This window comes from Rana temporaria, chromosome 4 (genome assembly GCF_905171775.1).
Source record: "Rana temporaria chromosome 4, aRanTem1.1, whole genome shotgun sequence".
NCBI lineage: Eukaryota > Metazoa > Chordata > Amphibia > Anura > Ranidae > Rana > Rana temporaria.
Genome location: NC_053492.1, coordinates 39,475,851 through 39,585,306, shown reverse-complemented (window position 1 = coordinate 39,585,306; position 109,456 = coordinate 39,475,851). Strand labels below are relative to the sequence as shown.

At 43.7% G+C, this 109,456-nt stretch overlaps 1 protein-coding gene across 1 annotated transcript; it reads left to right on the top strand.

Moving 5' to 3' along the window:
* The first annotated feature begins 22,125 nt into the window (after window positions 1-22,125).
* On the top strand, window positions 22,126-73,206 carry LOC120936145 (cytochrome P450 2K1-like). The gene is made up of 10 exons (XM_040348284.1): window positions 22,126-22,234; window positions 29,677-29,860; window positions 32,954-33,116; window positions 38,195-38,344; window positions 46,099-46,259; window positions 49,719-49,904; window positions 55,553-55,688; window positions 58,206-58,390; window positions 65,033-65,174; window positions 72,853-73,206. Exons 2-10 carry the CDS (start codon window positions 29,696-29,698, stop codon window positions 73,029-73,031), a joined length of 1,467 nt encoding a protein of 488 aa, XP_040204218.1. The 5' UTR covers window positions 22,126-22,234; window positions 29,677-29,695; the 3' UTR covers window positions 73,032-73,206.
* The last annotated feature ends 36,250 nt before the right edge of the window (window positions 73,207-109,456 follow it).

The following is a 109,456-nucleotide window of genomic DNA, read 5'->3' as shown; positions in this document are numbered from 1 at the left end:
TTACGTTACGCCGCCGCAAGTTTTTTACGGGCAAGTGCTTGATTCACAAAGCACTTGCCTGTAAAGTTGCGGCGGCATAGCGTAAATCCTCCGGCGCAAGCCCGCCTAATTCAAATGATCCGGGTAGGGGGCGTGGATCATTTAAATTAGGCGCGTTCCCGCGCCGAACATACTGCGCATGCACCATCCCTAAAATTTCCTGACGTGCATTGCGCTAAATGACGTCGCAAGGACGTCATTGGTTTAGACGTGAACGTAAATGGCGTCCAGCCCTATTCACGGACGACTTGCGCAAACGACATCAATTTTTAAATTTCGACGCGGGAACGATGGCCATACTTAACATTGGTTGCTCCTCATATAGCAGGGGCAACTTTACGCGTCGCAAATCTAACGTAAACGTCGTATCTTCACTGTGTAGACCGCGCGTACGTTCGGGAATTCGCGTATTTTGCTAATTTGCATACTTGATCAGGAAAACGACGGAGGCGAAACCTAGCAGCGAAAAAAAAAATGCATTTAAGATCCGACAGCGTAAGTGCCTTACGCCTGTCGGATCTAATGGTTATCTATGCGTAACTGATTCTAAGAATCAGTCGCATAGATACGACGGCCCAGATTAGGACTTATGACGGCGCACATTGCGTTGCACCGTCGTAAGCCCTTTGAGAATCTGGGCCATAGTGTCTACAGAATAGGGGATAGATTTATGGATTTTTTTTTTTACTAGTAATGGCGGAGATCTGTGATTTTTATCAGGACTGCGACATTGCGGTGGACAGATCAGACACTTTTGACACTTTTTTGGTACCATTGACATTTATACAGCGATCACAGTGAAAAATAGCCACGGATTACTGTATAAATGTCACTGGCAGGGAAAGGGTTAACACTAGGGGGTGATCAAGGGCTTAAATGTGTTCCCTCAGTCTGTGTTCTAACTGTGGGGGGATGTGACTAAATGGGTGAGGAGACCGATTGTTGTTTCTAAGCATTAGGAACAACAGATCTGTCTCCTCACCCCTGACAGAATGGGGGTTTGTGTGTTTACACACACAAATCCCCATTTTGTCTCTGTCAGGAGCGATCGGACATTGCGGCCGCCGGTGCCCCCTATATCCCTTAAAGCGTCCGCCGTACAGCTACGGCAATTTGCGCAGGGGAGCCATTCTGCCGCCGCCAAACGACGGTAGGCGGTTGGCAAGTGGTTCAACATGTAGATGTTTAATTATAATTTTATTAAAGTGTAACTAAAGGCAAAACTTATTTTTTTAGTTTTGGATAGAGGGGAGATGGATTAGAATATCTGTAAGTTTATATTGCTGTCTGTGTCCCCGCTAGTGAGATCCGCCCACTCTATTTGTCCTGTTTAACATTATCATTGAAAGTGAAAGTAAAATAAAATCCCAAATTTTTGGCTGTCCCCAGAAAAGTAATAGAGGGGAGATCTTCTAATGAAGACACTAGTGTTGGTGTCCTGGGGGTCCCTGAGAGAATCCTTTATTTGCAGGGATTTCCTCTCACTTTTTGTTTGGCTATGGGACTGGAAGTAAAGGTAAATCTCCCCAGTGGGACAAAGATGGAAAAAAAAACCTTATTGGGGTTATATCTCTCCCTTATCCAACATGAAAAAAAGTTTTGCCTATAGTTCTACTTTAAGCATGTACAATTTTACAGATTTTTTTGTAATTACTTTAATACTTTGAAAAACTTGTTTTGTATTAATAAAGTAAAATTTGGCCAAAAAGTATACCCAGTCTGATATCAGTACTTATGAAATGTAATATTTCATTGACACATTATGGTCCAGTATAGTGTAGCATTTCCCCATAATAGATTATTACTTGAAATATTTCTTTCCTCAGACACTCTACTGAGAAACACCTGTTTTACAGATCTCAATAGCTCAAGCTGAAATAAATGTGAAAAGTGTGGCTTACATTTGTATTCAGTAGTCAATACTTTGTAGAACCACCTTTCACTGCAATTACAGCTGCAAGTCTTTTTGGGGTATATCTTCACCAGCTTTGCACATCTAGAGAGTAAAATGTTTGCCCATTCTTCTTTGCAAAATAGCTCAAGCTCTGTCAGATTGGATGGAGAGCCACAGATTTTCAATTGGATTTTGGTCTGGACTTTGACTGGGCCATTCTAACACATGAATATGATTTGATGTAGCTCTGGCTGTATGTTTAGGGTCATTGTCCTGCTGGAAGGTGAACCTACACCCCAGTCTCAAGTCTTTTACAGACTCTAAGGCCCCGTACACACGACCAAACATGTATGCTGAAACTGGTCCGCGGGCCAGTTTCAGCATACATGTTCGGTCGTGTGTATGCGCGAGCGGGCCGAATTCCAGCAAACATTTGCCCGCCGGGCCTTTTCCCAGCAGACAAATATTCCTGGACGTGTTTTAAAACCGTCCGCTGGAATCCTGCCCACTCGGACATGTACGGTCGTCAGTACAGACCTACCTTTGTATTTGGCTCCATTAATCTTCCCATCAACTCTGACCAGCTTTCCTGTCCCTGCTAAACAAAAGCATCCCCACAACATGATGCTGCCACCACTCTGCATCCCCACCATGATGATGGACTCAAGAAGCATATACTGTACTATGCACCATCAGTTTTGTACATATGTTTTTAGAAATATTCATAGGTGGAGCTGCTCAAACATAGGGGGCATAGTAAATAATATACCAAGTCCACAGGGGCGGGCACATATACAGGGGGGCATGCTACACCCAGGACATCTGCCTATAAATAGTATATCAAACCACATGATTGCCCTACTAACGTGGTGAAAGGGGATATGTCCCACGCCCCAGAAGATGCAGCAAGATATTTAGTTGTTATTACAAAATGGGAGGCAAAACATGTCATACCACTGGACAAGCAAGATATAGCCCATAAGGCTCAAACCAGTCTCACGGTTCTTAGCATAGAAGAACAAGAATTGCAGGGAGCTGCGGTGGCTCAATGCGATTGGCACTGCGCTGAAAAGCCATTCACCTCTGCAGCTATGGGTTCGGATCCCGGTCTCGGCTACATGTGAATTGAGTTTGGTGGTCTCAGCCCGGCTCCCAGTGGGTGTGCTATGCGAGGTAAGCCTGCGCCTAGTACGCCCACCCCCTCCCACAAAAACCACCAGACTTACACGCACTCGAAATTGGGTTAACATGCACGCACTTTGACCATGCGGTCTCTAAAAAGAGAGGCGAAGGACTAACGGGGCTGGTTGAGCGGGCTAGACCCTCTCACTCCCCTATAGGGAGTCCCTCTGCCCCATTGGGCTTCAAAGCGGAGCAGGTAGAGCGGGCTGTGTGGGAGGACCCCCTCACGCACCCGGGGCATGGAGAAAGATGGCAGATTGCCTCTGGGGGAGGCTTGCCCACTCCCAACTCCTGCAGTCCGGCTCCTCTCTCGAGTACACGCACAAAATACACTTTAAAAAGAGAAAGAGAAAAGAAAAACAAGAATTATTACCTATATACTACTTAAAATAATAAGATAAAAAATTATATACACACTGTAGTAGTTTCCAGTGCCTTGAAAAAGTATTCAAACCCCTTGAAATTTTCCACATTTTGTTATGTTACAACCAAAAACGTAAATGTATTTTATGTGATAGACCAACACAAAGTGGCACATAATTGTGAAGTGGAAGAAAAATTATAAATAGTTTTCAAAATATTTTACAAATAAATATCTGAAAAGTGTTGCGTGCATTTGTATTCAGATGCTTTTACTCTGATACCCCTAACTAAAATCTAATGGAACTAACAGCCTTCAGAAATCACCTAATTCGTAAATAGAGTCCACCTGTGTGTAATTTAATCTCCGTATAGACACAGCTGTTCTATAAAGCTCTCAGAGATTTGTGGGAGAACCTTTATGAGCAAACAGAATCATGAAGGCCAAGGATCCCACCAGACAGGTCAGGGATAAAGTTGTGGAGAAGTTTAAAGCAGGGTTAGTTTATAAAAAAAAATATCCCAAGCTTTGAACATCTCACGGAGCACCGTTCAATCCATCATCCGAAAATGGGAAGAATATGGCACAACTGCAAACCTACCAAGACATAGTCGTCCACCTAAACTGACAGGCCGGGCAAGGAGAGCATTACTCAGAGAAGCAGCCAAGAGGTCCATGGTAACTCTGGACTAGCTGCAGAGATCCACAGCTCAGATGGGAGAACCTGTCCACAGGACAACTATTAGTTGTGCACTCCACAAATCTGGCCTTTATGGAAGAGTGGCAAGAAGAAAGCCATTGTTGAAAGAAAGCCATAAGAAGTCCTGTTTGCAGTTTTGAAAAAATCATGTGGGGAACACAGCAAACATGTGGAAGAAGGTGTTCTGGTCAGATGAGACCAAAATTAACTTTTTGGCCTAATGCAAAACGCTATTAGCCAGATTCAGAGAGATCGGCGTATCTTTTGGCCGGCGTAGTGCAAATGGGATGTAACATAGTGAGGCAAGGCCAGTATTCACAAAGCACTTGCTCCGTAAGTTACGTCGGCGTAGCGAAAATGGGCCGGTGTAACCCCGCCTAATTCAAAGTAGGCAGGTAGTAGGCGTGCTACATTTAAGTTAACCGTGACCCCATGTAAATGAAGGGTCGTTCGTACGGCACATGTGCACGCATGCTCAGAATCTAACTTACGCCCAGCCCCATTCACGTACGACTTACGTAAATAACGTAAAATCCGACGGCACTTCCAACGTCCATACCTTTACATCTTTTTGGTGGTTTATCTTTACCCCGGAAAAAACGCCTTACGTAAACGGCGTAGCTTACTGCGACGGGCGTACGTACGTTCGTGAATCGGCGTATCTTGCTCATTTACATATTCGACCCATAAATCAACGTAAGCGCCCCTAGCGGCCAGCGTAAATATGCACCCAAGATACAACGGCATAGGAGACTTACGTCGGTCGTATCTTGGCAAATTTCAGGCGTAGCTCATTTTAAGAATGAGCGCATAGATACGACGGCGCATTTTCAGACTTACGACGGCGTATCTACTGATACGTCGGCGTAAGTCTCTGTGAATCTTGGCCTATGTGTGGTGGAAAACTAACACTGTACATCACCCTGAACACACCATCCCCACTGTGAAACACGGTGGTGGCAGCATCATGTTGTGGGGATGCTTTTCTTCAGCAGGGACAGGAAAGCTGGTCAGAGTTGATTGGAAGATGGATAGAGCCAAATACAAATCTGTTAGAGTCAGTAAAAGACTTGAGACTGGGGTGGAGGTTCACCTTCCAGCAGGACAATGACCCTAAACATACAGCCAGAGCTACAATGGAATGGTTTAGACCAGGGATGTGTAATTAGCGGACCTTCAGCTGTTGCAGAACTACAAGTCCCATGAGGCATAGCAAGACTGACAACCACAAGCATGGCACCCAGAGGCAGAGGGATGATGGGACTTGTAGTTTTGCAACAGCTGGAGGTCCGCTAATTAAATGTCCCTGGTTTAGACCAAAGCATATTCATGTGTTAGAATGGCCCAGTCAAAGTCCAGACCTAAATCCAATTGAGAATCTGTGGCAAGACTTAAAAATTGCTGTTCACAGATGCTCTCCATCCAATCTGACAGAGCTTGAGCTATTTTGCAAAGGAGAATGGGCAAAAATGTCACTTTCTAGATTTGCAAAGCTGGTAGAAACATCCCCAAAAAGACTTGCAGCTGTAATTGCAGCGAAAGGTGGTTTTACAAAATATTGACTCAGGGGGGCTGAATACAAATGCACACCACACTTTGTACATATTTATTTGTAAAAACATTTATAATTTTCTTTCCACTTCACAATTATGTGCCACTTTGTCTATCACAACATATCCCAATAAAATACCTTTACGTTTTTTATTGTAACATGACACAATGTGGAAAGTTCCAAGGGGTATGAATACTTTTTCAAGGCACTGTATATAGCCAAAAAAAAATGAAAAATGATGCAGCCACCACATCTAATGATTTAAGCTGTAATATAATACGTTTTGGGTTTAACACTGCTTTAAAGCGGGGGTTCACCCTAAAACTACTTTCTAGTATTACAATGTCCCGACACATTACAATACAATTATGCCTATTTTTTTTTTTTTTATGCTGTAAATACCTCGGTACAGCTAGTTCACCCGTGGCTTCCGGGTTGCAAATCCCGCGGGAGTGGGCTTTCCTAACTTGCTGGTGATTAACGTGATGACCAAAAACGAGCCCCCCCCCGTCGCGTGAGCTGCGTCACGATTGCCGAAAGGAGCCGAACGGCGGTGCGCAGGCACAGTATAGCGCCCACTCGCCGTTCGGCTTCTTTCGGCAATCATGACGCAGCTTATCCGAAGGGGGGAGCTCGTTTTTGGTCATCACGTCAATCACCAGCAAGTTAGGAACGCCCACTCCCGCGGGATTCGCAACCCGGAAGCCGCGGGTGAACTAGCTGTACCGAGGTATGTACAGCATAAAAAAAAAATATAGGCATAATTGTATTGTAATGTGTCGGGACATTGTAATACTAGAAAGTAGTTTTAGGGTGAACCCCCGCTTTAAGTCAATGGGGCTACACTTCAACCAAGCAACAGCCCAGAATCAAACGCTTGGCTCTCGGTTGTGTCATATTAGTTCTTTTTTTAATCACCATTCAGCAAAGCAATAGAATCGCTATGCATTCTGGAATTACATTGTCCTGGCATTTGCCATCTAACTGTTGCCAGGGTTGCAGGTTGCACAGTGCATGTTTTGCAGGTAGGGTAAGGTTGGTCATACACTAGTAGATTTTTGTTCAAAGTTTTTCATTTTAAGGCTACATGCCCACGGACATTTAAAAAAAAAACCGGGCTGTAAAGCTAGTACAGACGCCAGAAAAAAAGCAGCGTTTTTAGCGCATTTTTTTTCCGTGTTTTTGCATTGAATTCAATGCAAGTTTCGCCGAGCTAGCTTTCAGCTGCGTTTTTCTTTCTCTATTCAAAATCACTAGTTCCCTATGGGAGCATATTGATTTGAATAAAGGTCGCAAACTAGCCAAACTGCGAGTCGGCTCTATACGGCGCCTGCGCAGTCAGCTCTACACGGCTCCTAGTCGGTGCGCAGGCGCCCTATAGAGCCGACTCGCAGTTCGGCTATTTTCGGAAACTCGTGACGCGCCTTATCCGCTAGGGGGAAGTTTTTGTCAGGCACGTCAATCATCTGGGCGAAGTACCAGAGGACATTGCGCCACTGCATAGGAACGCCTACTCCTGCGGGAGCTAGTACCCGGAAGCCAGGTGAAAAATAGCAATAATACCATATGTACACCCACAAAAAACAAACAAACAACATACTGTACATGTTTGAGGTATACAGAATGTAATGTTATATACTTGTTTTTTGGGTGAACCTCCGCTTTAATTACATTCATTGCTTGGATATCTGGAAAAAGTAATTCTTGATTTATTCCTGCTCATCGTGATGTTCTGTGGACTATGTTTTATTCAAATGCATCTGCTACAGCCTCATGTATTGGATATCGGATTTAAAATACCCCTTACTTTAATAAATGAAGCATTTTGAGGTTTGTAGACACTTTTCTCCTGTGTGCCCATATGCGTTCTTCAAGTGCCAGTCAATATAAGAGACTGAGAGTGAGAAGGATTGTACATTAAAATACATGGCATACTGTCAGTAGTGTATTTAGGTTTTGTGCTGCCCTAGGCCTGACTAAACTTGTGTACCCCCTATATTAAATATGACCCGCCCCTTCCTGTCAAGGCCACACCCCTTGTTGTTTAAGACTCGCCCTGAAATTTTCAAGTGGGGACACTAGTTCTGAGGACCTGGGGGAGGGGCAATGGATTCCCCTAATTTGCATAGATTTCCTCTCACTTCCTGTTTGGCTATGGGGCAGGAAGTGAAGGGAAATCTCTGCAATGGACAGGGATGGTAAAAAAAAAACTGACAGGGGCTATAACCCTCCCTTACTCTATCCAAAATAAAAAATAAAAAAAGTGTTGCCTATAGATCTGCTTTAAGCACAAATTTCAGATAATTTTATGGAGAGGACCAAGAAGATATAACCATGTCAATGGTGCAACAGAAAACATATAGGACAGTGAGGAAGGTTTGTGGTCCAGGATGATAGGACAGTCAAAATTAGAAGTGGTGCCCCCCCCCACAGTTGCAAAATGCCGGCCACCCGCATACCGGATGCAGTAAGGCTGCTTTATGGGGGCACTAGACTAATTTGCTTAACAATGTAGCGCAAGCCGGTGGGGACTCTTTTCGTGCTGCCCTAGGCCTGGGCCTTGTCGGCCTAGGCCAGGATACAGCATTGCATACTGTATAACATAGTATAGGAAGACCATTATTTAATTTTTTCAATATGTCAGGTTGTAGCAAGTAGATTTTTTTTCTATCAGATTACAGAATGTAGGATAAATGTGTTTTACATGTAATAACAAGTAACAAAGAGCATATGTACATTATAATAAGCACATATTTGTAATTACTTTCATACATTGTTTAACTTGTTTCTTATTATTAAAGGGAAATCCTGCCAAAAAGTAATACCCTGTCTGATATAAATCCTTATACAATCTAATATTTCAGTAACATATTATGGCCCAGTATAATGTAGAATTTACCCACAATAGATTATGAAATATTGCATCTACATATTTTGTATTTCCATAAGCAGTCAACTCTTGCATGTTGTCTTGACTCTCCTTAGAAATCCCATTGATAAAAACCTGTTTTACATAGCTCAATAGCTCAAACTGACATTAAAGTGTATTTATAGTCCAAACTTTTTGTTGTTGTTGTGTATAGAGTAGCCCAGTTAGTTAACCCTGGTCAGTTTATTGTTGTGCTGTCTGTGTCCCATTGGGGAGATTTGCCTTCACTTCCTGAATTGGAAATACATCCAGAAGTGAGAGGAAATCTGTATAAAGTAAAGGGCATTCCTATAGACAGTTGTCACCATTTGGAAGATGTTTTTACAATTTTGTATAGCAATGATTCCCTAAGGAGCCGCTGAAAATAACTGGGTGGTCCTACCAGCTCTGTATCTGGGTCTAACGGCTCGCCGAAAAACAGCTGACAGAACCATGCTCCAGGGGTCATTTTAACATTTTTTTGTGGAAATCGAACTGGAGAGAGGGTTTAGGAGTGCAGGATGCCCAAAAAAAAGCACAAAATGGAAGGACAGATGCTGAAAGCGATCTCAAAAATGTATGCTAACAGGGGATGTCCAGATAAATCTGTGACTCTTCGAGAGCAGTGTTTCCTTGTTTCTGAATCTCACTTCTGTCCCCCAGTAAGCAGACAAAACCCGGGTCCATGGGCAGAGATCCCTCTTTCATGGTCCAGACGGTAGCGTCCATCCAGCTTCTCTGCCACACTTACATAAACAGAAACACGATTTCTATGCCTCGCCTGTGTAAATTGGGACAATCCAGATATGTGCTGGTTTCAGATGTACAGAATGTAGATGATTGAACTCAGCATGTTCAGTATCTCACAAAAGTAAGTACACCCCTCACATTTTAGAAATTACACTTTGCTACAATGTAAAGTAGTGAGTGTACAACTTGTATAACAGTGTACATTTGCTGTCCCCTCAAAATAACTCAACACAGTCATTAATGTCTAAACCGCTGGCAACAAAAGTGAGTACACCCCTATATGAAAATGTCCAAATTGGGCTCAATTAGCCATTTTCCCTCCCCGGTGTCATGTGACTCATTAGTGTTACAAGGTCTCAGGTGTGAATGGGGAGCAAGTGTGGTAAATTTGGTGTTATCGCTCTCACTCTCTCATACTGGTCACTGGAAGTTCAACATGGCACCTCATGGCAAAGAACTCTCTGAGGATCTGAAAAAAAGAATTGTTGCTCTACATAAAGATGGCCTAGGCCAGGGGTGTCAAACTGGCGGCCCTCCAGATGTTGCAAAACTACAAGTCCCATGAGGCATTGCAAGACTTAGGCCCCGTACACACGACCAAACATGTATGCTGAAACTGGTCCGCGGTCCAGTTTCAGCATACATGTTCGGTCGTGTGTGGGCGCGAGCGGGCCGAATTCCAGCAAACATTTGCCCGCCGGGCCTTTTCCCAGCAGACAAATATTCCTGGACGTGTTTTAAAACCGTCCGCTGGAATCCTGCCCGCTCGGACATGTACGGTCGTCAGTACAGACCTACCGTACATGTCCAGGCGCCCGCCGTCCCTCGCATGCGTCGAATGACTTTGACGCATGCGTGGAAGCCTTTAAATGGCAGGCCCGCCCACGTCTCCGCGTCATCGCCGCGTCATCGTCGCGGCGACAACGCGGACACGCCCCGCGTATTGTTTACGCGCGGACTTCTGTACGATGGTGTGTACAACCATCGTACAGAAGCCCTCTGGCAGACATGTACGGTGAAAACGGTCCGACGGACCGCTTTCACCGTACATGTTTGTTCGTGTGTACCCGGCCTAACAGTTACAAGCATGACTCTCACAGGCAGAGGCATGATGGGACTTGTAGTTTCGGAACAGCTGGAGGGCCGCCAGATTGACACCCCTGGCCTAGGCTATAAGAAGATTGGCAAGACCCTGAAATTGAGCTGCAGCCCCGGTGGCCAAGACCATACAGCGGTTTAACAATACAGATACCACGCAGAACAGGCCTCGCCATGGTTGACCAAAGAAGTTGATTTTTCGTGCTCAGCGTCATATCCAGAGGTTGTCTTTGCTGCAGCAGTTGAAGGGGTGGGGGGTCAGACTGTCAGTGCACAGACCATGCGCCACACACTGCATCTAATTGATCTGCATGGATGTCGTCCCGGAAGGAAGCCTCTTCTAAAGATGATGCACAAGAAAACCCGCAAACAGCTCGCTGAAGACAAGCAGACTAAGGACATGGATTACTAGAACCATGGTCTAAGGTCTGATGAGACCAAGATAAACTTATTTGGTTAAGATGGTGTCAAGCTCGTGTGGTGGCAACCAGGCGAGGAGTACAAAGACAAGTGTGTCTTGCCTACAGTCAAGCATGGTGGTGGGAGTGTCATGGTCTGGGGCTGAGGTTAAACCTATTTTCCTCTAATTTTAATAAATGGCAACTGGTCTTAAGCTCCCTTCCGCAATTTTTTTTATCCTTATTGTGGGGTCACCAGTACGGTATTTGTAAATTTAAATCATATCCCCTCTCAAGCTTCTCTTCTCTAGAGAGAATAAGTTCAATGCTCGCAACCTTTCCTCATAACTAATATCCTCCAGACCCTTTATTAGTTTTTTTGCCCTTCTTTGTACTCGTTCCATTTCTAATACATTCTTCCTGAGAACTGGTGCCAAGAACTGGAAAGCATGCTCTAGGTGCGGCTGGACCAGAGTCTTGTAGAGCGGGAGAATTATAGTTTTATCTCTGGAGTGGATCCCTTTTTTAATGCATGCCAATATTCTGTTTGCTTTGTTAGCAGCAGATTGGCATTGCATGCCATTGCTGAGCCTATCATCTACTAGGACCCCCAGGTCCTTTTCCATCCTAGATTCCACCAGAGGTTCTACCCCTAGTGAGTAGATTGCATTCATATTTTTGCCACACAAATGCATTATTTTACATTTTTCTGCATTAAACTTAATTTGCCATGTAGTTGCCCACTCCATTAATTTGTTCAGATCTTTTTGCAACATCCTGTGGAGCAGTTATTGCCCTGCTTAGCTTAGTATTGTCCGCAAATACAGAGATTGAACTGTTTTACCCCATGTACCGTTTATGCTGAAACCATTTGCTGGGTGACACCTGGAAGCGTCTGGAGGAGACGGGATGGTTATTCTTTTATGAGAAGGGAGTGATATTACAGCACTGACTGCTACACTGCTCATCACTCACTGTGCTGTTTTTATATGTTGTCTTAAAATGGTCATGTATGCGTCATCTTTTTATCTTTGTAATTAATAAAGTTTTATATTTGATATCTTGTACAATTTGGCCCGGATTCACAGAGAGCGGGCGCACATTACGCCGCCGTAGCACAAAAAATATACGCTACGCCGACGCAGCGCAGAGAGACAAGCATGGAATTCACAAAGCCAGTGCTCCAAAAACTGCGCTGGGTTTCGAAGGCGTGAGCCATGCAAATGAGGCGTGACCCCATGCAAATGATGGTCCGAGCGCCAGACAGATACGTATCACGAACTGCGCATGCACAGGGACGTGAACGCATCCCTCTGCTCATGCTCACAACCACGTAGAAAAAACTGCCTAAACTACGCCGGATCAATGCCTACGGCGTGAACGTAACCTACGCCCAGCCACACACACGTCCAATGTAAACTACGTAAAATACGCCGGCTTGTATTCCCTGGTGCACACCTTTGCATGTCTGCTGCTGAGTTACACCTCCTTTATGGGGCATAACTTTACGCCGGACGTACAACTTGCGCGCACATCGCGTAGCCTGCATCGGGCGCACGTACGTTCGTGAATCGTCGTATTTTTCTCATTTGCATATTTGAATAGATAATCAATGGGAGCACCACATGTGTCCAGCCTAAATATGCGCCCATGCTACGCCGGCGTAGGCAAGTTACGTCGATGGGATGAAGCCTATTTTAGGCGTATCTTAGTTTGTGGGTCTGGCGCACAGATACAATGGCGCACATTTGTACTTATGTGGCGTATCTTGAGATACGTTGGCGTAAGTGCTTTGTGAATCTGGGCCAGAGTGTCTATAAGAATTGCCCATGTACCAGTGGGTTCCCAGTTACAAATTGTCCAAGTTTGTAGGGATGTTGGCATTATTTCATTATTTTATGGCTTTCTCTGGTGGTTCTATTTTTCTTTTTCTATTACATAGTAATAGATAAGACATTCCAGGACACAGTGTTATTACTAAGAACACATTTCACCTTTCCTGCACCATACCCATTATTTTATTAGCTGCAATTATAGTATCACCTTTCCTCTAGACGATAACACAGGCTTACCTTTTCCCTAATAGATTACGTCAAATCTCCACCTTCAAAACTAATTTCACCTATCCACGCCATCTCTCTTGTGTACAGTGATGAATTTCTGCTGAGCTGTCACTTCTTCACATCATTTAACCAGTTAATTCTACAGGTAGATGGTGGAGAATGTGTCTTCATAGCTATTATGTTTGCCTGTGTGTCAGCCTTGTGTAGTGTGTTGCGGCGTTGTGACTTGTGGGAGTCTGAGAGAGATAAAGAGAGAGTCAGAGTGTCATTTCATTTCAGTTAGATAGAGCAGGCAGGCGATTGAGTTAGCTTTAGTCAGTGTATTTAGTATATATATGCATCCTAGGAGTTGTGTGCATGTGTGTATATATATATATATATATATATATATATATATATATATGTATATATATGCACACTGTATTCAGTTTAGCTAGATCTCACTTCAGAGTGTTCCTTTTCTTCTCGCTGCAGTATATTAAGTCAGAGGCTTAATAATATAATATACTCAGTGTGCATGTAAAACTCACCGCAGACTATTGCTTTTCTATTACTGGTAATACAAGCAGTTGATTGAGCTAACCTGCAGATTCTTAAGTCAGTGTAGTGTATACTGGACTCAGTGTGCAGCTAAAGCTGACTGCAGACAATTCCTTGTGTACCTACCTTGTCCGATTGTCTTTTTCTCCCGGCAGTTGGCCGTGTTGAGCCGCAACAAGCTAAAGAGTTGGTAGAGTGGATGACCAAGCCGTCCTCATCCTCCTCATCCTCTGTCACCCAGGCTACCTTGGCTGCCAATGCAGGTGCCAAAGCGGCCCATTCCCTCGGCTCGAGGTCATCATCAGTTACTCCTTCCCTAGCCCCACTAGAGGAGTCCTCCAAACTGTTTGACCACAGTGTCGGGTACATGCTGCAGGAGGATGCACAGTGTTTTGAAGGCTCCGATGATGGTACCCAGCTTGAGGAAGGCAGTAACGTGAGCCCAGAGAGAGGGGGTGCCCAAGAAGAACAGCAAACTGGCAGTCATGTTTCCCCAGCTGCAGAATACTGCCAGGTTTGCTCCAGTGACGAGGAGGGAGGGGATGATGAGGTCACTGACTCCACATGGGTGCCTGATAGGAGAGAGGAGGAGGCACATCTCCAATGAGGCAGGATGCCCTCCAGGGGCCAGCTTAAGGGCAGCACACCGAATGCATCACACCGCAGAGCTCCGCATGTGCAGGGCGCTGCTGTCTCTGCACATTATTACAAAAGTTCTTTTGTGTGGGCCTTTTTTGAGACAAGTGCATCAGATCGCACCGTTGCTATTAACAACATATGTCTCAATCGTATCTCGCGTGACCAAAACACCAGCCGCTTGGGCACCACATGCTTGACCAGGCATATGTCGACCTGCCATGCAGTCCATTGGCAAGCGTACATAAAAGACCCACACCAAAGAACAAAGAGGACTTCTCCTTGCTCCTCATCAGTTGGGATCTCCAACCCCACTATACCTTCAGTCCTCTCAGAAACCTGCACTGAGAGGAATGAAGGTGTAGAATTAGGTGTGTCACAGCCAAGTACTCGCGGGCAATCTGCTATCGGTACACCAACGTCAGATTGTACCAGGAAAATTTCCCTGCTCCAGCTGCTGCACCGCCAAAAGAAGTTATTTTCCAGCCATCCACATGCCCAGCAGTTGAATGCTAGCTTGGCTAAATTGCTAGCACCTCAACTGCTGCCTTTTCAGTTGGTAGCCCCCTTCTGTGAGTTTGTGGAATGTGCGGTTCCTCAGTGGCAGGTTCCCAAACGCCACTTTTTCGAAGGTGATTCCGGCTCTTTACCGGCATGTGGAAGGCAATGTCTTGGCCTCGCTGGACAGGGCGGTCAGCGGTAAGGTGCATATTACCGGTGACTCATGGTCCAGCAGACATGGACAGGAATGTTACCTATCTTTCACGGCGCATTGGGTGACTGTGCTGTCAGCTGGGAAGGATGCAGGACAGGGTGCAGTAGTGTTGGAGGTTGTTCCATGGATATGTTCCATGGATCCATCAGATAAAGAACAGTGCATGACATACTAAAGTGTTAAAATAAAGATGATACTAGTATCAACATAAAAAGTGCAGTGTGCATAAATAATAAAAGTGCATCGGGGATAACCAAAACAATTATACCCAATCTGGTGCAAATAACAAATTACGTGTAGGGAAAGAAAGGCACTCCATTATCTCTTCAGCACCATCTGTCACTTACACACCAGATTGCCCTGATTGCACAGAGAATGATTTATTGATGTTTGCTCACAGCTTGATTGCATTGCTGCACTGTTGGACTCATTGCATACTGCACTTTTTGGACTTATTATACATTGCTCAAACTGTATTATTATATTTTGGCACTAGCTATTTACAGCATTTGCCACTGTGTCTACACGGACTATTCTGCACTTTGCACCAGGATCTGTTGCTTTGTTGTTTTTTCTATATACATATTTTTGGTCTATGTTACACATAGAATTTTTTGGGGATTTTGCACTCATTGTGTGATTCTTTGCATCAGATTGGGTATAATTGCTTTGGTTATACCCAGTGCACTTTTATTATTTATGCACACTGCACTTTATATGTTGATCGTATGATCTTTATTTTAATTCTTTAGTATGTCATGCACTGTTCTTTATCTTTTTTTATTAGGAGTAAACCTTAGCCTGCACTGTTTTATATTTTTACATAGAAGTATACTGTGATGAAAATTAATTTAGCCTATTGGCACCTTAATCATTAGGATTAGTGCAATCTTTATGTCAGGAGTGCTACCTCCTTCATTGATCCTCTAAACTAGCCTATTGGCATTATACCCTTTGGATTAAGGTGCCAATAGGCAAAATGTAAACTTCCTTTTATGGTGAGATCGTGTGTCGCTCCTGATGCATACTTGCGATTCGTTAGAGTGAGAGCAATAATTCTAGCCCTAGACCTCCTCTGTAACTCAAAACATGCAAAAAACATGTAGAATTTTTTCAATGTCACCTATGGAGATTTTTAAGGGTAAAAGTTTGTCACCATTCCACGAGCGGGTGTAACTTTAAAGCGTGACATGTTAGGTATCAATTGGGCTAACTTTACTGCTGTGCTATTTTTTTAATTCCAAAAACTGATTTTTTTCCCAAAAAAGTATGTGGGGGGGGGCCCTCTCCCGCCGCCGATAAAAGTGATCTTGAGGTGAATCCGCAACAGAGACCACTTTTATCTGAAAGAGAACCGCCGGCTCTTGAAGAGGATACTGGAGTTATGGTAGCTAGCTGCTACCATAACAACGGTATTCCTCTTAAAAGACAGCACGTATACAGTCGTACGGCGGGAAGGACCAAATCTCAGAAAGAGGCTCGGTCCTTAAGTTGTTAACAACCCTGTACCAATTCAACAGCCTGGTATTGCACCTAATTAAGGATTAAGCCATTTAGGACACCTGTTAGGAGACAATAACTAGAACTTCATTGTAAGAAGGTGCGTCTGTCATGAGCGCTGGAGCAGAGAAGCCGAAGATGGAGAGGTGGCCGCAACATGGTTGCCCTACTAGTGTATATTGTAGAGGTCAGTTGTCACTTTAGCAGCTGACCATTAGGAGCACTAATCCAGTCTTCTTTATGAATGAAGCCTGAAAAAATGTAATTCATACTCATTTTAACCACTTCAGCCCCAGAAGGTTTTACCCCCTTCATGACCAGGCCATTTTTTTGCGACACGGCTCAGCGTTATTTTAACTGGAAATTGCGCGGTCGTGCGATGCTGCACCCAAATAAAATCAATGTCCTTTTTTTCCCCACAAATATAGATTTTTTTCTGGTGATATTTGATCACCTCGCGCTAGAAACAAAAAAGAGTGAACATTTTGGAAAATAAAAATAATATTTTTACTTTCTGCTATAAAACACTTTTAATAAAAAAAAAATATTTCTTCATCAGTTTAGGCCAATATTTATTCTGCTACATATTTTTAGCAAAAAAATTCCAATAGACATATATTGATTAATTTGTGCAAAAGTTATCGTGTCTACAAACTATGGAATATTTTTATGGCATTTTTTTTTACTAGTAATGGCGGCAATCAGCGATTTTTAGCGGGACTGCGACATTGCAGTGGACACATCAGATCAGACACATCAGATCATTACAGTGATCAGTGCTAAAAATATGCACTCTTACTGTACTAATGACACTGGCAGGGAAGGGGTTAACACCAGGGGCTATTTGCCTAGCGTACTTGTTTGTAGCCTAAATACTGAAATTTGCACCTAAATACTGAAATTTGGAGGTAACCTTTTGGGAGAAGAAAGGAGCTGGAGTCTTGGGTTGTTGGCTCCCCATTGGAAGGGGTCAGGACTGTACTACTACACTACTTATGCCTCGTTTCCACTGAGCGGAACGGTTCGGGTCGGTACAGTTTAGAAGGGCTAGAATGGTCCGGCCTATTCAGGTGAGCATTTCCACTGCAAGTCGGACCGTCAGGGGCCATACAGGGTTTAGAAAAAATGCCTAGCGTGTCCACCAATCAGTGGAATGTATTGTAGCTCCACCCTAACCGAACCGTACCATTTTCTATGGCCCCACATCTGAAGCAGGACACAGAATGGTGTGGTATGGTTCGGTTGTATAGGCCGCTTTCATAATGGAAACACTCAAAATGGTGTACCGTACCAAACCAACCCGAACTGATCCGCTCAGTGGAAACCAGGCATTAGAGGTGTCTTCTCTCCCCACTGAAAGAGTACCCAGTCAGGGTACTGAAAAGGGCTGTCAGTGTAGCGCCCTGCTCCTGAAGAACAGGCGCTGCTCTAAATTTAATTGGGGTCTGAGCTGTTATTTGGCTCAGACCAGAATGATTATGGGCAATTTAGCCTCTGTTCTAGCCATGGCTGTGCTGGGAGTATCCACCATTGATCTCCTGGGGGTGTTGTTACCACAAGGGTGTCAGCAGCCAGGTCATGGTGTTTTGAGTGTCCCCCTCAGCAGCGAATAAGTGGGAGTGGTCTCCCCGCTGTGCATGCTGGGGAGGGGTACTTAAGGGACAGACTCCATTGGCCAGGGGTGCGCGTTGTGAATCCTAGCTCTGGGACCACGTTGGCCCAGGGCTGGGGCTTCGTTTTCTGGGCCCAGTTGTCTGGCTGGGGCCTGTACTGCAGAGGTGATCCTGTGCTGTCCGTCCTGCGGGAGGAAGCCACTTGATGAAGGAAACCAGGGGAGGACCTATCCTGGTAAGGACCGTGCAAGAGGCTGGTACCTTGGGAGAAGGCCTGGAAACTTCATCTAAGGATGCACCATACTCCGAGAGGCCTGACAGTGTCGCCTGTCGGATCTAAAAGTTCTAGTGAAGCAAAGCTAAAGAGATCCGGGTGCTGAATCCTGTGGCAGAGGATTCCGGACCAAAACATTCTCACCTACAAAAGGAAGGTCTGTGGCAGAGACTGTACTTTATTCCGTGCGCCATCCCGGCTGCTAGGCCAGTGAGAGGCACCTATCCAGATGAACAATACCCACTCTGGCTAGAGTGGCAACGAGAACTGTTTGCTGGAAACAAGTTTCCTTACTTGTGACTGTGCACCTCAACCTACCTACCCTTTCATCCCTCATCCTTCTTTTCTACTAAAGTTCTCCCAAATAAACCCAAAGAGAAAAGAGGTACATTGTGTGTGGAGATTGAAATTCTTCTGACTCTCCTTTCACCCTGGACAGTGAGAATATAGAGGTAACGTGCCACCCAAAATATAACCAACAGCTCCTGCGGGGGTAGTGCTACATCAGGAAGGATCTAGCCATAGAACTAGCCATAGTACAGATAAAGCCTCAAGACGCACATGTATGTGGAGGCGCAGATGGTTCTATTAGCCAGTGCTGTCTAATGTACAGCTATTACCTGTGTCCCTGTATCTGTTCCTGTGTTGACTTCTGTTATTGACCCGACTTTCTCTGACTTTGCTTGATCACTACCTGCCTTGACCTTGGCCTGTCTCTAGATTTGCTCTGCCTCCTGCTCATGTGCTTGATTCTACATTGCTGACTTCTGTTTGTATGCTAAACATTCTCTGCCTGCCGTTTATGCCGGTATCAGACCATCTGTTGCTGACCTGGCTCGTCTGACCTTGCATCCAATTATCCATCTGTCCTGCTCTGCATGCTGCCTGGTCCCTTCTGGTCCTTCACCTGCTGAGTGCTGCCAATTCTTCCACACCTGCTACCTGCCAGCTGCCTGTCAAGCACCTGCTGCCTGCCCAATCCTGGTTTTGCCGTCTGCTGTACCAGCGATCTGACCCGTCTCTGGCGACATCTGCTACCCACTGCCTCGGCTCATGTTACATCTAGGGCCTCATACAGACGAGCGGACATGTCCGATGAAAACGGTCCACGGACCCCGGAAGTTCAATGCTTCCACGCATGCGTCGAATCACGCGGTGACGTTGCGGCGACGTGGCGGCGACGATGACGCGGCGACGGACGCGACCCCGGAAGTTCAATGCTTCCACGCATGTGAGGGATTTCGGCCGAGCGGACATGTCTGATGAGTCGTACTGACCATCGGACATGTCCGACGGACATGGTTCCAGCGGACATGTTTCTTAGCATGCTAAGAAACATTTGTCCGCTGGAAACCTGTCCGGTCGGCCGGAAAATTGTCCGGTCGGCCCTACACATGACCGAACATGTCCGCGGACCAGTTTCACCAGATATGTTCGGTCGTGTGTACGAGGCCTAACAGGCACTCATACCTCACCGTGCTCTTATGACCGCTGTCACAGCATCAGTGGTCTCAGAGCTGGGACTGTATGAGAAGCCTCCCTCTACACGTCAGGCTTTGCCGCAAGGTACATGACAAGGACTTTATGGACTTTGCACTACTCTGAGGTATGATATGGCAGCCTGGATAAGAAAACAGCTTGAGCAGGAGAGAGCACTAAAGTAGGGAAGAGTTCACTGTAAAAACTGTGTGCTGTATCAACTACTGTAAATGTTTTTCAGTAAAAGGTACAAGTTACCTCAAAGTGCCTAGCCTGAAGTCTTATAAAGGGGTTGCATGTCATAGATCAAAAGGACAAGGGAAGGGAAAAGAGAGAGGGTTACCATACAAGGGTTAATCATGCAAAGAGAGTAGGAGGGAGGCTTAGCTATGCTATGCATACTAGCTCATTATGCCTTTCTCTTGTAGCGTTTTTTTTTTTTTTTTTCGATTTTTTTTTTTTAAGAGGGTTTACTTCCTGTTTAACAGCTTGCTTCTAAGTTAGCATGCCGTCTTAAAGTGGTTGTAAACCCACAAAAAAAAACTGCAAGACAAAGGCATAATGAGCTAGTATGCATAGCATGCTAGCTCATTATGAAATACTCACCTTAGATCCCCAGTGGTCCCAATACACAACTCCTGCCGGGGAAATCACTCCCAGAGTTACTTCCAGGTGAATAAGACCCCACGTCTCACCTCTAGGCTGGGAAGCCTGAAATAAAACAAAAAAAACATCTCAGCTTCCCAGCCGGAGGCGGCACCATTTGTTTGAATGCAGAGGCTGGGTGTGATGTCATAACATCGCGCCCGGCCTCCGGACTATCATAGAGACTCCGGGGACCATCTGGTCTGCCGGACATCTCTATGGTGAGCATCCGGGGCCGTAAAATCCCTTCTCCGACTCACCGATGGCAGTCGGTAGAAGCAGCGGAGGGTGGTAGGAGGTGGACATCCCCTCTCGCCGCCCGTAAGAACGATTAAGTGGCTGAGAAGCCGCTATGATCATTCTTATGGTGTAGGAAATCGCTCGCTCTAAAAGATGATATCTGAATGATGCCTGTAGCTGCAGGCATCATTCAGATATCCCCACTCAAATTCAAGAATGCCATGACGGCCGGTGGGCAGGAAGTGGTTAAGAGGGCAAATCTTCTGGTCTTTAAGTGGTTAAAGGGTCACCCAAAGATTTTTTTTTTTAACTAAATAGCTTCCTTTACCTTACTGCAGTCCTGGTTTCATGTCCTCATTGTTCGTTTTTGCTTTGATGTTGCTGTAATTCCTCTCTGTTCTGGACACTTCCTGGTTGTCTGTTTCCTGATCACCACAGTACTGGGAGATTTCTCACTGTGGTGACTAATCAAGGAGGTGTGATTACTGTGGGCCAGATTCAGATAGATTTGCGGATCTTTAGATCCGCGTAATCTATCTGTTTTTCGATCCGCCGGTCCAATTTTGCGAGGCTAGTGCATGATTCACCAAGCACTTACCTCGAAAATTGCACCGTCGGATCGTAACTCCCCCCGGCGGAATTCAAATTCCGCGGCTAGGGGGAGTGTACAATTTAAATCAGGCGCGTTCCCGCGCCGATTTAACTGCGCATGCGTCGCCGGCGAAATTTGCCAGTGCGCATGCTCCAAATGACGTTGCTAGGACGTCAATGTTTTCGGCGGCTACGTAAATTCCCGATCGACTTACGCAAACAACGTCAAAATTTGAATCTTGGCGTGGGAACGACGGCCATACTTAACATTAGTTACCTCTCATATAGCAGGGGTAACTATCCGCCGGAAAAAGCCAAACGCAAACGACGTTAAAAAAAAGCGACGGGCGGGCGTTCGGTCTTGAATCAGCGGTTCTCCTCATTTGCATATCCGACGCGTAAAAAACTGTGACGACACCTAGCGGCCGGCGGTAGATTGCAGCCTTTGATCCGACTGGTGTAAGGCACTTACACCAGTCGGCTCTAAGGGAGATCTATGCGGAACTGATTCTTATGAATCAGTCGCATAGATCCGACCATCGGATCGCAGAGATACGACGGCGGATCAGGAGATCCGCCGTCGTATCCCCTTGGTGAATCTGCCCCTGTGTGTCTAAAACTCCTCAGCACCAATCCAGTTTCGTTTTGCAAAACCTTCACTGCCCTCTATTGGCTCTCTGGCTCTGTACATCAGCAAAAACGAAACTAAACTGTAGACACATTATATGATTGTTTTTTTTATCTATTTTTAATCATTTTTAAAAGGAATCAGTTAACTATTATGTCTCTATACCCTGTAAACAGTCATTTCAGCAAAAAAAAAAAATTCCTTTAGTGACCCTTTAACCAATATTCTATATGGTCATCACCCTGTGAACATTGTACGGCATTGTGTGTGTTTATTGCAACAGGGGAGGAGAAGGGGTGTAGTCTTTGACATTGTGGAGTCAAATATCAACACAATACAAAGCTCCACGCACTGGTGTACGAAGCAGCATAACATTGAAGGAACATCTAGGAAGAGACCAACCTGTTTTCAGATCACCAGCAGTGAAGGTTAGGAATCGGATCTCTAAAATTGTTGCTTTTGTTTATGTGTTTGTGTTTTTTTATTCAACGTGTACATAAACATGTAATACTGTAAAATATTAATGTACTACGACCATCTTCACCTAGAAGATATGCTGTAGCTGTAATCTGTAACTCATCTAGGGAGGGTTCCTATATTACAGACGTTTTGTTTGCTGTAGTTTCATTCTTCTATCTTACTATGTAATGTAGTACTATAGAATTGTAATGTGGCCAAGAGAGGAGAAGGAGATGGGAGGAAAAAACAGCCATAAAGGTTTTATAGGAGAAAGCTAAGCTGCAACTGGAAACGGACATCTTAAAATTCAATAACAGTGGCCCAGATTCACATAGATCTGCGGCGGCGTAACGTATCTCATTTACGTTACGCTGCCGCAAGTTTTACGGGCAAGTGCTTGATTCACAAAGCACTTGCCTGTAAAGTTGCGGCGGCCTAGCGTAAATCCTCCGGCGCAAGCCCGCCTAATTCAAATGATCCGGGTAGGGAGCGTGGATCATTTAAATCAGGCGCGTTCCCGCGCCGAACGTACTGCGCATGCGCCGTCCCTAAAATTTCCTGACGTGCATTGCGCTAAATGACGCCGCAAGGACGTCATTGGTTTCGACCTGAACGTAATTGACGTCCAGCCCTATTCGCGAACGACTTACGCAAACGATGTAAAAAATTCAAAAATTGAAGCGGGGACGACGTCCATACTTAACATTGCGTGCGACTCATAGAAGCAGGCACAACATTACGCTGAAAAAGCCTTACGCAAACGACATAAAAAACGAACGCCGGGCGCACGTACATTTGTGAATCGACGTAACTAGGTAATTTGCATATTCTACGCCGAAAACAACGGAAGCGCCACCTAGCGGCCAGCGTGAGAATGCACCCTAAGATACGACGGCGTAATAGAATTACGCCAGTCGGATCTTAGGCTAATGTCAGCGTATCTAGCTTTCTGAATACAGAAAGTAGATACGCCGGCGCAGCTTTGAAATTATGCGGCGTATCTATGGATACGCCAGCATAATTCTTTGCTGAATCTACCCCAGTGTTTGCAAGCAGCTTCTGGACGGAGAGCACCTTCCAGGGTCTAGCCTGGATGTAATGTTCAAGATTTAAGAAATGTAGTATCAATCTATAATAAACATCATAAAATGAAATACAGATGTAGTCCCATCCTGCATCCTAATTAAAACATACAATGTTACATGTTACATATTAAAAACAATCATAGCTACGTGAAACACTCACTGTAAATAAGATACACACCCTACTTAGTCTACGTCATCTTAAACCCTCAACCCCTCCCTCTGGAATTCAACAGTCGAGCAGCTCGGGGAAGAAAAAAAAACACTATTATGAAGACTGGTGGTAATCATAGAATATGGGTCTTTCCATATGAATATTTTTAGCAAGTATTTTGAAGATTCTTACTTCTATTCTGAAGACATTTCTGGTTGATCTATCACTGTCTTTCTCAACCTTTTGAATCTGGAGAAAGCTTTAAAATGATTTTCCGGTAGTTCCATCCAGTACTTGTCTTGATGAAGGTTGTCTCCTGGGGGATCTACCCCCCATTGGCCCAGGCTGTGTCCCAGAAGTCTTTCCTTTCACTTTCTCTGCACAGTAATGTGGACCAGGGATACATTATTATTATAGTCAGTGGGAAGAATGCTACTTACATTTGCGGTAAGTTGGAGGAATTTCTCTCTAACGGATAGCTAAAAAGATTATTGGTGTCACTGGGAACATATAGTATCTGAGGGGCAGCAACTGTTCCTTGCTAAAGGAACCCCTGAAAAACCTGCGGTGGAGCCCTAGTGTTCTACAAATCTTGGTTCAGAAAGGTTAATCTACCATCATGTTCAATTTGTAAATGGGAACTTGCCTTTATCAGAATATAAAGTAGAACTATAGCCAAAACTTTTGTCCTTTTTCAATCTAGCAAAATGAGACCCCTTTTTCATTGCAACACTGAGATAGTATAACTAAAGGCAAAACTTTTTTTTTTTTGTAAGAGTGGAAAGAGATTAAAATACTTGTCAGCTTCTACTACTGTCTGTGTCTCCGTTAAGGAGATTCGACCTCTCTATTTGTTTTGTTTACCATTATCACTGAGAGTAAAAGAAAATACCACATTTTGGATTGTCCCCAAAAAAGTAGTAGAGGGAAAAATCTTCCAATGGGGACACTAGTTGTGGTGACTTGGGGGTCCCCAATGATTTCCCTTAAAGGGGTTGTAAAGGAAAACATTGTTTTCCCTAAATAGCTTCCTTTACCTTAGTGCAGTCCTCCTTCACTTACCTCATCCTTCGATTTTGCTTTTAAATGTCCTTATTTCTTCTGAGAAATGCTCACTTCCTGTTCTTCTGTCTGTAACTCCACATAGTAATGCAAGGCTTTCTTCCTGGTGTGGAGAATGCCTCTTGAGGGGGGAGGGGGCGAGCAGGAGTGTCAGGACGCCCACTAACACACAGCTCCTTTCTCTATCTGCAAAGTAGAGAGTGTCCTGACTTGCCTGCTCGCCCCCTCCCCCCTCAAGAGGCTTTCTCCACACCAGGGAGAAAGCCTTGCATTACTGTGTGGAGTTACAGACAGAAGAACAGGAAGTGAGCATTTCTCAGAAGAAATAAGGACATTTAAAAGCAAAATGGAAGGATGAGGTAAGTGAAGGAGGACTACACTAAGGTAAAGGAAGCTATTTAGGGAAAAAAAAAATTTCTTTACAACCCCTTTAAGGGAATTCATTGGGGACCCCCAAGTCACCACAACTAGTGTCCCCATTGGAAGATTTTTCCCTCTACTACTTTTTTGGGGACAATCCAAAATGTGGTATTTTCTTTTACTCTCAGTGATAATGGTAAACAGAACAAATAGAGAGGTCGAATCTCCTTAACGGAGACACAGACAGTAGTAGAAGCTGACAAGTATTTTAATCCCTTTCCACTCTTACGAAAAAAAGTTTTGCCTTTAGTTATACTATCTCAGTGTTGTAATGAGAAAGGGGTCTCATTTTGCTTGCCTATATATGACCTACTCATTATAGCACACATTACCTGAGCAGTGGCACAGGTTTCTGAGGGTCTGGTTGTTTGCTAATTGTGTATCCTGTGTACCAACTCTGGCTTTGTTCACTGTCTGTGCTTGTCCTGACTTTGGCTTGTCTCCTACTGTTTGTACTCACACATGAGTGGTCTCTGCATCTATAACTGGAAGTACATGGGGCTGTAGGACTGGTTCCAGTTTGCTGCAAGTCCATCCCCACCATCAGGGGTCCTGGTGAAGAAGCAGGCTGGGGCTTGGACTCTGCACCATGGGGAAACCTGAGTTGGCTATCTACAAGGGCTCACTACCGCATCAGCTTCCACTGTGGCTCTGGGCATTTAGTCACATGACACGATCTGATAAGGAATTTGGTGGACTTCCCCATGCCAGATGTTAGAATTACAGGTCTAAACTATTAGATAAATATATAATGCCCAGCATGTGTCACTGACCAAGCGTCTCCCTGTGATTGCTGTCTAAATTGTCTCTTCTAAGGACCATCTTAGTAGTACCGGTCCTGAGAAAATGCCCCATTTTCCCAGCCCAGTCTTCATCTATCCTTTTGGATGTATTGCTAAAAAAGGTTAAGACTAGCGATGAGCTTGGGTTTGCTCTGAATGTGGCCACATTAGGTTAAAGGGGTTGTAAAGAATTTTTTTTTCTTCCCTAAATAGCTTCCTTTACCTTAGTGCAGTCCTCCTTCACTTAACTCATCCTTCGATTTTGCTTTTAAATGTCCTTATTTCTTCTGAGAAATGCTCACTTCCTGTTCTTCTGTCTGTAACTCACCACCGTAATGCAAGGTTTTCTTCCTGGTGTGGAGAAAGCCTCTTGAGGGGGGAGGGGGCGAGCAGGCAAGTCAGGACACTCTCTACTTTGCAGATAGAGAAAGGAGCTGTGTGTTAGTGGGTGTCCTGACACTCCTGCTTGCCCCCTCCCCCCTCAAGAGACTTTCTCCACACCAGGAAGAAAACCTTGCATTACGGTGTTGAGTTACAGACAGAAGAACAGGATTTCTCAGAAGAAATAAGGACATTTAAAAGCAAAATGGAAGGATGAGGTAAGTGAAGGAGGACTGCACTAAGGTAAAGGAAGCTATTTAGGGAAAAAAATGTTTTCCTTTACAACCCCTTTAACCTCCCTGGCGGTAATCCCGAGTGTGGCTCTGGTTTAATTTTCAGTATCTAAATCGGTAACCCCGAGCCACACTCGGGATTACACTGCAGTATCCTTGTACAGTTACTTACCTTGTCCCTAGGATCCTGCAATGTCCTCCTGCTGTATCCTCCACTGGATCCCCCGCCCAATGTATCAGTGTCTCGGGCTCCGTTTCCTGTGAGCTTTGCGACTCATGGGGGTGGAGCCCGGCAGCAAATACATTGTAATCTGTTAGGATTACATTACTGTATCAAATAATTTCACCTCAGTTTTGTCCCTAGTGCTTTGTCTAGTGCCCTGCCTGCACTTTTACCATTCTTTCTGCCTGGAAACTTGAGAATGTCCATGGCATCCAAAAAGCGTCCCTCTACATCAAAAGCAGTTTTGGACCAGCTAGAAAACAGCGATAGTGAATTTGAATCACTTGCAGAATTAAGCGATAGTGATTTGTGGGGAAATTTGTCATCAGACACTGAAAGTGACAACAGCGACGATTCTGCAACTGAGCTCAGTGATGTGTGAACGTGAAACTCTATTGACTAAGGATCGCGCGGCGCTGAAGTCGTAAAATCGTTGCTGTTGTCACTTTCAGTGTCTGATGACAAATTTCCCCACAAATCACTATCGCTCAATTCTGCAAGTGATCTAATTCACTATCGCTGTTTTCTAGCTGTTTTTTTATTGTCCGCATTGTGACGGCGGACTTGTGAAGTCCCATGTTTCAAAAAAATGTCATACCCAGGATGTTTATTAAACCAATATGCGGTGTCTAGCATTACAGTGACTAGTAATATTGCACCCTTGTTTGGACAAATTTCAGTGCTTTTGATTTGATTGCAATATTGAATAAAAAGTATTATTATTATTATTATTATTATTATTATTATTATTATTATTATTATTATTATTATATTATTTTTATAATTATTTATAGTTATTTATTATATTATAATTTATGATTTTGTTTTTCAAACTTTATCATACCCGAGATGTCTACTAGACTCTTGTTTGGACAGATTTAAGTGAGTTATTCCTAAAAATTACAGGCCTACAATATAAAAAAACACATTTCCATGCAAAACAATGTACCTCTTTTACATTCTAAAATCAGACATAATCAGACCGCCAGGGATCTCACCAACATCCCAGCTACTTTGTGTACATGTAGCTGCAGAATTGGGAATGCCCTGGCTGCAGTAGATTGGGAGACAGTGGGCACAAGTCATTGCCTTCTTCCAGGTTTGCAATATATCAAAATTCGGACCAAACCTGCGCTCGTTCTTTGCTAAGACCCATTCAACTATTTATTGCTATTGGTCATGAAACATTTAGCCTTTTCATAGACATATTTCCTCATACATAATTGACTACTTGTTGGTGTCAGTAGGGTGAACAATGCCCCAAGGGAAGCAAAGGGCTGCAGTTTGGCGACCCCCTGATCTAGATGCTAATTTCTTAAATCATTGGCTCTGCACATGCTAAATTCAGCCAAATTATGTATTTCTGTTGTATGGGGCACTACATGAGCCCCATCTCTTTGAGAATGGTTCCAGAGAATTAATAAACTTTCTGAAATGGAAGAACGTATTGCTATCTCGCACAACATTCTAAGCTTAATAATGGCATGCAATGCCGAGCTGTGGTTTCCAAAGTGAGCAAAGTCCTTTCTTGTATTAAGAGAGGTATGGACTCCAGAGAGAGAGAGATATCATTTTGCCCCTGTACAAATCATTAGTAAGACCTCATCTGGAATATTCAGTTACATTTTGGGCACCAGTTCTCAAAAAGGCTATCGGGGAACTGGAGAAAGTGCAGCGAAGGGCAACTAAACTGATAAGAGAAGTGGAGGAGCTCAGCTATGAGGAAAGATTAGAGCAACTGAATCTATTCCCTCTTGAGAAGAGGAGATTAAGGGGGGATATGATCAACATGTACAAATATATAAGTGCTCCATATAGTGAACGTGCGGTTGCGTTATTGACTTTAAGGTCATCACAGAGGACAAGGGGGCACTCTTTACGTCTAGAGGAAAAAAGATTTCATCTCCAAATATGGAAAGGTTTCTTCACAGTAAGAGCTGTGAAAATGTGGAATAGACTCCCTGCAGAGGTGGTTCTGGCCAGCTCAGTAGATTGCTTTAAGAAAGGTCTGTATTCTTTCCTAAATGTACAGAATATAACTGGGTACTAAAATTTATAGGTAAAGTTCATCCAGGGAAAATCGATTGCCTCTTGGAGGATCAGCAAGGATTTTTTTCCCCTGCTGTAGCAAATTGGAACATGCTTTGCTGTTTTTTTTTTGCCTTCCTCCTGATCAACTGTGGGTGAAGGATTGTCTATATGGGATTGTATAATTATTATTATAATTTTTTTGGTTGAACTAGACTAACTATGTAACTATCTAAATTTACCTCCCGGTGGACACATTTCCAGACGAAGCCATATTTTGCCCTCATCGTGGACGCTGATCCCGTTGGCTCCCATAGCATATGAAGCCCATTTACCCCATATCAACACCACTGATTCTCAGGCTTCCTGACACTCACCAAGACCCCCCCCCCCACCCATCTTCCTTCCCCCTCCTTTCTCCACTTCCCCTGCCCATTTTTTTCTTTCTTATCTTTTCCTCTCTTTATTTCCTTATTTCTGTGGTTCAGCTAATCATCCCAATGAAGGTTGCCAGATGGTCTGTCAGACTCCTAGATGTTTGCACCCACCACTGATGCTTTGCATGTTTGTTCTTCCCCCTTTGCTAAGCCACATTTACTTTAGTTTTTGGGGCTTTTTTTACCCCCTCTCTTTTGTTCCAAGTCTACAGCTCAATAAACACTTTGTATGGTTATTACTTGGAGTAGTTTCCTTGACAAGCTTTGAAATGTTGGCCATAGAGACAAGACACTCGTCCCTGTAACAGTCTTTGAATATCAACAGATTTGACATGCTTTTATTATGCTGAGTGTTGTTTCTACGAATGTTACTGATGATTGTAATCATTGCATCCTTGTGTATTCCTAGGAACTTGGGCCCATGTATTTACACCTCGTTTCTAATAAAAATATTTGTGGAATTAAAAAGGGTTCTAACTTTTCTTTGCTCTATTTTAGTCAAAAAAATATTCTTAGTTAGAGTGGGCCTAAACAAGTAAACTGTTGTTGTCTATTACAATATGTTTTTCTTAATGTTAAATATTTATATTGATTCCCTATTCTCTCTAGACTTAAAGACAAGTTTGCCATGGATCCTGTGACAATTCTTCTGTCCATCATATTCATCTTGTTTTTGGTCAAAACTTATAATGATCAAAAATACAAAAACTACCCTCCAGGGCCGAAGCCTCTGCCATTAATTGGAAGCTTGCATTTGATTGAAAGAAAAAAACCTCACTATGCCCTTATGAAGGTAATAAACACCTATTTTGCATTTTTTTTGTATAAATATTGGATTTTTTTTTAAAGACCAGTAAACATAAATTATAAATTTGGTTATGTAAAACGAGGTGTTAACATCTCTAAAAAAAAAAAAAAAAAAATATGGAGTCTGGTCAAGGGACTAAGTCAAGGGACTAAGAGCTTTTTGTCAAACTAGATGGATTTTAATCCAGATCAGTGGTGTTGAGGTTGATGGGAGTACTCTGGCAATTGTACGGTAAATGGCACAACATAGCAGCTACAAAAGTTCAAGCATAAGGACTATGATTTACAAAAATGCTTAGTATACACTCCAGGTAGACATTGTCTAGTGAGCAGATAAAAACTGAACTAGCAAAAGTTGTCCAGACTTGTCTAAGTCCAGTTGTCCAAATGGTTTGATTGCGTCAGGTCTTCCAACTTAAAGCAGGGGTTCACCCAAAAACATTTTTCTAAGATTACATCCAGCATACTAATGACATGTAAAGTATGCTGGTATTTTTTTTTTCTCCGTACATACCGTGTAATTGTTATTTTCCGGGTTCTGATTACTGAGGGGCGTCTGGTGAAAATCTTCCCATGTCGCATACACCGCGCGTCACCAGTTTTCCGTAAATAGCCGACCTGCGAGTCGGTGCTATATGGCGCCTGCGCAGTGAGCTCTACACGGTGGGCGCAGGTGCCGTATAGAGCAGACTCGCATGTCGGCTATTTACGGAAAACTGGTGACGCGTGGTGTATGCAACATGGGAAGATTTTCACCAGACGTCAATCAGCTAAGCTTTCAATAGGAACGCACAGTCCCGCAGTAATCAGAACCCGGAAGCCCGGCGAAAATAACAATTACACGGTATGTACAGAGAAAAAAAAAATACCAGCATACTTTACATGTCATTAGTATGCTGGATGTAATCTTAGAAAAAACATTTGGGGTGAACTTCCACTTTAAAGGCCCTCGGGTCTTAGCCTGGTATTTTTGGTCCAAAGTCCAAATAAAATACCTCTCTTTCCTAACCTCCACTACCTCCTGAAAAAATGGGGTGCAGAAGCAGAGGGTTGTGCTGTTCATTTTTAAGCAGAAAGCACACATAATCCTTGTTCCTCAGGCTTTGCTTCTGCCCGCAAGAAAACTAAAGACTTAAATGGCCATATGCTTTCTGAAAGTTTCATAGAGAGTACAGATTGTTATATTACACTGAAAAAAAAAAAACACTGACCCCCCTGCATGTGTACTGAAATTCAGCTCCGTACAATACATCCGACCTATCATTTAGAAGGTTTTTATGAATGGTCAGAACAGACCGATTGCCCATGTGAATCATGTCACGGAGGACAATCAGCATCAGTCTCTGCTGCTCTGTCTTCCTTTTGACACCAGTTCAGTTGCCCTAACCATCTTCTACTCTGTAAAGTAGAAGAAGCTGGGAGTAGGCATCAGACATTTTTGAGCAGCTTGGGGCACTTTACTTAAAAAATGCTTAAAAAAAAATATAAATTCTCATTGGACAACAATTGACCTGTGTGAAATGGGAGCAATGCAATTTACTCTAATCTGGTTAAGTGGCCAACTGTGTACAGTATACAAAGTCCATGGTGTAGAGCACAGATAGGACAAACATTAAAAATAATGGGCACCTTGTTTACTGTTTTAAACTTTGTGACCGTCATCATGGCAAGCTATGCAGACACTAACCTCCAAGGATTATGGAAAAGAGGTAAAAAGAAACCAAAAGCATTCCCCCAAAATGTAAAGTACATTACTTTCCTAGAAAAAAGTATTACATTGGGGTTATTTACTAAAGGCAAATGCACTTGGAGTGCACTTGGAAGTGCAGTTGCTGTAGATCTGAAGTGGACAAGCAAGGAAAATAAAAAACAGCATTTTAGCTTGTACATGATTGAATGATAAAATCAGCAGAACTTCCCCCTATTTTAGATCTTCCCCTCAGATCTACAGCGACTGCATTTCCAAGTGCACTTTCAAGGGCACTTGCAGTGCACTTTGTAGTGCAGAGTGGATTTGCCTTTAGTAAATCAATCCCTCAGTATCAATTCTTTAAAATCATGGATGGATCTAGGGGAGTGCTGGGGTGGACTTCCTCCCTTCTGGCACCACTCCTGATGCTCTAGGGTTGCTAATATTGAGGGAGAGGGGGTGATTCTGGAACACTGGTGTTGGGGGAGCGGGACTCTGGGGACCATGATGTAGAGGGGAGGAATCTGATTTAAAGGGGCAACTCTGGGGACTCCGTTTGAGGAGGAACTCAGATGGGGATTCTTGATGTAAGGGGACAATCTGATTTGAACAGGTGGGCCCATCCTGATGCTGCACTCTTTATGTTGTTTTGCATGTTCCTTACTCCTGACCCTTGCACTCTATACAATATGTTGTACATTACATAGTCCTGACCAAAGTGGTCATTGTCTCAACATTTGCTGGTTTTAATTAAGTTCTTCTTGAATTCTTTATTATTTTGATGTAATTGTTAAATTTTTAGAAATTATCCTTTGTACTGAGGTTTATATGTATCTGTGAAACTGTCACTTGTGACATACCAAGTTGAAGTATTTTGAGGGTGCAAGGATTGTAGTATATGTGTGCAATGTAAAAAGTGACTAGGCACATATTCTGTTTATTCATCCCTGTTTAAGCCCCTTCATCTGTTAGGCAAAATCTGTCTTCTGCATCACTTACTACTGACCCCTAAACTCTGCCTCACTTACTACTGACCCCTGTTCTCCACTCTGCTGACCCCTGTACACTGTCCAACAAACTGCTGACCCTATCCTCTACCCTGCTTACCACCTGTACACTTCCCTGCTGACCTCTTTTTCACTGCACCCCCATATTAGACAGGCTAGGTCAGTCCCTGTTGCACATCATTCACTCACAACTGATCATATTAGATCACGATTAGGGTAACCTAAGAGCTGTTGGTCATGAAGGCACAAACACACATCTCAAAGAAGATCTGACTTCTGCCTCCATTTAAATCCCCCTATGGGTACCTAACAACATATATGTATTATAGTTTCCATAATTGTTTCTCTATATCTAATTTGTTTTGTTGCATTGTTTTTGTAGCTAGCTGAGAAGTACGGCTCCGTGTTTAGCATCCAGTTGGCCATGGAGAAAATGGTTATCTTATGTGGTTATGACACTGTTAAAGATGCCCTTATCAACCATGCGGATGACTTTTATGACAGACCAGATAACCCATTGGTTGATAGAATAGCACATGGAAATGGTAAATCACAGAATGTTCTATATATAAATCTCTACAGTTTTAAAATAGTTACATTATGTTACATAGGTACTTAGGCCCAGATTCACGTGAAAACTTAAGCTGGCGTCCTCCGGCGTAAGCCCACGTAATTCAAAGGGGTGTGTGCCATTTAAATTAGGTGCGCTCCCGCGCAGGACCTACTGCGCATGCTCCCTTTTGAATTTCCCGCAGTGCTTTGCACGAAGTGACGTCATTTTTTCGAACGGCGACGTGCGTAGCGTACTTCTGTATTCCCGGACGCCTTACGCAAGAAGGAAAACATTTTCAATTTCGATGCGGGAACGACGGCCATACTTTATACAGCACATACGTGTGCTGTGTAAAGTTAGGGCACCTAAAACGACGACTAACTTTGCGACGGGAAACTAGACTAGCAGCGACGTAGCGAACGCGAAAAACCGTTGTGGATCGCCGTAACTACTAATTTGCATACCCAACGCTGGTTTACGACGCAAACTCCCCCCAGCGGCGGCCGCGGTATTGCATCCTAAGATCCGACAGTGTAAAACAATTACACCTGTCGGATCTAAGGGCTATCTATGCGTAACTGGTTCTATGAATCAGTCGCATAGATACTCTGAGAGATACGACAGAGTATCTGAGATACTCCGTCGTATCTCTGCTGTGAATCTGGCCCTTAAAGCTCAGCTCAAACCAAAACTTTCCATTTTATTTCGAGAAACATTGGGATAGGTTTGAGCCTCTGTTGGGTTATTATTGCTTTATGCCACTCGCTCTGCTTGGAAAATATTCCTTAACAGGCCTGTGCACAGTCCCACACATGCTTCAGAATCCATTAGGTCTGAATAACTCTTCAAGGCCAATTGGATTTGGACTGAAGATTTATGAAGTTTTAAGACTGGCTAGGCTGGCACTTGTGATGTAGCAGAAAAAGCGATCATAGTCTTTTGGTGGGCCAACATTTGGAAACATTGGGTTGCTTTTCAACATGTTTAAACATTTCTGAAAGAGTAAACTTTGGGTTTGATTTACTAAAGTCCAATAGACTATTTTGCAGAGCATGTTGTACTTTGAAAGGGAATTTTCTCTATAACTCAGTGAATGATGTGAAGCTCTGCTGATTTTTTTTTTTCCTTGCACGTGACTGAGTATTTTTTGCAATGTGTAATTTCTCCACATTCACTGGGAATCCCTTGAAAGGTGTAACTTCCCTGGCAGAGTCAACAGTTCATTTGTCTTTAGTAAATCAACCCCATAATGAAACAAAATATTATATCTAAGGGAGAGATGAAGGAGAGATGAAGGTTGAAGATCTTACTATTGTTTAGGGTATCAGTCCCTATTTACAAAACTGCATGCAAGCAGGCTCTTTACTGCAGAAAAGAAATGAAATGTATTTTGGGCATTGAAAAAAACAGTGAAATATTATTTTTAAACTCTACAAAGTAAATAGTGTATAAAAATAAGTAGCGCTTAAAGGGGTTGTAAAGGAAATTATTTGTTTCCCTAAATAGCTTCCTTTACTTTAGTGCAGTCCTCCATCACTTACCTCATCCTCCCATTTTGCTTTTAAATGTCCTTATTTCTTCTGAGAAATCCTCACTTCCTATTCTTCTGTCTGTAACTCAACACCGTAATGCAAGGCTTTCTCCCTGGTGTGGGGAAAGCCTCTTGAGGGGGGAGGGGGCGAGCAGGAGAGTCAGGACGCCCACTAACACACAGCTCCTTTCTCTATCTGCAAAGTAGAGAGTGTCCTGACTTGCCTGCTCGCCCTCTCCCCCCTCAAGAGGCTTTCTGCAGATAGAGAAAGGAGCTGTGTGTTAGTGGGTGTCCTGACTCTCATGCTCGCTCCCTCCCCCCTCAAGAGGCTTTCTCCACACCAGGAAGAAAGCCTTGCATTACGGTGTTGAGTTACAGACAGAAGAACAGGAAGTGAGGATTTCTCAGAAGAAATTAGGACATTTAAAAGCAAAATGGAAGGATGTGGTAAGTGAAGGAGGACTGCACAAAGGTAAATTAAGCTATTTAGGGGAACATTTTTTTTTCCTTTACAACCCCTTTAAAGAAAATATAAGGAAAGTCTGTTTTCACAGACCTTCAATGTGAACAAAGTGTTAACATATTATGTAAATCACCCTGTGACACTTGTGAATAAAATATATAAACAAAGTGTATATAAAGCATAAAGTCCATTAATATGAATTCAATCGTTGATTGTGTGTAATTATCTTCTAATCATCCACCACGCCCGAGTGCCAGTGATTCCTCTCCAGTCAGATAAAACACTCACCAACTCTATATGCCTTACACTCCTGTGCTTGGCATGTAAGCATGAACAAACCTCACAGAAAGGTTTACCAGATGTTCCAAAATTCCAGCCGTGTAAATACCGGATCTCTCCGCATGTAAATAATAAAAAGTGCACAAAAATAGTGTAATATCGTAAAACCAGTTTTGAAAAACACTGAGTACACGTTAACCAATAGACTCACCTAGATCTCTTTAAAAACGAGCAGCAAATATCACAGCAAACTTCCAATAAGTGCCCAAGCCAGTGTATAATGGTCACGGCGGACCCAAGGTATGCGAATAGAGTCTCACCACCACTCGCTGCTCAAGCTTGGCTCGCCGCTTCCTGGAACAGCTTTGCATGTCACACGTTAGCTCAGATAGTTACATAGTTACATAGTTACATAGTTACATAGTTAGTCAGGTTGAAAAAAGACACAAGTCCATCCAGTTCAACCACAAAAAATAAAAAAACAAAATAAAAAACACAGTAAAATCCTATACACCCAACTCCATACCCACAGTTGATCCAGAGGAAGGCAAAAAACCCCAGCAGAGCATGATCCAATTTGCTACAGCAGGGGAAAAAATTCCTTCCTGATCCCTCCAGAGGCAATCGGATTTACCCTGGATCAACTTTACCTACAAATCTTAGTACTCAGTTATATTCTGTACATTTAGGAAAGAATCCAGGCCCTTCTTAAAGCAATCTCCTGAGCTGGCCAGAACCACCTCTGGAGGGAGTCTGTTCCACATTTTCACAGCTCTTACTGTGAAAAAACCTTTCCGTATTTGGAGGTGAAATCTCTTTTCCTCTAGACGTAAAGAGTGCCCCCTTGTCCTCAGTGTTGACCGTAAAGTGAATAATTCAACACCAAGTTCACTGTATGGACCTCTTATATATTTGTAATATAAAAATATGATAATCCAAAAATACAAGCCACAGCAAACAGCGGAACACAGGACATGGTACGTTTCACACTACCTTTGCATGTTACACATTAGCTCAGATGGTTGCCATACAGCCACGCCCAACATGTTTTTCGTCACATCGACTTAATCACGAGCAATGCCATGATTAAGTCGATGTGACGAAACATGTCGGGCGTGGTTGTACAGCAACCATCTGAGCTAACGTGTAACATGCAAAGGTAGTGTGAAACGCATCATGTCCTGTGTTCCGCTGTTTGCTGTGGCTTGTATTTTTGGATTATCATCTTTTTTCTAAAATAAAGGCATTCGTTTTGAGCGCGAGTGTCCAGAACTTTTCCTTACTTAAGCGTTTATACTTTATTAGGGTATAAGGGAGTAATTGAGAAGATCGACCAGCTTATAGTCTAATATTATAATACGGGAGTAATGCAGAAGGTGAAACAGTTTACAGTCTATTTGGATATAAGGCAGTAATAGAGAATATCAATGAGCTTACAATCTATTATGATACAAGTCAGCAATAAAGAATGTGTCAAAGCTTACAATGGATTACATACAATGTGTTAGGCTACATGTTATTAAAAAAATTATAAACATAAGAACCATCATATAATATATTTCAACATACCAGTTCTTAGGTGGTTGGCTGCATAAGTACATGTTCTGTAAGTACAGATAAGTACCTGCTAGAAATAGTGGGCCAGATTCACATAGAATTGCGGCCGTGTAACGTAACCCGTTTACGTTACACCGCCGCAAGTTTTCAGTGTTAGTGCCCGATCCACAAAGCACTTACCTGTAAACTTGCGCCGGTGTATCGTAAACACGTCCAGCGCAAGCCCGCCCAATTCAAATGGGGCGGGTACCATTTAAATTAGGCGCGCTCCCGCGCCGGACGTACTGCGCATGCTCCGTTCGCAATTTTCCCGACGTGCTTTGCGCGAAATTACGGCGGCGCGACGTGTTTGTGAATCGCGACGTGCGTAACGTACTTACCCCGGGAAAAAACAAAAATTCAAAAGCGACGCGGGAACGACGGGCATACTTTAACATGGTGGGGTAATTTTACACCATGTTCAAGTACCCCTAATTTTGCGACGGGAAACTAAGACTTGCGTCGACATAACAACGGGAAAAAACCTTTGTGGATCGCCGTAACTGCTAATTTGCATACCCGACGCTGGAATACGACGCAAACTCCCCCCAGCGGCGGCCGAGGTACTGCATCCTAAGATCCGACGGTGTAAGTTAATTACACCTGTCGGATCTTAGGGCTATCTATGCGGAACTGATTCTATGAATCAGCCGCATAAATAGAACAACAGATACAACGGTGTATCAGGAGATACGCCGTCGTATCTGTTCTGTGAATCTGGCCCAGTGTCCTTGTAACTTCCTGTGCAATAAATTGAAATCTCTAACAATGTTATGAGCCTTTCTGGTACTCTTTTTTTTAGACAACAACTCTTTTCCTCCCTAGACACAGTACAGTGAATGAGAGTTGTCACCCTAGGACAGGAAGTGTGTTACTGGCATCACCAATTGAACATAAAGGAAAAAAAAAACTAAAAAAAAAAACGAATAAAACTACCGTCACCAACACATCTATGGACTGGTAAAAGGCAATATATGGCATTTTTGTACTTGTGTTTAGCTATGCTTTAATATATGAAATGGAGGAGCCTACAATCTTTTGAGCTTTAATGGATACAAAAGGTGGAAAATGTACAGTCATAACGGTTTATTAGCTATATGAAGTTGAAATATAGGATACTTTGTGACATAAAGTAATTCAGTAAAGAGAACAAAAAGTTGGTTTGCCTTAAATAATCTTCAAAAATGTCAAATCTTTTCAGGTATAGTTTGTGCCAATGGAGAGAATTGGAAAGTAATGAGGAGGTTTACAATTTCAACATTACGGGATTTTGGAATGGGAAAGAGATCTATAGAAAACAAAATTCAAGAGGAAGCACAATGTTTAATGCAAGAAATCAGAACCTACAAAGGTGAGTTCATACCAGTGTACCAGTTCCATGTAATCCCAATGAAGTCCCACTCCTGATTTGTCCCTCTTTGCTGATGTGTGTTCCGCAGTTGGGAGATTTCCATTCACTTCTATTTGTGCCAAGTTCATTAAAGTAACATTAACCGCTTCAGCCCCGGAAGATTTTACCATCTTCCTGACCAGAGCACTTTTTAAAATTTGGCACTGCTTTACTTTAACTGACAATTGCGCGGCCGTGCAACGTTGTACCCAAACAAAATTTGTCTCCTTTTTTTCCCACAAATTGAGCTTTATTTTGGTGTTATTTGATTACCTCTGCAGTTTTTATTTTTTGTGCTATAAACAAAAGAACAGCGATAGTTTTGAAAAAAAAAAAACACAATATCGTTTATTTTTTGCTATATTAACCCCCCTGACGGTAAACCCGAGCGTGACTCGGGGTTGGTTTTACATGTTAGGATCGGTAAACCCGAGTCACGCTCGGGCTGGACGGGCTTACCTTTCGCTGGATCCACAGGCTTGGTTTACTCACCTTGTCCCTGGATCCAGCGATGCCACCCACTGTGTGAGCGAGCGGGACCTCCTCGCTCGATTCACAGTCCCCGTGTGACGCCGATCTCCGTTCCCTGCGACGTTACGACGCACGGGGACGGAGAACGGCGCCAAATTCAAAAAAGTAAACAAACACATTACATACAGTATACTGTAATCTTATAGATTACAGTACTGTATGTAAAAAATACACACCCCCCTTGTCCCTAGTGGTCTGCCCAGTGCCCTGCATGTACTTTTATATAATAAAAAAATGTAATTTCTGCCTAAAAACTGTAGATTGTCCAAAAGTGTCCCTTTATGTCAAAAATGGTTTTAGATCAGCTAGAAAACAGCGATAATAAATTATAATCACTTGCAGAAATGTGCGATAGCGATTTGCGGGGAAATTCGTCATAAAAAAAATAAAATAATGACAGCGACAATTCTGCAACTGCAAATTTCAGTGATTTTTAGTTGATTACATTATTGAATAATTTTTATTATAATTAAATTATTATTTGTTATAATTATTTATAATTATTTATTATATTATAATTTTGTTTTAAAAAAAAAAATCATACCCGGGATGCCTACAAGACTCTTGCTTGGTCAGATTTAAGTGAGTTATTTCTAAAAATTACAGGCCTACAGTATAAAACGCCAATTTCCTTGCAAAATAATTGTACCGCTTTTGGTACGTAATTCCAGACAGAATCATACCGCCAGGGAGGTTAAATAAAAAACATTTTTTTTCCTCAGTTCAGGCCGATATGTATTCTTTTACATATTTCTGGTAAAAAAAATCGCACAGCTCCCGTTTCTCATGAGTGATCGCGGTCAACACCGGGCACTCGCATTGGCTCTGGGGGCGAGCAACGGGCCCGCGCCCCTAGTGGCCACAGGGCGAAGCGACGTAACAAAACATTGTTTCGTCCAGCCGAGCCATGTTGCCACAGTAAAAATGTGGCGGCTGGTCAGCAAGTGGTTAAAATCTCTCCAATCAAACATATTAACCCCCCTGGCGGTATTCCCGAGTCTGACTCGGGGTTAGATTTTTGTGCTAGGATCAGTAACCCCAAGTCAGACTTGGGCTTGCCTCGCTGGATCCACAGACAGTGTTTACTTACCTTGTCCCTACATCCAGCGATGCCACCGCGCTGTGTGAGCGAGCGGGACCTCGCTCAATTCACACAGCGTCCTCCTGTGCCGCCGATCTCCGTTCCCTGCGACGTTATGACGCACGGGAGCGCAGAACGGCGCCAAATTCAAAAAGGTAAACAAACACATTCCATACAGTATACTGTAATCTTATAGATTACAGTACTGTATGTAAAAAATACACACCCCCCTTGTCCCTAGTGGTCTGCCCAGTGTCCTACATGTTCTTTTATATAATAAAAACGTTTCTTTCTGCCTGCAAACTGTAGATTGTCCATAGCAACCAAAAGTGTCCCTTTATGTCAAAAATTGTTTTAGATCAGCTAGAAAACAGCGATAATAAATTATAATCACTTGCAGAATTGTGCGATAGCGATTTGTGGGGAAATTCGTCATAAAAAAATAAAAGTAATGACAGCGACAATTCTGCAACAGAGCAAATTTCAGTGATTTTGAGTTGATTACATTATTGAATAATTTTTATTATAATTATATTATTATTTGTTATAATTATTTATAATTATTTATTATATTATAATTTATAAAAAAAAAAAAAAAAAAAATCATACCCGGGAAGCCTACAAGACTCTTGTTTGGTCAGATTTAAGTGAGTTATTCCTAAACATTGCAGGCCTACAGTATAAAACGCCAAATTTCCTTGCAAAATAATTGTACCGCTTTCAGAACCTTTTTTTTTCTGAAATAATCATTTCGCCAGGGAGGCTAAAAAAGTTGAACTGTGTAAAAAAAAAAAATACCTCTATTGAAACCTTGCCTATGTTTAGCTACTGCTCTATTTAGTAAAACTGTTACTGCCCCCACAGTACTGAACATTTGGTGCCAGAAATTGTAGCTTCAGTATACTGATCGTACCAAGTAGGGATGCACCAATACCTCCTCCAGTCTGCCCGCTCAGATGTCTATAGTGTTGGAGGACTTCTACAAATTTTGTTTGAATATATCACGCTTATTTGGTTATTTCACTGAAGATTGATGGACATTTCAGAAGACATTTTTGTTTATATACATTTTTCTTTTTTGATCAATTGTATTCCACATGTTACGTTTATTATAAGTGTAATTCACTGCGCCCCCTATCTTATCTTTGAATTTTGAAAAAATATATATATTTTTAACTTTTTGCTATAATAAATATCCAATTTTTTTCAGTTTAGGCCGAAATGCATTCTTTTAAATATGAATTGCAATAAGCGTATATTGTTTGTTTTACACAAAAAATATAGGCCCAGATTCTCATAGGGCGGCGTAAATGTAAGCGGGCGTAGCGTATCGTAGTTGTATTCACAAAGCACTTGCGTCCAAAGTTACGTCGGCATATCGTAAATGTGCCGGCGTAAGCGCGCCTAAATCAAATGAGGAACAGGGGGGCGTGTTTTATGTAAAATAATCATGACCCCACGTAAATTACGCTTTTTTCGAACAGCGCATGCGCGCTCATGCTCAGTATCACGTCGAATTTTCTAATTAAATTACGCCTGCTCAATGCCTAGTCGACGTGAACATAACTTACGTCCAGCCCCATTCACGGACGACTTGCGCAAACAACGTAAAATATGACACTGTTCGTACGTTTCCAACGTCCATACCTAACATGACTTACTCCTGCTTTATGAGGGGTAACTTTACGCCGGCGTATGTCTTACGTAAATTACGTATCTTGATACGCCGGGCGCACGTAGGTTCGTGAATTCGGCGTATCTAGCTAATTAGCATATTCTACGCGGAAATATACGGAAGCGCCACCTAGCGGCCAGCGTAAATATGCACCATAAGATACGACGGCGTAGGAGACTTACGCCGCTCGTATCTAGGCAACTGTGAGGCGTATCTGATTCTATGAATCAGGCGCCGAGTTGTGACGGGCTGCACTCAGAGTTACGACGGCGTATCTGCAGATACGCCGGCGTAACTCCTTTGAGAATCCGGGCCATAGTGTCTACATAATAGGAGAAAGATTTATGGCTTGTTTTTTAATTTTTTTATACTATTAATGGCTGCGATCTGCGATTTTTAGCGGGACTGCGACATTGCGGCAGACAAATCGGACACTTTTGACACTTTATACAGCAATCAGTGCTATAAAATTTGCTCTGATTACTGTGTAAATGTCACTGTCAGGGACGGGGTTAACACTAGGGGGAGCTCAAGGAATTTCTAACTGTATGGGGCTGGGCTGACTGCAGGAGGAGACAGAGTGCTGCTCCTAATTACTTGGAACAGCAGATCTGTTTCTCCTCCCTTGTCAGAATGGGGATTTGTGTGTTTACATACACAGATCCCCATTCTGGCTCTCGTGCCCTTGATCATGGGTGGACAGCGGACATCGCGGCCTCCAGTCATGTGGGCGCACCTCCGGCAGCTCGGGCGTGCCTGCTATGGCTCTTAAAGGAGCATACATGTATGGCGATTTGTGGGAATGAGCAGACCTACCGCTCTATAATGATGGCAGCTGGTTGGCAAGTGGTTAAAGGAGTAGGAAAAATATTTGTGTGTAATTGTAATTGTAAGTATGCCTATTGTTCTGACCCCGCTACATGTTTCCCTGTGTGTAGCTTGACATGCAGCTAAACCCTCCTATTCTGCAATAAGCCATACGGAGTGTAATTTTGAAGCTTTAATAACAAAACAGGGTGGGTGAAACTATTAAGAAAACACAAATACAGATAGATATAATCAATATATGAAGTATACAGGAATACAATGAATAAGCTAGGCTGTAGATCAGGGATATGCAATTAGCGGACCTCCAGCTGTTGCAGAACTACAATTCCCATGAGGCATAGCAAGACTCTGACAGCCACAAGCATGACACCCAGAGGCAGAGGCATGATGGGACTTGTAGTTTTGTAACAGCTGGAGGTCTGCTAATTGCATATTCCTGCTGTAGATGGTGATAAGTCATTCTCACCAACGATGCTGCGTTTAGGAGATGCAAGTGGATGCAAGTTTTTGTGCTCTGATAGCTGATTCCTTCTTTCAGTCTCTAAGATTGATTCTGAGTTCCCAGGATGCATCTTTCTCTCTTCTTTAGACTGAAGAATGATCGGTATTTTTATGAAAGGTGAACAGTTTCTAGATTCTTCAAAAACAGTAAATTTACCACCGGCTCCATCTTGTGGTCAAATCTAATATTGCAGGCATAACAACTTAATGATTATCCTCCTGGAGGCAGAACACCTATAATGTGTGTAAAAGATAACTTGTTAAAATTACAACTTTGTTAGAAAGAAAAGTTTTTATTAAATGTGTTCTTTTTCCCAAAAATTGGGACAAAAAAAAAATACAACTGCAAAAAACTCACCATGCCACATAGTAAATACTTTGGACTTTTCCCTTTCCAAAAAGGCATCATTTGGGGGGTATTTGTACTGTACTGGCATTTTATGGCCTCAACAAATAGGATAGGCAATCAGTACATACGGAATGAGCAATTTTCAAATACAGTATATATAACATAGTTTGTAGACTCTGTGGGCCAGATTCAGATAGGAGATACGACGGCGTATCTCCTGATACGCCGTCGTATCTCTAAGGCCGGCCAGTCGTATCATAGAATCAGTTACGCATAGATATCCCTAAGACCCGACAGGTGTAAGTGACTTACACCGTCGGATCTCAGGCTGCATTTCCAGGCCGGCCGCTACGTGGCGCTTCCGTGTCTTTTACGCGTCGAATATGCAAATGAGCATTTACGCCGATTCAGAAACGAACGACCGCCCGTCGCCTTTTTTTACGTCGTTTGCGTTTGGCTTTTTCCGGCGGAAAGTTACCCCTGCTATAGCGTATCCTATGTTAAGTATGGCCGTCGTTTCCGCGCCGAGTTTTGAATTTTTTACGTCGTTTGCGTAAGTCGTTCGCGAACACGGCCGGACGTAATTGACGTTAACGTCGAAACCAATGACGTCCTTGCGACGTCATTTGGAGCAATGCATGCTGGGAAAATTTGCGGACGGCGCATGCGCTGTTGGATCGTCGCGGGGACGCGCCTGATTTAAATTGTACACTCCCCCTAGCCGCGAAATTTGAATTCCGCCAGGGGATTTTACGATACGCCGACGCAAGTTTTGAGTTAAAGGGTCACTAAAGGAATTTTTTTTTTTAGCTAAATAGCTTCCTTTACCTTACTGCAGTCCTGGTTTCATGTCCTCATTGTTCGTTTTTGCTTTGAAGTAGCTGTAATTCTGCTGTGATCTCTACACTTCCTGGTTGCCTGTTTCCTTATAACCATGGTACTGGGAGCTTTCTCACGGTGGTCTAAGCTGTCATTACTGTGTGTCTAAAACTCCTCAGAACCAATCAGATTCATTTTAAAAACAAAACACTGCCCTGGATTTGTTTGTTTTTGTTCTGTGAGTCTTCCCGACTGACCTCTCACCCGGAACTTCATGTATGTACCTTTAAAGTCGAAAGTGAAACTAGAGGCACATTATATGATAGATTAAATTAAATTTTTAATCATTTTTAAAAGGAATCAGTTAACTTTTATGTCTCTATACCCAATAAACAGTCATTTCAGCAAAAAAATGTTTTTCCTTTAGTGACCCTTTAAGTGCTTTCTGAATTAAGCACTCGCCTCAAAAACTTGCGGCGGCAGATCGTAAATCAGATCTAAAGATCCGCTAACCTATCTGAATCCGGCCCTGTAACTCTATAACTTTCACACATGCTAAATAATATACACTGATTTTTTATTTATTCCCTCCCCCCCCCCCCAACGAAATCTAGGAGAATACATTTTGATACACATTTTGGTAGAAAGATTTTTTTTGCAAAGTTTTATAAAAGAAAAAAAAAATTCTAAATTTTGGGCTTTTCTTTTATACAACAAAAAAATGAAATAATAAAACAAAAACCCCAGTGGTGATTAAATACAACCAAAAAAAATCTGCATCAAAACAATGATACGGAAAACATTTGGGTACAGTGTTGCATGATTGAGCAATTGTCAAAGTGTAACAAATGCTGAAAACTGAAAAATTGCTTGGGCAGGAAGGGGGTAGAAACAGTCCGGTCTTGAAGTGGTTAATTCAGTTTTTTTGTAAAATACAAACAACATCACTCTACAAATCACCAGTAAACTAACAAAGGGCCTAATCCACAAAAACCCGGCGCAACGTAACTTTTGCCATTTAAGTTACACCGCCGCAAAATCTCTACCTAAGTGCCCGATCCACAAAGCACTTACCTAATTTTGAGCGGTGTAACTTAAATCCGTCCGGCGCAAGGCGTTCCTAATCTAATGGGGCGAGTCCCATTTAAATTAGGCGCGCTCCCGCGACGGACGTACTGCGCATGCTCCCGACGTCATTTTCCCGACGTGCATTGCGCGAAATTACGTTACGCCGAGTTTTGTGAATCGCGCCGGGTAAAAAAAGTTGCCTCGGGAAAAAAAAGAGATGCGGCGGGGAAAAAAATATTTGAATTTTTTTTTTACAGGGTCGCGGGAAAGAAGGGTCTACTTTTACATGGTGTACTAACTTTACACCTTGTAAAAGCAGCCCTAATTTTGCGACGGCAAACTAATACTTACGGAGAAAAAACGAAGCTGAAAAGCTTTGTGGATCTCCGTAAGTGCTAATTTGCATACCCGAATCGGCATTTCGACGAGAAATGCCCCGAGCGGCGGCTGCGGTACTGCATTCTAAGATCCGACAGTGTAAGTCCCTTACACATGTCGGATCTTCTGCTATCTATTGGAAACTGATTCTGTGGATCAGTTCCATAGATAGAAACAGGGATGCGACGGCGTATCAGTTTTGTGGATTAGGCCCATAGTTTGTTTGTTTTACCTTTTTGCTACAGACCTGTATATTGTTGTATGTAAATTATATAAACCAAGAGAAAGGAATGTTTGGAAGAAGCCTATGATGCATATACCAACAGAAGATGGTTTTGTCAGACATTTCATCCTAAAAGTCTGAAGGCCAATCAGCCAGGTTGGGTCCCACTAATCCAAGATAATATTGTTGCTTTAAAAAAAAGAAAGAATTGCATAGATTTGACATAAATCTAGTTATTTCAAATATTTGTTCTCTCTTTCAGGGGAACCCTTTGAAAATTTGGCTATCATCAATGCTGCGGTAGCCAATATAATCGTGTCTATATTACTGGGTGACAGATTTGAATATGATGATCCAATCATACTGAACCTCATTAGAAAAATTAATGAAAATATCAAGAGCTTTGGAAATTTTATGAATATAGTAAGTGTAACCATCAGTTGAAAGGATGGATTTTTATCTCTTCAGTTCAAATGTTCTACTGATTTTAAAAACCATCAGACCTTGTTGGAAAACAATTTAAAAGATTCTATTACCTATAATATTAGGGGGGAGCCTGAAGTGTTGGGACCAGTACCTTTCGGGGCACATAAAATGAATGCATAGCTTAGCTTGCCCAAGGCAACAGTTGGTATAATTGGTATCGATTTTATAACCTGTCCGGTTGATTTCCCTCCAATAGAGGTTGGTGTGGTGGGTGGTTGAATATAAATATATACAGTGCTGTGAAAAAGTATTTGCCCCTTCATGATTTTTAATATTTTTTTTGCATATTTCTCAAACCTAAATGATTCAGATCATCAAACAAATTGTAATATTACACAAAGATTAAAGAGTAAATATAAGATGCAGTTTTTAAATTATTATTTAATTTATTAAGGGAAAAAAACAGTGCAAACCTGCCTGGCTCTATGTGAAAAGTAATTGCCCCCTTCCATGCTGAATCATGAATGAACTGTAATTAACCACAATTTTTTTAAAAGTTGTGCTAAATTTCACTTGCCACACCCAGGCCTGATTACTGTCAGACCTGTTGAATCAAGAAATCACATGAATAGAAGCTGTCTGACAAAGTGAAGCTTGCTAGCAGATCACAAAAAGCCACACATCATGCCACAATCTAAAAAAAAAAATCAAGTGTCAGTACCAGGATCCCTTTAGGACCCAGCACACTCACCTGACACAACCTTTGCCTGGGAAACAACAAGTGATTGGCCAGCTCACCTTTAAATCACCTGTGTCTTCATCCAATCAGTGCTCGTGATAGAGTTACCTTGTTTGCCACTGTGTGACCCAGCCTGACTTTCTGCTCTGTATATTCGTGTATGACCCGGCTCGTTTGACCCTGTTTGTTCGCTTCTGATTCGGTACCGTTTGAACTCTGATCTACCTGTGAATGACCCGGCTTGCCTAGACTACGCTTTACCCTACTCTCCTGTAGCACCTTCATCTGCAGCGGTGAACTACAAGGCCCAGCTGACCTGCTCATCCCACTTTCATCTGCAGTGGTGAACTACAAGGCCCAGCTGACCTGCTCATCCCACCTTTCGTCTGCAGCGGTGAACTACAAGTCCCAGCTGACCTGCTCATCAGACCTGCTCATGGTATGTGCTTGTTCTTGAACTGTTTGCAAAGTTAGCACACCTGAACTGTTACCTGTTCCTAGCCTGACATAATCACGAGCCATACATAAAGGGAAAACCTATCATGGATTCTGAGCAGGCTCAGATGTTTGCACAGGAACTTTGCCGTTTATCCCATCAAGTTCAGGAAATGGCCACAGAGCTCACCAGGGTGCAATCTCCTACTACCATCGCTACAAAAACTCCATCTGAACCAAAAATTCCTTTGCCTGACCGTATTTCTGGCGACCGCAAAGGGTTTTGCAACTTCAAAAACATTAAGGCTGACTCCTTGTCTCGCAGTTTTTTTATCAGAGTCTCCACCTCCGCTTCCTCCACAACCCATTATCTCTGAGGATAGGATTTTGGCTTTCACCCAGACTGACATCTCTGAGGCCTTGTTACCTGAATAGGCTGAAGCCCCTCCCTCCACTCCCTCTGGTATGCTTTTTTTTGTAGCGATGGTAGTAGGAGATTGCACCCTGGTGAGCTCTGTGGCCATTTCCTGAACTTGATGAGATAAACGGCAAAGTTCCTGTGCAAACATCTGAGCCTGCTCAGAATCCATGATAGGTTTTCCCTTTATGTATGGCTCGTGATAATGTCAGGCTAGGAACAGGTAACAGTTCAGGTGTGCTAACTTTGCAAACAGTTCAAGAACAAGCACATACCATGAGCAGGTCTGATGAGCAGGTCAGCTGGAACTTGTAGTTCCCCCTCAAACACCTAGTTGAAAAATATAGATCTCCAGAGAGGTATTAGGCATATTCATCATAGCCAAGTAATATACCCAAATACCTCTATTAGAGAATATTACAATTAATGGGTGGATACCTCTAAAGAAGGTACATACTGTAAGTAACATTTGTGTTTTATTCAGTTTTAAAAAAATAATGTTTTAATAAACTTAGATTAAAAAGAAGGGAGAGTGCATTGCCCATTAAATCTCTAGTGAAGGGGGAGGGTTAGGAAGACCGCTACAATAATGTAGGGGTAGGTGAAAGGCAAGGTTTCAACGTGTACACTTTACAAAAAAGCAGTAATGGGGATGTGTTGGGACTAAGTCCTTTGCCCGACTAAAACTATTCCTTTGTGCCATTTTAGAGAGCAATTGGGTTTGTGAAGTTAAGTGACGCAAAAAATGATTGGCATGCGGGGGGTCTTTTTGCTTTCAGGCTGCTGCTATTGTCTTCCTAGTGGTAATCATACAGTGTGTGATAAAGAGTATGTTGGGTCAAAGAAGAACAATTAATTTAAGGTTTGCATTACTAAGTGGAAATTGGAAGAAAGTATCTGAAAAGTTTTAACACAGGAGACTAAATTGGAGGATGGTAGAAGTCGTATGCCGTGTATACACTGCTGGACTTTCCAACGGGAAAAACTCAGTCGGAATTTCCGACGGAAAAATAGAGAACCTGCTCTCTATCTAAGTCCATCGGAAATTCCAACAGAAAAAGTCAGATGGGGCATACACATGGACTTTTTCTGGCGGAAATTCTGACCTTGTGTATGCGGCATTAGACTTCATGTACACCTAAGCGTGGCAGATCCTAAACTCTGCTAAAAGCATATGTGTACATGGACACATAGGCTTTTATGGAGTTGACTTTGGGGGCTTTGGCAAAAAAAAACACCAAAGGCTTCTAAAGTCAAGTTTAGGAGTTACCAGTGTAGGCTTGTGTACATGAAGCCTTAGCTGATTTTAGCCACAAGTGTAGATCCTGAATGCTGGGACCTTAGACCAGAATGTTCAGGCAAAGTAAGAAGCTTTCCACCATCTACCCTTTCTCATTTCATGTTTTTATAACAGCTAAAAGGTGTGGTTGGTTGAAAGGATGATTGTCACAGCAGCTTGGTGGTTAGGGAGTCTGTGAAATAAGACAAATTGTTTTAGAACCAATGCCCATTTGGTTCATGGGTTCTTCCAGGAGCTAGATACCTGAGGGAAAGTAAGAGTGCATAGGTTTGGTAACATCCTTGGGCAGGCATGGTAAGGATAAAGATGATCCTAGTTCAATTCTTGTACTTTATGGACACTTAAAGATTATTTTTGGTAACATTTGTCAAATTGTTTATTTTATATTGTTAATGTTTTTTTATCAAGTTGTATTTGTATTGGCCCTTTGTAAACCCATGTAATGCAGTCAATGTTATTTTTTGGGTGGAAAGTAAGGACCTGAATTAAGCAATTGTTTAGTCAATTACAGTTATATAAATTGCATTTCGAAAAAGAAATTCATTGTTTTTTTTTTCCCTTAAGCTTTACAACATGTTTCCAAGACTGGTAGGGATGCTTCCTGGCAGCCATCAGAAAGTTTTTCAAAATGTTGAAGACACGTATGCTTATATAAGGGAGGTATTTACAAAACAGAAGAAAACACTGGACGTAAATGACCAAAGGAACCTTATTGATGCGTTTCTGGCAAGACAAGAGCAAGAGGTACAAGTTATGTTTTCTCAATTACTGTTAATTGCCATTCAATTACCAAATAGATAAATAATCGAATACTTGGATATATGTATCTCTTTCATGAAGGAGAGTCATAAATAGTTAAAGGGGTTGTATGGGTTCAGTTTAAAAAAAAAAATACATGTTATACTTACCTCCACTGTGCAGTTCGTTTTGCACAGAGTGGCTCCGATCCTCGTCTTCTAGGATCCCTCGGCGGCTGCCTCGGGTCCTCCCCGCAAGAGATAACCCCCCTCTTGGAAGCGCTCTCCCAACGAGGTTAGCTTGCGGGAGCGCTCCCGTGTGATACAGTGGCAGCCATCACTCGGCCCCGCCCCTGGTTGCGCTTCATTGATTTGATTAACAGCAGCGGGAGCTAATGGCTGTGCTATCAATCATATCGATCATCCAATGAAGATCCCACAGGAGCTAGGGGAAAGCAGCGTGGGATCGCGCACAGTCAAAAAATCGGGGCTCAGGTAAGTAAAATGGGGGGCTAGGGGGGGCCGGACAGTGCAAGGTGTTTTTTCACCTTAATGCATAGGATGCATTAAGGTGAAAAACACAAAGATTTACAACCCCTTTAAATGTCCAGGCCAAATTTAGCAGGGTCCATATGCATCGGTTAACTTGATTAAAACCGTATGACTAGTTTGCCTAATTCAACAATGTTTGGCTGTATTCTAATGATATATATGGCTTAAGTTTGCCAAATTGTTTTATTAAACTACCTACTACATTTTTTTTATTATAAACTGACAATTGGACATAAGCAATACAATTTTACTTTAGCAGCTTGTTATAATTATTTTGCCTGATATAATTTACTTTTTTCACTGAAAACTGCAGCCATCTATCAAAGCACCTCTCTCTGTGAGGCATAATAGTGATCACATGACTGAGAACAAGGGATGAGCTGAACACCACCCCCCCCCCTCCCCCCCCCGTGCACGCGCGTTCGGTTCACACCAGAACCTTCGAACGGACCGAATGTTCGCGCAAACATTTAGAACCCCATTGAAGTCTATGTGACTCGAACGTTCGAAATTAAAAGAGAAAATATTTAAAGGCTAATATGCAAGTTATTGTCCTAAAACGGGTTTGGGGACCTGGGTCTTGCTCCAGGGAACATGTATGAATGTAAAAAAAAGTTTTAAAAACTGACGTTTTTCAGGAGCAGTGATTTTAATGATGCTTAAAGTGAATTTAAAAAAAAAATCCTTTAAATATCGTACCTGCTGGGTGCCTATAGAACTGTCCCTGCCCAAAATGACATTACTATAAAGAAGAAAGTAATTTAAGTAATTTAAAACTGCTTGCGGCTTTAATATAATGTCTAGTCCCTGCAATATGGATGAAAATCATTGAGAAAAATAGCATGGGTCCCCCCCCCTCCCCCCAGATCATTACCAACCTCTTTGGCCCTATATACTTTGAACAGCAGTATACATGCGGTGAAAACAAGACAGGGACTGTAGGTTTGTTGTTAAGTAGAATCTGTTTGTAATTTTGAACTAGTACATTTTTAAAGTGCAGCTCCTGCCAAAAAATCTATCTTTTTGGAAAACATAGAGAAGGGTTATCACCCCTGTAACATTTGTTTTGCTGTCTGTTTCATCTGTTCAGAAGATTGCTCCTCACTTTCTGTCCCAATGGCAAAAGTTCTTTTGAAAATTTGGTGTTTTTAGTGAAACAAGGATTGTGATGAAGCATCAGTGGACAGGAGACACCTCTTACATAAGAGAATTTCCCTTCTTAGGGGGTAGATTTCCTCTCACTTCCTGTTGTCTCCCGTTTGCAAGTAGGAGTCGTTTGTAAGTTGGATGTTTGAAAGTAGGGGCCTGTCGTATATACACTGCAGAAATCTGGGCCATAGGTGTTGCCACAACACTGTAAGCCCTCACAGTTTGTCTTGGTGGGTGCTGGAACGCCCTGCTGTGAACTATTATATCAAGATTTGTAATTACATGCCATTGTTGAACAGTGGTAGAAAAATTGGGCCTTTGGTGCTGGTGCCACAACACTGTAAGTCCTCACAGTTACTCTTGGTGGGCGCAGGAATGGGCCCTGCTGTTAAATATTAGATCAAGAATTGTAATTACATGCCCCTGTTGAACAGAGGCAGAAAAATTGGGCCTTTGTTGGTGGAGCTGGTGCTGAGGGTATAGTGGGGTTGGAGATCCCAGCTGATGAGGAGAAAGGAGAGGTCCGCTTTGTTCTTTGGTGTGGGTCTTTGAGGTACGCTTGCCAACGAACTGAATGGCAGGTCGACATATGTCTGGTCAAGCATGTGGTGCCCAAGCGGGTGATGTTTTGGCCACGCAAGATACGCTTGTGACATATGTTGCAAATGGCAGCGGTGCGATCTGATGCACTTGTCTCAAAAAAGGCCCACACCAAAGAACTTTTGGAATAATGCAGAGAGACAGCAGCGCCCTGCATATGCGTAGCTCTGCATTGTGATGCAGTCGGTGTGCTGCCCTTAAGCTGGCCCCTTGAGGGCATCCTGTCTCATTGGAGATGTGCCTCATCCTCCTCTCTCCTATCAGGCACCCATGTGGAGTCAGTGACCTCATCATCCCCTCCCTCCTCATCACTGTAGAAAACCTAGCAGTATGCTGCACCTGGGGAAACATGACTGCCAGATTGCTGTCCTTCTTGGTCACCCCCTCCTTACTGCCTTCCTCTAGCTGTGTACCATCATCGGAGCCTTCAAAACGCTGCGTATCCTCCTGCAGCATGTACCCAACACTGTGGTCAAACAGTTCGGGGGACTCCTCAGGAGGACATGTTGGGGCTAGGGAAGGATTGACTGATGCCATTGAGCAGAGCTAAGAGGCTGCATTGGCAGCTGCTTTGCCAGACAAAGTACCCTGAGCCTGGGTGAGAGAGGATGAGAAGGACGAGGACGGCTTGGTCATCCACTCTACCAAGTGTTCGGCATGTTGCGGCTCAACATGGCCAGAAGCCGAAAAAAAGGACGAGCGTGTCCCACGGCCATGTGCTGATGAGGATGCACCGTGTCCACGACCAGCACTGTTGCCTCTAGACGCAGAGCCTGCTTGCCCTCTTTTATCGGTTTGTGACTCTCTGCCTCTCCTTGACAGACATACTAATGGCCTGCAGGGAGATGTAGCTGCACAAATACTGACAATACTTGCTTATCACTGTCTGTGGTATTAATCTGAGAACACCAGCAATTGTATTCACGTAGCTTTAGGTGCACACTGTGCAGAGGACACAGTACACCACGTGAAAATACTTGCAGATCCCCTGCCTGTGGTATTAATATAAGCAGAACACAAAGCTCATCCCTACTGAGAACCATGGTGATTGGCTCCCAATCGCTGAATCTGACCACACAGCACAGTGGTGTGCTGTCACATTTGTTTTGTGATCCTCAACTATACAAGATCTGGACTTTCATATTTTTGTTTTAATAGCATTTTTTGCAGCAAATACATTCTGGATATTGTTTACTGTTCACCTTTTTGGGCAGAATTTCACAATAGAAGCCTTTTGTAATGCCATTTCTGGCCCGGCCATCCCAATGTGCCTATCTCACTTACCTCATCTATAGCAGCTTTGAAATTCATAAGTTTATTTGAGTGTTTGAAAAATTATTTTTGCTTCCATCAATTCCTGTAGATCATGTGGCATTCAGGAAGCTTTGAATCCCACCATGCACTGTTTTCTGCCTCGCAGATAAGAGAGTGTTCACTACCCAGGACCACACCTTCCTCATTACTATAACACCTTCTACACACTTTCTGTACAATCTGATTGTACCTTCTATTTTAGATCTACATTAGCTATGTAGTACAAGGGCCTACCTGATTTGATTCAAATTGATAGATTGTTCTGGTGGGTCCTCCTATTCCATAGTTCAGGTGGGTCCTCATATTCCATAGTTCTGGTGGGTCCTCATATTCCATAGTTCTGGTGGGTCCTCCTATTTCATAGTTCTTGGTGGGTCCTCCTATTCCATAGTTCTGGTGGGTCCTCCTATTTCATAGTTCTTGATGGGTCCTCCTATTCCATAGTTCTGGTGGGTCCTCATATTTCATAGTTCTTGGTGGGTCCTCCTATTCCATAGTTCTGGTGGGTCCTCCTATTCCATTGTTCTTGGTGGGTCCTCCTATTCCATAGTTCTTGGTGGGTCCTCCTATTCCATAGTTCTGGTGGGTCATCCTATTCCATAGTTCTTGGTGGGTCCTCCTATTCCACAGTTCTGGTGGGTCCTCCTATTCCATAGTTCTTGGTGGGTCCTCCTATTCCATAGTTCTGGTGGGTCCTCCTATTCCATAGTTCTTGATGGGTCCTCCTATTCCATAGTTCTGGTGGGTCCTCCTATTTCATAGTTCTTGGTGGGTCCTCCTATTCCATAGTTCTTGGTGGGTCCTCCTATTCCATAGTTCTGGTAGGTCCTCCTATTCCATAGTTCTTGGTGGGTCTCCTATTCCACAGTTCTGGTGGGTCCTCCTATTCCATAGTTCTTGGTGGGTCCTCCTATTCCATAGTTTTGGTAAATCTAAATGAAATTATGAAATCTGATTGTACAATCTCTATGTAGTGTATGGCCAGCTTTATACAAGTACATAGGAGGAAGTGGACACTACCCCATTCACATCTCTGCATAGCGGGAACTCACATTCCTACTTGTGTTTTTTGGGGGTGTTCTGGAGTGTTTTCACTATTCAATAAATTAAATAAGACCCCTATCACAATGGGTCGCTTTGCAGCCGCTATAACCCTAAAAATAGCACCTGCAGAGCGACCTGAAACAGCCGCTGCTGTCTCTCCAGTGTGAAAGCCCCAAGGGCTTTCACACTGGAGCGGTGCACTAGCAGGACGGTAAAAGATAATCCTGGCCTCTACAGAGGCACTTTGCTGTGGTTGTAACCCTTTCTCAGCCACTAGCGGGGGGTCAAAGTGTCCCGCTATTGGCCTAATAGCACAGCGAAATTGACGGTAAAGCGCCGCTTAAAAAAAGCAGCGCTTTAACGTCAACGCCGCTCCCGCCCCAGTGTGGAAGGGGCCTATAAAAAAAATTGAAAGCCCCCTGCCCAGACGACCTTGCGCACAGAAGTGACCGCATACGTGAGCAGCGCCCACATATGAAAACGGTGTTAGAACCACACATGTGAAGTATTGCCACGATCGTTAGAGCGAGAGCAATAATTCTAGTCCTCTGTAACTCAAAACATGCCACCTGTAAAAAAAAAATTAACTTTGCCTGTGGAGGTTTTTTAAGGATAAAAGTTTGTCGCCATTCCACGAGCGGGCGCAACATTGAAGCGTGACATGTTGGATATCAATTTGCTCGGCGTAACAGGGGGTAATTTTCTAGCAAAAACAAATGTTTTTATACACCAAATCTCAGAAAGAGGCTCAGTCCTTAAGTGGTTAATGACAATTGTCCACAAGTTGGACATACAAGGGGACAAAAAAGTCATGATTTGTAAACATTGAGGCTTTTTGATGTCCCCTCTAATCCAACTGCCCTAGGCACTGGCCATTGAAGCCTTTGTGTTAACTACAGCATTGATTATCATTGTCATATGTGATGAAATATTGTCTTTTTAAAGATAGAATATTGATTTTTCATTCATATTTCGTCCTCCTTTTCTGTTGTGCACGGGAAGTCTGAATCTCCTTTGTACTTTCACAATGACAACTTAAGCGTGTTGGTGAGTGACCTTTTAGGTGCTGGAATGGAGACAACATCAACCACTCTGCGATGGGGCCTCCTACTAATGATGAAATACCCAGAGATACAAAGTAAGAAAAAAGAATTCAAGTTGTATTAAATTACAATCTGTGAAACAGTCTGGATTTTATCATTTTTTTTGTCTCTATTGACATTCCCATCATAGTGAAAATCATAGAGGCAGTCGTCACTAACCATGACTTTGAGCCTTGTATCTTGTATTTAAATGTATTCCTTAAAGTGATACACACACTGTTTAATTAACATGGTCCCTTCTATTTCTGTTTGGGGATGATGGCACTGTAATTATTGTAGTTAAAAAAATTGAAGTACCGTTTTCCAAATCGATATACAGCTGTCACATGACTTAACTCTCTCTCAGCTGTCTGCAGGGAAACAGAAGCAGGAGGGGCTTATAGTCCTCTGCTGGTCACATGTTCAAAATAAAAATAAAAAAACAGCCTTTGGAATACACTAGAAATAAATCATATCAATAAAACTGTTTTAGCCACTTACGGACCGCCTGCAGTCGTTATACATTGCTAATTTGAAGAGGAATACAGTTGTTATGGTAGCAGCTAGCTGCCATAAACACGGTATCCTCTTCAAGAGCGGGCAGTCTGCTTCAAGATAAAAGTGGTCTCTGCGGCAAATTCACCACAAGATCACTTTTATCGGCAGAGGGAGAGGGGTCCCCCCTCCCGCCGCTCTCCGGTGCCCTCCGCCGCTTACCGGAGCCGTCGGCAGCAGAGGAGGCAATCGCGTCCTGTCCCTGGGCTGACATGGAGGCAAGTGAGGGTAAGATGGCCCCCACCCGTGTCCATATCATTGCAGTGCAGAAGTGACGTCAAAACATCACTTCCGCCCAATGCTCTTAAAGGGACTTTTTTTATTGCATTTTAGTCTAAATATAAGATCTGTTTTAAAACGCATACGTGAGCAGCGCCCGCATATGAAAACAGTGGGATCAGTCTTGGTGCTCCAGTGAACCTGCCTTCCTGAACCTCCCAGAGTTCAATCCACAGCAGTCAGTGGTAGGGTCCATACCTTAGGGGTGCACTCCTGACTCTCACAGTGTGCATCTGATCTCAGATGACCTGACAAGGTGCTTTGGTCAGATGAGACCAAAATTTTACTTTTTGGCCTAAAAGCAAAACGTTATGTGTGGTGGAAACTAAAACTGCCAATCACCCTAAACACACCGGACCTACCATCAAACATGGTGGTAGAAGCATCATGTTGTGAGGATCAGAGGTGTCGATAGGGGGTGGCTATTGGGGCTATAGCCCAGAGTCTGGGGCCCATAGCCCAGAGTCTCTTGTCCCGGTCCAGAATGTAGGGGTCACAGGGGCAGACTGAGCCGTGGTAGCTCCGCCCCACATCCACGTTTCTCTACTCTTGGTCACTGGTTCCTAGAGCTGCCTAGCATCTAGCAACCAGTGGCGTCATGGCCGCAACTCCCTTACTGCCCAGCATTCAAAGTGGAGGAGGATTCCACCTCCTCCTCGCAAATGCTTGCGGGGCCTGGCATGGGACTGAATACCACAAAAAGGTAAGCACCTCCTTATTAACAAATTAAGATACTATTCCCACAAACATATAAATAGTCACTCCTCCAGTATGGAGGTCACTGCCGTAGCCTGTACATATGCATAAGAAGAAAAAAATCCCATAGAGACGCCAAGACAGCGTGTCCCCTGGGATAAAGGGGCTACAAAGGCAGTGACGGACAATGATATAGGACTGTCCTGGGACTCCTGGACTGGATCATCTCGCCGCTGGACCAGTTGCAGCGTGGAGTGCAAAGCAGCAGCATAAAACAGGTAGGGGGAGGCCTGGGTAGCCTGGAAGAGCCCAGGAGGGGGAGAGAGAGCGAGGACACTGCCACCCTGAGCAGCATCCCCAGCACCTCCCAGAGCCTTCACTCCTCCAACCTACTCTCCCAGCTCACTGTGACTGGAACAAGAAGAAGACATGCTAGCTGAGGATGGGCAGGAGGTGGATGACACATGCCTACCCACACAGATAGGGACTAGGACAGTAGGGACTGCTGGCAGGGCTAGGGGGTCTCTCATTCACCCCCTCTCTCTTTGTGTAGCCCACAGCCTGCACTTAAGGTAAAGATGACATAGTAGTTATATGATTGGGAAGTTCTCTCATTGGTTACCCTCTGTCGGTGGAAGCTGGAATTGAGAGCCAGCAGCTGCACTAGATGTCGGCTGCTTGCTCTCAAGAAGAGCACATGTACTGTTTTTTAATGTATCCTTCGCACTAGACAGCGTGTTATGGAATGGTGATAAAACATTTTCAGGCAAGAAGGGTTATTTGCTCTAAAATTGCTTTGCATAGTTTGCTTTAAGAAAGTTTACAAAAAAAACAAGTTTTATATTTGCTTACTAAGCATGCTCAGCCAGATGCTCTTTGGCTTGTTTCATACGTACCTTACTGATTTTAGGTGCACCCTGTGAATGATATTAACAGCATAAAATGGTTATATTGTTATATTGAAGTACTATTTTTTTTTCCTTTAATGTGTGCAATTGCTTTTAGTCCTAATTGTACATTTTGATGATGTGGGTCTTTTTTAGAAAAAGTTCAAAATGAAATTGACACAGTTATCGGATCAGCTGAACCCCAAATTGAACACAGAAAACAGATGCCGTATACCGATGCCGTCATTCATGAAATACAAAGGTTTGGCAATATTGTACCTATGAATGTGGCACATGCAACTGCTAAAGATGTCACATTTAGAGGGTACAACATTCCAAAGGTGAGTGTACTGTATAATACAATATGTACTAAAAAAGCATGGGACTTGGTGTCCAGGAACTTGCATTGTGGGCCCCTTTTAGTACCCCTCCACAGACACAGCAAGTACACAGCAGCATAACAGGACAGCAAGTTAAAGTTAGTAGGATAAAACATAGCTTCAACCATACATTGACCACAATCTAGACAGCTGACAGATGTTTGTGGTCATGCAAGTACGTGAGCTGGGTTCAGCATGGTGCGGTGGGCAAAACAATGAGTGAACACACAGAGTCCAAGTTCAACAAAAATCAGTATAATGTTGTAGCTCACCAATACATACAGACAGGCCCAGCAGGGAGGCAACCCACTTACAGAACTAAACAGAGATGTGATAGTTGTCTGGAGGTCCAGAAGGTGCCAACAGCATCTGCCAAGAGAAGCGGATTGTGGCTTGGCCAGCCCATATGCTAAAGGGGGGGCTTCCTGGAAGGTTGGAGCAGTTCCTGCATTTTTCTACACTAATCACCTGCAAAACAAGCTTCAAGCCCAGGAGTCAGGGTCTTAAATAGATTCTGTCTGACCCAAGATGGCCACCAAAGTCACATGGGGTGCCAGCATCCAATTGGATAGCAGCCTCGCTGTGACCAAAGAAACCATAGAGAAATTACATTCCTTTTGATTTCCTTCCCCATCTGCAATCCCTGCAGTTGAGCACCACCTACAGTTGAAAAAAATATACTGCACCTGCATATAAGTGGGTTAGATCCAAAAGAAGTTGGCACAGCTTCAATATCAGGCCAGAAGGCTGAGGACTATGTATTATTAGTATCAGAAAAAAGTTGAGGTCAACACAAGTTAAAATTGTTAGCAAAATTGTGATAACAACTCAAAAAAGTTAAAAAAAATTAACTGCACACTGTGGGCCAAATTCCCAAAAAAGCTGCCTAACTTAACTTTCAGCAGTTAAGTTACACTGACTTAAAATTTCTACCTAAGTGCCTGATCCACAAAGCACTTACCTAGAAATTACACGCCGTGTAACTTAAGTGCCTCCGTCGCAAGGCGGTCCTCCTCTCCTCTCCTCTTTCTTTTCAAAGAAAAAAACGGCATGGGTCCCCCCCCCAGGAGCATACCAGGCCCTTAGGTATGGTATGGGTTGTAAGGAGACCCCCCTACGCCGAAAATTCGACGTAGGGGGTCCCCCTACAATCCATACCAGACCTGTATCCAAAGCACGCTACCCGGCCGGTCAGGAAAGGGAGTGGGGACGAGCGAGCGCCCCCCCCTCCTGAGCCATGCCAGGCCGCATGCCCTCAACATGGGGGGGTTGGGTGCTCTGGGGCAGGGGGGCCCCCCCACCCCAGAGCACCCTGTCCCCATGTTGATGAGGACAGGACCTCTTCCCGACAACCCTTGCCGTTGGTTGTCGGGGTCTGCGGGCGGGGGCTTATCGAAATCTGGGAGTCCCCTTTAATAAGGGGGCCCCCCAGATACCGGCCCCCCACCCTAAGTGAATGGATATGGGGTACATCGTACCCCTACCCATTCACCTGGAGGCAAAAAGTAAAAGTTATTAAACACACAACACAAGGGTTTTTAAAATAATTTATTAGTCTGCTCCGGAGGCCCCCCCTGTCTTCTTTATTAGCTCTAATACCAGGGGGGGCTTCTTCTTCCACTCTCCGGGGGTCTTCTCCGCTCTCATGGGGGGGTTTCTTCTTCCGCTCTCCGGGGGGGGGTCTTCTCCGCTCTCCGGGGGTCTTCTCCGCTCTCCGGGGGTCTTCTTCTATCTTCGCCGCTCTCCGCTGTTGACTCGGCGCACCCCGGTTCTTCTGCAGCTGTCCGGTGCCTTCTTCTTCAGCGCTGGCTGCCTGCTATCTTCGTGTGTTAGCTCAATTACTAACAGGCAGCCAGCGCGGTCTTCTGTGACGTCATGTTCTTCTTCTCCCTTCTTCCGATGTTGACACGTCGCCTCTTCTCACTGCAATGATGGAAGCGCGCCTTGCATCCCATTTATATAGGCATCACCGTCCCATCATGCTCCGGTAGGTACCCACGTGGTGGGTGCCTACCCACGTGCACCCACCACGTGGGTACCTACCGGAGCATGACAACCCCAACGACAAGGGTTGTCGGGAAGAGGTCCTGTCCTCATCAACATAGGGACAGGGTGCTCTGGGGTGGGGGGGCCCGCAGTGCGCCCCCCTGCCCCAGAGCACCCAACCCCCCCATGTTGAGGGCATGCGGCCTGGCACGGCTCAGGAGGGGGGGGCGCTCGCTCGTCCGCACTCCCTTTCCTGACCGGCCGGGTAGCGTGCTTTGGATACAGACCTAAGGGCCTGGTATGCTCCTGGGGGGGGGAACCCATGCCGGTTTTGATTTTACAAATTGCCGTGGAGTTCTCCCTCGGGAATGCATACCAAATGCCGTCGCTTGAATGGGCTTTTACAAGGTGTGACTAATTTTCCACATTGTAAAACCAGCCCTAGTTTTGCGCAAGCAAATCGGAACTTACGCAGAAATCACAATGCTGAAAAGCGTTGTGGATCTGCTTAAGTCCTCATTTGCATACTCAAAGCGGCATTTCAATGAGAAATGCCCCCAGCGGCGGATGCGGTACTGCATCCTAAGATCTGACCGTGTAAGTGTCTTACACATGTCAGATTTTCTGCCTAACTTTGGAAAAAGCCTTTTGAGGATCGTTTCCAAAGTTAGGCACAGACTGAACAGCAGTTCCGCCTGCGTATCTCTTTTGGGAATCAGGCCCTGTGAGTTTACCTCATCTAGTACTCTCTTTTATAGCCTTGCTTACCCTAGCCTGCACCTTTCATTTGTAAGATTTCAGTTGTTTTATTTCATATATAGAAGCTTAGGACCACATGTGGGTGTCATCAAGGGTGGTCTAAAAGCAAATGCAGTCTGTCTTGGTATGTCCACTCCCCCAGACTGACATCCACCCAATAGATTTCTGGTAGGATCAACAGGATGCTCCTCTATAGATGCAGCACACTGACCAGGTGTTGTCACCAGAAGAAATCTTTTAATTTGATTAAAGCGGGGTTCGGAACATTAATTTTAGCTTGCAAAAAGAAAAAAATTATCACATTAAATAGTCCCTAAAACATATTAATAGCTCCCCAATTGTTCCAGAAATCATTGCAAACACTTGCCTTATATCCTCCAGCTCATGTTCTGGCCGTATCCATCATATGTGTGGGCATGTGAAGCCCAGTTCCTTTTTCTTCCTGGTTTTCAGGGAGAGGTGCATGCTGGGTGATTTTTAGGCACAGTAATGCCCAGAGACTCCTGGGAAATGAGTGTCATCATTTCCCAGGAGGCAATGGGGTTTTAGGACAGGAAGTTGAACCACCTAGGACCAGGAACTAGGCAAATTACGAATACTGCCTAGTAACAGCCAGATAGAAGTGAGTAAAAAAAAATAAAAAACATTTTTTTTTAATTTTTAGGCTGGAACTCTGCTTTAATGCTGTGTACATGACGAGAAAAATTCAATTTTTTTAGTTGGTCGTGAAAAACGGTCGTGTGTAGGCTCCAGAGCATTTTTCTCGACACGAAAAATGGCCATTCAAAATTTAGAACCTACTCTATTTTTTCTCGTCGTTTTTCACGTCGTCTTTTTTTTCATCGTGAAAAACGGTCGTGTGTACGCTTTAACGAGGGGGAAAAAAACGTGCATACTCAGAAGCAAGTTATGAAATGGGAAATAAGCATAATCAGCCCAAAGGGTGGCGCCATTCGAATGGAACTTCCCCTTTATAGTGCTGTCATACGTGTTGTACGTCACTGCGCTTTGCTCAAGCATTTTATATCACGATCGTGTATATGCAAGGCAGGCTTGAGAGGAATTACGTCGAGAAAAATTTTGTTTTTTTCCATGACATGAATAACGGTCGTGTGTACGCAGCATTAGTGTTATGGTAACAGTTGTCAGGAATTCTCATTACTTTGGAAGGATTACCTCCTCCTTCCTGTAGGGTCTCAAGACAGGAACTAAAGGAAAATCTCCCTAGCAGGACACAGACAGTGAAAAAAAAACTGTGATAGGGGTTTAACCCTTCCCTCCTCTTTCCAAAACTAGAAAAAATGGCTATACATACAAGGTTCCTCAAGCCAATTACCAGAAATGGTCAGGGGTTACAAAGTGTTTTGTATAGACTAAGGGGCAGATCCTCAAACGAATTATGCCGGCGTATCTATGGATATGCCTCGTAATTTTAAAGTTCCTGCGTCGTATGTCTGTTTTGTATCCACAAAACAAGATACGACGGAATCTGGGCTCGATCCGACAGGCGTACGTCTTAGTACGCCGTCGGATCGTAGGTGCATATTTACGTTGGCCGCTAGGTGGCGTTTCCGTAGAATGCAAATTAGCTAGATACGGCGATCCACGAACGTACGTTCGGCTGGCGCATTTTTTTACGTCATTTGCGTTCGACTTTTTCCGGCGTATAGTTACCCCTGCTATATGAGGCGTATCCTATGTTAAGTATGGCCGTCGTTCGCGCGTCGAATTTTGAAAATGTTACGTCGTTTGCGTAAGTCGTTCGCGAATAGGGATTTGCGTAGAATGACGTCACCGCCGTAAGCATTGGCTTGTTACGGTTTAATTTTGAGCATGCGCACTGGGATACCCACACGGACAGCGCATGCGCCGTTCGGAAAAAAACGTCATTTACGTTGGGTCACGACGTATTAACATAAAACACGCCCCCATCACATAGATTTGAATTGCGCGCCCTTACGCCGGGAGAATTACGATACGCCGCCGTAACTTTAGAGGCAAATGCTTTGTGAATACAGCATTTGCCTCTCAAAGTTGCGGCGGCGTAGCGTTACTAGAATACGCTACGTCTGCATACAAATACGATCCGCTACGTGGATCTGGCCCTTTAAGTCAAACTGATATCAGAAGGTAGAGCTTTTTAGATTTCATTAGGTACTGAGTGGTGCTTTTTTCCAGGGCAGTACAGTGCTGTAGGTACCAGCAAAGTGTTAAGCAATAAGTATATATGAGTCACTGCCAAACTCTGTTTAATTTTTCCAAAAGCCCCACAAGCAGCAGTGCCATCATCAGCCTAAAGGTTCTCCACAGGGCCGGCCTTTGGGGTGTGCGAACTGTGCGGCCGCACAGGGCGCCATGGGCAACAGGGGCGCCGTGCGACCATCACAGCTCACAGAATGTGAGTGGTAGCAGGGCCGGGCTGGCGCTACCACTAGGCGGATTAGGAAGGCAGCCGCCTAGGACGCACTGCCACCTAGGGGCGCCACTGACTGCTGCCTCACCTCTTTCTCCTCATTGTTGTTCCCCAGGCTCCTGGCAGAGGATAGAGGGGCCCCGGACAGCCTCTTTGTGTATGTTTAGGTGACCAGGGGGTGAGGGGTGAAGATGGGGGGGGTGCCACAGGATTAGCTCGCACAGGGGGCCTGAACACCTAAGGCCGGCCCTGGTTCTCCATCAATGGTCACCTCAAATATCTGTTCTGTGATGCCTCTCCCTGGTAGTTTCTAAAGTCTCCAACACTCACAAGTCACACCAAAGTTATGAACTTTTCTTCCAGACTGACACCAACCATGTTGTTTCAACTCAAGGAAATGACACAACTGCAAATTATGTAAATTATTTTTCTAAAATGAAGCCCAACTTTAAGTGAAACGCTTCCCGTGAATTTCCAGGTGGGAATCATGTTTTGATCTGGAGCAAAACTATTTTACAATGAGGGATTCTATGGTGTGTTACCGGTTCTTTGATTTTTGGATATTGTTTGGGTCATGAATAAGCCCCTGTACAGCACTGACATCTCATAATTGATGTGACCCAACTCAAGGGTCTGGGAGCTGCAGACATTTTGTTTCACTTATGAGGAACTCATAAGAAAAGTAGCATAAAGTCAAAGTATCTATTTAAATTAGTAAAAAGGTATTTGATCCTCTGCTGATTTTGTACATTTGCCTACTGACAAAGAAATGATAAGTCTAAAATGTTAATGGTAGGTTTATTTTAACAGTGAGAGACAAACTAGCGACAAAAAAAATCCAGAAAAATGCATTTGAAAAAAAGTTATAAATTGATGTACCGTACATTTAAATGAGTGAACTAAGCATTTGACCCCTTCGCAAAACATGACTTAGTACTTGGTGTTAAAACCCTTGTGGGCAATCAGAGGTCAGATGTTTTTAATGTAGTTGGCCACCAGGTTTGCACACATCTCAGGAGGGATTTTGTCCGACTCCTCTTTGCAGATTCTCTCCAAGTGAGGTTTTGGGGCTGAGGTTTGGTAATTCAAACCTTAAGCTCCCTCCACATAGTTCTATGAGATCAAGTTCTGGAGACTGGCTAGGCCACTCCAGGACCTTAATGTGCTTCTTCTAGAGCCACTCCTCTGTTGCCTTGCCCATGCGTTTTGGGTCATTGTCATGCACCCATCCACGACCCATTTTCAATGCCCTGGCTGACGAAGGAGGTTCTTACCCAAGATTTGATAGTACATGGCCCTGTCTATCATCCCTTTGATGCAGTGAAGTTGTCATGTCCCCAACATTCTTATTGAATGGCTTTCCACAAGAAATATTTTACATCGTATTTATACTAAAGCCCAAACACTTTTAAATTGTACTGTATTATTGTGTTTTCTTCCCACAGGGGACCACTATCATCCCATTGCTGACCTCTGTCCTTAGAGATAAAGCTTACTTTGAAAAACCATATGAGTTTTACCCGGAACATTTCCTGGATTCAGAAGGAAATTTAAAGAAGAATGAGGCATTCATACCTTTCTCACTAGGTAATGTTCTTTGGGAGAAGGTGTTTGATGATGTTGCGTCCTGTCAGTAAACAGTACAGATCAGAGAAGGCTCGTAGTATTTCAGGACATACCCATTGTGGTGGAAAGTATCCCTTTAAGAAAGCTTGTAATAGACACCTGTAATAAAGGATTAACCTTATTACTTTAAAGTTCTTATGTTTAACCTCTCAGATACGTGGATGTAATGCAATAATTTCAGACTACTCAAAAGTATAATAATAATAAAAGAAATTTACTTAGCTTGGTTTAAAGATACATTACATGTGATAAAAATTGGTAATTATATCATTCAGTCCAGGGGATTCACAATCCTATTAGAAATTAAATACCTGGAGGCGACAGTCTGCTTGATTCAGACTTCTCTTCCTAAGTTCTGAATCCAAATCAACTAGCCCCTGGTCTTCCAGTTACCGTATTTATCGGCGTATAACGCGCACTTTTTTCCCCTTAAAATCAGGGGAAAATCGTGGATGAGCGTTATGCGCCGATCCCTACTGTCTCTGAGCGCCGTAGCCTAGAGCCGAGCCGAGTGTACTGTGCACTCTGCTCGGCTAGGCTTGGCCACGCTCGGCTCCGCCCACAGCCATGCGAGAGGAGCCGAACACACAGGAGATCCGGGTCATCTCGGCTCGGCCGAGGAGCCAAATCCAAAAACAAATACCGCGGCAACCCCGGGCAAGGTGCGGATGGACTCACAGATGGACACCCACAAGGCTGGATGGACCCCGTGCAAGGCCGCAGAAGGACACCTCCAAAGCCGCAGATGGACACCCACAAGGCTGGACGGAGCCCGTGCAAGGCCGCCGATGGACGCAGGGCAAAAATGTAAGGTTTTTTTCCCCTTAAACTACCTTTCTAAGCTTGGGGTCCGCGTTATACGCCGGCGCACGGTATACCCCGATAAATACGGTATATATACAGCAGGGCAAACACTAGTTAAAACTGGTTTGAGCCACACCATAGAAAAGAGAGGTAAGAGGTTCCCAACTTCCCACAGCACAATGAGACCACATATCTTAGTATACATGAGACCATATGTTTCAGTATACATTAGACCTATTTCCTATAAATAGATAGAAGTGATTACCTAAACACTAACATAATTGATAACATTAAACTATATTACTAAAATATTACTATATTTCTTGTAAATCAATAACTATTAAAAACTGTACAGGACGCCATGGCTGGGTCCTGGAAGGATGTTATATTTCCCCTCTGTTTGGACTGTGGTACCTTTAAGGGAACAGAAAGGGTTAACACACCTGTCTAAGGAAATGGTTTAAAGCAGACTGGAAGTTGTAGGTGAGAGTGGAGGAGTGTAGTAGAGTCTATGCATGGTAATGGTGGACAAGGAAAAGCTGTGAAAGCTGTGAAAGCACTTGGCAGTGTCCTGCCTGGAAGCCTTCTACATGAGAAGTTACCTGCAAGGACTGTTTAACTGCGATAGCAGTTCTGAGCTTTACGAGTCGGTGAGACTGATTATTTATTTTGTTTTTGCTGCTGTAGCCATTTGTTTAATAAACCTCAGTTTTGATTTAAAAGCCTGTGTCCTGCGATGTAGCTGGTCCCCCGAACTTTATACTGGTGCTCGAATGCGGGCAGGACAGAATAACAGGCATAAGAAGAAAAAAAAAAACATTTTTTTTTGTTTTTGTTTTTTTGCATTGGACTTTATATTGAACTGACATTTAAAGGGACAGTGCATTGGATTTATGTCCTGGGTTAAAGCTGCACAAACATTGAAAGCTAAAGCAATGGAGAAGCTAATTAAACAGCTGGTTTTGGCTAACATGCAAGCGCAGACTCGCCATGAGGAAGCTAATCAGCGCTTAGCAACCCAGCTGGAGGCACAACAAACATACCACAAAAAGGTGCTGGCTTTGCAGCAAGAAAATACTCGCCAGTTGGTGGCCCAGTTGGCAGCCCAGCAAGCGAACCCAGCAAGCGGTTATGCAGACTCAGGTGACTGCTTTAAAGGAAGCAGTGCAGCAGCTGTCTCAGGTTCGGGAACAAGCGGTTGTTGCCCCTGGCAACCAGGTGACTGTGAGGGCAAGCCATTTTCTGCAGAAATTGTCCCCGAGCGATGATGTAGAGGCATTTCTTGCTACATTTGAGAGGACGGCAGAGAGAGAAGGGTGGCCTCAGGACCAGTGGGCCGGCCTCATTGCTCCTTTTCTCACCGGAGATCCTCAAAAAGCCTACTTAGACCTGCCACCAGATGAAGCTAAAGATTATCAAAAGCTAATGGCAGAAATTCTGGCTCGTCTGGGGGTGACTACGGCTGTTCGGGCCCAACGTGTACACCAATGGAAATATCGTCCAGATCGGCCACCCCGGTCTCAAATGCATGACCTGGTGCAACTAGTAAAAAAAATGGCTGCAGCCTGAGGTGTTGTCTGGCCCCCAAATCGAGGAGCAGGTTGTGCTGGACCGATATCTGAGGTCCCTGCCAGATGACCTTCAACGGTGGGTCAGCCATGGAGACCCCAAAACAGCAAACCTCCTTGTCGAGATGGTGGAACGATATACAGTGGTGGAGGACCTGCTCGGACCTACCAAGCGCATAGGGCCCAGTCTGCCACGGCCTGTTCGAACAACTGCTGCCCTTCGAAGGGATGTTCCAAGGAGCCCTGGAACAAACACCCAGGAAGGCCAAGAGTCACTCCCGGTACCTCCTCAGCGTTCTGTTCCTGTTCGGAGAGGAGGGGATGTACAATGTTGGCGATGTCATTCCTGGGGTCATACCCGGGCACACTGCCCACTGCAAGAGGAGCCCATGGAATGCTGGGTTCTTCGGAGGGTTTTTTTTTATGCCCATAAAGTGTGCACCACACACCTCGACCTGGGTGAGAGAAAAATTTGAGTGTGACGTCCAAGTGAACCACCTCCCTGCCTGGGATTTGTTGGACTCTGGAATCATGGTAACCCTTGTTCATCCTAGATTGATTGGGAAGATCGGTCCGGTAAGAAAAACTTTACGGGTGGTGTGCATTCACGGGGACACTAGAGAGTACCCTCTCATCACGGTGTCTATCTCCTTAGCATGTGGCACTGGTACTCAAGAGGTGGGGGTGGTAAAGAACTTGGTACATGATGTTATAATAGGACGAGACTGTCCATTGTTTACAAAACTGTGGGAACAAGGAGAACAGTTCAGAGACTGGGGAGAAACTAGCCCCCCTGTTCCTGCTGCTGAGAGGTATAACCCTGAACTGCCAAATGTTCTTAATGTGGATCCAGGTGAGGAAAATGCTAATGATTTGGTTAATGGTGATGAAAGTAGTGTTGATACTATTGAGAATGTCAATATATGTGGTCCACAGACCTACCAAAACACTAAGGTGGAGGAGCCCTTCCCACTTCAGGTAATGCTTGGGAAAGAGAATGAGGAAGTGGCCTCTACCCCTGCCCTATCAGATTTGGGTGTTCCCCAGGGGGCATTTGGTACTGCTCAGATGCAGGACCCCACTTTGGCCCGTGCCTGGGAACAAGTTGTAGTAGTAAATGGAGTTCCCCAAGAGCCAGGTGCGAATGAGAGGTGGCCACACTTTGCAATATATAATGAATTGCTGTTTCGGGTTACCAAGGAGAGAGAAAATGTGGTAGAGCAATTGTTGGTACCCCAACAATATAGACGAAAGGTTCTGGACATGGCCCATGATGATGTGTTAGGGGGACATCTGGGAGTTGAGAAGACAGAGGCACGGATCACCGACCGGTTTTACTAGCCAGGTCTGAAAACGATACTGTACCTCTTGTCCCACCTGTCAGTTGACTGCTCCGGTGACTCATTTTCGGAGCCCTTTGGTCCCTCTGCACATAATTGAGGTCCCGTTCGAGAGGATAGCCATGGATATAGTGGGTCCCTTGGTAAAGTCAGCTCGAGGTCACTCCTACATATTGGTGATTCTTGACTATGCCACCCGATATCCTGAGGCGCTACCCCTGCAGAATACCTCCTCAAAGGCCATTGCCCGGGAATTATTCCAGTTGTTTACACGGACTGGTTTCCCAAGGAAATACTCACAGACCAGGGTACCCCGTTTATGTCCAAGGTTATGACCGATGTGTGCAAGCTGTTCCGGATTAAACAGCTGTGCACATCAGTCTACCATCCCCAAACGGACGGGTTGGTGGAACGCTTTAATAAGACCCTTAAGTCTATGCTCAAGAAAGTGGTACAAAGGTATGGGAAAGATTGGGACTGCCTGTTACCAGCTCTCCTGTTTGCTATTCGGGAAGTGCCCCAGGCCTCCACAGGGTTTTCGCCCTTTGAGTTGGTATATGGGCGGAGACCTCGCGGACTTCTTGACTTTGTTAAAGAGGAATGGGAAAGTGAACCTGTTCAGCATAAGAGTGTCCTGGAATATGTCTCCCAAATGCAGGAAAGGCTCCAAACCGTGATGCCACTAGTCAAAGAGCATTTGCAAAAGGCCCAGGAGGCTCAACGACGGGTCTATAACAGGGCTGCTAAAATAAGGCACTTCCAAGTGGGGGATCGAGTAGCGGTGCTAATTCCCACTGTGGAAAGTAAATTCTTGGTCAGATGGCAAGGTCCCTTTGAAATTGTGGAAAAAGTGGGAGAGGTAAATTATAGAGTCCACCAGCCAGGCAAGAGGAAACCGTATCAGATATATCATGTCAACTCGTTAAAGCCTTGGACAGACAGGGAACCGGTGACCTCCCTGGCTTGTGCAAGACTTGAGCCTCAGGTTGGGGCCGAGAGTGTCCAAGTAGCAAATACCCTATCTAAAATCCAAAGTCAGCAGGCAAAGGAGTTCTTGCAGAGAAATAAAGAAAAGTTTTCAGACTTGCCAGGGCTAACTAGTGTCATAGAATATTATAATTTCACAGAACCTGGAGTCAAAGTTTTTGTCTGGCCCTACCGCATCCCAGAGGCTCAAAGAAAGGCTGTTTCAGAGGAAGTGAAGACGATGCTAGACCTGGAGATCATTGAAGAATTGCAGAGTGAGTGGTCAAGCCCGATTGTGTTGGTACCAAAGCCCAACGGGACTCTGCGATTCTGCAATGATTTCCGGAAACTTAATGAGGTTTCACGGTTTGATGCCTACCCCATGCCCCGGGTAGATGAACTTATTGAGATGCTAGGTCCAGCCAGGTATATCACAACATTAGACAAGGGGTATTGGCAAATCCCATTAACTAAGGCTGCTAGAGAGAAAACTGCTTTTTCTACCCCAGAGGGGAGTTTTCAGTACAAACGAATGCCTTTTGGACTGCAAACTGCTCCAGCTACATTCCAGCGAGCAATGGATAGGATTTTACGACCTCATCGGGAGTATGCCTCAGTGTACTTGGACGACATAGTCATTTTTAGCAGAGACTGGGAATCACACTTGCCCAAAGTCCAGGCAGTAATGGACTCTCTTTGGAAGGAGGGTTGTACAACAAACCCTGAAAAATGTGATTTGGGAATGGAGGAGGTGAAATACCTGGGCTATATCGTGGGTAGAGGGTAGGTGAAACCTCAGGTCATCAAGGTAGAGGCTATAAAGAATTGGCCCGCCCCCTCACAAAAAAGCAGGTACGTGCATTCCTGGGCATGGTGGGATATTACAGGAGATTTGTACCCAACTTTGCCACATTGGCAGCTCCATTGACCGATCTGACTGAGTGTCGGAAATCGGTCATGGTGGAGTGGAATGCAGATGCTGAAAAGGCTTTTTTGGAGCTTAAGTCAGCACTCTGCCAACACCCTGTCCTGATAGCGCCCAATTTTTCAAAAGTTTGTTGTTCAAACTGATGCTTCTGATGTAGGATTGGGAGCTGTGTTGTCACAGGTTGTTCATGGTGAGGAGCACCCAGTAGTCTTTCTCAGTAGGAAGTTTACACCAGCGGAGAAAAACTACGCTATAATTGAAAGAGAGTGTCTGGCCATTAAGTGGGCTCTGAAGTCCCTCAGATATTACCTCTTGGGGAAGAAGTTTAGGTTGATTTCTGATCATGCCCCTTTAACGTGGATGAGGCAAGGTAAAGGGACTAATGCCAACATTTACCCGTTGGTTCCTGGCACTCCAGGAATTTAAGTTTGTAGTGGAGCATAGGCCCGGGAGACTGCATCAAAACGCAGATGCCCTCTCTCGAGTCCATTGTTTGAGCTCCACTGTTGCCTCCACCTCCTTGGCGTTGGGGCACAGGGGAGGGGGATATGTACAGGACGCCATGGCTGGGTCCTGGAAGGACGTTATATTTCCCCTCTGTTTGGACTGTGGTACCTTTAAGGAAACAGAAAGGGTTAACACACCTGTCTAAGGAAGTGGTTTAAAGCAGACAGGAAGTTGTAGGTGAGAGTGAAGGAGTGTAGTAGAGTCTATGCATGGTAATGATGGACAAGGAAAAGCTGTGAAAGCTATGAAAAGCTGTGAAAAGCTGTGAACGCACTTGGCAGTGTCCTGCCTGGAAGCCTTCTACCTGAGAAGTTACCTGCAAGGACTGTTTAACTGCGATAGCAGTTCTGAGCTTTACGAGTTGATGAGACTGATTATTTATTTTGTTTTTGCTGCTGTGAAGCCATTTGTGTTTAATAAACCTCAGTTTTGATTTAAAAGCCTGTGTCCTGCGATCAAGCTGGTCCCCCGAACTTTACAAAACCTACACTAAAACACCTTCAACTGGATGTGTTTTGTAATGCTGAAGACATTTTGTAGCTTATTCAAACCACTTTTCAAGTTCTGCCAACCCAGAGCCCCATAACCAGTGGTCCCTGGGTTCACCTTTCTCCTGAGCCTTGGGGAGCATTCAGGATGGAAGGTGGACTGATCTTCTCTGCATTGAATGAAACCATAATTGATTTAAAAAAAGGTGTATAGTGCAACCACAATCTACCATATACTAAAAAACTATACTACAAAAAAATATGAACATTCCAAAAAACTCAAATTATGCAGTGTACAACAAAAATTACGTTTACTTTTAAAAATTGTGTACAATCAAACTTTAAAGTCCGATCAATAAATAATGTGATCACCACTGTGCCACTGTTATCCAAAAAAAAGTGCTCCGTATCTCCACCACCATATAAGTTGGCTGCTCACCTCATAGCCATGACCCCTGCATTACCAAGGTCAAAATAAGCTGTGTTCCCATCAGGGTTCTGACAGACACTTGGCAAGCCCTCACTCCTTTCTCCTCACAGCTGCATACACAGGTCCTCAGACACTCGGGAACACCGGATGTATATGGGAAGGAAAGGGAAGCACACAAGATATAATGCTCTCCATTTAAAAGTTTTAATATAGAAAAGATATTAAAGTATTACACTTACAGAGTAAAGTAATGCTGCCAGTGCTAACTTAAATACCGGCCTATGGCTCTGTTGCAAGTTGGCTGCGTGATGATGTCACGCTTAGGGCTCTGCCTCCTGTACGCGTTACGTCCAAAGCGAGGACTTCTTTACTCCTACTGAGGAAGTCCTTGCTTTGAATGTATTAAAACTTTTAAATGGAGAGCATTAGATCTTGTGTGGTTGAGGTCACTAATTGTGTATCACATTGGTCCATATGAAACAGGAATTGCTTGGTTTTGATAACTTGTCATGTCATTTCACACAGCTGTATCACACTGGCAGCTCTCACTTTCACACTATTCACATGCAGCACAAAGCTAAGTTTTAATGTTTTCTTTCCTTCAACAGGTAAGAGAAGCTGTGCTGGAGAAAACTTGGCAAAGATGGAACTGTTCCTGTTTTTTACAACATTGCTGCAAAACTTCTCCTTCCAGGCCCCTCCTGGTGCTGTGTTGGACCTGACTCCTGCACTGGGGTTCACCAGTGCCCCCTTACCATATAAGATATGTGCTATATCTCGCAGTTAGAATATAGCCAAGCCAACCAATGACCATGCTTGACCCATATGGAGAAAAAATGTTTTGGGGTTTGCAAAGCCTTTAACTTTGAGCACAGTATAGGCAGACCATTGTAATTTTCTCAGTCCATCTGGTTGTAGAAAGTAGTTTTTTTTTTTTCTACTAGGTTAACCACTTCAGCGCCGATGACCAGGCCATGTTTTGCGATACGGCACTGCGTCGTTTAAACTGACAATTGCATGGTCGTACAACAATGTACCCAAACAAAATTTGTGACCTTTTTTTCTACAAATAGAGGTTTCTTTTGGTGGTATTTGATCACCTGTGCGGTTTTTATTTTTTGCGCTATACACAAAAGAAGAGCCACAATTTTGAAAAAAACACAATATTTTTTACTTTTTGCTATAATAAATATTCCAATTTAAAAAATGTCTTCATCAGTTTAGGCCAATATGTATTCTTCTACATTTTTCTTTTTTTGCAATAAGCATACTTTGATTGGTTTGCGCAAAAGTTATTGTGGGATAGATTCATGGCATTTTTTTTTTTACTAGTAATGACAGAGATCTGTGATTTTTATTGGGACTGCGACATTGCGGTGGACAGATCAGACACTTTTGACACTTTTTTTGGAACCATTGATATTTATACAGCGATCAGAGCGAAAAATAGCCCCTGATTGCCGTATAAATGTTACTGGCAGGGAAGGTTTAACACTAGGGGGTGATCAAGGGGTTAAATATGTTCCCTCAGTCTGTGTTCTAACTGTGGGGGAATGTGACTGACTGGGGGAGGAGATCGATCATTGCTCCTAAGCATTAGGAACAACAAATCTGTCTCCTCACCCCTGACAGAAAGGGGATTTGTGCGTTTACACACACAAATCCTCATTTTGTCCCTGTCAGGAGCGATCGCGGGTGCCTGGCGGACATCGCGGCCGCCGGCCCCCCCTATATCCCTTAAAGCACCCGCTGTACAGCTATGGTGATTTGCACAGGGGAGCCATACTGCTGCCATCAAACTGTGGGTGGTCAGCAATCGGTTAAACATGTACATATTTTATTATAATTTTATTAAAGTGCAACTGAAGGCAAAAAATTTTTTTTTAGTTTTGGATAGAGGGGAGATGGATTGAATATCTATAAGTTTATATTGCTGTCTGTGCCCCCGTTAGTGAGATTCATCCTCTCTATTTGTCCTGTTTACCATTATCATTGAAAGTGAAAGTAAAAGAAAATCCCAAATTTTGGGTTGTCCCTAGAAAAGTAATAGAGGTTGGTGTCCTGGGGGTCATTGAGAGAATCCCTTATTTGCAGGGATTTCCTCTCACTTCCTGTTTGGCTATGGGACAGGAAGCAAAGGTAAATCTCCCCAGTGGGACAAAGATGGCTAAAATAAACCTTATTGGGGATATATCTCTCCCTTACGCTATCCAACATGAAAAAAAATGTTTTGTCTATAGTTCTACTTTAAGCGTGTGCAATTTTACAGATTATTTGTAATTACTTTAATACCTTGTATAACTTGTTTCTTATTAATAAAGCAAAATTTGGCCAAAAAGTATACCCAGTCTGATATTCATCCTTAGGCCCCATACACACGAGAGGATTTATCCGCAGATACGGTCCAGCGGACCGTTTCCACGGATAAATCCTCTCAAAGATTTCCGCTGATTTCGATGGGATGGAGTGTACACACCATCGCATTGAAATCCGCGCGGAAATCCTCTGCCGATGACGTGTCGCGCCGTTGCCGCGATTATGACGCGGCGACGGGCGCGACGCTGTCATATAAGGAATTCCACGCATGCGTCAAATCATTACGACGCGTGCGGGGAATCCCTTTGGACGAATGGATCCGGTAAGTCTGTACAGACGAGCGGATCCATCTGTTGGAATGGATTCCAGCAGATGGATATGTTGTGCAGCACAACAAATATCCGATCTGCTGGAATCCATCCCAGAGGAGATTTCTCCGCGGAAACAGATCCGCTGGCGTGTACACACCATAGGATCTATCCGCAGAAACCCATTTGCTGGGATTTATCTGCGGATGGATTCTATCGTGTGTACGGGGCCTGATGAAATGTAATATTTCAGTGACACATTATGGCCCAGTATAGTGTAGAATTTCCACATAATAGATTATTACTTGAAATAGTGCTCTCCTTAGACACTCTACTGATAAAGACTTGTTGTTTTACAGATCTCAATAGCTCAAACTGAAATTAAAGAATGTATAGTCCAAACTTTTTAGTTTTGTATAGAGTGGTTCATTCTGTGATATATATGTAGCATCTGGTTACTTTCCAGAACCGGTGCTAGTGTAAATTTAGAGGGGGTCAGAGAGTTAAGTAACTCTGACCATGTTAATTGGTTCAAATTTGAAGCTTCTGTCTTAGCGTTGGCTGTGCTGTAGGCTCATTCTGTCGTTTCTGGGGTGCTGATCACACCCCAGGCTGACAGGTGGCAGCAGTGGAGTCAAGGATTGGGTACTTTTTCCCAGCAGCCTATCAGGAGGAGTATCCCTCGCTGTGCATGCTGGGAGGGGGTATTTATGTGACAGACGCCATTGGTCTGGGTTTTCTTCTCATGTGGCGCCCACGTTCAGGGTAGCCATACCACGGCACCCCGGCAAAATGGCCTTCCGGGTCGGGGTGTGCATGCCACGCGGTGTTCCTGATTCCGGGACCATGTTGGTCCGGAACATCTAAGCTGCGGCTGGGGCCCAGTGATCGACTGGGTCCCTAATCTAAAGAGGTCTCAAGCATTAGTCCTGCTAGAGGAAAATGATCGGTGGAAAGTCTGCCTGAGGAATGCCAAGAGAGGCTGGCGTTCCAAGAGGATTTCGACCATCCACCGGGGATCAAGGTAACCGGGTGCTGAGAGGCTGGACGTTGGTCGCCTATCAGCCAGGTAACCTAACTACAACTACCTGAAGGAGATCCAGGCGTCAAGTCTGCTAAAGGGGATTCTCCGCTGTTTCAATCATAGGGCGGGTCTGTGGCAGAGACTTTTCCCCAAGTTCTGAGTGACATTCTGGCTGCCAGGCTGGTGAGAGAGGCCTGTCCAGGTGCGGTGAAAAAGAAAGTGTCGTTGGAAGCAGGACTGTTTCCTATTGCTTACACCTGAATCTGCTATTTCCATTTCTACTAAATCTCTATTCTTCACCAAGTTCTATTGTTTTTATCCGGCTGGGTAATAAAGAGCACAGAAAAAGACACCTGTTGTGTGGACATTCCATTACTGCAACTCGCATCAAATACCCCTAGACGGCGGAGGAACACGAGGTAACATGCCACCCAAAACAAACCAGCAGCTCCTTCGGGTGTAGTGCTACATAGACATGGCATGAGTGGGTATAATTAGCACCACATTTCTCAAAATCATAACAAGGCTATATAAAATAAAGAATGGGACTTTTTAGGTGCTCTATATCTCAGGAATGGACAGAAACATTGTATTATATTAACACCTCATATTTTAATCTGTTGACAAAGTTAAAACATTGGTAATGTAGTTAATACATATTATTGTACCAGACACTTTCAGCATTAAGTCTACTGTAAACAGTCATACAGGGTGAACAAGTCATAAAATTGTCTAGGCATTGTGACGGTATGCGAGGTAAGATACATGACAATAGGCACATTTCACCTCACATTCGTTCCATTGTAAGGGACTGAACCCAAATCTGGCCCGGGTTTTACAGCCTCTGGGGCTGGCTGAATTCCGATCTGGATGTTCGGGTCCACTGGAGTCCAGGAAGAGAGCACAGGGGGGCTCTGGTTTGGTGACTCGGGAGGGAAACTGAGTGAGAGGAACTCTGTTGAAGTGGATTAAAAAGAAAAAGGTTTGCTTTATCGCATGTTTTGTGGGTGCCTGTTTGCGGGCTATTATTAAGAAAAGGTGATCCCCACAAGCTAATCTCCCACACGTGGTGGATTCAGCTGGCACTTTTCTGGAAATAGAGGAAGTGGTAAAGGCCCTGCTACAGGCCAATGCAGCACGGCGTGAAGCCAACCACCGGGTCGCAGAGGCCATTGCAGCACATTGGGAGGTCACTGCAGCACAACAGGCAGCCCAGCAGGAAATGAACCGGCAGTTCGCAGAGGCCCTGCTGGAGTTGAAAAAGTAGTTTAAACCTCCTGTGTCAATGGAACCAAAGATGGTACGCGCCTCCTACCACCTGCAGAAGATGACACCTGCGGATGATGTTGATGCATATCTTTTGACTTTTGAGAGAATCGCTGTCCACGAAGGATGGCAAAAAGAACAGTTGGCCCCATTTCTAACAGGAGAACCTCAAAAGGCCTATTTTGATCTTGAACCAGATAAGGCTCAGGACTATGAGACTTTAAAGACAGAGATACTTGCACGTTTGGGTGTCACCATGGCAGTCCGGGCCCAGCAAAGGTTCATCAGTGGTCCTACTCCAGCAACAAGCCACTCCGTTCACAAATGTTTGACCTGGTCCACCTCACCAGGAAGTGGTTGCAGCCAGAGACCTTGACAAGCCATCAGATCGTGGAGCGTGTGGTAATGGACCGGTACCTGTGTGCACTCCCTGCTGCTCTGAGGAAGTGGGTCAGACAGGGGGACCCCAAAACTGCAGCCCAACTGGTGGATCTAGTGGAGAGGTACAGTGCTACTGAGGACTTGGTGAACCCATCTACTCCCCACTTCAGTGTGTCTAGGGTGCAAGATCTCCCAGCGGTTCTGTTAAGACTGTTCCGGGGTTCAAGAGCATGGGGAAGTTTGATAAAACTGTTGTTACCGTTGATGAGACTGTGGGTCCTAGACCTGGAGACTGGCCAAAGAAGCCATGAAGGTCTTTGGGACCGTTAAGAGGACTGGGGGTAGAGAATATATGATGTTTTCGTTGCCATGCATTAGGGCATATTGCTGCGAACTGTCCTATAAATGATGAACCTATGCAATTATGCTTATATGAAAATACGCATTTCTTTGTTTGCACAGGTCACATGTACTGCATCTTGCCAGAGTCACATTGAAAAACAGATGTGTGTTATTTCAGTGGATGGAAAGCCACTGACAGCCCTGCTAGACTCTGGTAGTGTGGTGACCCTTGCCAGGAATGATTGTGTAAACCCCACAAAAACTACCCCCCAGTTCTATTGGTAATTTGCATCCATGGGGACACTCAAGACTACCAGACAGCGGTGGTTGAGGTTAATACCCCCTGGGGCAGTGTCACACATTCCGTGGGTGAGGTACCTTCACTGCTTCATGAAGCTTTAGTGGGAAGAGATTTTCCCCATATCTGGAATTTATGGGAGAGCAAAGAGAGGCTGGTAGATAGAGCTCCCTCTGCTGGGGAAGTACGGGAACTCTTACCAGACCCTTTTTTCCAAAGGGAAGGGGATGCTGTTGATGGGATCGAGGAAGTCGGAGATCTTCTTCCTTTCCCTGTCATGGCTGGGGAGCTGGAGGACCTGGAAGCTAGCTCCCAGCCCGAGGGAAATGAACAGGAGAACACCTCTGACCCTGACATTGAGAGTAGCCAAAATTTGGTACCCGATTAGAGGGCAGGAGAGAGGATTTCTGTAGCGAGCAACTGCGAGAGGCCACCCTCAGAAGAGCCAGGGAAAACATTAAAATGTTTGATGGGGAACTGGTGGATCCTAATTGGGTGGTGTCTTTCCCCCGCCATTAAAAACAATTTATTGTATCGGGTGATAAAACATTGAAAGGATGAGGTAGAACAGCTACTAGTTCCCAAACCCTTCTGCAGGGTGGTGCTAGACCTGGCCATTGGTCATGTAATGGGGGGGCATCTCGGTGTTGAAAACACCAGGGAGAGAATCGCCCAGAGATTTTTCTGGCCCAGGTTGCATGCAGATGTCAAGGAGTACTGCAATTTTTTTTTATTAGTAATGGTGTCGATCAGCGATTTTTATCATGACTGCGACATTATGGCGGACATATTGGACACTTTTGGTGCTATTTTGGGACCATTGACATTTATACAGCGATCAGTGCTGTAAAAATGCAATGATTACTGTGTAAATTACACTGACAGTGAAGGGGTTAACCAGTAGGGGGTGAGGAAGTGATTAAGTGTGTCCTAGGGAGTGATTCTAACTGTGAGGGGGCTGGGCTACCAGTGACATGACATTGATCACTGCTCCCAATTACAGGGAGCAGTAGATCAGTGTCCTGTCACTAGGCAGAACAGGGAAATGCCTTATTTACAAAGGCATCCCCCATTCTGTCTCTCCGTAATTCGATCATGGGACATCGAGTCTGCGGGTCCCGTGGGAACGGTCACGGATCAAAGCAACATACCCATATGTTGCTTTGCCTGCCTGTGCCCTTCTACCGACATATATCTACGCGAGGCCATCGGCAAGCGGCTAAGCACCATATAGCCATATGGTGTGACCAAATCCCCATATTCTTTGAATATTGTCAGGTGTTTTAAAGAGGAAGTAAACCCGAAAAAGCTCATTATAAATGACTTACCTGAGATCGAAGCCCCCGCAGCGGCCCTCATTCCTCTCCTCCCCTGCCGCCATCTCACTTCCTTGTATCACAGCTCCAACACTGTGACTGGCCAGAGCCGCCACTAACGGCATGATCCCCGTAAGTAGCGGCACGCGCAGTGCCCTTGCGCATCGTTGTCTAAGGCTCATGCGCCATAGACATCGGTGCCTGTCTATTGCAAATATCTCCTAAACCATGTAGGTTAAGGAGATATTTTTTGTACCTACAGGTAAGCCTAGATTAAGGCGTAAAAGTGGTCTGTAATGCAGCGTACACATGACCATTTTTCGGGATGTAATTTTTTTTTTTTTTTATGTCATTAAAAACGATTGTGTGTGGGCAGCAGAGCATTTTTCACGACGTAAAAAAATGGGCATTAAAGTGGAGTTTCCATCCCAAATTTTTTTTTTCATTATTGTGCTCATTAGACCTAAAAAAGAAAAAAAAATGTTTGCTCATCTGGAAATGCCTGTTGCTATGCGGTCCCATAAAATCTGCCTTTGGAATCACCTAGGATTCTGACATCATCTCCCTCTAATGCTCCTGGGAAATGTGTGTCATCATTTCCCAGGATGCAGTGCGCTACCCAATTATCACTCCCCATCCAAGACTTCCAGGAAGTAAGGGCCAAATTCTCAAAACCATGTCTAAATTTAGGATTATCTAACTTATGTCATTTAAGTTACGGCGCCCTAAGTTGGTGTCGTAACTACCGTATTCTCAGTGCATTTGCGCACAAAACTGCGCCATCCTTAACTTAAGTTTCAATGCCTAAGGCGTGGTTATGGCAAGTGGGAATGAAGTGGGCGTGCTTCATTGTAATGAGCCGTGACCCCATGCAAATGAAGTGCCGGCCGTACTGCGCATGCGCGCGCGAATCTGGACCTCAATGCGCATGTGCAGAACTTTGGTCAGCGCAATCAGTGAGATAGGTAAAAGGCCAAGCGTACTTAGTTTGAAGATCGCCCTGTGTCTAAATAGCCCCAGTCAAACACACTTCAATTGCAAAAGTATTTCCCTGTGTTCCCTTCCTAAAGCAAGTTGCTTCTGCTTTGAACGTTTGTCAGTGTTTGTTGGTAAGATTGTTTTGTGAGAAAAGTGTTTGTGGAGTTGGAGGTTATAGTTGGTGTTTGTTTTTGATAATTTGTTTTTTGTTTTGATTGTTTGCCTGTTTGTTTTTCCTATTAGTATTTTTTTGGTTTTGTTTATATTTTTTGTTTTCCTTTTTTGCCTGTTTGTTTTCGAATTAATAGTAGCTGTCTGTCTATTTTTTATTTTGGCTTGTTTGTATTTTCTTTGGTGTGTGTGTGTATTGTTGTTTGTTTGTTGGCTGAGTTCCCTGTTGCTGGGTGTTGTCTGTCATGGCTCCCAAGCGCAGGAAGCTAAATTTTTCACCGGCAGAGAAGCATATACTTGCTCAGGGCGTCATTAAATTTGGGCGATTTCTCCATGGCCCTGAGAGCCACACCACCACCCCGGCCAGGAGGAAGGAGATCCTTCAAAAGATCACCGATCGGATCAATGCGGCGGGGGGGGGGGAGACCAGGACCATCGCTGGAGTTCAAAAAAAAATCAATGACTTGAGGAGCGTGTCCCGGAACAAGCTGGCAACGCTGCATGCCCATACCAGGGGCACTGGAGGAGGGGGACCCTGCCCAGTCAGGATGAGTGAGGAGGAATGGGCAGTGGCCCAGTGTTTCCACCCACAGCAGGTGGTGGGCCTGCCTGGCTTTGACAATGATCCTCTTATGAGGACAGGTAATTTTTTGGAATTTCTATCTGGTGATTAGCATGTGTGGGTGGGGGAAGGGAAGATGTGCCAAGTGTATGGATCCAACAACCTGTGATTGTTTTGTGTCCTCCCCAGATGGCCAGGAGGTGGCAGCCCCATCAGCCCAGGAGGTGCCAGCCCCATCAGCCCAGGAGGTGCCAGCCCCATCAGCCCAGGAGGTGCCAGCCCCATCAGCCCAGGAGGTGGCAGCCCCATCAGGTCAGGAGGTTGCAGGCCCATCAGCCCAGGAGGTGGCAGCCCCATCAGGTCAGGAGGTTGCTGGCCCATCAGGTCAGGAGGTTGCAGGCCCATCAGGGCAGGCTGCTGCACCACCCCCAAGACAGGCTCATGCAGAGTCCCAAGAAGGGCAGGATTCGCCATGGGAGGGGAGTGCCCACAACTCCCCTAATTTGGATGTTGAGTGGGAGGAGGATGAGGGGGAGGAAGATGACAATATTCTGATTGGGCAGGAAATAATGATGGGCCAAGATATGACTTTTGAATCATCCCCTGAGGGAACCCCACAGGCGCCCAGAAGTCAGGCCACCATCATGGGTCGCCCCTTCCAACCCTCCTCCAACATGCAGCAGCACCCATGGCTCACTCCAACTCCTCCTCCAAGGCCACAAGCCTCAGGGGCAAGTAGGATGCCGACCCCTGAAAACAGGGGGGGGTTGGTGCGTCTGCCGGTCAGTCTGTTGAGGGACAATGTCCGGCAGACCCGCAGTCTGTCTGCAATACAAAAAACTATCAGCAAGGTGGAGCGCAGCCTGGGTGCAATGAGGGAGTCACTGGGTGACGTGGCCACCAACTCCGTGGGGGTCATCACCTGTTTGTGGGACCTGAGGAACGCCACAACAGGTGTGGCCCAGGAGGTGACTGCCCTCACCCAGGCTGTGCAGGCCAATACCCGGGCTGTGCAGGCCAATACGGCTGCCATAACTTCCTGTCTGACAAGGATAGCCGTTGCCTTGGAGGGAAGGCCAGCAGGAGGACAGACACCAGGGGAGGCTGCTTCCTCCCCTGTACAGTCCCCCCGCCCTCAAAATACTCCCTCCCCTGCACAGTCCCCCCCCCCTGAAAATACTCCCTCCCCTGCACAGTCCCCCCCCCCCTGAAAATACTCCCTCCCCTGCACAGACCCCCCCCCGTGAAGATCCCCCAGTTGGCCGTGGCCGTCCCCGTGGCCGTCCCCGTGCCCGTCCCCGTGACCGTGCCCGTGCCCGTGGGCAGCCCAGAAGGAGCACTCGGCAACATCCTTAAGTTGCAGGGGTACTTTTTTTTTTTTTTTTTTTTTACACTGTACTTATGATTTGGTATATGTGTGTGAATGATGTGTGAATGTGGGGGGATGGCATTCCTGAAAACATAAGGGTGTCACCCTCAGTTTTGGTGGAGTAGGGATCCCCAGGACCAGGGAGAAGTCATCCTAGGTTCCTGAATGGTGTATGAATGCACAGTGACATAATTGGAGCCGTGGCGGGGCGTTACTGCTCCCAAGTACCAAAGGGGGGGGGGGTACTTGGATCTAATCCAATTCTATGTGCATGTGATGTGTCTGTGCTAGGGACCACAGTGACGTGCATTCATGCATTCTCATTGTGAGATAATTAATGTGCGTTTTGTAAATCAAAATAAACATTCTGTTTGGCATATAAGTAATGTGCATTTATTTAGCAAAATAAAGATTTAAAGGTCACATAATCTCTGTGATTTGGTCTTGGCAAATCAAAAACAAAAATTGTATTAGGATGCATTTACTGGGCAAAGATGCCTTCAGACAGTTGTGTCCTGATAGCCTGGCCCTCAGCAGACCGGGTAGAGGGGTTTGGGGGGGGGGGGTTGCCTGGGTGGGGGGTTAGGTCATGAGATATCTCCACATGCATGCCCCTTCTTAATGCAAAATTGTGCAGTATGCAACATGCACCAATAATTTTGCACACAAAGTCTGGGGAATACAATAGTGTACCCCCAGTCTTGTCCAGGCATCTGAATCGTGACTTTAGCATGCCAAAAGTCCGCTCAACTATAGCCCGGGTCTGGACGTGCACCTCATTGTATTTTCGTTCTCCGGGTGTTTGGGGGTTCCGAAAGGGGGTCATCAGGTGGGGTCCCAATGCATATCCTGAGTCACCTGTAAGGGAAAAGACAGGAGAATATTAGTCATGCATGTGCCCCTTGTGATGTCTCCATCATGGGGGGGGCATACCTGACACCAATGTCACTCACCAATCAGCCAGCTGTCTCCATACACGTTCATCTCCAAGTCTCTGTAGATCTTGGTCTGCCTTAGTATGAAACTATCATGGCACGAGCCGGGAAACTTGGCACAAACGTGCCAGATGAGGCCATGTGCATCGACAATCATCTGGACATTGATTGAATGCCAGCCTTTCCTGTTTCTGAACAGGTGTTCAGTATCATGGGGGGGCTGGAGTGCCACATGGGTGCAGTCAATCGCCCCGATGATCTTAGGAAAGCCAGCAATATTATAAAAGTCTGTCATTGCTTGCACACGCTGGTCCTCCTGGGTGGGCATGACAAACTGATGGCTCATGCGCCGCAGTATGGCAGGGACCACCTGATGTAGGCATTTACTCATGGTTGACTGCACCATCCCAGCCACACCTCCAGATGCTCGCTGGAAGGAGCCACTCGCTAGAAAATGCAGTGTTGCCATAACTTTTTCCAGAGGTGTCAGGGCATGGGAACGTAGGGTTGGGGCGATTAGATCCTCATGAAGGAGTTGGGTAATCTCCAGGATGGCCTCCCTATCAAATCGGTAGTTGCCAATGACCTCATAAACTGGCATTTGCCAAATATCACGGCGTGGCCGATAAACACGCGCCTGTGCCCTCATCCTCCTCCTCTGTGCCCTCCTCCTCCTTTGTGCCTGTAAGGCAGCAAGTGCCGTCAAAATCATTGCTGGTCCTGGCATTTTTCAACAACAAACTTCACAACTAGAGCTGTAACTCCCTTCTGCAAACCCTTCCACAGCATGTGTAAAATTAGGGCTGGTTTTATAATGTGGAAATTTAGTCAGAAAAACTAACAGGTGCGCACAGGGCGGAAAATACGGCACACACACTTAATTCTGAGAATCGCCCTAACTCCCTCATTTGCATCTTTGCCTATCAAAAACAGCGGCGAGCCTAGCGTAATTTGCGCCCGGGAATGCGCAGGTGTAACTACTTTAAGTACGGCTGAAAATACGGAAATCTTTGCTTAAGTCATTTTGACGATCGCGCGCAAATATACGCGCCGTGTAAAATTAGAAAAATGGAGTTAAGTCTGCGTATCTCTTTTGAGAATTTGGCCCTAAGTGCTTGTGGGCTTCACAATGCCCACAAGCAAAATGACAACGGTGTGGACATAGATTTATAAACTATCTTTTTTGAATAACTATGTGGAGCGGCGGCGGATTGTAAAATAGTAAGTGACCGGATTTATATTATAAAAACGCATAATGAAAGGACATACATTTAACAATGCTAATTGTGGTTGGAACCCCGCTTTAAAAATTTAGAACATGCTCTAAATTTTCACGTAGTTTTTAATGTTGTAAAAAATGGTCGTGTGTGGGCTTTAACGACATGAAAAAAACGTGCATGCTCAGAAGCAAGTTATGAGATGGGAGCGCTCGTTCTGGTAAAACTAGCATTCGTAATGGAGATAGCACATCCATCACGCTGTAACAGACTGAAAAGCGCGAATCGTCTCTCACCAAAGTTTTACTAACACAAAATCAGCAAAAGCAGCCCCAAGGGTGGCGCCATCCGAATGGTACTTCCCCTTTATAGTGCCGTTGTACGTGTTGTACGTCACCGCGTACAACACGTACTCGAGCATTTTTTTTTCACGATCGTGTGTAGGCAAGGCCAGCTTAACAATAATCGGGTTGAAAAAAACGTTGTTTTTTCTAGACCATTAAAAACAGTCGTGTGTACGCGGCATAAGGGTTTACAACCACTTTAAATATCCTTGGAGGATTCAATGTAATTTTTTTATGTGTGCTCTGTAATCTACTTTGTGGTCTTATGCATAGAATAAAGTGTTTTCGTTTGATAACCCCAGACTGAAGTCCAGTTTTATATCTAAACTCTGTGGGCCAGATTCTCAAAGGCGTTACGACGGCGCAACACCATTAGCGCCGTCGTAACTCCTCATCTGGCCCCAGGTATCTATGCGACTGATTCTTAGAATCAGTTGCGCATAGATACCCATTAGATCTGACATGCGTAAGGCTGTTACGCTGTCAGATCTTAAAAGTAATTTTTTTTCCCGCCGCTAGGTGTCGCATCGTCGTTTTCCCCGTCGTCTATGCAAATGAGGTAAGTACGCGAGATTCCCGAACCTACGCGCCTCCGACGCTGAGAATTTACGTTGTTTCCGTAGCGTACGCGACGCGTAAGGTTGCCCCTGCTATTAGCAGGGGCAACCAATGTTAACTATGGCCGTCGTTCCCCGCGTCGAAGTTTAAAAAAAATACGTCGTTTGCGTAAGACGTCCGTGAATGGCGCTGGACGCCATTTACGTAAACCTCTAAGCAAATGACGTCGGGGCGACGTCATTTAGCGCAATGCACGTTGGGTAATTTACCCGACGGAGCATGCGCAGTACGCTCGGCGTGGGAGCGCGCCTAATTTAAATGGTGCCCGCCCCATTTGAATTGGGCGGGCTTGTGCCGAGCGAATTAACGATACACCGCCGCAAGTTTACAGGTAAGTGTTCTGAGAATCAGGATGTAAACCTGTAAACCTGCGGCGGTGTAGCGTACAGCACATACATTACGCTGCCCAGGAGCAACGTTAATGTATGAGAATCTGGCCCTGTGTCTGCTTTAGATTCTTATCAGACCTGCATTCACAATCTCATTTACATGTGAAAAGGGCTGCTCATTGCAGTCCAGGAGCCAGCGAATAAAAAAAGTTCTAAGGGCCAAATGTCGAGCAACATCGGGCGGTTAAAAAAAACAAAACATTTAGTCTGTGTGTATGCTAGCCGGCCCGACAAAAAAACTGACAGCTCTGGTCAGAGCTGCTGTACTAACAATCCAATGTTAGTATATCAATCTCCCCTGCTGTTCTCTTGCGTTCTGACAATGCTGATCGGGAGCCGGTTGGCTGCTGGTTTTCCAGCATGCTCGTTCAACAGAAGCCAGCCAAATTTCTGACGGATCAGTTGACATACACACGGGCCAAATGTTGGCCAGTATTTAATGAGCCAGTCGATGTGGTCTGACATTTGGCCTGTGTGTACTAGGCTTTATATAGGCTCAAAACTACCGGGGTTCTGGGGGTACCTAATTTGTGGAACTACTACTTGGCTTCCAGATTAACCCAATGGCACATATCCTCTAACCCAGTTCCCTGGCTTAATTTTGAACGTGCTTCTATTATCCCTTACTATCTCCAAGATCTGTTGTGATCAAACTTCTTACGCCCTTCCAAATTTAAATGACTTCATTTAGTTGTTACCCACTGTTTACTCGTATGGACCTGCTAAAGCCATATTTACCAGTGGTCTTTCCCTGACTTCCTTCCCCTGTTCCTTTCCTGGGCGACCCTCATTTCCCCCCAACCTTCCAGTCCAGAAATGTATTTTATTACTGGATCCACTTGAGTATACAACGATAAGAACTTTCCAAATGGATTTGGGTTTCGTCCTCTTAGGCCCCGTACACACGAGGAGACATGCCCGATGAAAACGGTCCGCGGACCGTTTTCATCGGACATGTCTCCTGGGAGCTTTTGGTCTGATGTGTGTACACACCATCAGACCAAAAAAATCCCCGCGGACAGAGAACGCAGTGGCGTAGAAGACACCGACATTCTCAAACACGGAAGTGCAATGCTTCCAGGCATGCGTCGAATCAATTTGAGGCATGCGCGGGATTTCGGGACACTGGTTACACGTCATAACCAGCGGACATGTCCGATTAGGTGTACTAACCATCGGACATGTCCGAAGGACATGTTTCCAGCGGACACGTTTCTTAGCTTGCTAAGAAACTTTTGTCTGCTGGAAACCTGTCCACTAGGCCGTACACACGGTCGGACATGTCCGCGGAAACTGGTCTGCGGACCAGTTTCAGCAGACATGTTCGACCGTGTGTACGCAGCCTTAGATTTCTTGGGACAGCATTCCACCCTGCTCTTCTTAGATAGATACATATAATTATTAAAAGAGAAATATGGGATTTTTTTTATTGCAGAATCATACTTACCTAGGTTGATGCAGCATTGGTCTGATGCTTCATCTGTCCCCGGCTTGAATACTGAGAACCAACCGATCAAACACAGCGACCCAACGCAAAATGGTAATCTTCCTTAAAAATGTTGATATTTTTTAGGGGGGATTTTTTTGTTAAAATGTGATTACACTTTGGTCAAAGAAAACATTTAGTGTCTTTACTGGAGTTTTATACGTTTTATCTTTCCAAGGAAACCCCCCCCCCCCTTTTTAACAATCACACCTTTTTCAGGTCATCAGTTTTCAAAAGCACCTATATTTTTAAAAGTGGTTGTAAAGGTTTCGTGTTTTTTCACCTTAATGCATCCTATGCATGTTCAGGGCAAGAGGATGTTCGGACCACTCTGTGCAAAATAAACTGCGCAGTGGAGGTAAGTATGATATGTTTGTTATTTGAAAAAAAAAAAAACTGAACCTTTTAGTACCACTTTAAGGATGAAGCACATGAAGGGCAAAATTAGAACCAAAATATGTGATGATCACCTGGAGAATTCATTGAGAATTGCTACTACGTCCATCCAACCAGATATTGATGCATTAATTTATTCAAAACCGTGTCCAATATTGCGTTTCTTTTATGTTGCACTTTTTAGACTTTTATAATAAAAAAATATTACAAAAAAAAATAAAAATTATTACTTGGATATGTACATTATCTATATCAGTGATCTGCCCGATTTTCTGCTCATCAGTTATCATTAATGTTGATGAATTTTACGTGTGGCCCAAGACAATTCCTCTTCCATTCAAGTGGCCCAGGAAGGTCAAAAGGCTGGACACCCCCGCTGTTAGACATTGTATGGTGAGTGTTTATTGTAACGGGGGAGGAAAGGTTGTGTAGCCTGTGGCTTTGGGGAGTCGAATATCAACAGATTCTGTTAATATACAGCTTCACCCAGGTATACTAAGCAGGATAACAGAGAGGAACTACTAAGAGAAGACCAACCAGTTTCCAGACCACTGCTTGTGAAGGTTAGAACATCTATAATTGTTGCTTTTATTTACGTATGTATGTCTTTTCTATTTAACTTGTACAAAGTTTTTGTACTTTTTTTAACTTTTTTTATTAGGAATTTCACAAACAAAAGATATCACTTTTCTATATAGTCACTTTCCTTTACGATGCATTTTTCTCAGCATTGTACCAACTTTTTAATGTCATGAGCAAAACTCCTTCTGCCCTCACAGCTTCCAACAAAAATATAAAAAAGTGCGGAAACTTTTTGAAGACCCCTCATAGATATCTAATACTGTCCAATGCATATGTACTATGACTTTCGTTGTCTAGAACAGCCTCTCTAAACCAGGGAGGAACCCTTGAAATAACTTTCCAACCTCAGGGATCTCTTGCTAAGGTCTACAGCCCCACAGCACAATATTGTGAAGGTCTCTGGGGCTAATGCTCCTTCCATTTGTGGTCACTGGGAATAACCCCCCCCCCCCATAGATGGCTAAAAATAGCATTGGTGTCAATGGTTACTATCCTGAGAGGTAGAAGTTGCTCACTGCTCAAGGAACTCCTAGAATTCTCTTGAGGAACCCTAGGATTTCACCAAACCCTGATTGAGAAACGTTGACCTAGAAGATGGCTCTATTCAGCTATGGAGAGTTCTGATATTTGGGTAAAGTTTTGTTAGTAGAAGTGTTTTTTTTTTTTTGTTCCATCTTAAGTTACTTAGTATTGTAAATTTGTAATGGGGATAAGGGAGGAGATGGCTGGAAAAACCGGTTATGCAGGAAAAGCCTGTAGTGTTGAAGGCTACACAGGACATGAGTTTTATAAGGGAAATCAAAGCTGGATCTGGGAACAGATGTCTTACAACTGCAAAAAAAATAATGGGAGGGTGTTTTTAGTAAATAAAAGGTGTTGTGCTCTTTGTTAATACCACCCTGTCCTGGAATGTCTGTCTGTAACTGTAAATAACATAGCAAGCATTTTAGAAAGTAGCAGAACCCCAAGGAAACCTGGTATTTATTATATAGATACATTGTATAATGCCGCGTACACACGGTCGTTTTTTGTGATGAAAAAAAACGACTTTTTAAAAAACGTCATTTAAAATGATCGTGTGTGGGCAAAACTTAGTTTTATGTCTTCAAAAAACGACAAAAAAAACATTCGAACTGTAGTGCATGTTCATATCTCAGTACTATAAATAACATATTACATTTTTCACTCCAGCAGTATATAATGGGGTATTTCACGTAGGGGCGCGCAATGATACGGCGGCGCAGCGTATCGTATTTACGCTACGCCGCCGTAACTTACAGGAGCAAGTGCTGTATTCACAAAGCACTTGCTCCGTAAGTCGGGGCGACGTAGTGTAAATGGGGCTGGCGTATGCGCATGCGCCGTCCGTGTACATATCCCAGTGTGCATTGCTTCCAAGTACGGCGCAACGACGTATTGGTTTTGACGTGAACGTAAATTACGTCCAGCCCTATTCGCGAACTACTTACGCAAACGACGTAAAAAATTCAAATTTCGAAGCGGGAACGACATCCATACTTAACATTGGCTGCGCCTCCTAATAGCAGGAACAACCTTAAGCCGAAAAAGCCTAACGTAAACGACGTAAATACATTGCGACGGGCGTATGTACGTTTGTGAATCGGCGTATCTAGGTAATTAGCATATTCTACGCCGACAACAACGGAAGCGCCCCTAGCGGCCAACGTAATATTGCACACAATTCTACGCCGCCGCAATCAAGTTACGTCGGTGGAGGAAGCCTATTTTTTAAGCGTATCTGCCTTTGAGAATCGGCATAACGATACGCGGGCGCGGATTTCAAATTACGGCGGCGTATCTGGAGATACGCCGCCGTAAAAGGTACGCGAATCTACACCAATGAGTTTGGAAATTGTAGACAGATGCTCAAATAATGCATTACAATTTAACTACATCCATTAGATTTTAGATGACTAAAATGAGTAAAACATTTTAGTCGACTAAAATGTCCTGGAGATTTAGTAGACTAAAAAAGACTAAAACTAAAAATTGCAGAAGACTAAAATGGGACTAAAACTAAAATGCCATTTTAGTCCTAAGACTACACACGATCATTTTTCGGGTTCTAAAAAATTACGTTTTTTTTAATGTCATTAAAAACGATGGTGTGTGGGCTTCAGAGCATTTTTCAGGTTCTGAAAAACGGGCAAATTTTTTTTGAACATGCTCTATTTTTTTTCACAACGTTTTTAACGTTGTTGTTTTTAAGGTTGTAAAAAATGGTCGTGTGTGGGCTTTAACGACGTGAAAAATCTGCGCATTCTCAGAAGCAAGTTATGAGAGGGGAGCGCTCGTTCTGGTAAAACTACCGTTCGTAATGGAGATAGCACATTCATCACGCTGTAACAGACAGAAAAGCGCGAATTGTCTTTTAGCCCTGGTTCACACTGGGTACGATTTGAGATGCGATTTGACATGTCAAATCGCATCTCAAATCGGCGGCAATTGTCGGCAATGGCACTGTCCTAATCAGTGCGACGCCGCATCTGCGATTTCAAAAAGTAGTTCCTGTACTACTTTTTGCGATTTCGGGCCGCGATTTACATTAAATTGCGGCCGAAATCGCGGCAAAATCGCAGGGAAATCGCATTTTACCGCGATTTTGAATTCGCAGCAGTGTGAACCTAGGCTCACTAACACAAAATCAGCAAAATCAGCCTCAAGGGTGGCGCCATCCGCATGGAACTTCCCCTTTATAGTGCCGTTGTACGTGTTGTACGTCACCGCGCTTTGCTAGAGCATTTTTTTTCCACGATCCTGTGTAGGCAAGGCCGTTTAATGATCAAGTTGAAAAAAACATATTTTTTTCTAGAGCCTGAAAAACGTAATTTTTTAGAACCCGAAAAAAAGATTGTGTGTACGCGGCATAAGACTAAAACTAAATCGAAATTTGCTGCCAAAATAAACACTGATGACCGCGCACTTTCCAGTTCCAGTAGCGCAGTGCTGAATAGCAAAAAATGGAAGGGGTAAAACCTTCTGGAGCTCAAGTGGTTAATGGGACACAAATAGCCTTATAAACATGGGAGCTTCAAAGATTTTGTCGCTTTAACCTAATTTTTTGTTGAGTGAGCTTGAAAAGGCAAACAAGTAAACAGTTGTTGTCAATTCCAAGGTGCAATGCTTCATGTTAACTCTCTCTGTTGTTTCCCGATTTCCTCTAGAATTGAAGACACATCTGCCATGGATCTTGTGACAATTATTCTGTCCATCATACTCATCCTGCTTTTAGTCAAAATCTATTATGACCAAAAACCACAATATGATGACAACTACCCTCCAGGGCCAAAGCCTCTACCATTCATTGGAAACTTACATTTGATCCTCTTCCGAAAACGTCACTGTGTCTTTATGAAGGTAATTAAGCACTTATTCTGCTGTTTTGTAAAACTTATGAAACTTTTTTAAAAGACTAGTGAAAATAAATAGCAAACTTGGTTTTGTTAAGAGGTATTAATAAAAATTTAAATATATTGAGTGTGGTGGAAGCAACTGACAATACAAGAGTTTGCACGCAAACCAGATATATTTTAATCCAGATCAGTGGTGTTGAACAGGGAATACTATGGCCATTATACAGTAAATGGCACAATAGATCAGTCACCAAATGTTCAGTATAAGTACTATGCTATACAAAGATGCTTGGGACACACCCCATGTAGAAGTTGGTGGGCAGGTAAACCCTGAACTGTCCATACTCCGCTATCCCACTGAATACCATCTTCTGTCTTAACAGGAGAACCACTTCAAATGGGCTTGATCTATCTAGGACTCCCCAAATACCAAATCACCCATCTGCAAGTCGTTCAAAATACGGCCGCTCGACTAGTGACTGGGAAAAAACCATGGGAATCAATCTCACCTTCACTGAGATCCCTTCATTGGTTGCCAGTAAAAGACAGAATCACTTTCAAGGCACTCTGTCTAATACATAAGTGTATTCAAGGCAACGCCCCCCAATATCTATGCGAAAAAATAAAAGCCCATAACCCCAATCGCATTCTGCGATCCACTAATCAAAACCTCCTCCAGATACCCAAAGCAAGATACAAGTCCAAAGGAGATCGAAGATTTGCAGTCCAGGGACCTCGCCTGTGGAATGCACTACCAACCACTATCCGACTGGAGTCAGACCACTTGGCCTTCAGGAGAAAGATTAAAACTAGGGCTGTTACTGATCAAAATGTTTCTGTTCGATTAATCGTTTTTTTTTTTTTTAATCGATTAATCGACCAATTTCGATTAATTATAATGCACATACAGATCCAACTACTTTTAACTGATCTCCTTGCAGGCTGATTCCCAGCACAGCTACCAACCACTGGGAAAATGGATAGCAGGATACACAAAACACACAAAGGCAGCGCTCGATGGGAATAGCATTAAAACTTTTATAGTCTTCAAGTAGGAAACAAAATAAATATTGCACTAGAGATAAAATCGATGTAGCTACATAAACTGTAAAAATGGTGCGAGTAATAATAAACGGTACCAAAAGCAGTCATAAAAACATGTAGCTAAGTATGATATTGGTATAAAAAAATGTGTACAACGATACCACTGCTGAATCCAGATGAGGAGAGGTTAACATCAGTCCGTCGGCATGTAGATGTCCCATGAACGGAACTATCACAACTCTCAGTGGATGGTTGTAGAATCCCAGGTTGATAGAGGGAAGTGATAGATGGAAGTGTAACAGCCCTTGCGTGTGGCAGATAGGAAGGTCCCGCTGGCATGCAGATATATCAAGGCATAGCAAAGGAGCCCTTCAGATGGACACGGCAAGCCCCGCCGGTGTCCTTGACGTTACTGGATCTCCGACGGAACTCCCTGAAGGCCCAGAAGCCGGCGGGGAGGTGAGTACCAATCAAAAGAAATTTAACTGATCAAAAAGATTTTGATCGATCAAAAAATTAAAGATTATTCGATTAATTAAAAGTTAATTTGCACAGCCCTAATTAAAACCCATCTCTTCTGAGGTCAAGGGGTTCCCTACCCATGAAATGGATACAGCGCCCAGAGGCGATTCAGTTTGCATGCGTTGAGCTTTACAAGTTTCTCACTCACTCACTCACTCACTCACTCACTCACTCACTCATTGGTTCCTTGAAGGCCCTCTTAGCCTGTCATTTTGGATTCAATGCCCCACACCCATTCCAAATTAACTACAACTGCTAGAGCCTCTTCCCTGATCTCTAGTACCTGCTGCAAAAAGGGGGTGATGGAGCAGAGGGTTGGGGATCAACACTTCAGTTGTAGACTGGATAACACAAAAGCCTTATGCCGCGTACACACTATCGGGTTTCTCGGCGGTGAAAACACTGCCGAGAAACCCGACGGGAAAACCGAGGACCGGCTTGGTGCCTTTTCCTCATGTACACGGCCGGTCGAGAAAACCAGCCGTGTGTATGCTCCACCGCAGTATTTCCCTATGGGAAAACTGCAGAGGAAAAAAACGCTGCGATTCGCAACGAGAAAAATTAAAACATGTTCTAAATTTTCTCGTCGTGATTCTCTGTGGTTTTCTCGTCTGGAAAACTGCTGGAGAGCCTACACACGGCCGGTTTTCTTGTCCAAGAGAAAACATGACAGTTTTCCCGACGAGAAAACTGATCGTGTGTACGCGGCATTACAGTATTGCTCAGGCACTGTTCTGTACCCAGTCAAATTATAGAGCGACATGGCTATCTTCTTTCTGAAAGTTGCATAGAGAGTACAGATTGCCATAATACAGCTCACTGACCCCCTACAGGTGTTCTGAGAATTAATTAAACTCCGTACAACACATCTGACTTATCATTTAGCGGGTTCTTATCAATGGTCCAAGAAACAAACAAACAACCAATCTTACTGCCAAGTACAGTCCAAACATTAACTACTTCCCACCCGGTCACTGTACATATTCGACCAGGTGGGAACTCTCTCCTTCTGAGTGGACGTTCAGGAACATCCCTCAGATGGAGGGGGATCACGTTTGCGCATGCCCACGCAGCGGCACGATCCCGATGCGCTCATGTCACCCGGACACGGCGCATCTCCGATCAGCAGGAGGGCTCTGTGATTGACCCTCCTGATCACATGATGGCCGCGTCCAATCACAGCCATCATGTGATGTAAATAGAGAGCCGGTTGCTAGGTGATCGGCTCTCCTCTCCTCACACAGAAGTTGTCGGTGAGGAGAGCAGATCACTGCAGACGACTGGTGATCAGTGAGTATGAGCTGTTTTATATAGCTTTGTACTCACTGATCACCAGTCTAGTGTCCCCACAGTGTAAACACATATGTTCCCAAAACAGATGTCCCCCACATATGTAACAGTAAAATCACATGTCCCAATGATCTTCTGCACACATATGTCCGTGATCACCTGCGCACATATGTACATGATCATCTGTGTACATCAGTCCGTGATCACACAAACCAATTATTATACAAGTAACAGGATTTTTTTTTACCAAAAACATGTAGCAGAATACATGTTGCCTTAAATTTATAACAAAATTAGATTTTCATTGGATTTCTTTTCAAATAGAAAGAAGAAAAATATATTTTTTTCCAAATTTCCGCAATTTTTTTGCTTATATCGCAAAAAAAATAAAAACGGAGTCATGAATAAATACCACCAAAATAAAGCTCTATTTGTGTGAACAAAATTATAACAATTTAATTTGGGGTACTGTGTAGGCATGACAGCGCAATTATCTTTGAAATTGCGAGAGCGCTGAAAGCTGAAAATTGGTCTGGGAAGGAAGAGGGGCGAAACTGTCCAGTAATGATGTGGTTAAAGACAGATGGCATCAATCTCTTCCGCTACTACTCTTTTGTCCTGTTTTGCCAGTTCAGTTATTATTGCTATTTGTACACAGGATTTATAGGGCACCATCAGTTTGCACAGCAAAATGAAGACAGGTAAGAAAGTTACAATACAATTCAACACAGGAGGAATCAGAGGGCCCTACTCATTAGGCCTTGTACAGACGACCGGATTCTATCCGCTGGGATTGATCCGCGGATCAGTTCCAGCAGATAGATCCGGTCGCCTGTACGTCCGAGCGGACATTTCCCGGCGGATAAAAATCAGCCGACGGATTCCCAGCGGATAAAATTTTTGTAGCATGCTACAAAATCTATCCGCTGGAATCCAGTCCAGCGGACTGATCCGGTCGTCTGTACAGACTCACCGGATCAGTCCATCCGCTCCCCTCCCTCGCATGCGTCGTAATGATTCGACGCATGCGTGGAAGTATTTACCTTCCAGCGTCGCCGCGTCATCGTCACGGCGGCGGCGCGACACCTCACTGCAGATGTATTCCTCGCGGATTCGAATCTGATGGTGTGTACAGCCATCAGGATCCAAATCCGCCAGAGGATTTATCCGCTGGAAACGGTCCGGCGGACCGTTTCCAGCGGATATCCTCTCGTGTGGTACGGGGCCTTAGAGCTTACAATCTAAAAACGAAGGTCAAGTGATATAAAATAATTTAATAGACCAAAAAGACAGCACTTCTGAATCCCCTTTTCTCTTTTATGGAGAAGACAGCACTTAATCTTGCAGTATACAAATACCTAGCTCCAGTGGCGGCTGGTGCTCAAAATTTGTGGGGGGGTGCAAACAAATGAAAAAAAAACCATCAATTGCAGCCTCACTGTGCCCATCAATTGCCGCCACTGTGTCCATCAATTGCCACCACTGTTCCCATCAAACGCAGCCACTGTGCCATAAAATTGTCACCAACTGTGCCATAATATTTTCGTCACTGTCCATGCCAACAAACGCAGTCACTGTGCCATGCCATGCCATCAAACGCAGCCACTGTGGCCCATCAATTGTCACCGCTGTGCTTGCCATCAAACCAGCTACTGTGCCATCAATTTTTGCCACTGTGGCCCATCATTTGTCGCCACTGTGCCATGCCATCAATTGTCGCCACTGTGCCATGCCATTGTCGCCACTGTGCCATGCCAAACGCAGCACTGTGCCATCAATTGTCGCCACTGTGCCATGCCATTGTCGCCACTTGCCCATCAATTTAAAACAAGGGGGAACTAATGCGCAAACCAGCCTAACCCGGGAAAAATATTATATAGTGGTACAAATAAATTAAAAGTTACAATCAAGCAGCAGCCACAACTAATAGTGCTCACGCACTGACAGCATATGATAGACAGGGGGAATGTAGTGGCGCTTGCAAATACTAAAAACCGACAATAATTTAAAACAATAAAATATTCTAAACAATGATTCCTAAAGTATGAGAGTGAGTCCGTCCTCTACTGGGGTAAAAATGTGTAACACTCGAGGGTCTATGTCCAAAGAATACCATCCAACATCAATAATTAGATGTGGACGAACACAGGAGGAGGGAGGAGTCTAGAGATGGCGCAGTCAGTGTGGAGGAGTAGCTAGACGGGATGCCTGCTCCCCAGCCACGCTCCGAGATCACGCTGAAATGATCAAGAACCGGACCCCCCGCACCTCCTCCGCTCCCTCCACTAGGGCGCCGGTCCCCCCCCCCTCTACCTACCTTCCCTCCTCGGAACTTAGCTTCCCGCTGGCTGGAGCGGACCTGTACGGGTCTCCTCCGTTCTGTGCATCTGTCACGTGGGCGATCACGTGGCGGCTTCCTTCCTCCCGTCTCCCTCGACTCTCTCCCGGCTGACTAGCCTGTCGCGGCGCTGCATCTGCCTTGTCTCCCCTGATTTTCCGGGCTGACAGGCAGCGGTGCCTGCTCCTCGGTGTAGCTTCTCCCTGGTCTGCCCGGGTCCCTGGAGCGTGCGAGCGGATGCGCCGTGCAGGCGTGTCGCGCGGCTCTGGGAGGGGGGCTCGGGGGGGGGGGAGTCACGGAGTGCTGGGTGGCTATCTGGCTCTGTGGCCCTGAAGTCCAGCAAAGGGGTACCAGCCTAGATTAACCCCAAGAGGATCCAGTCTGCGCCAGGCATCTTTTATCACTTCACAAGCTACAATAGTAGGTGGGGAAAACCCTGGAACATATTACAGCAGTGGGTAAGCTCCTCTCATGCAGACAATTATTGGACTGGTGAGTACATCCCACAGTGCACTCTAACCATCGAAGTGGTGAGTACAAACCCTTATTTTTTTTTCTCACTAAGAAAATTGAATTAAATAAATGGGACACACTCCCTCTCCGAGGAGACTGATAAATGATTGGGACTGATTTAAAACAAGGAAAAAAAAAAAAAGGTGATACAAGAGAATATTAGATCAGCACTGTCTTTTTGGGTCTCTGTATGGAGGTTTGGCAACCTCATAGTTTTCTCTGGAGGTTTCCCTTTTTTGGATACTTTCTTTGTTTTTTTCTTATGGAGATTAATTGATGTACAAGACATACGGAAATCGTTGTGGCACTGTAATCTGATAGACTGACACTGTGGTCGGATAGAAGAAGGGATAATCGGACTACAGAGCCAGGAAAAACCCATAGAAGGAGGTCCTAGAGATACACGGGTGTCGGAGACGGGCAGGAGAGGGGAGGCCAGTACATGAGCCGGGTGCCCAAAAAGCTCTAAAGTCAAAGCCAAAGAGAAGCCAAAGAGAAGAAACATTATAACAACTTAGACTGTGATATAAGAAACATTAAAAAGTTTCCTTTTTCTTGTGCAGTACAACACCTATCACATCGTGTAAACGGTTTCTCTTTCAGAACCTCTCTAAAGGTGACGTAGTTACAATTCAGGCGCAAGGATGACTACAAGAGGAAAATAGTAAAAGGGGGGGCAATCCCAAAGGTACCCCGTTTAAGTCAAAGCCCAGGCCCAATGTGTAAATTTGTGACACAAGGGATAAACGGGGATAACCAGCACATAGAAAATCCATCGACTGGCAGAGCAGGCCAAGCAGAAAAAGAAAAGAAAAAAGATAAGAAAAAAGGGCCAGCTTACACCTTGGCGGACTCAGAAACACTTGCAGAATCTCTCCTAGAGAGCAGAACAGACCAAGATAGTGAAACAGATAAAGAAACAGATTTAGATCAGAGAAATAAGGGAGAAACGCAGGATATGACACTTTTGCTCAACTAAAAGAGAAATGGAAGGAATGTTCGCTGCTTTAGAAAGATCTCTTAAAACGCAAATGGAAAAAATGGAGAGAAATATGGGGCATATATTGGAAAGAGTGGAAGAAGTGGAGAAAAAAGTTGACCACAATGTAACCTCACTTAAAAGCTAGAAGATGAAATAAAAGCATTAAAAATAAACCAACGAGAACAGGCGTATAAATTAGAAGATCAAGAGAACAGGGACAGAAGAAAGAACATTAGAATACGCGGAGTTCCAGGAAACGACACAGGTTGAGGACCTCCCAGAAATAATAAGAAAAATCTGTAACCCAATATTAGAGAGAGAAACAACTTCCCCGCTCAGAATAGAACGAGCACACAGGATAAGACGTCCTAGGGAGAGAGTACAGGACTACCCAAGAGACATTATTGTGCGTTTTGAAAGCTGGGAAGAGAAAAACCAGCTATGGAGAAAACTGAGAGGGAAGCCGCCGTTAGAATATGATCAACATAATATTCAAATTTATCAAGATTTGTCACAAGAGACGTTAAAACGAAGAGAGAAGCTTAAAAAACCATTGTTAGGTGTCTTGCAGGAGCCACGATATTCAGTATAACTGGGGATTCCCAGCGTGCCTAATAGGCAGGAAAAATGGTGTTTCTGCAAGACTGAGGTTTCTGGAGGAAACACCAGAATTTTGTCAAAGTTTAAGCATTCCAACACCAAAGATTATTAGTGTCGACCGGTAGAGGAGGGGGGGAATGGTGGGGGGGTCGTAGGTGGGGGGGAGAGGGGGAGGGTCAAGATAGTAAAAATATCGGAGTGGAACCCGGGAGAGAGGAGACCCAGAGAGTGCTTCTTCATCCAGTTCCCCAGTATAGGGGGATAGGAGACCGGGCTAAAAACAGAACTCCACCTCAGCCCGAGGAGCAAAAGAGCGCCAGGAGCGCCAAATTGAAAAAAAGCTCTAAATATGACCAGAAGGTCAGGGATTGAGTGGGGGGGGGGGGGGGGGGGGGAGGGGAGGAGAAAGCCCCAATAGAAGAACAAGGGGGCAAGGGTACAAATGGAAGGGAGGGGGGGGGGAGGGGAGAAGGGAGGGAGGGGAGGTGACCTGGGCGGGAAGGGAGAGGGGAAGATTAGAGAGGGGGGGAAAGGGACTCAGATCTGTGTGTCATGCAGCAGGAAAGACATATTAATACCCAAGACCAGAGGGGAAAAAAAAAAAAAAAATATTGACAAAACATAACATTTTTAACAGATAATGTAAGAGGTCTCAGCTGCCCCCGAAAAAAGGCATATGGTACTAAGAGAAGTTGAAAGGTATTCCGCTGAAATAGTTTTCCTGCAAGAGACAACACATAACGCTGGACTCTAATGTCAGATTGTATTCTCGGGCAAGTTCCTAGTTTGGTACTACGGGGGACTCCCCAAGAAGAAGAGAGCAAAAGGGGTTCGCCATAGGAATAGGGAAGAATATCTCCTTTACAGTAAAGATAGGAAAGTAGACCCGGAAGGTCGTTATTTGTTCCTAAAAGGAGTACTCCAAGGGAAAAAATACACGTTGGCAAATATTTAACTGCCCAAACAGCCAACCACATAAATATCTTGAGGGGGATTTTGAATGCCTTAATGGACTTTAAATTAGGACATGTAATACTAGCAGGAGACTTTAAAATCTCTCAATGGACTATCAACTAGATAGTAAATTCCGGAGCTCAGAGGCGAAATATTAAACAGCTTTAGAATATTGAAAAAAAAAATGCATAGCTTCTATTTAATAGATCCCTGGAGGATTACATATCCAAATAAAAGAGACTATACTTACTATTCCTCCGTGCACGGAACATACTCAAGACTGGACTATATATTGGTAGACCATGAGTTATTGGAAGAGGTAGTTAAAACTTCGATAGGGATATCTACAATCTCAGATCACGCTCCTGTAATAGCGGAAATTAGATTCAAAGAAATAGAGCAAAGAAAAGGATCATGGAACCTAAATGAAGAACTTATAGAGGATATAGAGGTAAACAACATAGTGAGAACGGAATTGGATCAATATTTCACCCTTAACAACACACCTGAAGTAAGGGTAGCTACCGTTTGGGAGGCCCATAAGGCATACATCAGAGGGAAATTAATCTCAATAGGAGCAGGGAAAAAAAAGATAAGGAAACTAAACATGAAAAAATTAACAACTGAGCTATTTGAACTTGAGCAAACACATAAAGAACGAGGAGAAAATGAAATATATCATGAAATTATTGTAAAGAGGACCCAGCTTAGAGATCTGATGAAGGTTGAAACAAGAGACATATTCAAAAATGTTAGAAAAGAGAGGTATAAATGGGGGAACAAACCAGGGAAACACTTAGCCAAAATATCCAGGGAAAAAAAAAAAAAAAACTACATCGAAAAAATAAAGAATCAAGACGGCCTTATGAAATATAAGACGTCTGAAATAGCGGAATCCTTTCGGACTTTCTATAGTTCATTATATTCGATAAGAACCAAGGAAACACAAGAGCAAGAAAAGATGAGAAAAAGGAAAATCAGGGAATACTTAGAAGAAACAAAATTACCTAAAATTTCTCAAAACGACATTAAATCCCTAGAGGCCCCAATAACTCAAGAAGAGGTACATAGAGCCTTCAGGGAAACCCCGTGCGGGAAAAGTCCAGGCCCCGATGGCTTGCCGATCAAATATTATAAAATATTTAGCGAACTTCTGGTCCCAGAGATGTGTAACTATTTTAACAAAATAGGAGAGGAAGAAGAAATAAGAAAAGAATCTCTTTTGGCAAATATTTCTATCATCCATAAAACGGGAAAAGATGGAACGTTGTGTTCCTCCTATCGTCCAATAGCACTGTTAAACGCAGATCTGAAAGTATACGCGAAAATATTAGCAACCAGGATAAAAGGTTTAATGCCGCAATTAATAAACTCAGATCAGGCGGGCTTTGTAGCAGGCAGAGAAGGAAGAGACAATAGTATAAGGACCCTGTTACTGTTACAACAAGACCCAAAAAAGAAACCCCCAGTCGTACTCATGTCTTTAGACGCCGAAAAAGCATTTGACAGAGTCGACTGGGGGTTTATGATGGAAACTTTACAAAAAATAGGCCTGGGCCCAAGGTTCATGAAATGGGTAAAAAACCTGTACAGCCACCCGACGGCAAGGGTGAAGGTCAATGGGAGTGTGTCATCTGTGTTCAACATGGAAAACGGAACCAGACAAGGGTGCCCGCTCTCACCTCTCTTATATGTAATAGCCTTGGAACCGTTGTTAGCAAAAATCCGGGAAAATCCGGGGATAGGAGGGGTGAGAGTGGGAGATGAAGAACACAAGGTGGCGGCGTATGCGGATGACATACTCCTATATCTGACCAAGCCTAGAGTATCCCTCCCTAATGTTATAAAGGAAATAAAAAGATATGGAGAACTTTCAAATTTTAAAATAAACCTGATAAAAACGGTAATCTTGAATCTGGGGATAGAAAAAAAATAAGCAGAAGAACTACAGAAAGAGTTTCCATTTACATGGGAAAAAGAAGCTATAACGTACTTGGGTATAAAAATTACATCTAAAGTGGAAAAACTATACTCGGCCAATTTTGTCCCTTTAATTAATGACATTAACCAAGACTTGAAAAACTTAGCAAAAAAACATATCTCCTGGATAGGCAAGATTAACGCGTTTAAAATGATGATTTTACCAAAGATAACATACAAACTTCAAATGCTCCCAATAAAAATACCGCAAAGCTTCTTTAAAGTAATCAAAACAGTAATTTTGAAATATATATGGGCAGGTAAAAAGGCTAGACTAAGCTATTCATTGTTGAGCATGAAAAAAAAAGGAGGGGGGTTGGGGCTCCCCGACATAAAAAGATATTATTTTGCTGTAAACCTAGCCAGGCTGGTAGAATGGACAAACGCACATACACAAAAAAAATGGGTACGTATGGAAGAAATATTAAGTGGGACACTATTAAAAAGAAATGTATGGATACCACCGAACATGAGGGAAATGAGCACGAATACACACAACATAACAAGGAACGTATTTAGGATATGGGACACAATATTGAGACGGGAAAAATGGGAGTATAACTCCCCATTAATCCCATTAGCAGGCACAAATTTTTTCCCACCAGGTAACGGAACACGTTTTGGAAAACACTTAGGGGAGAAAAAATTAAAAGATATTGTTACACGGGGAAAAATTAAACTTAGACAAGAGATAAAAATAGGGGAAGGGGAACAAAGCATGAGTGAATGGGAGTATATGCAGTTAAAACATTTCGTGAGCACACTACCACAACCAATTAGGGAAGATAAGACACTATACCCAATAGAAAAAATATGCAGCATGGACAAGCCCCTGATACACGGTATATCAAAGGTATACGGGATACTAACAGAACTTGAGACCCAGGAAGCATTGCCTTTTTTGGGAAAATGGGAGAGCGACATTGGTAAAAAAATTGATAAAACACAAATGATAGGTGCAGTTTATAACCATGCTGCGGATATTACCACCATAGAAGCAAACTATAAATGTATGGTGCGATGGCACATGACCCCATCAAGAATGAATAAGATCCACCCTAGAAATTCAGAGCTATGTTGGAGAAACTGTAAACAAAAAGGAACAACGATACATATATGGTGGGACTGCCCGAGAATGCAGGAATTTTGGAAAGAAATTTTGAAATACATCGTAGAAATAACAGGAGAAACGATTCTATGTAGCCCGCTGACCTGTTTGTTTCACGGAACTGAAAAAACAAAAAAACAATATGGAACAACTCTGGTCCCAGTGTTGTTAAACGCAGCTAAGGCTCTGATCCCTAAAAATTGGTTACACCCAAAGAGGCCATCAATTAAAGAATGGATAGAAAGGGTGGAATATATAGAAGAGATGGAGTATCTTGCATGCAGAGAGTCAGGAGAAGAGGACAAAAACAGGATGGTTTGGGAAAAGTGGAAAGTGTTCAAATCCACAGAGAAGTTCGTCCAGGGAATGATAGAAACAGAGAGCTGAGAGATCGCGGAGAGGATTGCATGGCACACAGATCCGGGGGGGGGGGGGGGGGGAGGGAAAAGGGGGGAGAAAAAAGGGGGGGGAAAAAAAAAAAAAAAAAAAAAAAAAAAAAAAAAGAGGGATTAATTAATATAAGCTAATTATGATACGCTATCAAAGAATGTAGTCAGATTCGTCAAGCGGGAAAATATTAACTTAACAGCTTAAAAATGTTAAATTCGTAATGTCAAAAAAAAAAAAAAAAAAAAAACAAAACCCACGAATGATGCGAAGCCGCAAGAGAGATGCTAAGGGCGGGCGAACCGTGAGCTAGCCTCTCGGCTATATGTGAGCAGAGTCTGACGTGAAAAAAAAAAAAAAAAAAAAAAAAAATAAAAAAATAATTAGATGTGGAAGGAACTGCGAGTGAATAAATAATGAAATCCAATGGATAAAAGTGCCTGACTGGCCGCACAGTGTACATGGGATAATAATCCTTTTTTAAAAAATATGTGTCATAAATCCTTAAAGTGCTTGATGAAAAACAAGTGCAAAGTGCTAATAATTAAAACAATAATAGCAGTGAATGAAAGCTCCAGCTCTCCTGGAAAGTAGTGGTTAATTACTAATTAGCAAACACATGCAGGAAAAAGCAACAACTGAAAAGAAGTCCAAAAATGCAAGTGTCCTAAAAACCTAAACGGTTCAATCATAAAACTGTTGTTTTTCTGTGCAATGAAAAAGATATAATAATATAATAATAAAATAAAAAATAAAATATAAAATAAAAAAATAAAAAAATCATAAATAATAGTCCAAAAACAGATAGTACAATATCACTGCAGGATTAGTGATAGTGAATAAAACTATATCCAGTGCACAATCAAGTGATAATGAAAATATTAAAAATAAAGTCCAAAGTGCAAAGTGCATCTGTGCTCCATTCAACAATTCAGATGATCAGTGGTTAATTCAGTGAAGACTTGTTACATTGTGCTCATTCAATGAAGACTTGTTACATTGTGCTCATATGTCTGTGAATCAAACCAGCCCGATTTTCCTCAGTGTGGGGATTATTTTTACCAGCCTCTTACCTTCTTGAGGCTTTTACCAAGCCTGTAACAGGAGCTGCTCTGCAGTCACATAAATACAATCCAGGATCCAAAGACGGCTCACACTCCTCCCCATTCAGGCTCTCAAAAAGAAACACAGGAATGCCTCCATAGCATAAAACCACAGGATATCAGTTTAATAAAGAAAAACAAATACACTCACAAACATTGCTGTGTTAAACAGCGTGTGTACAATCGAGTGTCACCGCTCTGCGGCCGCAAAGCAGGTGACTTCACCAGCAAGCCCTCTGTGTCCTCCTCACGCGTATCGCGACAGCCCTACGTCGCTTAATCATAGGATAGAGGGCAGCTGGTGTGGACATGATTTTTATAGCGCCGGCATCACAAGTAAAGAGCTATGCAATTAGATAGCAATCATAAAATAAAAGTACATCTACATCATTGCGATCAATCTAGACATATAGTGTTTCTACAGTGATGTTAGATAAAATATGAATATATATAAAAAAACACATAATTCAGACACAGCGATCCTCTGAGTTAAGTGCTCCCTCTAGTGGTAGGAGGAAGGAATAGTATAAGTAAGATATAGGTGGACTGTTAAATGTCGCCACCTGCTGGAAATGTAAGGTGCATATTTCAAATGCCCAGCCATCCACCTCATTGTCGTGCTGAACATTTAGATTAATCCAATTATATTCAGAGAGACAGAACATAATAAGAAAAAAGGCAGTGCGGAACCCAGGTAGGCAATCTTCTACTAATTTATGAAATAATTCATAAGTGTAAAAACCCTGATCAAGGCTAAAATATATGTGGTGGGGAGATATAAAGCCACAATAAAATAAAATTAAAATGAATAATCCAATGTAAAAAACCCCTTATGTGGCAATATTAACCATAAAGTGACTCATATGTATAAAACAATGGCCAAGGCTAATAAATATATGGTAAAAAATTCCAGAGCCACAATAAGAAATATAATAAGGAATAAATGTTAAAAATGTCAATATAAAATGGCAATAAAAAGGAAAATCCAATACTGTAAGACCAATACATGGTTGCGCTAATCAAATAACCAGGACCAGTAAATAAGTACGGTGATGTAACCCTAAAACCACAGCAGTACCTATTTAAAATTATTGGTAAAATAATTATAAAATCACTAGTAAAAGAATCAGGCAAATAGGTAGTTAAAAGTTGGATATAAAACAATTCAAATCAAACTCGACATTGTGCCCCTGTGGCGTGAGGGTGCATAACTCGTGTATCCAACGAGATTCTGCCTGACTAATTTTCTGCACTTTATTGTCTCCTCTCCAATGCGGTTTGTATTTCTCTATCCCCCACACCATCATGACGAGGGGTCTCTATTGTGGCACTGGTCATAGTGGCGGGATAGACTATGCTTGGGGAACCCATTGATTATGTTTTGTGTGTGTTCCCGAAGTCTTTTCCGCAATTTCCTTTTTGTTCTGCCCACATATTGAATCTTGCATGGACATTCCAACAAGTACACTACCCCCTCCGTCTCACAGGAGATAAATTCTTTGATTTTATATTGTTTCCCTGTAAAACAGGAATTGAAAGTCTCTTTCTTCTTTTTGCTCTCTTTGGTGCGTTTGCAAGTAAAGCATTTTTTACACGGATAGTACCCTTTCTCATTAAAAAATGAAAAACTTTTTTTCTCTGGTGGATCTAGTACGTTTTTAGCAATAATATCTCTCAGCGTTGGGGCCCTCCTATATGTGAATAGGGGTTTTTCAGGAAGTACCTGTGCCAAATGTCGGTCGGCCTTCACAATATGCCAATATTTTTTACAGATCGCCTCTATTTGCTTGTGTTGTACACTATAATCCATTATTAATGGTATTTTTCCAGTGAAGGAGCTGTTTCTCACAGAGTCCTGGATCAGCGTGTCTCTATCCAAAGTGACTACATCTTTGATTTTTTTCTCAATAAAATCTGGTTTGTAACCTTTTTCTATAAATCTTTTGCCAATAAAATCAGCCTGTTCCAGGAATACGTTGGTTTTCGTACAGTTTCTCCTCAATCTCAAGAGCTGACCCTTCGGTATATTCTCTAACCAGGGATTGTGGTGGCAGCTGTCCAGAGGCAGATAACTATTTCTGTCCACAGTTTTAAAATGAGTTTGAGTTACTAGTTTCGTCCCTTCTTTAGTAATCTCAAGGTCCAGAAAGTTGATTTTTTCATCACTCAGCTCCCAGGTTAATTTAATATTCTTGTCATTTGAGTTAAGATAAAAACCGAAGTCAATAAGACTCTCCTTATCCCCATCCCATATAATTAAAATATCATCAATAAAACGCCTGTATAAAAGTAACTGCTGTGGTTTCCTATTATATAAAACCTCTGCTTCCCACTCTGCCATGTAGAGATTCGCAACACTTGGTGCATATTTTGCGCCCATGGCAATTCCACAAATTTGCTTGTAATACTCATGCCCGTACCAAAAATAATTATGATCCAAACTATATTCCAAACAAATAGAGATAAACTTTTTTTGTGCATTTTTTAAGTCACTTAAAGTGTTCAGTGCCCAATTGGTGGCCTGTACTGCTTCCTTGTGGTTGATGATTGTGTAAAGTGATGATACATCTGCAGTAGCCAAATACACTGTATTTCCATCTAGTGAGATAGTATCTAATAGCTGAATCAAGTGTTTTGTGTCTCGGAGATAGGATTCAGTTTTTTTCACTAAGGGTTGTAGGAACCAGTCTATGTATTCTCCTATTCTCGCACCTACGGAATTTATTCCATTCACAATGGGTCTTCCTGGAGGTTCATCTCTTGATTTGTGTATTTTTGGGAGTGTGTACAGAACTGGGATTTTGCATCCTACAGGTTGTAAATATTTCGCTTCTTTCTTGTTTAGTAGGTCTTTCTTGGTCCCTCTTTCTACAAGTTTCGCTAGATCATCTTTATACCGGATTATGGGGTTCCCTGGCAGTTTTAAATATGTTGTGTTATCACTCAATTGGCGATCAATCTCCTTTTTGTAGGCCACTTTGGACTGGACAACAATAGCCCCCCCCTTATCGGCTGGTCTTACAACTACATCATTTCTTTCTTCTAATTTTCGTATGCCATTCTTAATGTCCCCTGGATCAGATATTCTCTTGATTTTCATGTCATACAAGTCTTTTAGTACCATCCGTCTGAAGGCTTCAATATGTCCATCATTACTTATGGGCGGCTTGAAAACTGATTTATTTCTAAGATTACTGTATACAACATCTGTTTCTTCAGTAATATTTCTGGTTATACCTTCTCCAGGTTTATTCATCATATATTTCTTTATGTGGAGACTTCTTGCAAATTTATTAATGTCCACATATGCATCAAACTTATTGAAGTTTTTCTTTGGGGCATATTTCAGGCCTTGTATGACATGAAAATCAAGAAAATCAAGAGAATATCTGATCCAGGGGACATTAAGAATGGCATACGAAAATTAGAAGAAAGAAATGATGTAGTTGTAAGACCAGCCGATAAGGGGGGGGCTATTGTTGTCCAGTCCAAAGTGGCCTACAAAAAGGAGATTGATCGCCAATTGAGTGATAACACAACATATTTAAAACTGCCAGGGAACCCCATAATCCGGTATAAAGATGATCTAGCGAAACTTGTAGAAAGAGGGACCAAGAAAGACCTACTAAACAAGAAAGAAGCGAAATATTGACAACCTGTAGGATGCAAAATCCCAGTTCTGTACACACTCCCAAAAATACACAAATCAAGAGATGAACCTCCAGGAAGACCCATTGTGAATGGAATAAATTCCGTAGGTGCGAGAATAGGAGAATACATAGACTGGTTCCTACAACCCTTAGTGAAAAAAACCGAATCCTATCTCCGAGACACAAAACACTTGATTCAGCTATTAGATACTATCTCACTAGATGGAAATACAGTGTATTTGGCTACTGCAGATGTATCATCACTTTACACAATCATCAACCACAAGGAAGCAGTACAGGCCACCAATTGGGCACTGAACACTTTAAGTGACTTAAAAAATGCACAAAAAAAGTTTATCTCTATTTGTTTGGAATATAGTTTGGATCATAATTATTTTTGGTACGGGCATGAGTATTACAAGCAAATTTGTGGAATTGCCATGGGCGCAAAATATGCACCAAGTGTTGCGAATCTCTACATGGCAGAGTGGGAAGCAGAGGTTTTATATAATAGGAAACCACAGCAGTTACTTTTATACAGGCGTTTTATTGATGATATTTTAATTATATGGGATGGGGATAAGGAGAGTCTTATTGACTTCGGTTTTTATCTTAACTCAAATGACAAGAATATTAAATTAACCTGGGAGCTGAGTGATGAAAAAATCAACTTTCTGGACCTTGAGATTACTAAAGAAGGGACGAAACTAGTAACTCAAACTCATTTTAAAACTGTGGACAGAAATAGTTATCTGCCTCTGGACAGCTGCCACCACAATCCCTGGTTAGAGAATATACCGAAGGGTCAGCTCTTGAGATTGAGGAGAAACTGTACGAAAACCAACGTATTCCTGGAACAGGCTGATTTTATTGGCAAAAGATTTATAGAAAAAGGTTACAAACCAGATTTTATTGAGAAAAAAATCAAAGATGTAGTCACTTTGGATAGAGACACGCTGATCCAGGACTCTGTGAGAAACAGCTCCTTCACTGGAAAAATACCATTAATAATGGATTATAGTGTACAACACAAGCAAATAGAGGCGATCTGTAAAAAATATTGGCATAT

Excerpts from the sequence above, each read along its gene's own strand:
- LOC120936145 (XM_040348284.1), top strand. The coding sequence starts at position 29,696 with ATGGATCCTGTGACAATTCTTCTGTCCATCATATTCATCTTGTTTTTG. Across the intron at positions 58,391-65,032 it reads GAGGGTACAACATTCCAAAG|GGGACCACTATCATCCCATT; the intron begins GTGAGTGTACTG and ends TTCTTCCCACAG. Across the intron at positions 65,175-72,852 it reads ATTCATACCTTTCTCACTAG|GTAAGAGAAGCTGTGCTGGA; the intron begins GTAATGTTCTTT and ends TTCCTTCAACAG.